This window comes from Aquarana catesbeiana, linkage group LG02, assembly GCF_042186555.1.
Source record: "Aquarana catesbeiana isolate 2022-GZ linkage group LG02, ASM4218655v1, whole genome shotgun sequence".
In the NCBI taxonomy this organism is placed as follows: domain Eukaryota; kingdom Metazoa; phylum Chordata; class Amphibia; order Anura; family Ranidae; genus Aquarana; species Aquarana catesbeiana.
Window position 1 is genome coordinate 437450938 of NC_133325.1, and position 144179 is coordinate 437595116.

Sequence of the window (144179 nt, forward strand, 5' to 3'; positions counted from 1 at the left end):
CTACAGTCCCTGTCTTGTTTGCACTGCCTGTATACTGCTGTTCAGAGGGCCTGGGGCCCCACGCCTTTCCTTTTTTTAATTTGGTTGCGGGGTTCCCCTTAATATCCATACAAGACCCAAAGGGCCTGGTAATGGACTTGGGGGGGGTACCAATGCAATTTGTTTCACTGATTTTCATCCATATTACCGGGACCGGGCATTACATTTAAGCTGTAAGCAGTTTTAAATGACTTATTCCTTTATAAATGTAATTTTGTGCAGGGACTGTTCTAAGCACGGGAACACGCGCCACTTTACAGGCATACTATAGACACCCCCAGGTATGATATTTAAAGGAATATTTCACTTTTTTTTTCACTTTAAGCATCATTAAAATCACTGCTCCCGAAAAAATGGCCGTTTTTAAAACTTTTTTTTGCATTGATACATGTCCCCTGGGGCAGGACCCGGGTCCCCAAACCCTTTTTAGGACAATACCATGCAAATTAGCCTTTAAAATTAGCACTTTTGATTTAGAACCTTTGAGTCCCATAGACTTCAATGGGGTTCTAAAGTTTGCGCAAATTTTCGGTCCATTCGCAGGTTATGGTGCGAACCGAATTGGGGGGGGTGTTCGGCTCATCCCTAGTGTCCATATACCGTTAAGAGAAGTTTGAGGTCACAAGGTCCGTTTATTTGAGAGAAGTCATGCGTTAAAATCAACACTTGTTTGTTTTCTTAATCTGCGGAGCCACGGAGTAGCTGTTAACTATTTACAAAGCAGTTACTAAGTTTTAAGGCATTGGTATTTTAAAACTGGAGATTGTGGTTATTGTCTCATCATCTGTATTACCCATATTGTGATATTTAGATTTACATTCTGCGTTTATCACCAATTATATTTTGATATTATTTTGCATTGATTTTAGTAAATAAATATATATACCATATTTTTCGGACCATAAGACACACCTGACCATAAGACACACCTAGGTTTTAGAGGAGGAAAACTTTCTTCGCTATCTTCATATACAATACACTCTTCAGTTTCATCTAAGGTATTGCTAATGTCACATTTTTTGAATGACTATACAACGATTTCCTCCTTCACTGAGTGCCATAATGTTTTCACCTATTCACAAACCTGAGTGATAGTGGGCCTCTTCATTTGTACAGTAGGTGTCAGATCATGATTACTAGCAGCCATCCATTTATTCTACTCTTCTCTCATAAAGACTTTAAATGGTTTGTTGATGGAAGCGTCCAGAGTTTGCAACTGGCTGGTAAGACCCCCAGGAATGACAGCTAGATGAGTCTTCACTACGTTAAAGCATTTTTTTAAAGTTTCGCTAATATGTGCTCTAAACTGGTCAAACACTAATAAGGCAGTTTTTTTCAGAAGCCCTCCAGGACGTTTGGACCACACTTTTTCAACTTATACTCTCATTCCATTTTCATCCATCCATCCTTTGTCATGAACATGCACAACAACTCCTCGTAGAATCACTTCTTTTGGAAATGTTTTCCTTTTGAAAATTAGCATGGGTGGCAATTTGGTGCCGTCTGCACAGCAGGACAACACAACTGTGTAATGTGTTTTCTCATGTCCTGAGGTTTTCACAGTTACGGTTTTGGCACCTTTCAGATCAACAGTCCTATTAGATGGCACATCAAACGTTAGCGGGACTTCATCCATATTCCCAATCTGACCAATTCAAAACCATTTTTTTCCTAGCATCAATCACAAATTTATGAAAAGACAGACTCTTAGAGATTCATATACCTTTGGCATTTTTTGCCCAATTCTAGTTTTGGTGCACATAACAAGGTCACATCGCCTCATAAATTTGTAGCATCACGATAGTGATCCAGTAAAATCCTGAATGCCTTTCTCTACAGCAATGCATTTGGCTTCATATATTGTCATTTTTGTAGAGGCTGAGAAGCTATTACTTTTATTTGCTTTTTGCAGCTGATCCTCCTGTTTCCTCCACTCTCTTATCATTTTTTCAGTTGGAGGTGGCCCAAAATGTCTTTCCGCTGCTCTGTTTCCATGTTCCTTAGTATATTTTACTACCTCCAGTTTAAAAGAAATTTTATATGCTAGTCTTTTCTGCTTCATCATTGTTTTTGCTTTAGCACCTGGTCCCTGCAGTGGGTGGCTGAGCTGGCACCTGGTCCCCTTAGTGGATGGCTGAGCCGGCACCTGGTCCCTGCAGTGGATGGCTGAGCTGGCACCTGGTCCCTGCAGTGGGTGGCTGATCTTGCACCTGGTCCCTGCAGTGGGTGGCTCAGCTGGCACCTGGTCCCTGCAGTGGGTGGCTGAGCTGGCACCTGGTCCTGGCAGTGGGTGGATGAGCTGGCACCTGGTCCCTGCAGTGGGTGGCTCAGCTGGCACCTGGTCCCGGCAGTGGGTGGCTGAGCTGGCACCTGGTCCCTGTAGTGGGTGGCTGAGCTGGCACCTGGTCCTGGCAGTGGGTGGCTGAGCTGGCACCTGGTCCTTGCAGTGGGTGGTTAAGCTGGCACCTGGTCCCGGCAGTGGATGGCTAACCTGGCACCTGGTCCCAGCAGTGGGTGGCTGAGCTAGCACCTGGACCAGCCGTGGGTGGCTGAGCTAGCACCTGGTCCCAACAGTGAGTGGCTGAGCTGAAACCTGGTTCCGGCAGTGGGTGGCTGAGCTGGCACCTGGTCCTGGCAGTGGGTTTCTGAGCTGGCACCTGGTCCTGTCAGTGGGTGGTTGAACTGACCTCTGGGCCCTGCAGTGGGTGGCTGAGCTGGCACCTGGTCCTGTCAGTGGTTGGCTGAGCTGGCACCTGGCCCTGTCAGTGGGTGGCTGAGCTGGCACCTGGTCCTGGTCCTCTCAGTGGGTGGCTGAGCTGGCACCTGGTCCTGGTCCTGTCAGTGGGTGGCTGAGCTGGCACCTGACCCTGTCAGTAGGTGGCTGAGCTGGCACCTGGCCCTGTCAGTGGGTGGCTGAGCTGGCACCTGGCCCTGTCAGTGGTTGGCTGAGCTGGCACCTGGCCCTGTCAGTGGTTGGCTGAGCTGGCACCTGGTCAGTGTTAATTACCAGTATTCAAAGTGTATAGAATTTTTTGTTCTGTATATTGTACTTTATACTGTAGAAAGCAGATTGCAGGGCGGGCACTGCTTGTAGATGAACTGGAATGGATTTCTGAGGCAGCGACCAATGAGGGCTCACTTTACTAGTCAGCTGTTGTTGAACAAGCCCAGTGCGCGGAGCAACACGTAATGACGTTGTGTGGGCGTGCCTCTGTGCACTGGACCTGCTTTTACATGGGCCGCCCCCTTCCCTTGCTGTGTGATGTGCTGCTGGGAAGAAGATGCTGCCATGGACCAGTCTGACCCCCCCGTAAGCTCTAGCTGATGGCGCCGGTTGCGGACGTGCTCTCTGACCACTGCTGGCCCAGTATGTAAAACGGCAGAGACGGGGGGGGGGTTTCCATTCAGTATTCGGAAAAAAGGTCATCTTATGGTCTGAAAAATACGGTATTTTTGCACAATATCGTTTTCCTTTCTGACTTCAAGCTCAGATGAACGAATTCGAGTTACATTGTTTATTTGTGGAAATACGTAGGAATCTCCTAAATTATAGATCCATGCTTATTCCCATAAATATAACACTGTTTAATATTTCAGTATAAATACTCTGACATATTGTGGAGGCCCCAACAAGGTAAAAGTCTAAGTTTGAAACAAGAGATATAGTTGTGCAAAATATATATTTTTTTTCCATTTTTTTCCATAAAAAAAAATATATAAAAACATTTTTTTTTGTTATTGCTATTGTTGGTTGCAATATTGAAAATTACTGATATTGAAGATATTTCTCGTGTAGCCAGTCCTGCTAACGCAGAGACTGAAACTGGTCTGCATAACAGAAATACCAGAGAATTGTAAAAATATTAAGTTATGTCTTATGTCAAAGAAAAATTGGAGATTAAAAAGGATATCAATGAATGGGTAATTGAAATACATAGTAGAATTGCAGATTATGTAAATTATATCTGGTCTCATGAATCACGTGTTGCCACTTACCTTCTTTTGGTCCAAGCCACTATGAAGAAAGATAGAGAATTTCTGATAATTAAATCTTGGCCAGAATTTCTTTATGTATTTGGGAATTGGCAGATCAACTAGATAAAGCAAAATATGAAATCAGGTGGGAAGTTGATAATTTTGAAAATTTACAAAAGGAATTTCGTGAGCTTTCACTCTGTAAAGATGTCTGATGAGGTTAAGAAATTGTCTGCCCAAATGTTGGAGTATCGTGAAAAAGATAACCAATATTTGGAAATGATCAATCTTCTTAAGAAGAGTCGGAATCAACCCTGTAAAGAATTGTTAGACTGTAAAAGGTTAAAAGGTATTTTAGAGGAAGACGTTGCAGGCTGTACAAGGCTAATTCAAGACTTCAGCAGGAGTTGAATGAGCAAAGTTCGGCACATCTGCTGTCTATGCAGGAAAAACATCCCAGCAGTGTAAAGGTTAAACCTTCTGTTTGGGAAGGAGCCGACTTCACAAAAACTGTTAGAAGCTTTTCCACAGACTTGTGGTCTGGGGACCTGCTATTGTAAAACGAGACATCAGAGAAAAGGTTTCAGAGGTTGTAAGTGATTTTAGTCTCCCCTCAGAGGAACATATGTTCACTAAGGATCGTTATATTCCTAAATATAAGTCAATCTCACCTCAAAGGTATTCCAAAAGGATGTCCGATAGGAATGAGAAAAGAGACCATCAGCCTGTAACAGACACCTCAAAAGTGATAAAGTTTTTAAAAGAATCTGTGGGTATATTTACTAAGAAAGGATCACCTTCTATAATTAATCATGTTGAAACTTATGAGGAGTCAATGAGGACCCTTGAATTTAAACATGACAAACATAAAATTGATTTTATTTCATGGGTATTTGAACCAAGGTACAAATATTTCATTAAGCGTCCATGTTGGAGCTCGGTCGCCACGCCCCCCTAGGTACAAATATTTCAATATTTCAGTCCCAGGGAATTTTTGTCAGTTCTCAAAAATACCTATAGCTTGGCTGAGAAAGATCCCATTTTTGAGTGCCATGAATTCATCCAACTGTTTTTTGATGCCTTGCCATAAAAATAAAAAATGATTGTGGTCCGGGATTATCATCCCAAAAGAAGTCTGGATTGTCTATTAAAGGAGAGTACCACCCTTTATGCTGTTCTTCAGAATAGCGACGAGTCTCAGGATAGATTTAAAAACCCCACTCAAGAAGCAGCTGAGACTCACATTAAAAGGGACAGTTTGAGGCTCCAAAGAGAAGTTATGCTGAAGTTGTTAAAAACCGCAGTCCTCCCAATGAAAGGAAAGCTAGACCCAATCCAGATGATAAAAAGGTACCTGTTGTTTCTGATAATCCAAATCAAAAGAAGCAGTTTGTAAAAAGGCAGTTCAATCAATATGGGATAAAATGATTACAGGAATAATCAATTTGACAAGAAAAAGGTTCAAAATAATTCTGAATCAGAAGGGTCTGAAAAGTCCCAAACTTCTAAATTCCAAAATCCACCCACAAGGGGTCATTGGAAAAATAGAAGTAAATTACACGATAGTATAGATCAGATGCACCATCAGTTTGGGATGTTGGCAAAACAGATGGAAAAACTTTCCAATTTCCTCATGGTTAAATCCAAAAATCCTTTTTTAGAGGAGACCACTCCTGCCAAGAGCCCAGCTCAATAACCAAAAATGATGAGCAGGTTAAAGTGTCAGATCATGCCAATGCCTGTAATTTACCAGTAAGCAAAAGTGAGCCAGTTAACCCAAATGTCTATATGCCTGAAAATAAATTAACCCCTCCATTGCCAAATGGCAACAAGGGTGGGAGACGTGTGTGATTTTATCTTGCAGCCAAAAGAACCTTCAGAAGTGAAAAAGCTGACAAGCTTCCTCAGGAATGCTGCCTGTGTAAAAGAGGAAGGGGGGGGGCATCTTCTTTGATTGGTAAGATACACAACAAGCCAAAAGACAGTTTCACATCCAAAATTTATTTTCTCTTTATAGGAAATAGATTACTGGTATTTCATGGAAGTGGAATTACATAATAATTTACCACACATTATGGCTTTATTGGACACAGGTAGCCAAGCAACTATTTTGTCTCAGAAATATTTTCAACAAATACAGGATTTATATTTTGAAAAATACAAGCTGAAAAGTTTCACAGCTTAACCTCTAAGTGTTTCAGGCACTGCCCTAAAAGTCATAGGAAAGGTCTGGTTGAACTTCAACTTGGGGAACAAAATAATTTTCCATCCCAAACTTATAGTTGACTTGCCCTATGATTGCTTAATTATTGGCATCAATCTCCTTAAGAGGTTAAATCCTATTGTTGATTTTATCAATAAGGTTATCTGGTCTCAAGTGAAAATGCCCATTAACTATGAACATTCCTGATCCTATCAGTATCAGCGTAACTGCCATGTGATTGAGGAAAAGCTGGACTCTATTGAGATCCATCTCAGGAATAGCCAAGTTCCAGATGTCTCCTTCTTACAGGCAACACCAAACTCCACCGTAGGTGGACAGGAGGATAACACCATATGTGTGACTCCTGAAAGGGTTAGAGATGTTTGCTTGGAAGGTGATGTCATCGCAATTCACCTCCATCCCAAAAATACTTACTCTACTGGGTTCAGTAATCTTAATCAATTCCAAGCAGGGATTAAAAAGGTGAATGAGGAGGTGTTCTTTCCCCTACAGGTTAATGACCGCAAGGAAAATAGATACATTAGTAGAAATCTACTAGAACAATTAGCTAATACTAAAGTAATTAGGTACCCAAATCTTCAGGATAACTGGATCCATGATCTGGATAATGACTTAAATAGTCATAATATAATTGCAAAATGCATGTTATCCATTTCAATTGTGGGAAAAACGGCCAATCATTTATTCCTGGTAATTAATGAACCACTGTATCATATTTACATTGGCAACGATATGTTACATTGCTTTGCTATACACATGGATCTAGTAAATTCCACATTGTGGTCTAGATTAAAAGGAAATCCATATAGTTTCATAAATGAACACGAAGCCCTCAAATCATCCCAGATACTGCCATATGCAATAAGTATATCAGTACCACATGATATTTACATTCCACCAGGTGCTAATAATTTCCTGTTACCTATCCAGGTACAAAAAGACCAAAGATTAAAGAATCCTGATGCATTAATATGCCTATCAGACAGGATGCAACAACTGGGAATTTTAGTAAATCATTCCCCCATGGTAAACATCCATCTATTCAAAACCCAAGTAATCGTTTTTAATAGAATTCCAAATGAGGTCTCTTTGTCTAAAGACACCATAATTAGTCTGGCCTTAGATTCAGATTATTATACTTGGGTTTCATAATGCAACCTTCACCTTTGATCATACACTTAATGAGCAGGGAGCAGAGGAATATCATGAGTATACAGAGAAGGCTAGTAAGTCAAACATGACCCAACTGACGAGCTTGAAGAAACCTATGAAATAGGTCAACCTGAGAATTTCCCAGGATTTATGGAAATGGTCCAATAGCAAATATTGTTAACCGATCTATGCTCTAATGACAGAGTGCCAACAGGTAGCCTCCCTGGCGGTTTTCCCGAGTGTGGCTCGGGGTTAAAATTCAGTACCATTAGCGGTAACCCCGAGCCACACTCGGGATCGCACTGCAGGATCCTGGGGCGGCGTTACTTACCTTGTCCCCGGGATCCTGCGATGTCCCCCGCAGTGTCCGAGGGCTCCGTCCTCCTTCGAAGCCTCTCCGTGCCAGGCTCCGTTCCTTGCGAGCGGCGCGACGCACGGGGGCGGAGCCTGGCGGCAAATTCAAAAAACTGTCAAAATCATAACACATACAGTACTGTAATCTTACAGATTACAGTACTGTATGAAATGATTTCACATCCCTTTTGTCCCCAGTGCTCTGGCCCATGCCCTGCATGCAGTTTTACATGATATACACTGTTCTTTCTGCCTGGAAACTGGAGATTGTCCATAGCAACCAAAAAGTGTCCCTTTACGTCAAAAGTGGCTTTAGACCAGCTAGAAAACAGCGATAGTAAATTAGAACACTTGCAGAATTGAGCGATAGTGAATTGTGGGGAAATTTATTTTATTACTATTTTTTTAAATTTTTTTTAATTATTTATTTTTATTTATTATATTATAATTTATGTTTTTGTGTTTCAAACTTTATCATACCCGGGATATCTACTAGACTCTGGTTTGGACAGATTTAAGTGTGTTATTGTTAAGATTTACAGACCTACAATATAAAACGCCAAATTTCCATGCAAAATAATGGTACCGCTTTCAGCACCTAAAATCCGAAATAATCATACCGCCAGGGAGGTTATAAGAAGTTTTTTTTTTGGAGTTCAAGGAAATGTTTGCCAAAGATTCCTATGATTGTGGTCTAACAGATATACACATTGCCAGGATTCAGACTGATCCAGAGGCACCTCCTGTTTATATCAAGCAGTACCGTCTTACCCTAGCCTGTTATGATTCGCTAGCGGAAATCATTAAGAATCTCAAGGAAAGAGATGTTATAATATCAGTGCACAGTTAATAATCCTATACTTGGGATCCTTAAACTGAATGGTCAATGGTGTTTATGTGTTGATCTGACAGCTAAATAAATGAGTATATACTGTATGTGTGGCTGGCCCAAGCCATATATTGACCAATTCTTTGTACAAATGCAAGTTGCTAAGTACTTTACCACCCTGGATTGTGCTCAAGGATATTGGACTGAAAAGGTAAGTCCTGAAGACCAATATAAATTGACATTTACGTTTGGTACGTGGATACGTGGATGATACTCTGATAAAAATTACCTAGTTTGAAAAGCATATCCAAGAGATTAGGCATGTGCTTAATCCGTTAAGAGAGGCAGGTGTTAAAATCTCATTACAGAAAGCCCAATGGTGTCGTTCCAAGGTTAATTTCCTGGGACATGAGGTTACTTCTGAAGACCAAAATCCCCAAAAGAAGAAAGTGGAGGCTGTGATGAAGTCAAAAACCCCTACCAATATCAGTGAACTGAGATCATTTTTGGGTATGATGAATTATTCACCTAAGGTTATTGAGAATTATGCAGAAATCAGTAAACCACTGTTGGCACTACTAAAGAAGGATGTACTATGGATGTGGGGAGAGGATCAGGAACAGGCCATGATTGAGCTTAAAAGAAAACTCACCCAAGCCCCATGTTTGATTTATCCAGAGGGGGGTAAACCCTTTTGTCTGGAAACTGATTTTACTAACCTCAGTATCAGTGCGGTACTGTGTCAAAAACAAGACAGTTTGAACAAAGTCATCTCATTTGCAAGTAAATCCTTGTCACCTGTAGAGGTAACATTTAGTGACTGTGGAAAAGCATTATTAGCCACAGTCTGGACCCTTCAAAACTTTAGAAATTACATTCAGGGTAAGAAAATCTTAATTGAAACAGCACATCAACCTCTACAATATTTTCAAAGTGATAAAATAATAAGAGTAATTTGTCAAACAGCAGAATAACTGCTTGGATGTTATCTCTACAAGAATGGCCATTGGAAGTCTTGTATAAACAAAATAAAAAGTGTCCAGTAGCTCAAGGACTTGCTGAACTTCATGATTGTGTGGTTCCTTCTCATAAAGAAGAGTTGTTAGATGATTTCTTCGAGGAACAAATCTCTTCCCTTTACAAAGCATATGATAAGGATTTGTTGTAAATAAATGTAGCGCTAGTAGTGAACAAACAAAAAAAGTAATATGGTGATCGGTGAGTATAACTCACTGAGACATAAAAATAAATGAAAAGAATAAATAAAACGAATAAATATATTTCAATGATTATGTAATATTTCAACTAAACCATAATGAAAATAGGTAAAATAAAGTCCCATAATAGAAAATGAATGATGAATCCAACGTTACTGGAAAATCTTCAGGTCTGTGTTTCATCAGCATGAAAATCTTGAATAAGAAATAGATGCAATACTCTTACCAGAGACGGTGGATTCGGATGCCGGTGACACCGAATCAAACAGGCTTAGAGATCAAAGATGGAAATGGTCATCCAAGGAACCCCGGATCTCAAGGGGAATCCTATATATATATATATATATTTTAACAGTGTAGGGGATGAGTTTGATGCCCCAGTTGAAGTCCAATTGGACGAAACACGTCAGCCGAGCTACACTCTTCCCTACACTTGATTTTATTTACGTGATCACGCTATTTTAACTGTTTTGTTTATTGGTGTCACCCAATAATTATATTTTTTGATCTGCACCATTGGCGCATTTTATATTTTTTTGTGCCTCCATACATTCCTGGGACTCCTACGAGGTTTTGACCTTCCATCTTTCCCCTCGGTCTCTCTGGATTGGCGGTCCTGATCGGTGGAGCGGAGAAGGGATTTCCCTTGAGATCCAGGGTTCCTTGGACGACCATTTCCATCTTGGATCTCTAAGCCTGTTTGATTCGGTGTCACCGGCATCCGAATCCACCGTCTCTGGTAAGAGTATTGCATCTATTTCTTATTCAAGATTTTCATGCTGATGAAACACAGACCTGAAGATTTTCCATTCACCATTCATTTTCTATTATGGGACTTTATTTTACCTAGTTTCATTATGGTTTAGTTATTACATAATCATTGAACTATATTTATTCATTTTATTTATTCTTTTCATTTATTTTTATGTCTCAGTGAGTTACACTCACCGATCACCATATTACTTTTTTTGTTTGTTCACTACTAGCGCTACATTTATTTACAACACTTTTTGAATATTGGTCATATTTGTATGTAGCAGCTTCACTATTGTTTATTGGGTTAGCGCAGTGTTATTTACAATTCATATGATAAGTATTACTGTCCTCTACTCTCTTGTGTATATGTTAATGGTTGTGCTTATCACACCATGGTAGGGGATGAGAGAAAACTAGTGGCCGCTATTGGAATCACTCAGACAGGTAAATCCCAATTGACAAATTGTTTTGCACCATAGATGAATTAGCCAGTAGTAATGGATTAACCATTTATTGGGAGAAAACAAAAGGTCATTCTAAAACCCAGAACATGGACAAGGAAGGTAATAAAGTAGTGGATCAACTTGCCAAACAAGGTGCCATAAATGGAGAAAATGTAGCCATAGATCATTTACTAGGAATGATACACATTGAAGCTGTCACTAGACACCGAGCTAAGTTACAGACTGTAAATAATGTGGCACAATAGAGTCAAGGATCTACCAGTGAGGATCTAATTAAAAGCCAAAAGGAAGATCCTATAGTTGGGATCTTCTATAAACACATTGAAGATCCTAGTAACAATCCTATTTCAGAGGATATAGGATATAGTTCCTACCCACTGTTGAATACCCTAATGTTACAACATGCTTATGACGCACCTACAGCAGGTCACCGAGGTGAGAAGATTACCTATGAATTACTACGTGATTATGCATATTGGCCACATATGTTGAAAGATGTTCAAACCTTTTGTCAAGGTTGTCAAGTTTGTGCTCAATTCCAACCTCAAGGTCCCACACATCGTGCCCCACTTTAGAGAAAGGGTTTCTCATTGCCATGGTCCGACATACAGATTGACTTTATAGGTCCTGTCACAAAGTCATCCAGGAGAAACAAATACATGTTAATGGTTACTGGTGTATTTACCAAGTGGGTAGAATGTGTACCAGCTCATAATAACACTGCTGAAACATGCGCCCATTTGCTTATTAACCATGTATTTTCCAGATTTGGTACACAGTTAAGGATTAATTCAGATCAGGGCCAGCATTTCACAAGTGAGGTAATGTCTAAAATGTGGAAAATCTTGGGTGTCAAATGGAAATTACACATTGCCTATCATCCAGCATCCAGTGGATCAGTAGAGTGCCATAACCAGTCTATTGCCAACATCCTTAATAAATTTGTGAAAGAATCGGTTAAAGACTGGGACATGAATTTGCCTCTAGTGCTCATGACTATCAGAACTACTACTGCTACTAAGATGTCACTCTTTAAGGTTGATGACAGGTAGGAAAATGGTACATACACAACGTCTGTTGTATCGCACATCAGATCATAACCTGATCAATGCAGCCATGACACATCAGTATGTGAAAAACCTTTGTCAGCATCTTCAACATGCTTTTGCACAGAAGTAATAAGTAATAAAACTTATTATGATCTCAAAACCACTAAGAAGGAGTATGAAACAGGTGATAAAGTGTATCTGTACAATTTTGCTTGGAACCAAGTAAAAGAAAATAAGTTTCTTCCATCATGGAAGGGTCAGTACAATATCATTGACAAGATCTCACCTGTGGTTTACAAAATAAGAATTGTCAAAAATTATGGTTTTGTGGAAAAATGGGTTCATGTCAATCAATTACGTGCTTGTCATCCTAGGTCCCACCTGCAAATGCTGGAAGGTAATGTAGAAGAAGAGACCTAATAATTATCTCAAAAGAATATGAATGTAATGATTTGACATTGTGATAATTCTCTCTCAACTTACAGATCTTCATATCTTGAGCCTCTACACATTATTATTTGGTCCTGCCAATCAGGACAGAATACCAAAATCGTAGATCATTGATACATTTTAGCTATCTGAAAAATATTAAACCAGTCGATATATCATATATAGCATAACTAGAAAATGTAAATATCAATTGATAAGAATATGTTTTCATACTATCTGTTTTCTTAAATAGAAAAAGATTGACAGACCAAACCAGATCGTTGATTGGTAAAAACGATGATGACTACCAAAGACACAGCGATCTTATGGATGGTGTTAATCCTTGGCACTGAGTTCCAGACAGAACCTGTCATCAAACCAGATCCTTCATCAGGAATCATGATGCAAGATGCTTCTGGATTCTTATTGATGGAAAAAAAGATTTTGTCTCAGAAGATCTTCGTGAGTTTGGATCCAAGGATATCCATCGAGAGGAATTATAATATATCCCATTTTCAACTTGTGGAGATGCAAGAATGGTATATTGTACATGTAAACAGAGCAGCTAAACATGAACGACTGAGAAGGTTCATCGGTTTCTTGATTGCCAGCATTGTTTTCGCTACACTCGGGATGGTGGTCTCCACCACCACTTCAGCAGTCAGTTTTATTTCCATAAAGACTTTGCAAGCGGAAGTGAAGATTCAAAAAAATTCTATGGAGAAATTAGCCAAGACAGACAATAACATTCTTTTATCATCATGGATGAAAAGAGAGAAACATTCTTCAATTAAAAAAAAAAAAAAATAAACAAATGGTCATATCTTTTTAGTAACTATGATATTTCTCATGACTTGTTTCCTTAATATGTCCAATGTTGTTCACCTGAATACCAGGGGAAACAAGGGAGGGATTTGTCAGAACCATTGGGGTTGAAAACAATTAATTTCTAAGGCTATGTACATCTACACACCTACACACATACACACCTACACACCTACACACACATACACACACCTACACACACACATACACACACACACACACATACACACACACACATACACACACACATACACACATACACACATACACACACACACACACACACACATACACACACACATACACACACACACATACATACACACACATACATACATACATACATATGATTCCATGAGCATCTTAGAAGCCATTTTGTGTTCATCTGTAAGAGGTTAATGTAAGTTCAGAGCTGATGAATAGAATCTTTTACAAGAAAGTTTTATTTTTTATCATCGTGCAGTCTACCAGGTCATGATTTGTGAATTCCAAGCAGCCAGATGAGATAAGAAACTAGTCATGAGGCCCGTGTTTATGGTATAATGAGATTGATGATTCATGTTTCAAGGGAACAATGAACTGAGAGACGTATACATATATATATATATTTTTTTTCTGTTTTCTCTCATAACTGAGGAAAAGGGGACTAATTCATATAACTGTCTTATAATCAAGCCTTATTTATTACAAGAAATTGTGGCAATAATTTCTATTATATCATTATTACATTATATTGGAGAGATTATATGCTTGCTTAATTTAATAATTTTACATATACTGGATATACTTACAAAATGTATTAGTACATCTCATTAATATGAGTATAGCAGGTTTAAAGTACTATATATGAGAAAGCTGTAGAGGAATCTTATTAGTGGTAATACTTATGAATAGCCGGTATGTTTCTCGTAACCATTTCTTAAACTTCAAGGTATGTGAGAAGTTAAGTTGTTGGCCTTATCTAAACTTTCCTAAAGCCATATATCCCATGAAGAGTCAGAAAGTCTAGCAAAGTCTGACACATAATAGACAGTTCATTATATTTATAGTATTCTTTGAGAATTAGATCAAAGGTAATTTGGAATGATGTTTTGACATTTTAAGAAACATTCCAAAATCTTTTTTGAGCCTATACTGCCACCTCCTGGTAGTGATGTAAGGGAAAATACTTCCCTCTGTCAGTAGTTATAGGGGAATTGACAGGTAATCAATGTAATTCATTACATAATAGAGACATACACACCAACTTTTTGGGTGGGATAAAGGTGGTAGACAAATAGCAGTGAGAGAGTAGAGAGAACAGAGGGCTAAGATTGAAAGGAAAGGAGGACGAGAGGAGAATGGAAAAAATCAAGGAAGGGTAGAAAGGCCCCTTGGGATACACAGCTATATCTCTCTGACAAAAGACTCTTATATTTCTGGTAAAGTATAATTTTCTTCTACCTATTGGTAATTGAATTATTTGAACATATACATAGCTAAACCATTTAATCTTTGTAGCATTAATATTGGAATTGTTTTATTTCTAACTGCAGTATGACATAATTATGTTCCAAGTAAAGAGAAATACACATTTTGGTATATCTTAGTAAAGCTGAGTTCAAAGTCTTATCGATGGTTTAGTTGTGTTGTTTGCTTAAATGTAAAATGCATAAGTGATTTATCTTCACTTTAAATATAAGTCTTGGTTAAATTACCAAGTTGTATATGGTATAACAAATTTGTACATATACGCTTAAGAGAAGTTTGAGTTTACAAGGTCTGTTTATATGAGAGAAGTTGTGTCCAAATAAACATTTGTTTTCTTAATCTGCGGAGCCACGGGGAAGCTGTTAACTATTTACAAAGCAGTTACTAAGTTTTAAGACATTGTTTTTTTTTAAACTGGAGCTTGTGGTTATTGTCTCATTATCTGTATTTTGTGATATTTGGATTTATATTTTGTGTTTATCACCAATTATATTTTGATATTATTTTGCATTCATTTTAGTAAATAAATATATATATATTTTTGCACAATATCATATTCCTTTCTGTCTTTAAGTTAGCGCAGATGAACGAATTCGAGTTACATTGTTGATTTGTGGAAATGTGTAGGAATCTCCTAAATTATAGACCCTTGCTTATTCCCATAAGTGTAACACTGTTTAATATTTCAGTATAAATACCCTGACATATTATGGAGACCCCAGCGACATAAAAGCCTACGTTTGAAACTTAAACTAAGTTTAAAGGGATAAGATGTGCAAAATATATATATTTTGTTGCCAATTTTGTTCCATAAAAAAAATATATAAAAACATTTTTTTTTATTATTGCTATTGTTGGTTGCAATATTGAAAATGACTGATACTGAAGGCATTTCTAGTGTAGCCGGTTTGATGCAGTTAGTGTTGATGCAGAGTCTGAAACTGGTCTGCATAACAGAAATACCAGAGGATTGGTAAAATATCAAGTGATGTCTTATGTCAAAGAAAAATTGGAGATTAAAAATGAATAGGTAATTGAAATACAGAGTAGAATTGCAGATTATGTAAATGATATCTGGTCTCATGAATTACGTGTTGCAACTTACCTTCTTCTTTCGGTCTAAGCCACTATGAAGAAAGATAGAGAATTGCTGATATGCAAATCTTGGCCAGAATTTCTTTATGTAATTTGTGAATTGGCAGATCAATTAGATAAAAGCAAAATATGAAATCAGTCGGGAAGTTGATAAGTTAGAAAATTTACAGAAGGAATTTTGTGAGTTTTCACTCTGTAAAGATGTCTGACTGAGGTTAAGAAATTTTCTGCCCAAATGTTGGAGTATCGTGAAAAAGATAACCAATATTTGTAAATGATCAGTCTTCTTAAGAAGAGTCAAGATCAACTCTGTAAAGAATTGTTAGACTGTCAAAGGTTAAAAGAGATTTTGGAGGAAGACGTTGAAAGGCTGTACAAGGCTACTTCAAGACTTCAGCAGGAGTTGAATGAGCAAAGTTTGGCACATCTGCAGGAAAAACATGCCAGCATTGTAAAGGCTAAACTCTCTGTTTGGCGATGGTCGCAGAGGGAGGAGCCTGATGATGGTGTCGGTTAGATGTTGCTGCTGCTGAGCTTGTGAAACCCCTCTCTACATCCCGAATGCGGACGGTAATTTGAGAGGCCGGCTCTGTCCAGCGTCCTCCCTACTTCACTCTCCCACCTACCGGTCTCCCTTGAGCCCTGAGCTGCGGTGTCTGAGGAACCTCATCTGAAGGGACACTGCAGTGTGTGCCGTCCGGTGGTGATTTGCAGCGGTGAGCAGGAGGAACAATGAGAGCAAGGAGCACTGTTAATCCCCAGTTGGAAGGTGGAAGTAGGAGCGAGAGAGAACAAGTGTGTGGCATGCGGCAAGGAGTAGAGCCCAGAGAGGGAGGTAAGTGAGAGGGTAGGGATGCAGAGAGAGAGAAGAGGAAAGGGGTCTCTTGATCCAAGCTGGAGGAAGTGCAAATGCCTCTGTGAAAGGGCCGACTCCGTCCCCCACCCTCCTGATCTGGGCACCAGACCCCTGCCTAGTTCCTGAATTAATCACTACCCCAGGACTTGAAGAAGCTGCAGACAGACTAGTAAGAACTATCTGGAGCTGGAAGGAATCCCTGAACTCCGCACCTGTACCAGTACCTGTTCCAGCAAGATTCCTGGCACAGAGGGGGGTAAGTCATGTCTGTTTTTTTTTTTTAAAGATGTGGATTGGACTGTAACTTACCCCCGAAGACTATAAGCAGTCTGTGAGAGAGACTGAGACAGACTGGCTCATGGAAAAGACTGTCTGAAAAGCTTATAGGAAACTGAGAGAGAGAGGTAGTTTGGCTCAGTGGGGGACCCCCCTTTCCCATACTCTACGTGTGGCTAGAAGCCTGTATAGGCCTTTAGATACACTGTAACTCTTATGTCCTCTAAGGGAAATGGTGCCTGCGGGACCGGATGGATGGTAAGATGGTAAGATCTGGCAGTAAGCTGGGATCCAGGTACTGACAGGACTACAATTTTTTTTTTACTACCCCTACCAATATTGCCTGAACTACTCTGCCCGAACCGGTAAAACTGTTACTAAACCATCATTAAACTGTTAAAGATATACCTTTAAAATTACACAGAAAGCCCATGCTGGAACTAAAAATTTAGCAGCTAAAGACAGGCCAGGTTATCAGCAGAAAATAGTCGATGAGAGAGACTGACCAGAAGGAAAGAAGGGAGTTGGGCACTATCCAAACTACAAATTGTCTTCTGTTGTTTCTATTCTTATTACCTGTGACGGAACTACTTGGCACCAGTAAAACTGTTAAAGAACATCTTTTTAGGTACACCTCTAAAAATATACATGTGTAGTATCCAGAAACAGCCTGTGAGAGAGGCTAATTAAAAAGGAGCACCTCTGCCACCTCTGAACCAAAACACAGATAAATACAGATAAAAAGTCAGGCTCTGTTATAGGCAGGAAACAGTTTGTGAGAGAGATTGACCTGCAGAGGAGCCTCTGAGAAAAAGTGCAAGCAGTCAGGGAGGCAAGGTATCTATCGAACACCGTAAAAATTTTAAATACCACAGATATAAAACATCAATATGAAGGGGAAGTCAGGGAGAGGAGCAGGAGTGAAGCCCCAAAGTAAATGCTAGCCCAGGGACAATCAAAAAATACATGACACCAGAAGTAGGCAAGGAAAGCCTGGGAAAATAAATGGGGGCCTCTAGAACTGGACAGAGCAGATTATATGTGGGAGCAAACAGCTCAATGACCATTAATGAAGAGCAGGAAAATGATACAGAATTAAGAACAAAAAGTCAACTTCCAATGAAAAATGAAATGGCAGAGATGTTCTCCAGACTGGAACTATCCTTAAAAGGGGAAATGGCAACATTGCACGGAGATCTAAACCAGATCTTAAAGAGGGTGAAAGAAACAGAAGAAAAACTGGAAGTACAAGTGCTAGAAATAAAAGAACTTAAGGAACAGATGGAGGAGCTGCAGCGGGAACGAAGGTATAGAAGGTACAAAATAGAAGATCAGAAAAACCGCAACAGAATGAAAAACCTACAAATATGGGGCCTACCTGAGATACAGAGAGAAGTTCTACAAGATAAAATGGACAATGTATTTGGCCCACTGTTGGGAAGGGCAATGACAGAAAAAAATCATATTCAAAAAAGTACACAGAATTAGAAAACCAGCGGATATTGCAGGAGAATGTCGTGGAGCTCCAAATCTCTATGGGCTCGCTGAATCCCCCACCAAAGCAGAAATCACCAGTATGTGGATTTAACTATCCTGAATTCAACTTCTGGAAGAGTAAAGAAAATAGGGTTGGGAGGGGGGAAAACAGCGAGCAAAGATCACCATAGTGAACTTTTTGAGGTATAATGTACAGGGGTTAAACACATATACAAAAAGAAATATATTTTTAAGAGAAATTAATCAACTCTCTGGAGAGGCAGTCTTTCTGCAGGAGACTCATATCTCTCACGAAACAACTATAAAATGAAGCTCAAAGGATTTTTCAAGATGGTTCTATGGAGATTCTACAACAAAACGGGCTAAGGGAGTGGCAATCGGCCAGAGGAGTAAGCATCACGCCAAAAGAGAGGCAGGTGGACCCTGAAGGGAGTTACCGATTCCTGAGGGGGAGACTAAATTAGGAGGATTACACCCTGGCAAACATCTATTTCCCAAATAAGAACCCGATAAAATATTTAAATGCGGTTATTGAGAAACTAATGGAATTAAAAAAAGGGGGAGTTGTTATAGCAGATGATTTTAATTTCTGTACGCAACCTGAGATGGATAGTACGTACCGGATGCAGGGGATCGGGAATGCTAGATGGAAGATATTAAAAAAGAAATTGCATCAGAACCAGCTGATGGATGCATGGAGGATACAACATGCAAAAACACGAGACTATACATTCCACTCCCCTGTACACGGGACGCACTCAAGAATAGATTATTTTCTAATTGAACATAGGTTACTGGTTTCAGTGATTAGTACAAATATAGAAGTCACATCTTTCTCAGACTATGCCCCTGTAACAATGAAAATGAGGATAAGTAGGGCCCAAGAGAGGGTAAATTTATGGAGACTAAACGAAGAACTAAATTTATGGAGACTAAACGAAGAACTAAATTTATGGAGACTAAATGAAGAATGGCGGCGACACTGTGGGAGGCCCACAAGGCCTACATAAGAGGAATCCTGAAGGCAATGGGAGCGGGAAAAAAAAGGAAAGAATAAGAAAAAGAGAAATATTAATGGAAGAAACATATGATTTAGAACAGCAACATAAAAAAAGCAGAGAAAGAAGTGTATAAGGAGCTCACCATAAAAAAGGATGAATTAAAATAGCTAATAGAACAAGAAACCCGTAGTACTTACAATAGAATTAAGAAAGAGAGGTATCTCTGAGGGAAAAAAACGGGAGGTACCTGGCTCGAATACTGAAAAGAAAAAAACTCAAAATTATATAGAGAAAATCCAGGGGAAATGGTTTTTACTATAAAGGGGATAGCAGGTGTATTTTAAAAATATTATGAAGAACTGTATTCAGTAAAACAGAAAGGGACCCTAGAGCATGAAAAAGAGAGGAGAGAGAAAAAGATAATGTTCCTGAGGGAAGTAAGTCTAAATACAATCTCAGAAGACAGATTAAGCGCCGTAGAAGAACCCATTACAAAAGAAGAAATAGGTAGGATCCTAAAAGAGACAACCTCAGGGAGAAGTCCAGGCCCAGATGGGCTGACAATATTTTACTATAAGAGGTTCAAGGAAATTTGAATCCCTAGATTATGTACGTATATGAATGGGATAGGATCAAGTTGGGAGATGAGAAGGGACAACCCTAGCAGCGCTTATTACAATGATCCCAAAGGAAGGGAAAGACGCTACGCTGTGTTCAAGTTACAGACCTAGCTCATTGCTAAATGCAGATACAGAACTATTCACTAAGGTTCTAGTGAGTAGGATGAAAACGGTAATGAACAACTTGGTCCATGCAGACCAGGTCAGATTCATTCCAGGAAGGGAAAGGAGGGATAATGGGGTTAGAACACTGTTAATCATGCATGAAATAAAAAGATATGGGTCCCCAGGACTACCTCTCTCAATAGACGCGGAAAAGCGTTTGATACGGTAGACTGGGGATTCATGATAAAGACACTGGAGGTAATGGGAGTAGTTCCAAAGATGACCAACTGGATTGAAGCATTGTACAACCATCCAACAACTAGGATAGAGGTCAATGGTCAGGGTCTACGTCCTTTGAGATGCAAAACAGAACCAGACAGGGTTGTCCCCTGTCCCCCCTGTTGTTCGTTCTCTCGCTGGAGCCACTTCTGGCGGCAGCCAGAGAGAGCCCAGACATAGGGGGGATCAAGATTGAAGATGAACAGCACAAACTGGCAGCATATGCCGATGATATACTGTTTTACAACGGAACTACTGAAAACCTATGGTGAAATATCAAGTTTTAAAATTAACCCCTCGAAATCAGAGATTCTCAATATTAACGTAAAGAAACAGGATGTGCAGATATTCCAACAAGGAAAAGGAATTAAAAATACTTGGGAGTAAAAATAATACCCTCTGAAGAGACAATAAACTAAGTAAATTTTATTCCTCTCCTGAATGAAATAAAAACAGAAATTAATAAAACTGTAACAGGACACCTCTCCTGGTTAGGCAGGATTAATATTTTTAAAATGGCAATTTTACCTAAGATTACGTATAAAATGCAGATGCTGCCGATCCCCCTCCCACAAGCATACTTTAATACATTAAAAACTTTATTACTCAGGTTTATATGGCAGAAAAATAAGCAGAGGATAAGCCCTGCGGTACTGAACAAAGACAAAAAGCAAGGAGGACTGGGGGTGCCGGATATTAAAAAATACTATAATGCAATATTACCATCATGGGTGTTAGAACAGGTAAAAATGAACAAGGAAAAAAGATGGGTTAAATTGGAAAAAACAATTAGCAATGTTGCACTGGGAAATATGGATACCACCTGAGTACAGAGAAATAAATGAAAATGCACACATTATCTCAAAAAAAAAAAAAATTGGTAATTTGGGACTTGATGCACATGAAGGAAAATGGGAATTTAATTCATCCTTGATACCATTAAAAGAAACAAACTTTTCCACTGGGGAAAGGGAGATTGTTTGGGGAATGGATTAAAAAAGAAGACGCACAACTAAAAGATATCACGAGCAAAGGTAAAATATATACGTTACAGGAGTTAAAACAAAAAAATTAGTTAATGGTAATCGATGAATGGCGGTACTCCCAGCTGAAACATTTCGTTATATCACTGCCCCAGCCAGTAAGATCCAAGGAGGACTTACGACCATTTGAGTGGTTATGTATGACAGAAGGAACAAAGAGGGGGATCTCAAGGGTCTCCAAAGTGCTTGTGAGATTGGAGGGGCCGGAAATACTGCCATTCATAAAAAAGTGGGAACATGAACTGGGGAAGGGAGAGAAAGATCAGGATTTTTAAGATGACACATTCCACGGCAATAGATAGTAACACTATCTAAATAATTTACAAATGTTAAATATCAAAAGAAAGTCTTACGACTATATTGGCGGGAGTGTGGGGAGGTGGGAACGATGGCCCATATATGGTGGATGTGCCCAAAAATTAAAAACTATTGGAGAGAGGTGTTGCAGGTAATTAAAGAGATCACTAATATAGAGATTGTGGAAGATCCATGGAGGTGTTTGTTTCATGGGGTAAGAATGCCAATCAAACATTATCTGAGAACATTGGTTCCCCATCTAATGAATGCAGTTAAAAGTTTAATACCCCAGCAATGGCAGGAGAAGGAAAGTCCTAAGATGGGAAGCTGGTGTAGTAAGGTAGACGAGATTTACAATATGGAATATCTCATGTTTTGTGGAGAGGAGGGATTGGAACGATTTGAAAGTAAATGGAAGATCTGGAGAGAGTTTAAGCAGTCAGGGAGATATGTAGAATTAAAAGAGAGTAGAGGAATGGATAGGTTTGGGAGTCACAGCAGGCATTTAGCAATAAAAAAGGGGGACTAATTAAGGTAACTAGTATTTGGTGGATGTTAAGTGATGTATTTTTATACTTGGATATTTACTTGTCGTTAAAAAAAAAAAAAACAATAAAGATATTGAAAAAACCCCAACAACTTCTGTTTGGGAGGGAGCCGACTTCACAAAAACTGTTAGAAGCTTTTCCCCAGACTTGTGGTCCGGGGGACCTGCTATTGTAAAACAAGACATCAGAGAAAAGGTTTCAGAGGTTGTAAGTGTTTATAGTCTCCCCTCAGAGGAAGAGGAACATATATTCACTAAGGATCATTATATTCCTAAATTTAAAGCGGGATTCCGGCCGTAAAAAAAAATAAAATGTAAAAGTCAGCAACTACAAACTCTCGGGTCCCGGCACCGCCATCCTAGGTAAGGGAAACAGGCAGTGGAGCCTTGCGGCTTCACTGCCAGTTTCCTACTGCGCATGCGTGAGCAGCGCGGTGCTCTGTGAATGGCCTCTGTGAACACACACAGTTCCCAGAAGACAATGGGCCCGCTCACCGAGGAGCAAAACACGCCGTGGAATAGGAAGAGGCAGATTAGGAAGACTGCCTAGCAACAAGGGTTTAGGTAAGTTTAATTTTTTTTTTTTCCAAATGTTTTTTTTTTTTTTTTTTTTTAGGATGTTTGGGGAATTTTTTTTTCAGGGTGGCCCTCCACTTTAAGCCAATCTCACCTCAAAAGTATTCCAAAAGTATGTCGCATAGGAGTGAGAAAAGAGACCATAAGCCTGTAATAGACACCACAAAAGTGATAAAGTTTTTAAAAGAATCCGTGGGTCTATTTAATAAGAAAGAATCACCTTCTATAATTAATCATATAGAAATTTATGAGGAGGCGATGAGGACCCTTGAATCAAAACATGACAAACATAAAATTGATTTTATTTCATGGGTATTTGAACCAAGGTACAAATATTTCTTTAATTCCCTATGATACATGGGTAAACATACCTGGTCTGAAGTCATCTCAGAAATAAAAACTGAATTTGGTCCTCATCGGCCAGCTAACGCAGCAAGAAGGGACATTATTACTTTGAAATGTAGGTTGAATCAAAGTCCAGGGCAATTTGTCAGGTCTCAAAAATGTCTATAGCTTGGCTGAGAAAGATCCCAATTTTGAGACTCATGAATTCATTCAACTGTTTTATGATTCCTTGTCAAATAAAATAAAAATGATTGTGGCCCAGGATTACCATCCCAAAAGAAGTCTGGATTGGCTATTAAAGGAGAGTACCACCCTTTATGCTGTTCTACAGAATAGCAACGAGTCTCAGGATAGTTTAAAAAGCCTGCTCAAGAAGCTGAGACCCACATTAAAAGGGATCAGGGACAGTTTGAGGCTCCAAAGAGAAGTTATGCTGAAGTTGTTAAAAGCCCCAGTCCTCCCAATGAGAGGAAAGCTAGATGATAAAAAGGTACCTGTTGTTTCTGAAAATCCAAATCAAAAGAAACAGTTTGTAAAAAGGCAGTTCAATCAATATGGGAGAAATCAGAAACATGATTACAGGAATAATCAATTTGACAAGAAAAAGGTTCAAAATAATTCTGAATCAGAAGGGTCTGAAAAGTCCCAAACCTCTAAATTCCAAAATCCACCCACAAGGGTCATTGGACAAATAGAAGTAATTTAAATGATCGTATGGATCAGATGCAGAATCAGTTTGGGGTGTTGGCCAAACAGATGGAAAAACTTTCCAATTTCCTCATGGTTAAATCCAAAAATCCTTTTATAGAGGAGGCCACTCCTGCCAAGAGCCCAGCTCAATAACCAATAATGATGAGCAAGTTAAAGTCTCAGATCATGCCAATGCCTGTAATTTACCAGTAAGCAAAATTAAGCCAGATAACCCAAATGTCTATATGCCTGAAAAGAAATTAGCCACTCCAATGCCAAATGGCAAGGGGGGGGAGACATGTGTGTGATTTTATCTTGCAGCCAAAAGAACCTTCATAAGTAGGGATGAGCTTCGAGTTCAAGTCAAACTCATGTTCGACTCGAACATTGGCTGTTCGCCAGTTCGCCGAACAATTTGGGGTGTTCGAGGCAAATTCGAAAGCCGCGGAACACCCTTTAAAAGTCTATGGGAGAAATCAAAAGTGCTAATTTTAAAGGCTTATATGCATGGTATTGTCATAAAAAGTGTTTGGGGACCTGGGTCCTGCCCCAGGGGACGTGTATCAATGCAAAAAAAGTTTTAAAAATGGCCGTTTTTTCGGGACCAGTGATTTTAATAATGCTTAAAGTCAAACAATAAAAGTGTAATATTCCTTTAAATTTCGTACCTGGGGGGGTGTCTATAGTATGCCTGTAAAGGGGCGCATGTTTCCCGTGTTTAGAACAGTCTGACAGCAAAATGACATTTCAAAGGAAAAAAAGTCATTTAAAACTACTCGCGGCTATTAATGAATTGCCGGTCCGACAATACACATAAAAGTTCATTGATAAAAACTGCATGGGATTTCCCCACAGGGGAACCCCGAACCAAAGTTTAAAAAAAAACTGGCGTGGGGGTCCCCCTCAAAATTCACACCAGACCCTTCAGGTCTGGTATGGATTTTAAGGGGAACCCCGCGCCAGAATAACAAAAAAAAATTGGCGTGGGGTCCCCCCAAAAATCCATACCAGACCCTTATCCGAGCATGCAACCTGGCAGGCCACAGGAAAAGAGGGGGGGATGAGAGAACGCCCCCCCGAACTGTACCAGGCCACATGCCCTCAACATTGGGAGGGTGCTTTGGGGTAGTCCACCAAAGCACCTTGTCCCCATGTTGATGAGGACAAGGGCCTCATCCCCACAACCCTTGGCCTGGTGGTTGTGGGGGTCTGCGGGCAGGGGGCTTATCGAAATCTGGAAGCCCTCTTTAACAAGACAAGAAGATATAGACAAGAAGATGAAGAGAAGAAGATAAAGAGAAAAAGATGAAGAGAGAAGCATCACACAGCGGGAGCCTTCCATCCAATCATGGATGCGGAGTAGCCTGAAAAGAAGATGAAGATAAGAAGATGAAGAGAAGAAGATGCCGCGGAGGGAGATGCCGGACGAGAACACCGAATTACAATGCTCATCCCTATTCATAAGTGAAAAAGCTGACAAGCTCCCTCAGGAATACTGCCTGTGTAAAAGAGGAAGGGGGCCCATCTTCTTCGAAGCTGAGTTCAAAGTCTTATCAATGGTTTAGTTGTGTTGTATGCTTAAATGTAAAATCAGTGATTTATCTTCACCTTAAATACAATTCTTGGTTAAATTACCAAGTTGTATATGGTATAACAAATTTGTCCATATACCATTAAGAGAAGTTTGAGTTTACAAGGTCTGTTTTTTTGAGAGAAGTCATGTGTCAAATTCAACACTTGTTTGTTTTCTTAATCTGCAGAGCAACGGAGAAGCTGTTAACTATTTACAAAGCAGTTACAAAGTTTTAAGACATTGGTATTTTAAAACTGGAGCTTGTGGTTATTGCCTCATCATATGTATTACCCATATTGTAGGGGCAGCACAGTGGTGTAGTGGATAGCACACTTTTTAATGTGAATGTACAATGTATATGTAAAGCGCTGCGTAAATTGACAGCACATTATAAGTACCTGAAATAAATAATAATAATAAATAAATATTGTGATATTTGGATTTATATTCTGTGTTTATCGCCAATTATATTTTGATATTATTTTGCACTGATTTTAGTAAATAAATAAATATATATATATATATATATATATATATATATATATATATATATATTCACAATATCGTATTCCTTTCTGTTTTCAAGTTAGCGCAGATAAACAAATTCGAGTTACATTGTTGATTTGTGGAAATACATAGGAATCTCCTAAATTATAGATCCTTGTTTATTCCCATAAATATAACACTGTTTAATATTTCAGTATAAATACCCTGACATATTATGGAGGCCCCAGCGAGATAAAAGCCTAAGTTTGAAACTTAAATTAAGTTTAAAGGGATATAGTTGTGCAAAATATATATATATTTTGTTGCCAATTTTGTTCCATAAAAAAAATATATAAAAACATTTTTTTTAATTATTGCTATTGTTGGTTGCAATATTGAAAATGACTGATACTGAAGGCATTTCTAGTGTAGCCGGTCCTGCTGATGCAGAGACTGAAACTGGTCTGCATAACAGCAGCGGAGGACTAGAAGACCCTCCTGCTTATGTTTCCCTGCAGACAGGCTGAGAAAGAGCTGGGTCATGTGACAGCTGTATATCAAAAATGTACTTAGATTTTTTTTTTTATTAAAATAATTACAGTGCCATCATCCACATACAAAAATAGAAGGGACAATTTTAAATTAAACAGTATGTTTAGTATCAGCTCTCATCCGGTTTCCAGATCAGTTTACCCTTTTCAGTTTAAACCCAATCACATTTTTGAATATCTGTAAATTCAATTGGTTTGGTATTTTTAATTTGAATGTAATTCCTTGGTTGAAAGTCTCAGTTTATTAATCTTAAATGTGCAGCGGAAATTGGATCTTGTCACAGCCTAGCAGGCAGTTTTCTGCTTATGTAATTCTAACCTCCTTACTGCAGTGATTCTGTTAGATCTGGGATCCCATTCACATGTGCTGTTTGCTTTTGTGTATGGGCATTACCTGCTCTACTGTGAATTGATAACCCTTTCCCATCTGTCATTTCCTGGCCCACCTTTCAGCCTGCTTCCCTATATATAGACATGCTCAGTGCAGCCTGAGAAACTTCATAGTTTCTCTGAGCTCCTTGTTTGTCTAGTATTACTTGTAATCTGTGCCTGACTACCCATATACTGACCCCGGCTTCGTCTACCATTTTTACTTGTGTGCCACCCGTCCTGACTTTGGCTCATTTCCTGGATCCTCTTTTGTCTCCTGCCATCTGAACTCTGCACATGTTAGTGGTCTCCGCATTATCAACTGGGCACATTTGGGGGCCGTAACCTGGTTTCAGTATGCTGCAAGTCCATCCCCATCAACAGGGACCCAGGTGAAAAAGAAGGCTGAGGCTTAGACTCAACTCCCTAGGGAACTCTGAGTTGGCTTCCTACAGGGTCTCACTACCACAGAAACCTGACAGATCTCTTGTTGAAGGCTTACTGTCCACAGTCTTAGCAAGATGGTCCTTTTGTTTTACCATAATATGATAGTCTATGGTAAAGCACAAGCTCCATTACATGAAGAAAAATGTTGATCCTGGGAGCCTTGCTATCCGACCCCTAAGAGGGGGAGAAGTACTTACCTCCAATACATGAGGAGGATGCTAATCTACAAATCAACTATCAAAAAATGAAAAAACAAAAAAGATACAATACAAGCACCCTATTGGGTTAACTTCTCCACAATTTTATTAGCAAAAAACACATACAAATGTCTGCATCCTGCCCAATGATCCTCCCTAACACCCCCCATATACACCCACTCCCCACCCTCCCCCCAGCAAGATCACACCTCAAAATCTACCTAACCAACTATATCACTCCCCAAAACAACTCCCTGCCTAGTGCATAAAATATATATAAATAAATAGCCCCCCGGGTGGGAGCTGGTGGAAACCTTCCAAAAGGGGCCCCCCTTCCCTGTATATATATATATATATATATATATATATATATATATATATACACAACAAACCTAATAGTCCTGAGGAGCCAACACCCCACCTTAGAACCACAATGGGTGAATAGGGGGCTGAATTCCTCAGGCACTATAGGGAGCTGATCCAGACCAAAAATGTAAAAGCCTTCAATATCCAAAAACTCAAAAATAGTAGGCAGTCCAGAGCCACTGAATCCTACTGCAAAAGTCACAAGATCCTTAACATAGAGGTAAATATTGTGATTAATTGATGTTTATGAACATATATATGGTGAAGCAGTGTAGGATACCGAAGGACTGCTATATTGACATATAGGCAATAAGGGTAGATATCACATCAAGGGATGAATCCAGTGCTGCTAAACTGCAAGTGCAGTCGAGGTTATAAAGCTGAGATAAGTGTTGCAGGAGCAGTCAATACATCCCATATAGAGACTAGATATAAGAGACTCACCAGGTAGATAAGGTCCAGCCTGCAGTGTGGGGATTGTCCATGGGGTTGGGTAACCTATCCCCAAATATCAACCGCAGCCGATATGACCGGTACATATGCATCTGGGGTCTATGTGGTGTATGCTACTCACGATCCTGCAGCAAAACAGTCCTTGTATCCAGCATCCGTCATCTGTGAAGTTGGCCTAAGCTATAGCTTGAGCAGTACACGCTCTCAAAGCTCAATCCCTGCTGCAATGCCGATGTTCCAGGCAGTAATAACAATCAATCCAGGCAGTCCAAGCAGCCATCATGCTGGTATCTAATCCCCATTGCTATGCTGGCTGGTTCACTGAATTCCAATTAAATGCAGGTGAGTTGGATCGAATGGATCAAAGCTTGCGGTGACACAGGGAGGTGGGCGCCCATCCGTCCATCTACATGTTTTGTTCCGCCCACCATAACTTCATCAGGATGTCATGACGAAGTTCCCACGGGACCATCCCCACACTGCAGGCCGGACCTTATCTACCTGGAGAGTCTCTTATATCTAGTCTCTATATGGTGTGGCTGGGGGGTGGCTATTTATTTATATATATTTTATGCACTAGGTAGGGAGTTGCTTTAGGGAGGGATATAGTTAGTTAGATAGATTTTAGGGTGTGGCCCTGCTGGGGGGGAGTGGGTGAATATGGGGGGTTAGAGAGGATCATTGGGCAGGATGCTGACATTTTTATGTGTTTTTTGCTAATAAAATTGTGGAGAAGTTAACTCAAAAGGGTGCATGAATTGTATCTTTTTCGTTTTTTTCATTGTTTGATAGTTAAGCACAAGCTGCTCAGAATACTTCCATACAAAGAAAACATTTTTGGATAAAAGATAAGGGCGGTCTTCAAATCAAAATAAAGCTCCACTCTATTAATGACTGGCACACAGAGATACTCATCAACCCCTTACGACTACACACACAGATTGGTCATTTAGCTTTCATGTAAGGCCTCATGTACACTGCTGCTGGTAAACGGACATTTAGAGGCAGTTGGATGCTTTTTTCAATTGCCCCTGGACTCATCCAATGTTATCTTATGTGTACATGTATACAAGTTGATTTAATGTCATTTTTAGGCAGTTGCGTTTCTAGGCTTTTCTTTGAAGGCAAAAAAATGAGTTCAGACGCCAAATGTGGTGACTCGCGTTTCTCCGCATTTAATTTACGGGCGTTTTTCATTTTTGGCTATTTAAAAAAAAAAAAAAAATCTTTCAAACGCTTTTAAATGCGTCTAAACTCGGCATGTACAAGTGGCAAAACGGATGTTTTAAACGCGGGTTACTATCTGTCAAGTTAAATCGTTCAGGAGAGGTTGTAAAAACGTCCCATGTACATTAAGCCTAAGGCTGCTCCTTGGCTTTTTCCCAGTGTTTTCCCTAGTGATCTGGCCAGTAAGACACCTCTTGTATTAGTGAAACACAACTCTGGATGAATGAGCACAGGAGTCACAGCAGACCGCAGCATTGTCAGTCTGGGGGAGAGCGGAGTGTTTTAAAGAATTAGCAGATTTAAATACATTAACTAATTGAAGCCAAACCTGAGCTCACACTTTATAACCAGTTATAGCAAACAGTTTTTTTTTTTCCTTTTGAGATAAAGGCTTTACATAAATTAATAAAAGATGATAATTTTTACCACCCCTGCCAGTGTTAAGTGGTTGGTTTCATCCATCTCAGCTGATGCATTCTGCTGGAGAGCTTGAGCTTTTGAAAAACAACAGACTTGCTGGCTGGATCACCACATAAAAAAAGAAGAAAGCCTAAAAAAGAAAACGAATGCAGTAATCACATCTAAGAATTGGTAAACTGCAATAAAATAAATGCTTGCTTTTCGGTTTAATACAACTTAAATGTTATAAGTAAAAAGCTTGCTTGTATCTTGATATCACTGAACACCTTCATCACATTCAAATTACAAGTGTTAAATCCTCTGTATATATGTTAAGGTTTCCAAAAAAATAGATGTTGCAGTTCCTTTTTCCAGTTCTGCTGTAAATGACCGAATCCGGTAAAAAAAAAAAAACTCCCCACTAACTGTTTCCCCAATCCCTAAACACTTACCTGGCTTCTCTTGCCAATCCAGCTCTGTCCCAGCTGTAGCACCGCTCCTCTCACTTTCTGGTTCAGATATACTTTCAGTCAAACTCCTGTGAGGAGGGATGGCAGGCGTGGCTTACCAGCACTGTGTTTGTCTATGGATGCACACAGGTCGGCTTAGGAGCGTGAATGCATGGGTGCCCCTAAAGCAAACAGATTGCTGAGGCAAAGTTGCCAACATTTAAAAAAAAATTATAGGAACACATTTTTGCTGTGTACCCAGCAAGCTATTGTTGAATTTCTTAAGTTAGGGGTGGGACATTCATTTAAAATTGGAGTGGCACTACAAGAGGCATATCATTAACCTGTGAACAATTAAAATTTTAAATATTGTGTATAGAGAAAGATTTATCATAATAGGGATAGAAAAATAACAAAGAAGGCATTGTTCAAAATTAGCTAGCTAACTTTTTAATTGACTATACATGACTCCTGATGAATTGACTGAATATGAGCCAAACAGGTTCAACAAAAGCTGGCTTCAGTCACTGTTTGTGTGTTTAGACAGCCGAGGCTGTCTCGTACAGTATCCTTCAGAAGAGACTCCTTCAATCACACTATTTAGTCTGGATAGGGGAATCAAATAATTTCTCTCATTCAGACCTGAACAAGGGAAATTTACACAATTTATTTAAAGTGCAGCGACCGAACAGCTCTTGGAGAATAGAGTGATAAGCACCAATTACACTGTAAACACATTTGGCAATAAACAAATGTTTGGAAAACATCTTGGGACACTGACTGTTCTGCTGAGTACTACGACACCTGTTGTGATTGCTGGTAGGTGCCAAAAAGCTTGTATATTAAAGAAAAGATGGAGATCTTTTGCATGTATGTAAGTAGGGATTCTACACTGACCACCAATGTAGCATGATTTCTATGCTGACCACCAATGTAACAGAATTTCTATACTGGCCACCAATGTAAGAGGGAAATTACTCTGATCACCAATGTAATGGGGATCTTCATGGAGCACCAATGTAACAGGGAGATTTCTACACTGAACACCGATGTAAGGGGGGATTTGCACTAACCACCAATGTAACGAGGAATTTACACTGACCACCAAAGAAACAGGAGTTTTCTACACTGAAATTCTAACACCAATGTGACGGGAGTCACTTTGCCCCGGGGGGCCCGTGGAAACCAGCTTACCTTAGGCAGGTTGGGAAACCCCTGTCTCAGCTCCCCATGCCCCTCTTATGTGTAAGTCACCCTTTGTCTATTAGGGCATAGGGTGACAGAGAAAATAATGGACAACTACTTAATGGAAGAATGTGGTTTGGTTTACTTCAAATGGGACAGTAATATTTATACAGAGGCACACCTCCAGCTCTACAGCTCTCATTGGCCCTCTTATTACTCATCCCCCTCCCTTCCTGGCAAACTCTCACGAGAGTGAGAGAGAGAAAGCTCTGCAAGATGTCCTAAGCCTAGGTTTTTTACCAGACAAGAAACAGGAAGTGGGCTGTATAAGGTATTTACTGGCAGAAAACAATGTTTTACTATTCGAAGTTAAAACAACAAGGGCAGAAGATTTAATAGATGGAAAAATGACTGAAGTTCCACTTTAAGTGCTAATTAATTCACTTTTTGTCTATTAGCACACTACTATTGAGGGTTGTGTTTATACTTGTAATAATGTGTATTTTTTTAAAATGAGCTTTAAGTCAGCAAGTCTGGCCTGGAATGAGACTTCTGAGTCATCCAGGTGGCTAACTAACATAATGTTTATAGTATACGTCAGTTGTTCCAATTATTATCCTGTGTGCAGTTTGTATTGTTAGGGTAATATGATCAGGAGGGGGGTGTCCTTCTGTAGTGTATATATTTTGTGTTAGTTTGTTCAAATAAAGAAGTTCCAGCTTTGCAGCCAAACAAGTCCTACCTAGTTCTTGGTTGCATTATGCGGCTATAATATCTGATATCTATCTTTAGACTGGAGGAAGTGGTACATGACGGAAGCACTTAAGCGGAGTGTGGGAAGAAATTCTGTTATGTGTGACAGAAGTCACTTTGGGTGGGGGGCTTGTGGAATCCAGCTTACCTTAGAGATGTCAGGAAACTCCTTGACCAGTTCCCCCGGCCCCTCTTATGTGTAAGTTCCCCTGTGTCAATTAAGGGCACAGGGTTACCATGACCAAGAACCCCAGTCGGGTCTGCACTAACCAGACTTACCGTACAACCACACATTTCGTTTTTCCCCTGTTATCCTGGGTTATATATGTGTGGTTGAAAGAATGAAGGGGCTCTTTCTGAACAATATCCTTCAAGAAATATATGAAGATAAATTCCACCTTTCATTTTAGACTATTTCTAGATAGTTTAAGGTGGGGTGGGGATGTTATGTGTTTGTTAAGTGCCTGTATCCCGCTGTTCTATTGTTTCTGTCTGCCTTAATAGCAAAGTATTATCTGATGTATATGTGTATGTGGATTAGATGCTAGAGGAGGAGGGGGGATTTCTCCAACAGCCCCTTCTAAAGACTGTCTACTGGAAAGTTGAATATACCTGTGTGTCATATTACTGGCGGAGGTAAAGTTTACCCCGCCCTTTGTCACTATGCAAAGGAGGGGGATTGTCCCTGAATGTATATCTCTTTGAACCTGTGTTTGAATAAACAGTTCTTATTCTGGTTTATTACAAAACTGGTATTGCCTAGTTCTTGGGTTAACTATAGCCAGATTCACTGGTGTCATGTTCCAGAGCTTGGGAAGCAGCTTCTTGGCAGGGATACCCAGTCCAGTGTCTGGAGTCTGTCACAATCACATCAGATTTCCCCCTTCTCTGTATACCTCTGCATCTCCCACTTTTATCATATGCCCCCTTCTCTGTATACCTGTGCACCTCCCCCTTTTTTTGGTCACATTTGAACCCCAAATGGTAACCCCTCCTCTGTATACTTCTGTTTCCCCCCTTGCGCACATTTTCACTCCATAAGGTAACACTCCTTCCTTCTGTTTACCTTCATTGCAGTGCTAAAGCAGCCTTCAAGTTCTGAACCTGGTGTCATTCTCAGTGGCAGGTAGGACTTCCAAGTCTGCTTCTGATTTTTTACATTACCCACCTGCGGAGCATTCTGTGGAGGTGAAGGATAGTGGGGCCTCTGGGGGGATGGGATCTGCATAAAAATTAGCCAAGTTGTTTACTTATTAATGCTAGATCATTTACATATGAGCTCCATGTCAATTACATATGAATGGCAGGTCATTTACACATCATTCTGTAAGCAGGTGCAGTTAGCTAGTCTTACACTAGGTGACTCTGTCCTAAAATAGTATGGTAAATGGAAAAGTTATAAGCAAGTGATAGCTCTCCTTTTAGAGAAGTCCTTCCAATAATGATGTCATGGGCCTATATATATGGAACGGTTTGGGACTTTAAATGAGGCGTGGGGCTGTGCCTCCATCCCGAATGCAAGAAAAAAAGGAGGGGGAGGCCGGAGGCCAGGTGGGACTTTAAATGAGGCAGTAGACAGATTGGAGTAAGATAAAAAATGTGTACAAGTTTATTGGTGAAAAATTCTGGGTATACAACACATATAAAGGGTTACGTGTGCATGCACACAGACCATAGCCTACATGAATGCATATGTATACAGACAGTCAGAAAATGTGTGTCTAACCTAACCATATATAGCTGTTGCAGATGTACACTGTACAATAAATACATATATATATATATATATATATATATATATATATATATATATATACTGGGGATATTAATTAACTATATTAATGTGTTGTCATAAGTCTCCCAGTGTGTGTGTTCAATCACAGTCCGCTCTAATAGCTGACTGGGGCAGGCCAACCCTGGTTGAGATCCGTTTGGTAGTGAAAAGCTCTTTGGGGACGTAGAGAAATGTTTGTGGAGTGGGGACATGTCCGCCAGCTAAGGGCCCCTGTGCGATGCACAGAACGATCGTCTGGTGGGGATGTGTTCGCTCTGCAAAGACATTGTCGGTTTAACGAGTGTGCTCTCATGTTGCCCCTGTGTGCCTGATCAACACATTTGTGGCCCAATGAGTGTACGCCTGCCGATAATCTCTCGTCCACAAAGACAGTAGAATAATCCCAGGTATACATTGTTCTCTGGAACAATGTATAATAGGGATTTCTATCAACGGAAATACGGGAGTCTTTTGGGTTCTGGTTGGAGACAGGGTTAATGTTTGAAAGCCATGTGGCTTCTAAAAACATACATGCACCCTGTCTCCGCTCAGACACACCCATAAGACTCCTGTAGTCATTGTTCATTGGTTGTTGCATTTTCCTGTGTTAAATCCTTATATGGTCATTGATATCCTGTGAGGTCACAAGCTTTGTAAGAGGTGTTTGGCTGTTGGAGGTGGAACCCTCGAGCTTTTGGGACCTCCTATTGATATGCTAATAAAGTGGCTCACGCAGACAGCTGGGACAGGCTGGCGGCAGTGGGTTTTTTTGAGCTGGAACGATGAGGATGTGTTTTGTCTAGTGGTCTGGATGGGGCACACACCAGAGGATGGATACGATCAAAAGGTGAGATGGTATTGGTATTATATCATTAGACGAAATTGTTATTAACAGGAGATTTGGCTGTGTGCTTTGCGTACAATCAAATTTCGCTAACACCTTGCCCAGTCCCTGCCCTGTACCACAGTCTGGTTACATCGTGAGTACCCAGAAATTGACACATTGTCCTTTCTGGTTGTATTTATTTATTTCTACTCTCTGATGGCTTCATACTTTGTAATTTCAGAAATCCTGTAGCATCCGCCCCTGAAGAAGTGTATTCACAGAAACGCGTCTGTCACCAAGGATGCAGCCACTGGGCTTTTAATTGGATCTGACAGTTATCAATGTTTTGATGTACCTCATTATTTTATTTTCACACTCACTTTTTACACCATGTGTTTTGTGCTCCCCAGTATATATATATATATATATATATATATATATATATATATATATATATATATATATATATATATATATATATATATATATGTATTTATTGTACAGTGTACATCTGCGACAGCTATATATGGTTAGACACACATTTTCTGACTGTCTGTATACATATGCATTCATGTAGGCTATGGTCTGTGCGCATGCACACGTAACCCTTTATATGTGTTGTATACCCAGAATTTTCACCAATAAACTTGTACACATTTTTTATCTTACTCCAATCTGTCTACTGCCTCATTTAAAGTCCCACCTGGCCTCCGGCCTCCCCCTCCTTTTTTTCATGGGCCTATATATAAACCATGGAGCGAAGCCTTAGGGCAGATGGGGCATGGGAGCCAAGTAACCCACCCTTAAGCAGATGTAGTCAGCACTCAGCACACCCAAGGCCCTGGCAGAAGTCCCAGGAAAGGTGTACAGATTTCAGTAGCAACAACTGCAGCAATCCTGTCTCTTGAACAACTAAAGGAGAGCTGTGAGCTGGATTCCTAAAGCCTAATATTCAAGTCAGAGCCCTCTCAGTGAGTACTAATGACTCTGGGATCAGATGAGTAACTGCAGGGAGCTTACCCAGCTGGGTAGAGCTATGAAGTGGGACATGTAAGGAGAGGGAGAGGCTGTCTGAAGAAGGCTTCTTAAAGTGCTACATAGGCTTTGAAATGTTACTGCTACAGACCATCCACTAAATGCGATTGGTAACATACTGTCAAGTGACTCTGGAATGTATTTCAATGTGATGTGACTGTTTTGTGCAGTTTCTAAGTACCATCAGTGACGTGCAACAGCCTTATCCATGTGTGGACATTCCTTCCTTTGGGGATTTATGACTGGGAATGTTGTGTGGACAGGCCTGTGCTGGAGTTTCCCGGTGCAACGATTGGCAGTGGGCCATTACACTTCTGACTCTCTCCAAGTCTCCATTGTCATTGTTAGAATAACGCCGTCGCCGGGCGGCTCCGCTCCTGCACCCGGCGGTCGGCGTCACACAAGCACCAGCATCATCATGACGCTGGCTGCCACTCACTAGTCACTCCCCCAGGCTCTCCCACTAACATTACAGCCTTGGGCGGCCTCTTTGTCCTGGCGCCGTGACGTCACTCCCGGCCGGAGGGTGGAGGCAGTCCGGGGACATAGGATGAGGAGGCAGAGCCAGGAGCATAGCGTAGCAAGCAAGCCTGCAACCTAGAGGAGCCGAGGCCGAGCCAGCGCAGCTGAGGAGGAGGATTCGGAAGTTACCTTACCAGAACCAAGTTGCAGGCAGCCAGCAAGTACAGTCAGACAGGGACCAAATCGACTGTGACTGTGTGTGATTCAAGTAAGCACTAATACTTTACTAATAAGAAAGTAACTGAGTAATATGTAATAGTAACTGAATATGCAGCATGGCTGGGGTAGGGGGTAGGGGTAAATCTGTACTGTAAATGTACTGCCACTGGGCTGGTCATGGTTAAATTATTAATCAGTTACCATGACCAGTGGCATTAAATAATTGACCAGTGGCATTAAACTAATAATTGACCAGTGGCATTATATTAATATTAATGCCAATGTGGCATTAATATTAATATAATGCCACTGGTCAATTATTAATTTAATGCCACTGGTCAATTATTAATTTAATGTCACTGGTCAATTATTAATTTAATGCCACTGACCACGGTAACTGAAGAATAATTTAATGCCACTGGTCAATTATTAATTTAATGCCACTGGTCAATTATTAATTTAATGCCACTGGCCACAGTAACTGATGAATAATTTAATGCCACTGGTCATGGTAACTGAATAGTAATTTAATGTCACTGGTCAATTATTAATTTAATGCCACTTGCCACGGTAACTGATGAATAATTTATTGTCACTGGTCACGGTAACTGAATAATAATGTAATGTCACTGGTCACGGTAATTGATGAATAATTTAATGCCACTGGTCACGATAACGGATTAGTAATTTAATGTCACTGGTCACGGTAACTGATTAGTAATTTAATGTCACTGGTCACAGTAATTGATGAATAATTTAATGTCACTGGTCACGGTAAATGATTAGTAATTTAATGTCACTGGTCATGGTAACTGATTAATAATTTAATATCACTAGTCACGGTAACTGATTAATAATTTAATGTCACTGGTCACGGTTGCGTATTTGCGCAATTGCGTATAGTTTATATACTGTTTTTGTGTGTGTTTGCAAAATTAAAGTGGGCCGGTCTGGATGAAGCCCAGGGTCAAATTTTTGTCCCAGTCCAGCCCTGTGTGTGGAGGCCTCTGGCATGGAGTGGGGCACAATATGGTGGAGTTTATAGACTCAGCAGGAGGGTTAGTATTCTAGAAAGGACAGGAGCAGGGCAGGGACTTGCGCTTTGGCACCAACATCCAGCTAATCACTAAGCCCCTCTTGCAAGTCGGCTCTGCACATTGTATACTGCAATGTGGCAGGGCTAGGAAGAGGTAGTGACAGGCTCAGCAAGTTTCAAGCTGTAATATCAGGACACAGAGCTGGTCAAATGCATCCAGGGACAGGTAAACAAAAATCGAGACTGTCCCGACATATCAGGGAAAGTTGGCAAGTATACTAACAGGGAACACATACAGTAGGAAAAAGGAACAGACAGCGTGGCGACGGACGTCCAGAAAAATAGGTAAGAGACCATTCTGTGCAATATAGTTGCACATAGCAGGTAAGTATTACCTTGTTTTTATTTTATCTAAAAATAAAAAAAATTAAAAAAACCTTTAGTATAACTTTATTCATAAAAGGTTCAGAAACCCTTTTGTATGGGAAGGTAGAGATTCAGCTGCCCTGGGTCATGGTCAGGGTCGTGGACTGTCTTGTTTATAGGCAACATCAGCCCAAAATAAGTCCATTACTTTTGATTTAATGTCTGCTTCAGCAGTTTATTTTTCTGTCTTAATTACTTTAATAGTTTCCTCTAGTCCTTAAAGCGTTGTTCCAGCCATTTAATTTAATAATCAGACACTCACCTGTCTCACGGTCCAGCGATGCTGGTGCACGAAGCCTCGCTCCTCTCCCCCTTTTCTCCGCGGCGCTGGCATTGTAACTGTGGGCGCCCAGATGTAACTTCACAGCTGGGCGTGCACTGCAGCCGGGCCATCTTCTGGGATCTGTGACATGTCCCAGAAGATTTCAGGGAGGGGGGGAAGGTAAACTTCCTTCTGGCGCCGCGGCGCCAGGGGAAGAAGTGGGAGCTAGGTACCTGTCAAAACTGGGTACCTGCTCCCCCCCCCAAAAAAAAATTTCACGCCAAATGTGGCATGTCAGGGGGTCACCAGTACTTAAAGCGGAAGTTTCATTTTTGGGTGGAACTCTGCTTTAAAGAGGATCTTCAGTCTTAAAAAAAAAAAAAGTTAAAAGTCAGCAGATACATACTATAGCTGCTGACTTTTTTAAAAAAGGCACCTACCTGTCCAAGGATGCAGTGCAGGTCTCTCCTGGACCGGTTTTTCATAGGTCTTCGGGTCCCCGGTGCTGACATGTTTACTAAGGAAAGCCAGCTGTGATTCCTTGTGGCTTCACAGCCAGCTTCCCACTGTGCATGCACAAGTCACTCTGCACTTTGTGACTTGACCCACAGCCTCCTGGGACCTGTGACATGTCCCAAAAATTATTTGGTGAGGAGAGGGAAAAAACGTCCAGCCCGATCACCTAGGCGGTTTAAGCGGAAGTCGGGGGGAATACCTGCTAAAACTAAGTATCAGTTCCTCATATAAAGCAATAAAGCAAACCTCCAAGTGGGAGAGGAAGGGGTAGGAGATGTTAAAGTGGAACTTTCCTTTTAGGGTGAAGGTCCGCTTTAAGGTGTTATAATGTTTCATTTTAGTTTATCTCTATTTTTTCTGGAATATCACTTGTGTGTATTGTTTGCTTCCTGTCATTTCAATTAAAATTAAATTAAAAAATTCTTAGGGCAGTACTTCAGTAAAAATAGCAATGGTGTTATTTTAGCTCTGTCGCATTATTTAGACACAAATCAAAGAGCTGCAATTAGTGACTGTGCAGGTAAATCAAATGCATGCCAGAGAAGTGGATAATTATTTTCGTGAAGTGAGGATTCAGGATAAATGAGAGAGATAACAGGCTGAATTTAGATCTGAGAGGTAAACAAGAGTTTACTAACCAGATTGCCACAGGTTACAACATACAGTACATTCTAAGAAATTCTCTAAGGAGTATCTGTTCTTTATAATATGTAAAATATGTGTGTTTATCATTGTTATAACAACGCACACTGGCAGGTGATGCATGCTCACCCTATCTAAGTGCAAGCTGAGTCTCTCCAGAGGTCGTGATGGTGGAGATGGGCCTTAATGGCCCCCAGAGCGCATTACTGCAGACTGGTAGCAGGTCACCGCCTTCAGAACTGACCCACCGAGGGGTGAGTGAGGACAGGAATGCTATGGTGTGGAGACTGTACACTATGGGATTGAAAAGAGAATAGAAAGGCCTAGGGTTCGTTGCAGACAGAAATAAGGGGGAATAGTCATATCTAGTTTGAGGCAGATGGCAAAAAAAGAGTAGTAAGGTTAAAGTGGTTCTAAAGGCAGAAGAGTTTTTTATCTCAATGCATTCTATGCATTAACCTCTTCCCGACCGCCTCATGCAGATATACTGAGGCAGAAGGGCACATACAGGCAGATTAACATACCTGTGCATTGCCCTTTAGGAGACGGCTTGCGGGCGCGCGCCCGCCGGGAGCTCTGTGGGTGTAATTGCGGGACTCAATGTCCATGGGGATACCCGCAATCGTCTCACGGAGAGGAAGAATGGGGAAATGCTAATGTAAACAAGCATTTCCCCGTTCTGCCTAATGACACTGACACTGATCACAGCTCTCTGTAATCGGGAGTGGTGATCAGTGTCATGTCAGATGTAGCCCCCCCCCCCCACAGTTAGAATCACTCCCTAGGACACACTTGACCCCTACAGTGCCACCTAGTGGTTAACCCCTTCACTTGCAGTCACATTTACACAGTAATCAATGCATTTTTAATCGCACTGATCGCTATATAAATGTGACTGGTCCCAAAAATAGCACCAAAAGTGTCTGATCTGTCTGCCATAATGTTGCAGTTACGATAAAAATCGCTTATCGCTGGCATTACTAGTAAAAAAAAAAATAATAAAAATGCCACAAAACTGTCCCCTATTTTGGAGACGCTATAACATTTGCACAAACCAATCAATAAACACTTATTGCGATTTTTTTTACCAGAAATATGTAGAATAATATGGATCAGCCTAAACTGAAGAAAAAAAATGTTTTTTTATATATTTTTGGGGATATTTATTATAGCAAAAATGAAAAAATATTGTTTTTTTTCAAAATTGGCGCTCTTTTTTTGTTTATAGCACAAAAAATAAAAAACCACCAAAAGAAAGCTCTATTTGTGGAAAAAAAAGGACGTCAGTTAAAGCGACGCAGTGCCAAATCGCAAAAAGTGCTCTGGTCTTTGGCCAGCCAAATGGTCCGCGGCTTAAGTGGTTAGGATAAAAAAAAAAACCTTCTGTGTGCAGAAGCCCCCCTTAGCCCCCCTAATACTTTCCTGAGCCCCATCTCGATCCAGCAATGTGCACGAGTGCCTCGACCATCCGGGACTCTCCCTCCTCATTGACTGAGACACAGCAGCGGTGCCACTGGTTCCCGCTGCTGTCAATCAAAGTCAGTTAGCCAATAAGGAGAGAGGGGGTGGGGCTGAACCAGGGCTCCTTGTCTGAATGGACTGACAGGGGTGCGGCTCGGGTTAGGTGCCCCATAGCAAGCTGCATGCTGTGGGGGCACTCGACAGGAGGGAGGAGCCAGGAGTGCCCAAGAGGGACCCAAGAAGAGGAGGATTTAGGCTGCTCTGTGCAAAACTACTCCATAGAGCAGGTAAGTGTAAAATGTTTGTTATTTTTAAAGAAAAAAAAAAACAAGACTTTAGTATCACTTTAATCCTTTATTGCCAGAGCTTATCTACCCTTTTGGTCAGAGGGCATGTGAAACGTCATTTCAAGGAACTCTGAAAGTACCATAGGAAGTACTGGCATGGATTCTGCAAGTACCAATGCAAGTACCCACAGAGACTAGCAGAGAAGCTGCATTGCCTAAAACTAACAGACCAGTGCGACAGCCAGGCAACAAAAGAACTCTGTGCTTAGGGAACTACAGGTACAGAATAACCCACATGTACATGGAACTACAGGTAACAGAAAAGCCCTGCATGTTTGTAAAACTAAAAGTAGCAGATCACCTGTGTTGTGTACAGTGGTGTAGCGTGGGTTGTCAGTGCCCGGGGCAAGGCAAGTAATTTGCGCCCCCTAACCCGTAGACTTTTAGATACCCCCCCACTCGGATCACACCCCTCAGATACCCCCACCCTTATCACACCCCAGATACTCCCCCACTCTGATCACACCCCCAGATACCCCCACTTTGCTTACACCTCTAGATACCTCCACCCTGATCACACCTCCCAGATACCCCCCATCACACCTTGCAGATACCTACACTTCAGACACCTCCACCCTGATCACACCCCCAGATACCCCCACTTTGATTATACCCCTGGATACCATGCTTTCCCTGCATGACATGTTTGGTATCTCTTTACTCGTAACATCACCTTTTATATTCTACCAAACAAGTGGGTATTAAATTAATGTATTTTAATGCACAAAAACACAAAGTGTATTACTTTAACCACTTGCCGACCAGCCACTGTATATATACGGCGGCAGGTCGGCTCTCCTGCGCAAACCGCGGTACCTGTATGTCGGTCAATGCATGGTAAATTGTGTGCGCACCCGCAGCATGCCCCAGGAGCACGCGCGTCCACTGCACTCCATGGGAGTGCGCCCACAGGTCTGGCAGACTCGATGTCCACCGGCCATTCGCAACTGCGGTAAGAAGAGGCAGAACGGGGATCTGCCTAGGTCAACAACGCCGATCCCCATTCTGTCAGGGGACAACTCTGAGATATGCTGTTCCTATTGTCAGGAACACCAACCTCTGTGTTGTCCCAGGCAGCCCAGCGCCCACACAGTTAGAACACACCCAGGGAACACAGTTAACCCCTTAATCGCCCCCTAGTGTTAACCCCTTCAGTGCCAGTAACATTATTACATTAATCAGTGCTGAAAAAAATGCACTGATCAATGTAATTTATACATTGATCAGTGCATTTTTTTAGCACTGATTAATGTAATAATGTCACTGGTCCCCAAAAATTGTCACTTGGGGTCAGATTTGTCTGCCGCAATGTCGCAGTCCCACTAAAAACTGCAGTTAGCCACCATTACCAGTGAAAACTAAAAAAAAAATAAAAGTCCATAAATCTATTCCTTATCTTGTAGACGCAATAACATTTGTGCAAACCAATCAATATACACTTACTGAATACATATTGGCCTAAACTGATGAATACATTTGTTTTTTTATATATTTTTTTTTTCAGATATGTATTATAGCAGAAAGTAAAAAATATTGTTTTTTTTTTTTTTTTCAAAATAGTCTTTTTTTGTTTATAGTGCAAAAAATAAAAAACGCAGAGAGGATCAAACATCACCAAAAGAAAGTTCTATTTGTGGGAAAAAAAAGGACATACATTTTGTTTGGGTACACTGTCGCATGCCCATGCAATTGTCAGTTAAAGCGACGCAGTATCGTATCACAAAAAAGCCTGGTCATTAAGGGGAGAAACCCGATGGGGCTGAAGTGATTAAAACAAATTGTGTTTGAAAAACTGCTGCGCAAATATAGTTTGACATAAAAATATGCAGTTAGTACAAATAAAGAGCAGCAGTAATAAAAAAAATCAATATGTGACATATATTCAAACGTATAATAAAGAGAAAACATCCATAAAGATATGTGAATAAACTATACAAAACAATACAAAGTGTCCAAAAAAGAGTATGCAAAATGAACACAGTCCTTCTTTAGGAATCATTCATCCAAAAAAAAGTTCTCCACAAAGTACATACAGAAATCACCCTTCATTAACTCATTCTATATAAATACAGTATATGCAACGCCCACCATTTTATCTAGGGCCTCTGCTAAAAAAAAAAAAATAAATAATAATGTTTGGGGGTTCTAAGTCATTTTCTAGCAAAAAAAAAATGTTTTTTACATGTAGGAGAGGGATGCCAGAATTGGCCCAGACTGGAAGTGGTTAACAGGTTCTAACCTGCTAACCATATTCTATGTCGATCCATCCTCAAGCCTATAGGTTACTGGTACCAATTGGGTGTGGGTTTGTGCAGGATTAGATAGACTGGGCTTAAACTTTTGCTTGGTTGGTGACTTCCTTAGCTTCACCCAATGATCAGGAAGTAGGATAGTTGCCTTGGCATTTCTTTTTACATCACTGTGTGTTCTTGCTTTGGCCTAGTGCATCTCCACTCTAGCTCATGGTTACAGAGATCTGTTATTATATTTGGTGCCTTTAAACTTGGGTGAGGCCTGTAAATCACAACCTATCATGATTTGTGCAGGTGATTCCCTAGTGGTGCTATATGGGGCTGACTTGTAGTTTTGTAGAACAGCAGTTACAGCTTTGTTGAAGAGGAACCCCTTGTACATATGTGTCCGCAAAGTGGATTTTTGTATTCTCTGTTGTTATTAAGGCAGGGCTGGTGCAAAGATTTTTGACACCCTAGGCGAAACCTCATTTTGCTGCCCTCTTGGCTCCACCACTGACTTCACCCCCCTTTGCCCTGCCCATGTATACCCCACCTTTTTAATGCAGCACCCATCAAATGCAGTCTCACCAGCGTCCATCAAATGCAGCCTCACCATTCGGGAGTCGGGACACAGACACAGTCCTCCACCACCGCGAACGGAGCAGCAGCTGCCTGCTGATGCTGAGACTTAGTTGCTTGCTGCAGAGAGAAGAGAGTAGGAACACCAGTGGCTGGGCGCCCATAAGCAGAAGTGCGCCCTAGGCAGCTGCCTAGTTTTCCTAGTGGTAGAACCGGCCCTGTATTAAGGAATAGGTTTGAGGGAAAGTCCTTTGTGCCTGGAGTTGACTTTTAAATATACTGTATCTTTTTAAATGCAACCAGTGTATTTATCTGACTCTGTCCACTGTATCTATTCTAAAACTGCAACAGAGAACATGGTGTCATTCTCCTGGCAGTTCTGTCTGACTTATTGGACAGAAATGTAAAACCAGATTCCATAAATGTGTTTCATTTGTGTATTTAGATTTGCATGAACTTTAGCTTCAAAAGTTTAATAAACTGTAGTGACAGTATAAGGAAGATAATATCTATTTACCTATCTATCTTTATTAAATAAAGTGTATATATATAGATATAAAGAGATATTCTTCCATATCGTTACCAGAGCAGTGCCATCAGTGCAGCAGTCAGGGTCTCTGATCAATAGACAGAGCAGTGCAATGTCACCATAGTAACCCTGTACTGTTCAGGGCTTGGTCTTTTTTTTACTCTCTGACTGCTCACTAGTTGATGACTGTATGACTATACAGTTAGTTTCCTCTTATAGCCGATAACTGTGAGAGGAAAAGACTCAAAGCCTTCAGGCATGCAGCCTCTGTTTACAAATGTGATCCCTGTGGTTGCTCACAGTGATCACGTCCGAGGGGTACAGCGATCACAGAGCACACCGCTGCACGTGCTAGGAGGTGCACATGACTGGCTGGTGCAGGAGGTCATATACAGTATATACACCCTCCCACATCAATACTGCTCCTGTCTGGCCGTTTTTTATAGTGAGTGGACAGGAAGTGGTTAATATCTTAGTTCCTGAAAAACAGTAGTATCAAAAAACTGAAGGAACAGTGTGCTGCTCCTGTTGCAGGAAGTTCTTTCAATCTTAAACATTAATATAACAAATGAATGCAGGTTTTCTAATAAAACCTATAGAACTAAAGCCTTTTTTAAAATCCTTGCATACCTGGTTAGCTATCTCAAGGAATGATGTAAACATAATACACACATATGAATATGTTTAATCAATATGCATTGAGAATCCACGAAAGAATGAGTTCAATGTTCTCGTTTGTAACTTTGTGTTTACTTTTCACTTTTCATTTCACAAGGCATAAGTACTGTACATTATAGCAGTTCTTGTTTCCTATTTGCTTGCTTTGCATGTCACTTTTGTACAGGTCCCAGGAACACCTCAAGCTCTTCTGCACATTCCAAATTAGCAACCTCTGTACCATAAAGAATGGGTGTTACAGAGCTTTCATTGCAATGGTATTCTCTCAATTAGGATATGCAGGAGAGCACAGTTACAATGCTCAGATATTATAATGCATTGAACTGGTAAGGAATCTTAATAGATGGAGTAAATGAAAGCTGCTAAAGAATGTTGTATAGTGTTTATACACTAAAAGTAGAAAGTATTTTATTTTATACAATGTGAACTATCCCAATTGTTCACATTGTAGAAAGAAAAATCAGTAAATGTAAAAAAATTCTATTTGCAATATTTTTTTTAGGAATTAAGTTGTAAGTGCATTCTAATTTCAATTTATTATACACCAAACAAAATTAATGGTGTTTGTATTGTCAGGTCTTTTACCATTGTAAACACTAGTTGAATTTTCAGAATCCTTGACAAAACATATTTCAGGTCACCAAATAAGGTATATAAAAAAAAGTATGGAAAAAAAAAAAAAAACACTTATGATAACGTTTAAAGTGCTACTAAGCAAAATTTGTGTCTTTAAAAACACAATGCAAACTTGATCTATTTAGAGAGCTCCATATTGTTCGATAAAGCCACTTACAAAAAGGCATTATTGCTACAGACAAGGGAAACTCTTGCTAAAACAAGAGACAACTTTTAGCCAACAAATCAATACAGATTATTTTTCTTTCTTTTGCTTAAAGCTGAACTCCAGCCTTCCTCAACCACTTTCTAAAATGTGCAAAATTACTTTGTGGACTTACAGTACAATAATGTCACTATACTTCTTGTGCACTGCTGGACCTTCTGGTCTTAGTTTCTGCAGCTGCAGATTCAAATGCAACAACTGTACCTGCCTCTTCCCTCCTCCTGCCCAATCACAAAGCACTTTGCATTATGTGAACCCATTCACAAAATACAATGATGCCTTTTGTGAATGGACAGCAGAGGGGAGGGGAAGGCAGAGCTGCTGTTGTGTAAGAAAGCAAAATCTCTCCTTTCAGAGTGCTGGGAGTATAAAGATAGCTGTACTCCTAGTGCTCAGTAAAATGGTTAGTTGTAAATAAAAAAAATAAATACATGAGGTGGAGTGCACCTAATTTTAGAAAATGACTGCATTCCTAAAGCTCTAAAGTAGATGTAAAGCCTAGCTGGATTACATTTAGCTTGCTAAAATATCATAAATAACTAACATGATTTTTCTTTTAGAAAAATAGTTTTTCACCCTTGTTTGCACTACATTACTATAGATCAGAAGAGCCAAGAGCAAGAAGACAAAGGTAAAAGACATAGGGGCCATATGATAGGTTTGAACAACTGGCAACTAGAGGGTTAAGGAAATAACCTTCAGGGGCATCTGTGCCTTCTTCTGTGACAGTTACATCCACCATGGCCCCTGTTTCTGCAACAGCAAAGGTTGGTGGGACAGCAATGAATGTGCAAGCCAAGGCAATGTATGCTGACAACAAGACTAGTTGTTGTTGTAGTTGTTTTGACATCATCTCTGGGTGCACCTTAAACTGGAAGTAAAAGAAAAAGTATGTAAAAGGAGGATTTGTGGAAATCGTTGCTTCCCCTGGAGAAGTTTAGGCTGAACAGTGTGAAATTAGACAACAGCAAGAATGAGGATGAAGAAAAGCATAGGTATAGTCTTTTTCTAAGGATACTTATGAACTGGTTGCTGGCATTTGCAATCATGGCCAGTTTCAGTGTCATTGATAAAAAAAAAAAAAAAAAAAAAAAAACCCGGAGCATCACTCCTCTCTTTTCTGCTGTCTGGATGCTTTTAGCGAGGTGCAGCGTGTATGGTAGGTTGTGTTACAGTTATGATGAGCTGTTTTGTAAGTGCAAGGCAGGGCATCCGACAGTTCACTGGAACCATAAAAATATTAACCTCTGGAAAAAGCTAATGAGGTCTGCTCGAGTGGACAAATTGTCATTTCCAGGGAAGCGGGTAGTGCATCTATCCTGGGACAATAAAGAAGGGGTATTGCTGGCAGTTTAATGAGGGTGGTTGTAAGTTCACTGAAAACTGCCACTTTAAGCTTGAATGCACTGGCTGCAGAGGTTCTCAATCGTCCGTGTGGTGTTTCAAGCAAGAGTTTGTCCTGGTGATTTTCAGGAAAAAAGTGAGAACACCAGTGATGGTGGAAAGCATGTGACCTTTCTAAGTACGTAACTCAATCAGCTAACTGTAGGGGCTGTTTGTTGGAATGTGGTTTTTATTAAGACTTTTTGATTCATGTAATCTTACTGCCATTCCCCTTGTCCCATGTAACTTGAAGTTGCAAAACTAAAAGTTTGGGTGGGGGGGTATTTGTGCCCCCTCCTTATGATAAGTTGATAGTGTTACTTTTGGACTTGGTTCTGAAAAAAAGCTGTATACAATTTGGCTCATCCATCATTTGTACTCAAAAAGGGACTCTGTTAACAAAGCCATTTACCCTTGTCTTATGATGCAGCAATTACTTCTGTCCAGCATTATGGATGATATTCCTTGTTGGCCAAAATGGATACTGAGTTCACCTTTTGTTTATTACCAGTTCACCCAGAAAGCTTTCCTCTACTAGGCTGTAAGTGGCAAGAGGGATTCTTTGTGCATCATTGCCTTTGGTGGGTTGTCCCATTTTATGTTCCCTGTTATAAATGTTTAGCTCTTTCCTGGAGTGGGTGCTTTGGGATGTCTTGGGAGTTAGCTCTATCTTAGATGATTTTTCATGTTTTGCTCAGCCAGTGTCTTCACTTTGTGTCATTTTCCTAGGCAGGTATAACATGTGGGTGATCAGTTTGGGTACTATTGGTGCCTAATAAGATTAAGGGTCCAACATTTCAGATTAGCTTTCTGGGTATTATCATTGATAGTGATTGAATGTCACCTACCTGAGGATCTCACAAACTCAAACTTACACATCCTAAGTTACATAGTTTCATTGTAGATACATTTGAAAAAAGGCACAGGTCTATCCAGTCCAACCTATATTTGTGTGTAACTTTGTTTCTAGGAGTATACATATCCCAGTATGTTGTGCTCATCAAAGAAGACATTTAGAAGTTTTTTGAATTTTTCTATACTCTAAGCTATCACTACTTGGGGAATGGAGTTCTACATTTTTGCTGCTCAGACTGTAAAGAACCCTCTCTGCATTTTCAGATTTTCTACATGTTTAAAGGAGACTTATGTTTTTCTTTTTTTTTATTTAACTCCTCAGAAGGTCCCCTTTTTGTTCATGTTAATAGCACTGCTCTATGTCACGCTCATTTTGTTGCTGTTTTTCAGAAATGTGTGGCTGTGACAGGCCATCAAGCTGTGGACTATTGTGTACTCTCCGTTCACATTGGTGCATCAATAAAGGCAGCAAAGTGGGGAAATCTAAAAGGTACCATTTATATGTCCATCTTCAATAATTGGTCAGTATTTTTGTGCTGGGACTGCATTGGGTATCTGTCTTTTATTTTTTGCATTGTCAAATGGTTTATGATATTTTGTTTATGTATGGTTGCAAGCAGGCAATTGGGAGGTCTATGGAGCAAGGTCAATGTAAGGGGTATCAGGTAACCTAAGATGCTTTGGATCTAAGCAATTACAGAAAATCACTGCTATGCTTGGCTAGACAGACCACGTGGCATCCTGGTCTTAATTGTCAGCAAAAATGCTTTGGGTACGTGGCCTATGAGGAAGCTTATTTGGAACAATAAATGTAATGTACTTATTTTACTCTTTTTTTCCCCAGGAACGATTATTGTATGGTAGGCATTGTTGCTCAAACTTTGTGAATGACTTGCTCTATCAAAAAATTGAACAAGGCTAAAAGTAAGGTTAATAAAAAGCCAGTGAGATTTATTGTCCATAATGGTGGGCCTGTAATGTATCATGTAGAGCTATAGACTGATATGCAGTTTTATCTTAGAGGTGCTGGAATGTATGTAAATGCAGTTTTCACCAATATGTGGTATTTCGGTATCCTGTTCAGGATTCAAAAAGCCCTGCGAAGTGGGCACGAGGATAAGGTTTTACGCTTGAGGAACTATGGTTGTTTGAAAATTCCTTGAAAGCCTTCATTTGTGAAAAGCGGCTGGGGACCTATCTAAGGTATGGTGCTCAGATTAAGTGTGGTCCAGTTGTAACCCATAAATGATGTAGGGATTGGTATTATGTGGTAGATTTCTGTTATTATTCTTGAGGCAGTGTAGTGTGGCTGGGGATACTTGTAAGTAACAGATTTTGGGCTGCAGATACAATGCTATGGTTGGATGTTTCTTCTTGGTGCCTTCAAGGATCATCAACCCAGATTTTGTTGTTTATTGTCAATAATGTTATTTTTGTAATAAAGAGCTGCTATGGCAATTAAACTCTAGGCTAGGCCTAGTCTAGTAGTAATAATATCAGGCTCCCTCTGAAATATCATTGAAATGTCCTAGCCACTTCTTGTCTAAAAGCATGCATACACAAGCTGGTGAAGCTGGTGGAACATGCCTGCACAATAAACATTGACACAATAAACATTGGCACCACTTATAATTTTCCAATGGAATTGCATATGACAATCCTGGAGAGCACATGGTTGTGGGACAAAGTGCTGTCACCACATAACAGAAAGTGTCTGAACAAAAACTGTGATATCAGGATTACCAGTTCTAATTGAAATGTTATTCTCGAGCAAGGACTTAAATGGGGCAGTGTTTGGTTGTACATGTCGGACAACTAATGAGTCATGCAGCTGCTTTGTGTGCTTCTGTCCAACTCCCCTGTGTGCAGCACAAGGTTATTCAAATCTTACTGCAGTACTTAGCAATCTAAAAAATGTATAAGATGCCATATTTCAATTGAGCTTTAAATATTGATCTCCTTAGATCTTTCTTTCGGACTAGTGTAAAACATTTTCATAAATAGAGCTTTTTTTCTGGTGGAATTTGCAGGAACTGTGTTCCAGCACCTTGGCTGATGGGAACTGCCAGTGGGGGAGCAATTTTAAATTAGACTGAGAACTGCAGCTGAGCTGCTTCTGTAGTTTCGGCAGAGATGACAGCCAGGAACACTTGCATCTCCAATCAAGTGATAACAATGCTTGCTACTTTGTATTATTACCATTGATTTTAGATTTCATTTTTTCTATTTGTATTATTCTGTTAAACAATAAAGGAATTTTTTATATACCTTCCTGGTCTGTTCTCAAAAATCCCGAGGGGTATGCTGTACCTAGAGCACCAGGCTTTGTTTGTCCTCTCTTCTTTTACCCACCTGCCACGGGGCAGAAGTGTGTAACATGAAGAGTAGGGATGAGCCGAACACCCCCCGGTTCGGTTCGCACCAGAACCTGCGAACGGACCGAAAGTTCGCACGAACGTTAGAACCCCATTGACGTCTATGGGACTCGAACGTTCGAAATCAAAAGTGCTCATTTTAAAGGCTAATTTGCATGGTATTGTCCTAAAAAGGGTTTGGGGACCCGGGTCCTACCCCAGGGGACATGTATCAATGCAAAAAAAACTTTTAAAAACGGCCGTTTTTTCGGGAGCAGTGATTTTAATGATGCTTAAAGTAAAAAAAAAAAAAAGTGAAATATTCCTTTAAATATCGTACCTGAGGGGTGTCTATAGTATGCCTGTAAAGTGACGCGTGTTTCCCGTGTTTAGAACAGTCCCTGCACCAAATGTCATTTTTAAAGGAAAAAATCTCATTTAAAACTGCTTGCGGGTTTAATGTAATGTCGGGTCCTGGCAATATGGATGAAAATCAGTGAGACAAACGGCATGGGTACCCCCCAGTCCATTACCAGGCCCTTTGGGTCTTGTATGGATATTAAGGGGAACCCCGCACCCAAATTAAAATAAGGAAAGGTGTGGGGCCACCAGGCCCTATATACTCTGAACAGCAGTATACAGGCTGTAGGTTTGTTGTTAAGTAGAATCTCTTTGTAATTTTGAACGGGTACATTTTTAACGTGTTTAGCTCCAGCCAAAAAATCTTTTTTAAGCTTTTTGGAAAACATAGGGAAGGGTTATCACCCCTGTGACATTTGTTTTGCTGTCTTTCCTCCTCTTCAGAAGATTTCACCTCACTTTTTGTCCCAATGGATTGGAAAGCATCAGTGGAAAGGAGAAATGTTTTTCCCATATTAACTCTTACAGGAGAGAATTTCCCTTCCTAGGGGTAGATTTATTCTCACTTCCTGTTGTCTCCTTCCGTTTGCAAGTAGGAGTCGTTTGTAAGTTAGTTGTTTGAAAGTAGGGTCCTGCCCTATATACTCAGCAGAAATTTGGGCCTTAGGTGTTGCTGTGGCCACAACACTGTAAGCCCTCACAGGGCTCTGCTGTGAAATATTAGATCAAGAATTGTAATTACATGCCCCTGTTGAACAGGAGCTGAAAAATTAGGCCTTAGGCACTGGTGCTGGTGCCACAACACTGCAACCCCTCACAGACACTCTAGTTGGAATGCAGGAACGAGCCCTGCTGCAAAGTATTGCATCAAAAATTGTAATTACACGCCCCTGTTAAACAAGGGCTGAAAAATTGGGCCTTAGGCACTGGTGCTGGTGCCACAACACTGCAACCCCTCACAGACACTCTAGTTGGAATGCAGGAACGAGCCCTGCTGCAAAGTATTACATCAAAAATCGTAATTACACGCCCCTGTTAAACAGGGGCTGAAAAATTGTGCCTTAGGCACTGGTGGTGGCGCCCAGAACCAAAAATGCTCTTACAAGCTATCAGCGTGATGATTGAGGAGGAAGAGGATAATTACTCAGGAATAGTCACTCAGCATAGGCAGTCTTTGAAGGGATCTGAGATTTCAAAAAAAGTTATTCAGTTACATCAGCATCAGGTGCTTGGTAGCTGGTGGTGATCCAAGACTCATTCATTTTTATGAAGGTCAGTCGATCGACCGAGTCAGTGGACAGACGCACCCTGTGATCGGTTACCACGCCTCCAGCAGCACTGAATGTGCGTTCCGAAAGAACGCTGGATGCAGGACAGGCCAGTAGCTCAATTGCATACTGTGCAAGCTCTGGCCAGTGATTCATCCTCAAGACCCAGTAACCCAGAGGATTTTTGGTGGGAAAGGTGTCCAAGTCTGATCTTGCCCCTAGGTATTCCTGCACCATGTAAAACAGACACTGGCGATGGTTGCTGGAACCGATCATACCTTGGGGCTGCGGACCAAAAAATTGTCTGAACGCATCGGTCAGACGGCCACCTTCTCCACCGCTCCTTCTTTGACTGACTGAAGCCTCAGCAACACGTTGTCCAGAAACAGGAGTTTGTAACCTCCCAGTCTCTGGGAACGCGTTGCACAGACCTTTCTGCAAGGCCTCCCGAAGATGTTTCATCCTCTGCTCCCTCTGCGATGGCAAGATAAGGTCCGCAACCTTACCCTTGTAATGTGGATCAAGGAGGGTTGCCAGCCAGTATTGGTCCTTCTCCTTGATACCACGAATACAAGGATCCTTACGCAGGCTTTGCAGGATCAGGGAGGCCATGCAGCGTAGGTTTGCTGAGGCATTCGGTCCGGAGTCCTCTGGGTCACTAAGGACGACATGGTCCGCAGCCACCTCCTCCCAGCCACGTACAAGTCCATGTGTTTCTTGGGACTGATCCCTTAAAGACTGCTGCTGATGCTGAGTGCCAGGCTCCACCTCCATACTGACACAATCTTCCTCCTCCTCCTCCTCCTCTTCCTGTGTGATCGGCGGGCACGCAGGAACACTATCTGGATAAAGGGGGCCTTGAGAGCTAAGGAAGTCCTCCTCTTCCTGCCTCTGTTCTGCCTCAAGTGCCCTGTCCATTATTCCACGCAGCGTGTGCTCCAACAGGTGGACAAGGGGGACAGTGTCACTGATGCATGCACTGTCACTGCTCACCATCCTCGTGGCCTCCTCAAATGGTGACAGGACAGTGCATGCATCCCTGATCATGGCCCACTGGCGTGGGGAAAAAAAACCAAGCTCCCCTGACCCTGTCCTGGTGCCATAGTCGCACAGATACTCATTGATGGCCCTCTGCTGCGTGTGCAGCCGCTGCAGCATGGCCAACGTTGAGTTCCACCTGGTGGGCATGTCACAGATTAGGCGGTTCTTGGGCAGGTTAAACTCCTTTTGGAGGTCCGTCAGCCGAGCACTGGCATTATATGATCGGCGGAAATGCACACAGACTTTCCTGGCCTGCCTCAGGACATCCTGTAAGCCCGGGTACCTGCCCAAGAACCGCTGCACCACCAAGTTAAGGACGTGAGCCAAACAGGGCACATGGGTCATTTGTCCCTGTCGGAGGGCAGAGAGGAGGTTGGTGCCATTGTCGCAAACCACCATTCCTGCCTTAAGTTGGCGTGGCGTCAACCACCTCTGAACCTGCCCCTGCAGAGCTGACAGAACCTCTGCCCCAGTGTGGCTCCTGTCCCCCAAGCACACCAGCTCAAGCACCGCATGGCATCTTTTGGCCTGCGTACTTGCGTAGCCCCTTGAACGACTACGGAGCACCGCTGGTTCCGAGGAAGAGGCCATGGAGGAAGAAGAAGAGGAGGGGGTGGAGGAGAGAGGTGTGTCACAATCATTAGCATTTTGGAGGCGTGGTGGCGGAACAACCTCCAACACTACTGCACCTTGTCCTGCATCCTTCCCAGCTGCCAGCAGAGTCACCCAATGCGCCGTGAAACTTAGGTAACGTCCCTGTCCATGCCTGCTGGACCATGAGTCAGCGGTAATATGCACCTTACCGCTGACCGCCCTGTCCAGCGAGGCATAGACATTGCCTTCCACATGCTGGTAGAGAGCCGGAATCGCCTTCCGTGAGAAAAAGTGGCATTTGGGTACCTGCCACTGAGGAACTGCACATTCCACAAACTCACGGAAGGGGGCAGAGTCTACCAACTGAAAAGGCAGCAGTTGAAGTGCTAGCAATTTTGCCAAGCTAGCATTCAACCGCTGGGCATGTGGATGGCTGGGAGCAAACTTCTTTCGGCGGTGCAGCAGCTGGGGCAGGGAAATTTGCCTGGTACAATCTGACGTCGGTGTACCAAAATCAGATTGCCCACAAGTACGTGGCTGTGACACACCTAATTCTACACCTTCATTCCTCTCAGTGCAGGTCTCAGAGAGGACTGAAGGTCTAGTGGGGTTGGAAATCTCAGCTGATGAGGAGCAAGCAGAGGTCCTCTTTGTTCTTTGGTGTGGGTCTTTTAGATACGCTTGCCAACGAACTGCATGGCAGGTCAACATATGTCTGGTCAAGCATGTGGTACCCAAGCGGGAGATGTTTTGGCCACGCGAGATACGCTTGAGACATATGTTGCAAATAGCAGAGGTGCGATCTGATGCACTCGTCTCAAAAAAGGCCCACACCAAAGAACTTTTTGAATAACGCGCAGAGACTGCAGCGCCCTGCACATGTGGAGCTTTGGGGTGTGATGCAGTCAATGTGCTGCCCTTAGGCTGGCCCCTGGAGGGCATCCTGCCTCGTTGGTGATGTGCCGCCTCCTCCTCCTCCTCCTCTCTCCTATCAGGCACCCACGTTGAGTCAGTGACTTCATCATCCCCTCCCTCCTCATCACTGGAGCAAACCTGGCAGTATGCTGCAGCAGGGGGAGCATGACTGCCAGATTGCTGTCCTTCTTGGGCACCCCCTCTGTCCGTGCTCGTGTTACTGCCTTCATCGAGCTCAGTATCATCATCAGAGCCTTCCAAACGCTGGGCATCCTCCTGGAGCATGTACCCAACACTGTGGTCAAACAGTTCGAGGGACTCCTCAGGAGGACATGGTGGGGCTAGGGAAGGAGTCACTGATGACATTGAGCCGAGGGAAGAGGCCGCTGCTTTGCCAGACAAAGTACCCTGGGCATGGGTGAGAGAGGATGAGGAGGATGAGGACGGCTTGGTCATCCACTCGACCAAGTCTTCCGCATGTTGCGGCTCAACATGGCCAGCTGCCGAAAAAAAGGCCAAGCATGTCCCATGGCCACGTGCTGATGAGGATGCACCGTCTCCACGACCAGCACTAGACACAGAGCCTGCTTGCCCTCTCTTATTGGCTTGTGACTGTCTGCCTCTCCTTCTTGGCCTTCCAGACATACTAATGGCCTGTAGCTGCACTAAGCTGGGATATATATATATATATATATATATATATATATATATACTGATACTGCAGCTAGCAAAATCAACTGCCTGCCTGTAGTATGAGAACACCACCAACCTTCTACAGGTAGCTTTAGCTGAACACTGTGAGCAAGACGCACCCCACTAACTTGTAGGTTTAGCAGAACACTGTGAGCAAGACGCACTGCACTAACTGTAAATAGTCTAGCTGCCTGACTGTGGTACTAATAGGATCAAAAGAACACCAGCAATTTTCTTTAAAATACTGTAACAAGACAAGCCTGCCTGTCAGTAAGAAGATAACAGGAACGGATCTAGCTGAACACTGTGAGCAGGACGCACCCCACTAGCTTGTAGGTTTAGCTGAACACTGTGAGGTGGACGCACCCCACTAACTTGTAGGTTTAGCTGAACACTGTGAGCAGGACGCACCCCACTAACTTGTAGGTTTAGCAGAACACTGTGAGCAGGACGCACTGCACTAACTGTAAATAGTCTAGCTGCCTGACTGTGGTACTAATAGGATCAAAAGAACACCAGCAATTTTCTTCAGGTAGCTGTATTTACTGTAACAAGACAAGCCTGCCTGTCAGTAAGAAGATAACAGAAACGGATCTAGCTGAACACTGTGAGCAGGACGCACCCCACTAGCTTGTAGGTTTAGCTGAACACTGTGAGGTGGACGCACCCCACTAACTTGTAGGTTTAGCTGAACACTGTGAGCAGGACGCACCCCACTAACTTGTAGGTTTAGCAGAACACTGTGAGCAGGACGCACTGCACTAACTGTAAATAGTCTAGCTGCCTGACTGTGGTACTAATAGGATCAAAAGAACATCAGTAATTTTCTTTAAAATACTGTAACAAGACAAGCCTGCCTGTCAGTAAGAAGATAACAGGAACGGATCTAGCTGAACACTGTGAGCAGGACGCACCCCACTAGCTTGTAGGTTTAGCTGAACACTGTGAGGTGGACGCACCCCACTAACTTGTAGGTTTAGCTGAACACTGTGAGCAGGACGCACCCCACTAACTTGTAGGTTTAGCAGAACACTGTGAGCAGGACGCACTGCACTAACTGTAAATAGTCTAGCTGCCTGACTGTGGTACTAATAGGATCAAAAGAACACCAGCAATTTTCTTAAAAATACTGTAACAAGACAAGCCTGCCTGTCAGTAAGAAGATAACAGGAACGGATCTAGCTGAACACTGTGAGCAGGACGCACCCCACTAGCTTGTAGGTTTAGCTGAACACTGTGAGGTGGACGCACCCCACTAACTTGTAGGTTTAGCTGAACACTGTGAGCAGGACGCACCCCACTAACTTGTAGGTTTAGCAGAACACTGTGAGCAGGACGCACTGCACTAACTGTAAATAGTCTAGCTGCCAGACTGTGGTACTAATAGGATCAAAAGAACATCAGTAATTTTCTTTAAAATACTGTAACAAGACAAGCCTGCCTGTCAGTAAGAAGATAACAGGAACGGATCTAGCTGAACACTGTGAGCAGGACGCACCCCACTAGCTTGTAGGTTTAGCTGAACACTGGGAGGTGGACGCACCCCACTAACTTGTAGGTTTAGCTGAACACTGTGAGCAGGACGCACCCCACTAACTTGTAGGTTTAGCAGAACACTGTGAGCAGGACGCACTGCACTAACTGTAAATAGTCTAGCTGCCTGACTGTGGTACTAATAGGATCAAAAGAACACCAGCAATTTTCTTTAAAATACTGTAACAAGACAAGCCTGCCTGTCAGTAAGAAGATAACAGGAACGGATCTAGCTGAACACTGTGAGCAGGACGCACTGCACTAAATGTAAATAGTCTAGCTGCCTGACTGTGGCACTAATAGGATCAAAAGAACACCAGTAATTTTTTTCAAAATACTGTAACAAGACAAGCCTGCCTGTCAGTAGGAATATAACAGGAACGGATCTAGCTGAACACTGTGAGCAGGACGCACTGCACTAAATGTAAATAGTCTAGAAGATAACAGGAACGGATCTAGCTAAACTGAATACAGTGTATATATATATATATGCAACACCTGGGATGCATATATATACACAATACACTTTAAGTGCAGCTAACTGACTGACTGTCCTGCCTAATCTAGCTAACTCAAATGAAATGACACTGTCTCTCTCTCTCTCTAAGCACACCGGAACACACTGCACAGGGCCGCCGTGCAGGCGGCCTTATATAGTGTGGGGCGTGTACTAAATCCCCTGAGCCATAATTGGCCAAAGCCTCCTTGGCTTTGGCCAATTATGGCTCTCTGTTAAGGCGGCGCTGTGATTGGCCAAGCATGCGGGTCATAGTGCATGCTTGGCCAATCATCAGCAAGCAATGCACTGCGATGCCGCAGTGAATTATGGGCCGTGACGCGCCACACGAATTTGGCGCGAACGGCCCATATCGTTCGCAATTCGACGAACGATCGAACAGCCGATGTTCGAGTCGAACATGGGTTCGACTCGAACACGAAGCTCATCCCTAATGAAGAGCATGAATGCATTGGGGTTGTTCCAAAATATTACTAACAAATTCTATACAAATTAGTTGTGTATCTCCACAAAATTATACTTAATTCCATGTTCTCTTAATAAGGGTGGTTTTAGGAGGTAAGTAGGAGTGGAGACAATGAGTGGTGCTATAAGGTGTGTGTGGGGGGGTAATGGATGACAAGTGTGACCTGGTGAGGGGTGAGTTCTTGCACCTACTCTGTAAAAAAAAGAAAGCCCTGGTCATGTGCATAACTTTTCAGTACTGAACATGTTACTTTCAATTATTATTACAGGCTAAAGTATTTTGTCACTATTTTGTGCTCTCCACTCCAAAAAGTATGACTACACCTATGTGTTGACAAACCCGTTGCAAGTAAAGAAGACTCCTTTTCATAAACATTTACACTTTGAGAAAAATCAACAGAACAAAAGAAGCAAGTTCACTCAACTCCCTTCCTCTTTACCACCATAGGCTCACCTTCCTCTCACAAGTGTGCCATTCATTTTAACCAACAGGAACAAAATGTAATACCCAGTATTTCCTGTAAGGGAGAGCATGTTAACTGACTCACATGTGACAGCGCTGGTACTTGGTAATTGGGTCAGCAATGTCACACGGGAGCCAGGAGAAAGTCCTCTGCTCAGTGTAAGCTAAAAGTTCTTTCTTTAGGAAGTGTAGGTAACCTGCTTTTTTCCCCCTAAACTGGGCAGAGCATTGGTTCAGTTGAATAAGTGAATATTTAACATTTCGTACATGACTGCACTAGCTACATAGTAGCTACAACACTTCAGCAATTAATTAGATAGAATACCCATGTTGTGCTGCCAGTTGTTTTGCAGGGCATGTGAAATATGTTGTAAACATTTTCAGCATAGTTGACAAGTATGGGCAAACTAGCACTCATTTGTTTTAATCAATCTATGATCCTCTTTTCAAGGAGTTAAGCACACCTCATCTAAATGATATGCTGTAATACTACATAGCTTTGTGTGCATTTGCTTCAACATTTCAGCACACTGTAAACTCATTTACATAGCTATTGAGCTGGGTACAATGCAGAGCATTTTCTAAATTAAGCACAATTTAAAAATTGAATGCAGCTCCAAAAGAAAATTACAGTAAGGGATGGTTTGTGCCAATCAGTAAGATGGAATGCTTTTTTTTTTTTTTTTTTTTTTTTCTACAAGTGACCCTGTTTTTCTTTCTCTAAAGCAACTCCAAAGCCCCCTTTTTTAAGTTTTACTTTTTGTGAATAAATGAAATGCCTTTGAAAAAATAAATATATTTTGAAATGTATTTGAATAGAATATATATATATATATATATATATATATATATATATATATATATATATATATATATAGACATATACACACACACACATACAATACAAGGATGATAGCTAAGCTGGTTAAATCTGTGTGCTGCCTAAGGTCCCAGTATCTTGTGACAGGCTGCTACCCTAAAATGGTAAATTTTTTAGTGCAGATTATGTAACACTAATTGAGAAAAAAACTTATCAGCACAAAGGGGTGTGTATCTCAAAAAAGTGAGTACACCCCTCACATTTTTGTAAATATTTTAATATATCTTTTCATGTGACAACACTGAAGAAATGACACTTTGCTACAATGTAAAGTAGTGAGTGTACAGCTTGTATAGTAGTGTAAACTTGCTGTCCTCTCAAAATAACTCAACACACAGCCATTAATGTCTAAACCGCTGGCACGTTGCGGTGCCATCTACAGTACACTGTATTGCACCACAAAACATATTGGGACCTAGTTATAAAAAAAAATGTTGAATGAATATCTTAATCATTCACCCAGTCATCACAAAATTTTGACTGTGTTTTATTTAGTCCATCAATTTCCTTTGAAATGGTCTAGAGACCATAATGTGTTTTCCTAAATTTATCTCCTAAAAATCTCAATATGGGAAATTCTGCATTATGGCCACTAGATGGAGCTACGGTTCATAGAAAATTACCAGATTAAGCAGAATTAATAAATTCTGGATGAATGCATTTATCCTTTTTTTTTTTTTTAATAAATAGACCCTAATGTGTGTTGTGGTATTTCACTCTTTCAAAAATAGAACAGGTAGGATTTTTCCTGTGTTGGGACCCATTTAAAGTGAATGAGCTGTGGTAACACAGCTTGCAGCAACACATGATTAAACAGCACAAGGGAGTGCGCACAGGCCCTTAGGCCCCTTTCACTCTGCTTAATCAGAGAAGAACAGGATGGATGTCACTTTTGTAATACCTACTGCATGTCTGTTCAGCATTTATAACCATCCAAAAACTGAAGCTTTCTGGATCCATTTTAGATCTATGGGTGGCCGTATTAGACTACATCAGGCAACCTCCAATTAATCATGTTTAGGCCCCTTTCACACATTATGATCACTTTATCATTAGTTTTTCATCCGTTTTTACATCTGCCAGCTGTCCTTAACCACTTGAGTCATGGAGCCATTTTGTCATGCAAAAATGAACTGTTTGTCCATATACATCCTTTTTCATCTGATACATTTTTTTTAATGAAAGAAAAATAGGGCTTTGATCTGTTCCAAAAAAAAGGATGTTGATGGAAGTCGATGTAAACGGGTGTAAATGGATGATCATCCATTTACATCCATTTTTCCATAGAGGTGCATTGATAGCGGTTTTTCATCCATCAACGGATGGAGGAAAAACAGACAAACAGTCTGCATGTGTGAAAGGGACCTAAGGTCTGGAAAAATAGAAAATGACACAGACCTTTTCTATTTTTTTTCCAGACCTTACCAGACTTGGAGTTAAGTGGATATAATTGGACACACATAGACTTTCAAGGGGCTTCTGATCAAGTCCACCTAAAAAACAGAGGCGGACCTGATCAGAAAGCCTTTGTAAAAGGCCTTTAGTGTTTACGTTCATAGTTCTATATTTTGATAAAAAAAATGGATATTCTTTCTAAAATATTTTTGTAACCAGTAAAATATTCTTAGATCCAGGAGGTCTTTACATTTAGATTATTTTGATCAGCATTATTTAGTTTCTGAAATACATCAATCTTTTGGATATATTCCCCCTTTTCTAGATCATGAATAAGGACACATATAGCAATAAGACAATATTGCCAAAATAAATTCTTGATTGTTCTTAAGGAGAAGCAATATACTGTATGTACTCACTTTTCTACTAAGTAGTTATATTAATTTATATGAATAAAGTTTATTGCTAAATAAATATGCCTATACCTAATGTAAAAATTGCTCCTGTTTTATTAGGAGTATACAGGGATGATAGCTAAGCTGGTGAAATCTGTGTGCTGCCTAAGGTCCCAGTATCTTGTGACAAACTGGTACATTTTTTAGTGCAGATTGTGTAACACTAATTGAGAAAAAACTAATCAGCACAAAGGGGTGTGGCTTGGGTGTGAGATGTGTGTGTGTATATATATATATATATATATATATATATATATATACATACGCACACACACACAGCATCTCACAAAAGTGAGTACACCCCTCACATTTTTGTAAATATTTTATTATATTATATTTTATATTATATTATATATATATTTATTATATTTTATTATATCTTGTCATGTGACAACACTGAAGAAATTACACTTTGCTACAATGTAAAGTAGTGAGTGTACAGCTTGTATAACAGTGTAAATTTGCTGTCCCCTCAAAATAACTGAATATACAGCCATTAATGTCTAAACCGCTGATAACAAAAGTGAGTACACCCCTAACTGAAAATGTCTAAATTGGGCCCAAAGTGTCAATATTTTGTGTGGCCACCATTGTTTTCCAGCACTGTCTTAACCCTCTTGGGCATGGAGTTCACCAGAGCTTCACAGGTTGCCACTGGAGTCCTCTTCCACTCCTCCATGACGACATCACGGAGCTGGTGGATGTTAGAGACCTTGCGCTCCTCCACCTTCCATTGGAGGATGCCCCACAGATGCTCAATAGGGTTAAGGTCTGGAGATATGCTTGGCAAGTCCATTTTCTTTACCCTCAGCTTCTTTAGCAAGGCAGTGGTCATCTTGTAGGTGTGTTCGGAGTGGTTATCATGTTGGAATACTGCCCTGTGGCCCAGTCTCCAAAGGGAGGGGATCATACTCTGCTTCAGTATGTCACAGTACATGTTGGTATTTATGGTTCCCTCAATGAACTGTAGCTCCCCAGTGCCAGCAGCACTCATGCAGCCCCAGACCATGACACTGCATGTAGGCAAGACGACCTTGTCTTTGTACTCCTCACCTGGTTGCCGCCACACACACCTGACACCATCTGAACCAAATAAGTTTATCTTGGTCTCATCAGACCACAGGACATTGTTTCAGTAATCCTTGTCCTTAGTCTGCTTGTCTTCAGCAAACTGTTTGCGGGCTTTCTTGCGCATCATCTTTAGAACAGGCTTCCTTCTGGGATGACAGCCATGCAGACCAATTTGATGCAGTGTGCGGCGTATGGTCTGAGCACTGACAGTCTGACCCCCCACCCCTTCAACCTTTTCAGCAATACTAGCAGCACTCATACGTCTATTTCTCAAAGACAACTTCTGGATATGACGCTGTGCACGTGCACTCAACTTTTTGGTCGACCATGGTGAGGCCTGTTCTTAGTGGAAGCTGTCCTGTTATACCGCTGTATGGTCTTGGCCACCGTGCTGCAGCTCCATTATAGCCTATGACATCTTTATGTAGAGCAACAATTTTTTTTCAGATCCCCAGAGAGTTCTTTGCAATGAGGTGCCATGTTGAACTTCCAGTGATCAGTATGAGTGAGAGCGATAACACCAAATTTAACACACCTGCTCCCCATTCACACCTGAGACCTTGTAACACTAACGAGTCACATGACACCACATTGGGCCCAAATTGGACACTTTCACTTAGGGGTGTACTCACTTTTGTTGCAAGTGGTTTAGACATTAATAGCTGTGTATTGAGTTATTTGGAGGGGACAGCAAATTTACACAGTTTTACAAGCTGTAAACTCAGTACTTTACATTGTAGCAAAGTGTCATTTCTTCAGTGTTGTCACATGAAAAGATATAATAAAATATTTACAAAAATGTGAGGGGTGTACTCATTTTTGTGAGATACTGTATATTATATATTTTCGGTGCCTGTAGGCTACTGAGATGTAAATTCAGCCCCAGTCATCTTTCTTTTACAGTACCCTAAACTTACTTTACAAGTATCCTTCGCTCCCTTCGTTTGTGAAAGATTTGATCAATTGTATTACTTTTATAGCAGGCACCTATTGGTCAGTATGTTGTGACGTTTTGCAAATTTACTATCTAAAACAGATACTTTTTCTTGTAAAACTTACTTCTGAACATCACTCCAGTCTGGGCCTCTGCTTCCCTGCAACTGTCAGTTGATATTGTGGGCTGCCAACTCCCACATTCTACAACTGAGCAATCTAAATAATGCAGTCTTTGAACATGGATAAGGCTTGTTTTCACATGCATTTAAAATCAAAAGGTGTATTTTGTCCTGAATTGCAATACTGAGATTAGTATTTATGTGTATACAAACTCTAAAATTAATCTGTTAGATTTACCATATTACATGCTAGCCACATGTCTATAGGCACCCGCTTACTGTGGGAACAATATCTGTTAGATCTTGTGATTCTCATTGCCTTCGACTGCAGGCTTTTTCCTCTTCTATTTGAACTTGGTGATTCTGCCAGTACAAATCTCTCTGGGACTTCCTGTTCTAGAGTGACAACACTACCTCACTATGCAAAAGCAGCCTTGAAACCCTAGGACGTTTGCTCATTCTGCATTACAAGCTAACATGCTGACAGTGTGCTGGCATGTTTATCTTGGTTGCTATCAATTTTGTATCAGTCTTCAAAGCTGCAGCATTACAGCAGTCCTCAGATCAGCTGATGAGCTAGCCAGATCATTGCTCAAAGGTGTGCACCTGCATTCTAGCACACAGCAGAAGCCAGCCCTGAGATGTATAGGTGCATCTCATTAAATTAGAATATCAAAAATTTAATTTATTTCAGTAATTCAATTCAAAAAGTGAAACTGAAATATTTTATATAGATGTGTTACACACAGAGTGATAGATTTCAAGCATTTCTTTCTTTTAATTTTGATGATTTTGGCTTACAGCTAGTGAAAACCCAAAATTCTGTATCTCAGAAAATTAGAATATTATATAAGAGCAATAAAAAAAAGGATTTTTAATACAGAAATGTGGGCTTACTGAAAAGTATGTCCATGTACAGTATAGTATGCACTTAATACTTGGTCCAGGATCCTTTTGCATGAATAACTGCATCAATGCAGTGTGGCATGGAGGCGATCAGCCTGTGGCACTTCTGAGATGTTATGGAAGCCCAGGTTTCTTTGATAGCGGCCTTCAGCTCATCTGCATTGTTGGGTCTGGTGTCTCTCATCTCCCTCTTGACAATACCCCACAGATTCTCTATGGGGTTTAGGTCAGGCAAGTTTGTTGGCCAATCAAGCACAGCGATACCATGATCATTAAAGTAGAAGTAAACCCAGCCATTTAACAGTTTGAAAAAACAGTTAGATTTCCGGCATGTGCCGGAAATGTAAAACTCCCATTGGTTGTGCTCTCAACCAAACTGTCAAACCATCCAATAGCTGATGTCATCACTGATCACATGTGCAGAATCATTTTAGTTGTAGATTAAACAGAGGCCAAGATGGCAGCTTTCTTGGCTGAAAACGATAGGTTTACTTCCACTTTGAAGAGGAACTGCAGTCCTAATAAAAACATGTTTGTCATTCTGAAGCTTCCCTCCAACCACTTTGCATATTATTTTATATATACTGTGATTCTGTACTTGTCAAATATGCTGCAGAAATCTCCCTCCAGTGAGACTGGCTGCAACCGTTTCAACTGTGGGCAGCTGAAGCTGCTGCCTGTTCACTTCCTGGATTTACACAGACACACAGAGGCACACCTCCAGCTCTGCAGCTCTCATTGGCCCTCTTATGACTTATCCCCCCTCCCTTCCTGGCAAACACTCACAACAGTGAGAGAGAAAGCTGTGCATGATGTCATAAGCCTAGGCTTTTTACCAGACAACATGCAGAAAAAAAAAGTTCTACTATCCAAAGTTAAAACAACAAGGGCAGAAGATTTAATAGATGGAAAGTTGAAATAAAAAGTTCCACTTTAAACCAGATGGCTTTCATAACACACAAAGTATGTACATGGACATGCTTTTCAGTAAGCTAACATTTCTGTATTAAAAGTTCTTTTTTTTTTATTGGTCTTATGTAATATTCTACTTTTCTGAAATACAAAATGTTGGGTTTTCACTAGCCGTAAGCTATAATCTTCAAAATTAAAAGAAAAAAATGCTTGAAATATATCACTCTGTGTGTAACGCATTTATATAAAATACTGTATATGAGTTTCACTTTTTTGAATTTAATTACTGAAATAAATTAACTTTTTAATGATATTCTAAATTCATGAGATGCACCTGTATAATAAAAGGAGACCTATCAACATAAAATATAATAAAAATGTATTACAGGGTTTAACTACTATATAAGCAAAGCACAGCCATGTCAATAATAAGTTCATAATGAGTCTTACTTTAATGTTAATTCAAGAATACATTTGCTGTATGTTTTCATGTAATGTGAGTAATATGACTTTTTTCCTGGCAAAACAGTAAACATGTATGTATTTCAATTGCGTTTTTACTTGTTTGCCTGGCATTTCACTTTAATAGTGACTATTGAAGAGGCTTATTCTGTAGTAAGAGGCCCAAAGGAATGGAAAATGAAAAATAGTTGCTAGGTCTTTGCCTGGTAAATGATTCTAGGCAGAATAATAATGGTATGAACACCAACACTACAAGAGCATGATACAGTTACCACTTGCACTGTTTGTCTAAAGCAGCCTCTTTCACCCAAGGTTCCTTTTGACATTGTTATGGATTCCTTGAGAGGTGGCAAATTGATTTCAAATCTACACTACCAATGCTTGAAGGCAATTTTCCACCAACAACCTTTAAAACTGGTCACTTCTACAATAATCACTGATGGCAATCAATATATTTATATTTCCTGAGCTTTGGTGATGAAAAGGATATATTTAATTGACTGCTGTTGTGGTGAATTAGGTGTGGTGCCCTCAGTGATATGTAATATGCGCGTTGACTGCGCTGTCTTTTATCCTAAACAAACTTTTAAAACTATATTTTACAATGTGACCATGATATCTTTAAACAAACATACTAGTGCAAATGAGACTTATGACATAACAAAAGTTTCCATCAATTGGCAATGTGCCACAATCTTCATAAAGTGCAGTCCGTGCTCATAAACTCTTGATGTAAGTAGTGCAGATGTGCTCCCCTCCTTCTGTGCCCCTACTCACCAACTCCAGGTGGGTTAAGCATCTTAACATGATTTATCAATGGTTCCTCAAACTTCCCAGCAAGCCAATGAATATCAGTTCCAGATGGATTAAGTGCCCAAATATAGTTTATCAATGGTTCCTCAAACTTCCAAGCAAGCCAGTGAATATCTCAAAAAGGTTTAGCATGGAGGAGATTAGAAAGTATCCATAGTGTAAATCCATTTATTTTGTTTAAAATTGTATTAAAACAATGGCTATTCGAATCACATTTCTTACAACATGTTCACAAATAAAATCAGTGTACAATCTAATACCTGCGGTTTGCGCTCCAATCGTCGGAAGTGACGTCACTGGAAGTTCCACCTAAGGTGGTTTGGTTTAATTTCACAATTATTACAGAAAATAATTGTTGTACAAAGCAAGAGAGAGTGAAAAAAATGTTCTGCCCTGGGTGTCAAATACTTTAGATCTGCCATATTCATTAGTTTTCTTTATTTAAAAGTTCTACAACTTGCTGAAATTCAAATACACCATGAGTTCCATGAATTATAATGTTTAGCAGGGGTTCCCAAAGACCAGAAAAATAGCCCAGTCATATCTATAATGTGTTGATGTGCACTGCAAAACAGGTGGGTTTGGGGTGTCACTGATTATATATATATGTCACTGCAATGCGACGTGTGCATGCTGTGTTGCCTTGCACTGTGTTCATGTGAGCATTAACATGTGTGTTATCACAACGCATTGGTGTGATTTGGCCCACTCTCACTAAACAAGAACCATTATGAATAACTATACCAACAGCAATGGACCATTTAATCTGTTTAGCATTTCTCAAAGTCATATTAAAATGGAATAGAAGAACGTAAGCTTTTTGCATCTGAACACATGTACAGTTATTTACACATGTCATTTGGAAAGCAATGCAGGAAAGGTATATTATTCTGTTAGAATGTCATCTCAGTTTGCTCTGACAAGAATAGAACACAAATTTAATGTGTATTTTAATGATAATTCATTTTAAGCAAAGCAGGGTTACCGACGTATGATATTAATCATTGATATATAATAAATATACAGGTTCTGTGCTTAATTAGATTCAGCCTGTGCCTTACCTATAATTAATCAGCAAAGAGCTCATGTAATTAGTGCATCAGTAAATAAAGGAATAATTTGGGAACCTTATTTCAGCACTGACATCCAGTATATAGAAGCCCCAGCAGGATATATAATCCCTTTTATTGATCTTTAAATCATAATAGTATAATCTGTTGTAGTCAACTCCAAAGGTCCCAATAGCATTTAGAGGGTGGTCAGATGTGTGGGGAAAATAATCTGATTGCTTTCACACTAAAAAGTTTGCACAGCACTGAAGAGTACTAAGTAAACATATACCCCCAGCTTAGCTGAGGGGATGTATTTATGTCAATGGAGATGGGAGGGGCTGGAGGAGTGACTAAACACAGGGATACAATAGTGAGTTTTCCTTAAATGTCCAATACATTGTATCGTCCACTGTCTGCTACAGTGATAGCTATCAGAACATAATGAAAAACAGCTAGATTGGGTGGTTGTCCTGTCATAGCCAAGATCAATTTAACAGATTCAAACATGCAAAAAACAGTAAACTCTTACCCCGATTCCCTTTTAGCTCATGCACTCTTGGAAGTTCTATGCAGAACTCATTCTAGGCAAAGTATTTAATTCATATTGTTAAAAAAACATATGGTTTCCAGTTGCTTCACAGGTAGGTGTTAAAAATTATAAATAGATACATACTGTATACTAATCTCCACTTGGTTAACGTCTTGTGCTTTCCAGTACTTTGCTCCATACCTCTTGCTGATTCTACGCTGTCTAACCTTACTGTTCCCTGGTTCTATAATCTGGGAACATTAGTGTATTAGACTAATATTTATTCTCTGTGCTGTTCATGGTGGCTGCAAAATACTGTAGAGGTCACAACCCGTGAGTACTCTGCAACTACTTCCACCCTTGTCATAAGAGGATTTGGAGAAGACCGGGTTCTCTTTTAGATTATTTTTGCTAGAGGAGCCAATTTGTACAATTGACAACTGTCCTTGACAATTTATGTGAATTGGCCAGAAATATTGGCGAGCCAATTTCACTGTATCTGTATTGGACCTGAGCTACCAAGTGTCAAATCTTGTTAATATTTTGATGCCATTTTTCTAATCTGTCAGTTAGTGTGTAAATTATAAGAGGTCCTTTAATGTAAACTCTGTACATTCAAGGCAAAGTGACAGTTTTTATTTTTTAGAATACATTGTTGTGCTTCCCCATTGCCCCGTTTAACTGATGGAATCCTGTTAAATGCCAGGCACTTCTAGGTATGCGGAAAGATGTGACCATCTCCACTTCCTTAACCGATTCAGCCCCGGAAGATTTTACCCACTTCCTGACCAGAGCACTTTTTGCAATTCGGAACTGCGTTGCTTTAACTGACAATTGCGCGGTCGTGCAACATTGCACCCAAACAAAGTTGACGTCCTTTTTTTCCCACAAATAGAGCTTTCTTTTGGTGGTATTTGATCACCTCTGCGTTTTTTATTTTTTGCGCTATAAATAAAAAAGGAGAGGCAATTTTGAAAAAACGCATTATTTTTTACTTTTTGCCATAATAAATATCCACCAAAATTGTATAAAAAAACGTTTTTTTTCCTAAGTTTAGGCCGATATGTATTCTTCTACATATTATTGGTAAAAAAAATCACAATAAACGTATATTGATTGGTTTTCTCAAAGGTTATAGCGTCTACAAAATAGGGGATAGTTTTATGGCATTTTTATTTTTAGTTTTTTTTTAAATAGGAATGGTGTTGATCTGAGATTTTTATCAGGACTGCGACATTATGGCAGACACTTTTGACACTGTTTTGGGACCATTGCGATCAGTGCTATAAAAATGCACTGATTACTGTGTAAATGACACTGGCAGTGAAAGGGTTAACCACTAGGGGGTGATGAAGGGGTTAAGTGAGTCCTAGGGGGTGATTCTAACTGTGGGGGGATGGGCTTCAGGTCACATGACAGTGATCACTGCTCTCGATGACAGAGACCATTGATCTCTGTCATGACACAAGCCAGAACGGGGAAATGCCTTGTTTACATAGGCACGTTCCCATTCTGAGTCTCCGTGACATGATCGCCGGGAGATCGGCGGACAGCGAGTCCGCCAGTCCCACGGGCACGGTCACGCTGTACGCGGCACATGTGCCTGCTTTGTTTATGCGTGCAACCGTATTGATTAGATGCTTCCAGAAGGACAAATTAAGAGCACCATCACCTTCCTGGCATAAAATAATAAGAAACCCAATAGAGTACGCATCACCCTATTAGCAGCCAAAGTGTCAACTAACCCCAGGAGACAAACTTCAACCTTTACAGGGACATGCATAGTAGTCAGAGTATATATAAACTGGGTCACATCCTTCTAATAGTTACTAATTTGAGGGCACTCCCAAAAGATATGGGCAAATCCTGCAGGGTCACTAGAACACCTCCAACAGCAAGAAGAGGAATTAGGGTAGATACGATGTAGTCTTTGTGATGTAAAATAAATTATGTGCACTATTTTAAATTGAATCAACCTGTCTTTAGTCAATATTAATTCTTGGAATGGGCTGTCCCAGAGATCCTCCCAGTCTTCATTGTCCAAGTCCTGCTCCTCTGAATGCCACACAGTAAGCAGGGCATCTAGACCCTCATGAACAGAAGTCAGTAGTGATTTGTAGATCACAGATAGTGTTTTTTTGAGAGCGTCATCCTGAAGGAGAACCTCCAAATCATCCTGCTCCAATCTAAATGGAGAGGATTCAAATTGGGATGCATATACATGTCGGAGTTGCAGGAATCGGAAAAAGAACACATTAGGCAATGTAAATTTATTCCTTAACCTGTCAAACATAAATAGTGCACACCCATCACAAATGTCTGAACTCCTTTGGCAGCCCATAAACTGGGGTTCGGTAACGAATGGAATTGTGGTAACATGGGATTAAACCAAAGAGGCGTGGATGGGGACCTTTTACCCTGCACTGTATTAGGTTTAATAATAACAAGATGCCAGCACCGTCAGGTCTGCCAGGAGACTCTAACCATCCCTTCAGTTTCCTGACCGGTAGTCTTGTTATCCCAGTATCAGGTGGAAGGGCGGTTGAGATCCTGTAGCCAGAAATAAGGTACCACAATGGGAAGTGCAAACAGACTAAATCAAGGAACACCAAACAAACAACTCACAGTTGGTAGAGAGTGAAGTCAGTGAACCCGATAAGAGTAATCCAAAGGAATAGTCCAAGAGGCAAGGTCGGAAACAGGCAGAGTCGGCAACAGTGATCAGCAAAGTCCAAAGGAGTAGTCCAAGAGGCAAGGTCTGGAACAAGCAGAGTCAGCAACAGTGATCAGCGAAGTCAAAAGCAGGGATGAGCCGGACACCCTCCGGTTCGGTTCGCACCAGAACATGCGAACAGGCAAAAAATCTGTTTGAACAAGCTAACACTGTTAAAGTCTATGGGACTCAAACATGAATAATCAAAAGTGATAATTTTAAAGGCTTATATGCAAGTTATTGTCATAAAAAGTGTTTGGGGACCTGGGTCCTGCCCCAGGGGACATGGATCAATGCAAAAAAAAGTTTTAAAAACGTCCCAAAAAAAAAAATGGCGTGGGGTCCCCCAAAAATCCATACCAGACCCTTATCCGAGCACACAACCTGTCAGGCTGCAGGAAAAGAGGGGGGATGAGAGAGCACCCCCCCTCCTGAACTGTACCAGGCCACATGCCCTCAAAATTGGAAGGGTGCTTTGGGGGGGTCGCCCCCAAAGCACCTTGTCCCCATGTTGATGAGGACAAGGGCCTCATCTCCACAACCCTTGCCCGGTGGTTGTGGGGGTCTGCGGGCAGGGGGCTTATCGGAATCCCGGCCCCCCTTGTGTGAAATGGTAAGGGGGTCCTTCCATTTCACAAAAAAAGTGTCAAAAATGTTAAAAATTACAAGAGACAGTTTTTGACAATTCCTTTATTTAAATGCTTCTTCTTTCTTCTATCTTCTATCTTCCTTCGGTTTCTTCCTCCATCTTCTTCTTCTTCCTCCGATCCTCTGCTTCTTGCTCCAGTGTTCTTGTCCAGCATCTTCCTCCGCGTTGCTTGTACCGCTCCGCATCCATGATGTGAGGCTCCCGCTGCGTGACGCTTCTCGTCTTCTGATGGTTCTTAAATAACGGAGGGCGGAGCCACCCGGTGACCCCACCCCCCTCTGTTGCACAGGGACTTGACGGGGACTTCCTTGTGGCTTTCCCCGTGATGTCAGAGGGTACGGGGTCACCCGTTACCTAACGGGTGATCCCGCCCCCTCTGACATCACGGGTAAAGCCTCGGGGAAGTCCCCGTCAAGTCCCCGTGCATCAGAGGGGGGGCGGGGTCACCGGGTGGCCCACCCTACGTTATTTAAGAACCGTCAGAAGACGAGAAGCATCACACAGCGGGAGCCTCCCATCATAGATGCGGAGCAGCCCGAGCACGAAGAAGGGAAGAAGACGCCGCAGAGGAAGATGCCGGACGAGAACACTGGAGCAAGAAGCAGAGAATCGGAGGAAGAAGAAGAAGATGGAGTAGGAAACCAAAGGAAGATAGAAGATAGAAGAAAGAAGATAGAAGAAAGAAGATAGAAGATAGAAGAAAGAAGAAGCATTTAAATAAAGGAATTGTCAAAAACTATCTCTTGTCAATTTTAACATTTTTGACACTTTTTTGTGAAATGGTAGGGGTACTTTTGTACCCCCTTACCATTTCACACAGGGGGGGCCGGGATCTGGGGGTCCCCTTGTTAAAGGGGGCTTCCAGATTCCGATAAGCCCCCCGCCCGCAGACCCCCAAAACCACCAGGCAAGGGTTGTGGGGATGATGCCCTTGTCCTCATCAACATGGGGACAAGGTGCTTTAGGGGGGCCCCCCAAAGCACCCTCCCAATGTTGAGGGCATGTTGCCTGGTACGGTTCAGGAAGGGGGGCGCTCTCTCATCACCCCTCTTTTCCTGTGGCCTGCCACATTGCGTGCTCGGATAAGGGTCTGGTATGGATTTTTTGGATGACCCCACGCCATTTTTTTTTTAAATTTTGGCATGGGGTTCCCCTTAAAATCCATAGACCTGAAGGGTCTGGTATGGATTTTGAGGGGGACCCCCACGCCTTTTTTTTTTGGCTCGGGGTTCCACTGAATATCCATATCAGACCTGAAGGGCCTGGTATGGAATTTAGGGGGACCCCCATAGCATTTTTTTTTTAAATTTTGGTTTGGGGTTCCCCTGTGGGGAAATCCCATGCCGTTTTTATCAATGAACTTTTATGTGTATTGTCGGACTGACTATTCATATAGCCACGAGTACTTTTAAATGACTTTTTTTCCTTTGAAATGTCATATTGCTGTCAGACTGTTCTAAACACGGGAAACATGCGCCCCTTTACAGGCATACTATAGACACCCCCCAGGTACGAAATTTAAAGGAATATTACACTTTTATTGTTTCACTTTAAGCATTATTAAAATCACTGCTCCCGAAAAAATGGCCGTTTTTAAAACTTTTTTTTGCATTGATCCATGTCCCCTGGGGCAGGACCCAGGTCCCCAAACACTTTTTATGAGAATACCATGCATATAAGCCTTTAAAATTATCACTTTTGATTTCTTCCATAGACTTTTAAAGGGTGTTCCGCAGTTTTCGAATTTGCAGCAAACACCCCAAATTGTTCGCTGTTCGGTGAACTTGCGAACAGCTGATGTTCGAGTCGTACCTGAGTTTGACTCAAACTCAAAGCTCATCCCTAGTCAAAAGGAATGGTCCAAGAAGCGTAATTGGGAACAAGCAGAAGTCAGCAGCAGAAATATAATGTGTTAAACACCAACAACCAGGAAACAGGCCCTATACTAGGGTGAAGACAGGAAGGGGAAGTGATGATTTATAGGGTCACTAGATCAGGTGACTGCCTACAGCTGGTCACAGGGTGGAGCCAGCATCCAAACTCAAGGAGCAGAACATAACAAGGATTCTACCTTAAAGGAGATTCCCTGGTGGCTTGGGCAATAGGAAACCATCCAAAGAACCCCAGGATCGAATCCTGAACATGGCTTGACAAGGTCTTAATAACTGCCCTCATAGCAGCAATAAAGGGGGGTGAGAGACTCTCAGACCCCTGTAAAGGAGATTATGGAGGGTCCAATAGGATCCTGAGTGCTCAGCTTTCAGAACTACTGAGGCATTTGTGTCATCAGAGACAAGCCAGTTATGAGCATGGGTTAGCATGGCCGCCAAATAGTAGTTATAAAAGTCTGGGCAAGCCAAGCTCCCTTGTGTCCAAGGTCTGCATAGAATCTTCCTACTAAATCTAGCTGGGCGGGATTGCCATAAGAAGGTGCCTATAAAAGGGATTTCAGTAACCAGACTGGGGAGTGCCTAAGTTGTACAATAAGACTGTGAGGATTTCCATTTTTATTATATGAATTCTCCCAATAAGGGATAAGGGAGAGGTGACCAAGCTTTCAGCCTCTGTTTATACTACTGAAAAGCTGGGGACAAGTTAAGTTGTCTAAAGTCCTTAGTGTTGGAAGAAATATGAATCCCTAAATATTTATTAGTCGTTGCCCATTGCATAGGGGAATTGAGATAAGCCAGCCTCCTGATCAATTGGTAAAATGAGGGATTTACCCCAATTAGTATGTAGACACGAGAGGGCCGCAAAGGAGTCTAGGATCTGTAATGCTTCTGAGAGTGAGGGGCCAGAGTCTCTTAGAAAGAGTATTAAATCGTCTGCGTAAAGCGCTACCTTGTCTACAAAGGAACTTACACGAATCCGACTACCTTTTCGGATGCCTTTAGTCAGACATGGACTATTAATAACGTGTCTATGACTAAGTCAGGGTAACATAGTTTTTATAAGACTCTATAACAGCAGAGGGTCAAGGTGAGATTCACTCTATTTCAGTAAAACAGTAAAAAGCACAACTATTTGTGATGATCCTTACAGATAATGAAGTCCGCAATAGCTCTGCTAACACATGTGAAAAGCTGGTGGTATGCAAGTGTGTTGCGATGGTTACAATATGATTTTTTTTTATTAATCTAACTTACAATACATGGGACATAACATTACACAATAGTGGTTGGTCACAGAGATATTGCCAGTTTTTTTGCTTGAGTAGATTTCTCAAACAAATGCTGTTTTATACAATGGGGGGTAAATATCATTGTTGTATTCAATTGACAGTTCAATTAACAGGCTATTGTCTCTATAGCTACAGTAAACAAATAAGAAATGTACTTGTCTGAGGTTCTTTCAGCTCTCAAACTGAAAAAATGACTGTTAGATTACTGTTAGGTGTTGGCTTGATTAGACAATGGTACGTAGATACCATTTTTTGTATTCAATTGACAGTTTGCCACAGTCCATTGTTTCTACAGCTACAATAAACATATATGTTTGCTGTTGTTTAGTAACTATGGTAAACAGCCTGACACATAAAAGGGGTGAGTAGGGACAGACACACACACACCATCATGCTGTAACATCAGAAGCCACCTATGATAGAAGAACAGTGCCTGATGCTCCCAAAAAAAGAATTGCCAATGGAGATCACGAACATACAGTAACAGAAGATAAGTAACCTTTAAGTGTATTTGTACTGTTAGACCATAGGCTGTTCATTTGCTAGGCATTTTTGCTTGTTATCTTTCAGTCTTGTATTGTATTCCTAAGATTGTAATAGTTTTGTATGTACAGCAAAGCACATTTACACACTGAAGAAGTTCAGCTTCCTTGCTTATACCACAGAGTAACCTTTCTAGATAGACGCAAGCAAAACAGCAAGTCATAAGGACAAAGCGCCACCCCACTGGAACTTGAGTACTGTTGTAGCAATTGGGGAAGAGCTCCCCAAATGAACTGGGTCTTTTCTAGAAGCTGTGTGCTATTAGGCTCTGGCCAAGCTACCCACAGACTGGTTCTGTCAGTGGAGGGCCTCGCATCTGGCTGCAGATCATTTGACTTCTGCTTATCCAGATATGGGCTTTCTGAGCTACTACAGAGAAACGTATTTTTCTTGGGTAAGTAATCTAGGGAGTTGTGGCAAAGGTGTTAAAGGAGGCTGCACCCACATCTAAGCATGTTGAGTAAATGAAATATGACTGGTGAAAAGGGCAGCGGAGGGCACATAGTAAAGAAGTATTTGGGGGAGGTAAGTTTGATTATAAAGAAAACCTGTCACTCTTCCTAAAATAAACAAAGAGACAGATTCAATTGGATAAATTGACAATATCCCTTTAACTGGAAATAACATACACTTTTAACTAGGGTAACATAAATGTGTGGTCTAATATATTTTGCTGCAAATACTTAGCTATATGAAAAGCGTACATGTTAAGCTTGAGAAATGTTTGTGAGGACTAATTTTGGAATTTGGGTAGATTGTCATTGTGTGCAGTGGTTCAATATATAGCTACCATCTAAGCACTAAAATTGTAATGTGAACACCACATTCCAATGCAAGATCAATGTGCAAGGATTAGGCACAGGTGTCACTCATCTCATTAATTTTTCTTCAGTTTTTACATTATGTTCATTAAAAATATATGCCTTGTACGTATAGTTCGCAAAATGGGCGTAGCTGGTCTTTGAAGTGACATAATTGGAAATTCGCTGCTTTCTGCTGCCTGAAATAAATCTAAAGCCTCCAATGCCATGATAATCTATTCCCATACTTCCCAGTGAAGTGCCAGAGATCTGAGCAGCAACAACTCATTTGTCAGGCATTAAGGTTTTATTGAGCCCAGTCATATCCCACCATGTGAAATATACATGACAAGCAAAGACTGAAACTGAACCAATTTCATATGCTTCCTATTTTAATTGAGCTTTTGCTGTTAGGATAAATTTCATAGCAACATTTTATTTTTTTAACATTAACTTACAGAGTACCTGTCTTCTAGCACTGTAAAAATATAACAAACTATAGAAAGAGTATACTTTAAAATGAACACATGATTAGTATTAGGGATGGGCCGAACACACTTCCCCCCCAGTTCCGTTCGCACCAGAACACCTCGAACAGGTTCCTAATATTACTTACTTTGCAAAGACCCTACACTTTTACTTCCTTGAATTCTGTGACATGTACTTACTGTACCCTGTACATTGGTGCCCGATGTGTCACAGAGTTCATAGAGCCTGCCTTTGGAAATGCAGAGGTGCCTATAAGAGTTTCAGGAGATGGAGTCAATGCAGGGTTGACTGCTTGCAGTCAACAAGGTACCACAGGATATGTAGTCCTTAGAATTTGAAAATATATAGAGGAGAAGCTGCAAAGCATGCAGAGAGTCCAGGAAATTGTAGAAAGAGAAGGCCAGCAGACAGTCAACAATCACAACTAGAAAAGAGATTTTTCAAGTAAGCCTAAATTGGATTGTCAAAAACAACTCCTATTTGTATTGCTATTATAATGCTGATGTTTTGTAATATACAAGTGTATGATATGACCATAGAACTTCTTCAGGACAACTGTTTGATAAATCTGGTAGACAGCCAGCATTTGGTGTGGCGAGCTGTGTTTATTTCTAAAGGTTGTTTGTTTATTGGTATGGAAAAGTGTTCAAAAATGTATATGTGTAAGTGGATGCTGTGTGGCATTGCTCTCTCTTGTTGGAGGTCCACATTGAAGTGCAATTTTTGTTCTTGAATACAGGCCCACTGCATAAAAAAAATGCCTTTGTTTCACTTTTTGCAGGCCATATATATTTAAGTTTACTTTTGTTTGCAGCATGCTGCTGCATCATATGAAAGGGAAAAAAGTACAACTACAGTGTGCACCAAAATTCACATTATATCATTATTATTATACAGGTTTTATATAGCGCCAACAGCGCTTTACAACATGAGGGCAGACATTACAGTTACATTACAATTTGGTACAAGAGGAATCTGAGGGCCCTGCTTGTTAGAGCTTACAATCCTAAAAGGAAGGGTCAATTGATACAAAAGGTAATAGCTGTGGGGGAATGAGCTGATGGAGGAAGTAAAACAGTGTTAGTTAGAAGCAGGATAGGCTTCTTAGAAGAGAAGGGTTTTCAGGGATTGTCTAAAGATGGATAGATTAGGGGACAGTCATACAGATTGGGGTAGGGAGTTTTAAAGGATGGGAGAAGCTCTGGAGAAATCCAGGAGGCCAGCAATGGGAGGAGGTGACAAGGGAGGTAGAGAGCAGGAGGTCTTGGGATGACCGATGAGAGCGGCTTGGTTGGTATTTTGGGACTAGGTTAGTGATGTAGCTGGGGGCAGAGTTATGGATGGCTTTGTAAATTATTGTTAGTACTTTGAATTGTATTAATTGGGTGAGTGGAAGCCAGTGGAGGGATTGACAGAGAGGGGTGGAGGACACTGAATGGTTGGTAAGGTGGATGAGTCTTGCAGCGGCATTTATTATGGACTGAAGGGAGGATAGTCTATGTAAAGGTAATCCAATGAGGAGGGAGTTTCAGTAGTCGAGGCGAGAGATAACCAGGGAGTGAATAAGAAGCTTGGTGGTGTCATTGGTTAAAAAGGGGCGTATTCTGGAAATGTTGCGGAGGCTAAGGCGGCATGATTTGAACAGGGATTGTACCTGGGCCTGAAAGGACAGTTCTGAGTCTAAAGTTACCCCTAGCACCCTGGCATGTGGGGACGGACTGATAGATGTGCCATTGATCTTGACAGTGAAGTCAGGGGAGGGGGGAGGCGACACGTGGCGGAGGAAATATTAAGAGCTTACTCTTATTATTATTATTTACATTTAACACTCCCCTGTATGCCGATATATAAAAAAAATGGACATATACATATTAGGCCTATTATTGCTGATTGATGGCCAATTTACACTGTTATGATGCCTGTAGTCTTTTAATTCTTGAAGTAAAACATCTGCCTGTACTTTTTTATTGCCTGGTTGTTGTTCAGTTGTTTATTTGTGTCCAACTCTTTGTGACCTCATGGACCATAGTGCGCCAGGCTTTTCTGTCCTCCACTGCCTCCCGGAGCTTACTTAACTTCATGTTCATTGTTTGTCGATGATGCTATGTATCCATCTTGTGAAAAGTGAAACTCAAAAAAACTGCGCCCTCTTTGAGTCCCCACCACTGCGCTCAAAGCCAAAGAAGTGTTTTTACCCCTGTGTGAAAAGTAAGTGTGATTTTGAATGTGACTCTGTAAAATTTATCCAAAGCAGCCACTGGGCACTAAGGCTGTCCTACATGTGAGATACCCCTGTAGGGGTGATTGGAGCTGGTGAGTGGGGACCTAAGAGGGGGAGCACCAAAAGTCACCTGGAATTTTCCTGTGTTCATAGTCACAATAGAATGAGATGATACTGGAACGGATGGAACTTGAAGCTGTTACCTTCATCTGACCATCTCGTTGATTATGCTTGATTGCCAAAACACGAGAGGGTGAGGCATATTGAGTCGGTGAGTGTTGAATTCAAAGGGAGAGGAATCACTGGCACTGAGTGAACTGGTGGACATTTCAGAAAATCGCACACTTTTCACGGTGTTCTCTCTATGGACTCTTCATGGATGAAATGCTTATAGTTTTTTTTTTTTTTTTTTTATATGTTTTCACTTTTGATACAATTTTTGGCATAGATTGTTCTGTGTATGGTATACTTTATTAACACACAATATCACTAGAACATTATAGCACAAAGGGTTTATTATTTTGAACACCAGGTGGTGTAACCACTGATACTAGCGCCACTTATATTGATTTGCAATAATTTTTGGGGGTTTTTGTAAGTTAATAAAGGTTTTTAAGGTTTTTATGTATCCATCTTGTTTTCTGTCGTCCTCTTCTCCTTTTTCTTTCCATGTTTCCCAGCATCATTAGGTGGCCAAAGTATTTGAGTTTTAGCTTCAGGATCTGTTCTTCCAGTGAATATTCAGGGTTGATTCCCAGGATTGACTGGCTTGATCTTCTTGCCATCCAAGGGACTTTCAAGAGTCTTCTCCAACACCATAGTTCTGTGCTAAAACAACTATATACATAAAAAATAAATAAATAAATAAAAGAAGCCAGACTCGACTAAATGGTCCTAAATAGAATTTTATGTTAAATGTCAACGTAAGTGTATGCAATCAGCAATATAAACACTTTGCTTATGGTGCAAAATTAATATCAAAAGAATAAATCCGTTACGTAAGTTATATCAAAAAGTGCAATGTGACAATAAATGCCCCCAAAAATATACAATGTCTGTGACAAAAGGACTAAAGTGTCCAGTGCCAACAGTAAGTACTCACAGTTGTATAAAAGCAATACTACAGTTCAGTAAAACGTGATTTGTGCAGCAAAAATAAATCACTAAAAAATAATCACATAAAAGCAAATTCAGTCAGAAGGTACAATGTTACAATGAATGTCCAAAGAGATCACAGTAACTGTGCAACGTGCGGTCAAGTGTCCAGTGCCACCAATGGGTGCTCGCAGTTATATAAAAACAATATTACAGTTCAATAAAAAAGTGACTTTGTGCAGCAGAAAACAACTCCAATGCTTCATTGGTCGTGCCAAACAGTGAAATAGTGCAGGCAGCAACTGGATTTTAGCATCACTTGCTTAGAAGATAATTATCAGATAATCAGATAATCAGATATCAGATAATCTTTCTACAGTGAAGGAAGCATGTTAAAGACCTCCACTATTTCTTAATACTGGCCTTGGAAGCATAAGTCTGCAGTTGTCTGGTTACAAATTTGAACTCATCCAAAGACTATCAAATAAGTATATCAGTCATCTTTCTCACCCATATATAAGTGAGATGGAAGGCATTGCAAAGTTAATGAATGTAGGCTTTGCTGATGTGGTTATGCTGAACATTTACTTTGATTTTTATCTGTCATGATGTTCCCCATGGATCTGAGGTTTAATGTATGACAGCCCGAGACTCAGGACCTCTCCTCACAGGAGACACCACAAGTGCTGATTGCTCTATGCTGTAGCCTCAGTGTAGTGAGGTAAGGGGCCACTATCTACCATTAAAGGATTGTTGCATGGAGAGGACTACACTATACACTTCACATTCACCACTCTTCTAAGCAAGTGATGCTAAAATCCAGTTGCTGCCTGCACTATTTCACTGTTTGGCACGACCAATGAAGCATTGGAGTTGTTTGCTGCTGCACAAAGTCACTTTTTATTTGAACTGTAATATTGTTTTTATATAACTGTGAGCACCCATTGGTGGCACTGGACACTTGACCGCACGTTGCACAGTTACTGTGATCTCTTTGGACATTCATTGTAACATTGTACCTTCTGACTGAATTTGCTTTTATGTGATTATTTTTTAGTGATTTATTTTTGCTGCACAAATCACGTTTTACTGAACTGTAGTATTGCTTTTATACAACTGTGAGTACTTACTGTTGGCACTGGACACTTTAGTCCTTTTGTCACAGACATTGTATATTTTTTGGGGCATTTATTGTCACATTGCACTTTTTGATATAACTTACGTAACGGATTTATTCTTTTGATATTAATTTTGCACCATAAGCAAAGTGTTTATATTGCTGATTGCATACAATTACGTTGATATTTAACATATAATTCTATTTAGGACCATTTAGTCGAGTCTGGCTTCTTTTATTTATTTATTTATTTTTTATGTATATAGTTGTTTTAGCACAGCACAGTGTTACACCTTCTGTTTGTTTGAGGCTACCATCACATATTATATCGAGGACAAGAGATAAACCCCCCCACTTAAGTAAATTGTAGCATATTTGCACTTATGTATTAGAGCTTATTTTAGGATTAGCGCAGCACCATTCCCACTTGTCAGCTTACGTCTATACCAGGGGCCAGGCTGGACCCCATTCGGTGCAAGCTGCTTTTCCCCCCTACTATTTTTTACTACCACTGCATGGTAGCGCAGGAATAATATACTTTATACTTCTCCAACACCATAGTTCAAAAGCATGAATTCTTTAGAGTTCAGCCTTCCTCATGGTCCAACTTTCACAGCCATAGGTTACTACTGGGAATACCATAGCTTTGACTATACTGCACTTTGTCCATAGGCTGATGTCTCTGTATTTTGCCTAGTATATTTCAGCTAATTCTCCCAGGTTAGAAATGTTCTGCTGCTCACCAATTTTATTCTGCTATAATGTTTGTGATCTCTTAATTCTAAATGAGAACTTGAAAGATATTGCCCAGAGGCAGCACAGTTTTGCATCATCAAGAACAAGTCACAGCAAACTGGCAGATTTTTGTCTGTCAGCCTATTACTGTTTAACCACTTCACGCAAAACAATATATGTATGCAGCTGCAGGCTTCACCCCGGTACCGTTCTTTAGAGCTGGTGGTCGGCTTTCTGGCGATAACAACCGATTTTTTAGTACCGTAGTTTGTCGCCATTCCACGAGTGTGCACAATTTTAAACCGTAATATGTTAAGGATCTATTTCCTCTGCATAACATCATCTTTCACAATATACAAAAAACTGGGCTAACTTCACTGGTTTAGTTTTTTTTTTAAAATTCAGTGAAGTGTATTTTTTTTTTTTTTTTAAATTGCATTTGAAAGACCGCTGCGCAAATACCATGTGACATAAAATATTGCAACGACCACCATTTTATTCTCCATAGTCTTTACTAAAAAATATATAAATAATGTTTGTAGTCTCTAAGTAATTTTTTATCAAAAAATACTGATTTTAACTTGTACGCAACAAGTGTCAGAAATAGGCTTGGTCTTTAAAGCGGTGTTGCGGCTAAAAAATTATACTTTTGAGATAAAGATACCCCTATAATACACAAGCTTAATGTATGCTAGTAAAGTTGGGCTGGAAACTAAGGTCCGTTTTGTATGTTTGTAGCATTAGTTTCTTTACTTTATAAACTTCCAGCTGACATTGGCCATCTCATGTGTGGGCATCTGAAGCCAGACTGTATTTCTTTCTGGATCTCTTTCTTGCAGATCTTGCACATGCTCAGTGCAGCAAAAGCAGTGTAACAGCTTGCAGATCAAGTTTCCATAGCAACAGCAGCATCAGAGGAAGTTGCTGTCCCTTTGCTATGCAAACCTCTTCTTCCCTCCTCCCCCTCCAGGACCTAGGAAGTATACTGCATGTACAAATAATATTTTTACATGCTGTGGCTTCCCCCTGGCTCTGCAAACAAAGCTGGGATGCTGAATGCCCTCAATTTGATTATAGTGCTGCTGCCCTGCTTCTTCTCCACGGGTATCCACTGCACAGCCTCTGATCTTTCTGCATGGGAAGCTAGGGTAACAATGGCAACAAAAGCCTGGTTACCCTCTTTAAAAATGGCGATGGCCACTGCCTTGCAATGCATCATTTCCTGTCGGGAAATAAGGCAATTTTTTCTCATAATACTGCCCACTGAATCCTGGGAAATGATGACTCACATTTCCCAGGAGCACAGGCGAGGGAGGAAGATATGTGGAGTGCCACGGAGCCAGAAGTGGCAGATTAGGACCCACCCCATAGCAACAGGGCACTTTTTAAAAAAAATTTCACTACAAATGTTTTTTAATACTGATAAAGGACTTTGAAAATGTAAAAATATTTTTCAGGGTGGAATTCCGCTTTAACTGGTTAGTGAATATGTATGTGTCATCTAAATCTACCTAAAAAAAAAAAAAAAAAAAACTGTTTTCAAAATGAAATGAATACTTTTAGAGCCGGTTCACACTACAGCCATTTAGGACCTGACTTGTAAGCCCTCAATTCGCCCCAAGTCGCTGGACATTTGAAATTCCATTCTAGTGATTGAGAACCGTCTTAATGTACACTACTGAAGTCGCTCCGACTTCAGAAAAGGTTCCTGTACTAACTCAAGGCGACTTCTAGGCAACTTGTACCCATAGATTTCAATGGAATTCACCTCCAAGCCAGATTCCCATCTATATTAAAGCGACTTTACAGGAAGAAGAAAATAATTTACCCAGGTACTCCCCACATTTACACACAGGCAGCCCCTCCCTCCCACAGAGCACTTCCTATATGCCGTTGTCTCTGTATGTTCTGGCCAACCTCTATGCTAGATTTTGATTGTATACAATGTCTACCAGAGCCCACAGGGAGGTCATGCACAGAGAGCCCATTGACAATGAGACTCTCATTAGGCTTGTGAGGCAGCATACAGTCCTTTACGACAAAAGTGATCCGAATTATAAGGATCAAATGAAGAGGGACAACGCCTGACTGGAGATCTGCCGTATCAGTATGAACAATTGGGACATTTTGTCAGCGAATTAATGTAGTGAAAAATGTAAGTTTAACCTTTATTTTATTTATATCTGTTTGTTATTCATATGCACTGTGTATCCCCAAATGTGTTAGTCATCAGTGCTAGTCATTAGTGCAAGTCATCAGTGCTAGTCATCAGTGCAAGTCAGCAGTGTAGATCATCAGTGCTAGTCATCAGTGTTAGCAATCAGTGCAGATCATCAGTGCTAGTCATCTGTGCAAGTCAGCAGTGCAGATCATCAGTGCTAGTCATCAGTGCAAGTCATCAGTGCTAGTCATCAGTGCAGACCAGGGATCATAAAACTATGGGCCTCCAGATGTTGTGGAAATAAACATCCCATGAGTCATTGTAAAACTCTGACATTCACAGACATGACTAGGCATGATGGGAATTGTATTTTTCAAATAACTGGAGGGCCAGAGTATGGGGAACCCTGGTGCAAGACTATCACTGATGTCTAGTCCTTTTGCAGAATAGGAATCATGTCAGCTTTATGTTGTTGAATAACTTACCTTTGATAATATATGTAAATAATGAATGATCAATATCACAAGAGCAAAAAATGATTAGTTTAGTATCACATTTTATTTAAACAATATCAAAAAATAGTATTCAAAACATTAACGACAGTATAGCAGAGCATTAAAAACTTACAAATACCTTACAGGCATTAACCTCCCTGGCAGTATTCCCCAGTCTGGCATGGGGTGGGATTTCAGAACCAAAAGCAGTAACCCCGAGCCAGACTCGGGATCGCATCGCAGGATCCAGGAAGAGCTTACTTACCTTACATCCTGCGATGTCTTCCCGCAGTGTGAGCGGCTCGTCCTCCGCTCGATTCATCACGGAGCCGAGCTCCGTTCCATGCTAGAGTTGCGTCGCACGGGGACGGAGAACGGCACCAAATTCAAAAAGTGAAACACACACAATACATACAGTATACTGTAATCTTACATCCTTTTCTGGCTGGAAACTGGAGATTGTCTATAGCAACCAAAACGTCCCTTTACATCAAAAGGGATTTTAGACCAGCTAGAAAACAGCGATAATAAATTATAATCACTCGTGGAATTGAGTGATAGTGATTTGTGGGGAGATCCCTCATCAAACACTGAAAAGTAATGACAGTGACAATTCTGCAACTGAGCAAATTTTAGTGTTTTTGATTTGATTACATTATTGAATAATTATTATTATTATTATTATATTATTATTTGGTATAATTATTTATAGTTATTTATTATATTATAATTTATGATTTTGTGTTTCAAACTTTATCATACCTGAGATGTCTACTAGACTCTGGTTTAGACAGATTTAAGTGAGTTATTCCTGAGAATTACAGGCCTACAATATAGGACACCAAATTTCCATGCAAAATAATTGTACCACTTTCAGCATCAAAAAATATGAAATATTCATACCGCTAGGGAGGTTAAACAACAAAACAGAAAAAACAACAGCAGCAAAATTTATATTTAAAGAACTTAGCAATGCAGTTAGAAAATAACGTCCAATTGCCATTCTAGTTCACCAGCCGGTGAAAGGAAGTATGAAGTAAATTGCTTGCGAACAGTGCACCATCGCAGGATCCCCTAGTAGCACTGAGGTGTGCACTTTCCATGCCATGCATAAGGTAATCCTCGAAACAGTACCCATCACGTAGCTGGACATAATTGTGGAGCAGACATGCTGCTTTGACAGCAGTAATTGCATTTTTAAGGTTTAACGCAATATGTGTGTGTAACAAATGCCATTTATTTTAAAGAATTTTAAAACTGCACTCAACCACCCTTCTTGCCCTTGAGAGATGATATTTAAAGACTTTCTTAGGGGTAGTCAAATTCCTGTTGGAGTAAGGCCTCATTGGGTGTTCCCCCAATGCAAAAGCCTCATCTGCGACAAACACATAGAGTAGTGGGGATCAGTTGTGCCAGGAAGGGGACAGTTCTCAGGAAGACCTAGCTGATTATCTCATAGTCTTTCACCAAATGAGGAATTTGAAAAAATATGTGAATCGCAGCTGCTTCCGTAGGATCCTCTGTCTATTTAGGTGAAGCAGTAGTTTGCATCGCCCATGGCTAGCAGTACAAAGGAGCAGTATTTTTTGTAATTGAAGAACATACTTCCGCTACCAACAGGCTTAATGACACACACGTGCTTCTCATCTATAGCTCCAATGCAATTGGGGAAATTACACCACCTCTCAAAGAGTCTTGCAATATCCTGCAAATTCTCTTGTGTAGGCCTCTTCATAACTATGCTATTAAGCACATTCCATAAAATTTGGCAGGTTTTATTAGATGATGTAGCTGATTGTAGACCTGCCCCCCATGAACTCATAATGTAGGCTCACTAGGGAATGATACAAAAAAGATGCCACTTGCCCCCATCTATAGCTGGCTATCGCAGTAAGTAGCATTAGAAGGCTACATAAGGTATAAACAGAGCCAAGGATAAATCCAAGGGAAAAAACAAGCTTACTTACCGACCAGCTCGCAGACAACCAATTAAACCTGTCTAACAGTATGCGTAAAAGCAGGGGTTTAGTCTGCACGCATTTGCAAATGCATGCGTAAGCCAAGAGCCTCGTCACGGCACCCTGATATCTGTGGTACCTAACGCTAACTTATAAGTGTCCCCACAGTGGAGGCACATGCATTCTGATGGATAGGTGAGGGCAGGTGGACTGAAGGGGAGCCACCCCTTCATAAATGTAAAGGGGCACACTGAACACTCAGCATGTAGCTCAATGGCTGCAAAGGTGTCAGTGCATTGCCTGACCAAAAAACACGACAGTGATACAAAAAAGACACCACTTGCCCCCATCTATAGCTGGCTATCACAGTAAGCAGCATTAGAAGGCTACATATGGTATCACTAGGGAATGACCGGTTGCCAGGTACCTGAAAGACAAAACACTGTACATAATTAATTATGTACCTATTTATGTTTTGCAGTGAATATTATACAAAATTGATGGAAGGGCTTAAGAGATTGTTTCAAATGATACCTCCGAAAAATCCATGAGGCCAGGAGTGGATCGAGATCAAAAAGGGTGGTACCCTATGTCCATGCTAATGAATTAGAGTTTCTAAGACCTTTCATGGATATGAGAGCGCATCTGTCATATTTGTAAAGTGCTACTATACAGTTATATAAAGAAGGGTGTGCCTTAACAGTATTATATTTTTAATGCAGAACACAATCCAGTTGGGAAGTGAGAGAAGAAGGGCAGGAGGCATCTCAGGAACCTAACTCTCAAGGGTCGCAGGAGTATTCTTTGATGGAAGAATCTCAAGCACAACAAGAGAGCAACCACTTAGAACCTTCAGCGTACACGGAGGAGCCAGTTGGGCCTAGCCAGCTTCAAAGCCATCGCACGAGCAGACCTCCACGAGGGAGGCATGGTCAGAACATTGACCGCTTTGCAGAGCTAGTTGACCACATGAACAAAAAGTTAGACAGCCTAGAGTCAGAAGATTATGGATTTGGTATAATGGTTGTGGGCATCTTAAAAAATATTTCCCCAGAGCGGAAGAACAACGTGAGGAAAGCTGTGATGGACCTCCTAGATGCGAGTCTGCGCAATGAGCCAGCAATTGCTCCTTATCTATCTTTGGTCCACCATCCGGTCCATACTATTTATATCCAACCCCTCCACCACCCAAAACCCACTCCTACTATCCTCCTCGCTTCTGCCCATACTCCGATGAGTATGGCAATGTAATGAACACTTCACATCCACTGATCCCATATTCATCTCCATCCCCAATTCCCTCCACCATCGGCGCACCAGCAAACACAAGACTTTTTCATCAATTAAATACCTTTCAAACAACACTATCCCCAAGGCCTTCCACAAGCACTGCAACCTCACATTCGAAATATGGACCAGTATACAAACAGTTGCAATTTGAAAAATATTACAAAATGTTCCTTTTTCTTTGTATTTTTCAAGATGTACCCTGATATTAAAATTTTGGTGTTTTTTTTTAATTTATTGGATGTTTTTGTGCTATATTGTGCAATATATGTTATACAGTATGGGGTTCTTTTTTGGAAGAACCATCTGTCCCCCACCGCCTCTTCACATAGAACTGAGCCACCAAACATCGCTGATGGCTCAGTTATCTCCCCTCCCCGAGCAGAGAGCTACTGACTGTCAGTCAGCAGCTCTCCTGCTCTGCTCTGCCACGCTCATTGGAGTGCTGAGCTGTGGAGGGGCGGGGAACGACTCGCTGGGAGGCTGAGCCTACCATCAGTCGAGGCAGCTGGTGCATGCAGACGTCCGAAGTCGGGATGACGTGCTGCCTCAACTTATTTTGGTGACATCAGCGCAGAGCGGACTTCAGGCCACTATGCGCTAAAAACTGGTCGCAGGAGTGCAAAACGAATTGCACTCATGTAACCCGTTGGAGAAGCCTAGCCAAATGAGCTCAGGCTGGACTTCGCCTTTAATGTTGAAAATATGCATGGTGCATAATCTGCTGCAGCAATGATGATAAAACAATCCATTTGAAGGATTGTTGGCCAAAAATATATCAAGCAATATGGAGCTGCTGTAGTTTTATTTATTTATTTTTTTTTACTAAGATCGTTCTTGAACTTCTGCATTTCTTCCAAAGGTGTAATCAATTATACTGTTGTGCATAAAAAAACATAGTTTACCTTACTGTGATAATCAGTCTTTCAGTGGGTGAGATACTCCTCCTATATGATGTGTTCTGTCGCTCCAGATGGATGGAAACCAGACCAAGCAATTAGTCAAAACTGTTAATAAAAAATTAATAAAGCCTCTACTGCCTCCCTGGCTTCCTCATTTCTGTTTACACCTAATGTCCCGGACAGTTTGACCTCGCAGATGTCCCACTATTGGATGGAAAGGGCCTTATTTCATTATGGTCATTTCATGGATACCAAAACTAGAACCTTGCGGTCCTTCCAGGATCTGAGGGATGCTTATGACTTGCCCAGACAGGCTTTTTTTTAGCTACTTACAAATCTGCTTAGAAGACTCATCCCCTAAAAGTATGATTTTGCGCACCTATCAGCTCTGTTCATGGACTTATCGGCCCCCGAACCTTGGCATGCCTATATGCGTAAGTGGGAGCAGGCCTTGGGTGAGGACATACCCCTGAAGATGTGGCAGCTTATTTGGTCTCAGGCATCTAAGACCTCTATTTGTACATTGTACAAAGAAAACCAATACAAGATACTTTTTCACTGGTACCAAACCCCTGACCTGCTTTACTCCATATACCCCTCTGCCGACCATCAATGTTGGCACTGTAGTAGAGATGTGTGGATGCTATACCTTATCTATTGATCCTGCCCTCTGATCGTCCCCTACTGGCGGTACATACCTTACTCCATTCCATCTTTTGTTCCTGGATGGCGTTCAACCCTAAAACTTTCTGTTTGGGCCTCCCACCTCCCTCTTTCTCAAAATTGTCTAAAAAACTCATGGCTCAGATGTTAACTGCTGCACGATGCTTGGTCGCCCTGTAGTGGAAAACGAGGGAACCCCCCCCTCGTTTGACGTGCACTCCAGAATCAGAGATGTGAAACGGATGGAATTTTTGACAGCCTCTTTAAATAACACTCTTGATACACATAACCAGGTCTGGAAGCAGTGGAATTTGTTGGAGGCCCCTATATCCTGATGAATCCTTGTCTTGGGGAGGTGGCCTGTTGGTGGCGACCCCAGGCTTCGGAGGGGTCCTATGGTAGGTGGTTGTCCTTTACTACTTTTTTACTCTAATATTTTCTCTCTTTCTCTCTGCTCTCTCTTACTTCTCTACTGTACGTATCTACATGTATTTTTGCAGTTTAGACTTGGCTGTTACACAAAAATTCTGAGTCATACTCAGTTGATTTGATATTGACATATACTGTCTTTGGCTATTTGGCCTACATGTCTTAACCAAGTTTTACCGCTGGTTATGTTAAGTAGACACCGTGCTGGGACTATGTTTTTCTAAAATAACACATGCATTCTTGTATCTTCTGTTAGAAATTGTTGAAAATAAATAAAACTGTCAGTTTTCAAAAGAAGTTAATAAAGAAGGTAATTTACTATATTGAAAATAAGAAATATCAGCCAACAGTAACTACATACACACATTAACCCCTTCAAGCCCACCGTATGCAAATATGTGACCTCTGATTGAAAGGGTTTTACCAAGGTGATGCATGCAGCTGCAGCCATCACCCCAGTACTGATGGTCAGTCTTATTTGGATAACAACCAATGTAGCTAAATTGCAACAACTGCCATTTTATTCTCTAGGCTCAAGGCTAAAAAATATATATCTAATGTTTGGGGCTCATAAAGACTTTATCTAGCAAAAGATACAGAGTAAGCAACAAATATCTGAAAAAGGCTAGTTAATATGTGCATATCCACATATGGCATATTTATTTACCTTGCAATAGACATCCAAGTATAGTTGAAAAACTTGTCCTCATAAGCACGCAAATTCTCATACATGGCCCAGAAATGGCCTCTGCTATATCTATTAGCAATGATTGGATGGATCCAGTAGCGACGTCTTCTTCTCATCCTCATCCTCCGCTTCCCCTCTTCCATCAATACTGCCACATCAGCTGTTATGACAGCTGTCATTAGATAACGCAAAGAGAACATTGTGGGCACAGGACACAGGAAATGGGGAACCTGGAAGAGAACAGGAACAACAATTATGTCACAAGATTAGCTGATTAGCTCTGATTGGCCACAATGGAGGAGACTTCAAGTTGCGTTGTAAGTCACTCAAAGTCGCGCAGAAGTCACCTCCAAATCACTTTGCAAAGTTGCGCTGTAAGTCAGGTTGCCCTGTGTAAACCGGCACTTAGAGTATTGCTGCTGTATGTAAACCAAGTTATTTGAAAAAGAAAAAAAAATCAAAATGTACTTATGGTTTAAGGCAGCTTGCATCCACAGAGACCTGGGACAGGAAAATAGCTGAGTCCCACAAAGATCATCCAGGAGTTGCCTACCATAGCAAATATTGCATGTAGAAACAAAACAAGGGAAAGCATTCCCAATAGTAAAAAAACACATAAAATTCCTAATATTAATAAAAGTAGAAAACTCAGATGGCACAAAGATGATCAGGTTTAAAAAATATAAAACCGGGATCCTGCTGTATCCAAACACGTAAACTGGCCAGTATTCAAGATCTTACAGGACATTCAAGCTAACAGCGGCCACGACGGTTAGCAGGGAAAGCAACTATTCAACTCATCTGATGATTTAATACTGGAAAGTTATGTATAGTCATGCTTTTTTATGGGTGACCTTTTGGGTAAAACTGATCTTGTGATGACAGAGTTAATTTAAGTGTACCTACTTGAAACACTGCTAGAGGATATAGTTGACACATACATGCAGGGCAGGACTTAGGGTGGTGGGGGCCCCTGGGCTTGAGTTACTTTCGGGCCTTACCTTCTATACATTACTTTAAACCTTTAGTTTTCTTTTAAGCGCGCCACTCTGATACCGTTTGTCCACTATTACATCAATGTCTAATGCAGACAGGTTTTCTCAATGGAAGTAAACGAGGCACTATGTAACTGCCAATAACCAATCAGCAAACCTCAAGATAAGAGTTTAAGCAATTTTAAGGAAAAAAATTATTTAAGGAAAATACTTACATTTAAATGCTCATCAATGCAGCCTTGCACAGCGTCCATCTGCATGCTTGTCCAGTGTCATCTGTAGCCTTGTCAGTGTCATTTGCAGCCTTGTCAGTGTCATTTGCAGCCTTGCAGCCTTGTTGTCAGTGTCATTTGCAGCCTTGCAGCTTATCAGTGTCATTTGCAGCCTTGCAGCGTCATTTGCAGCCTTGCAGCTTTGTCGGTGTCATTTGCAGCCTTGCAGCCTTGTTGTCAGTGTCATTTGCAGTCTTGCAGCCTTGTCAGTGTCATTTGCAGACTTGTTAGTGTCATTTGCAGCCTTGCAGCGTCATTTGCAGCCTTGCAGCCTTGTCAGTGTCATTTGCAGCCTTGCAGCCTCCATCTGCAGCCTCATCAGTGTCCATTTGCAGCCTTGAACAAGCTGCAGTTAAAATGTCAGAGCTGGTCCTGTGTATCTCGGCTCCTGTCGGCTTTTCTCTGCTCCTCTCGCAGTCCCGCCCTATGATGGACATAACACAGGTCCAATGGTGGGACTTGGCATGACTGTGAGCGGAGCCGAGCGCCGCCGATATACATACTGTACATAGCCGAGTGTACTCGGCTAGCTCCTCTCACAGTCACACCCAGTCCCTGTGTTATGTCCATCATAGGGCGGGACTGCGAGAGGAGCCGAGAAAAGCCGACAGGAGCCGAGATACACGGGACCGGCTCTGTGTACACGAGTACACTGGGCTGGGGCCCGGGGGGCCCCCTATTGGGCGGGGCCCATGGGCTTGAGCCCAGTCAAGCCCAATGGTAAGTCCGGCCCTGCATACATGTCAGGGGCAGGGCTATGGATTTTATGCAGTACAACAAACTGGTGAAAACAATGTATCTTATGTATTAAAACTGTATACAATAAAGGCACACAAAAAGTGTGGTTTCATCTAGGTTTCTTCTTTTCTGATAATAGCTGCAATAGAACACTGTGAATACTAACCTCACCGGTGAGCAGCAAGTCCAAACTCCTTTGTCCTACAATGTTGCAGTCTCTGGAACAGGCTTCAACATTCAGCATTTCTGAAAGTGTTAAATACTAGTGTTTTGCACCACAGCTCACCAAAGGGAATGCAGTCACTTGGCTCTTCTGCATGTTTTGAATGTTGAAGACTTTGCTGGAGGCTACATCATTGATAGAGGAAGTCAGACTCAAGGTCATTTACAGTCTTTTATTACAGAAACCACTTTTTCATGGGAAACAAGAAAATCACTCTTAATCAAGGATCCTGCTATAGGCAACAACTCCAATACTGTACTTAATTTTTTCTCTATTTTAAATTAATCAACCCCCATTCATCTGTATCTCTATATATTGTTGTTTATGCCTCTATATGTATTTTAGAGGGCAGCTACAGCCATATGTATTATAGCTACTGCTAGGGAAATACAGTGAAGAAAAATTCAATACTCTTCTTGTGTGAGTGAACGAAAAAAAAAGGAAAAAAGTAAATTAAATATATCATAACCACAAATAACTGATGTCTCCTAGGAAAAATACTCTTCTTTTTTTGGCTTTCATTCTTGAACGGAACATGTTATGAAGATTGAATTTTACTTGATGGGACCCATCAGCCATGAAGGAACAAAATGAAAGTTGAATTGTATGCCAAGGCCAGATATTAAAAGAGAATAAAGCTTGCTTTGCCCTCTGCATGAAACTTCTAGGCAATGTTGTGCACGAGTTGGAGCAATGAATACCAAATGTTGATTTATAATGTTAGAAACCATCTATAAACATCGATGTAGACTTTTACTTGTAGATGACTATTCAATTGATGTATTTACTGTGCTTTGTAGCTTTAAAGGTAAAAAAACATTATGTTCAATAATGTGAAATTTACTTTCTATACATATTTTAATATGTTTAAAGAGAACATGTCATGCTTATGTTAATGACATACATGTTGGTATAAATAACTGTGGTTATAGTAGGGGAGGTAACACTTTCCTAAACATACACACAATGCTACCAACGCAGAACTGCTCTACAGCCAGGAGCAGACTAGGGATGAGCCTGATGCTCCAGACGAGCTTAAGTTTGACTCGAACATTATGCGGTGTTCATGGAAAATTCGAAAGCCGCGGAACCCCGTTAAAGTCTATGGGACACTAACATGAAAAACCAAAAGTGCTCATTTTAAAGGTGTATATGCAAGTTATTGACATAAAAAGTGTTTGGGGACCTGGGTGATGCCCCAGGGGACATGTATCAATGCAAAAAAAAGTTTTAAAAATGGCCGTTTTTCAGGAGTAGTGATTTTAATAATGCTTAAAGCAGGGGTCCCAAACTGGTGGCCCTCCAGCTGTTGCGAAACTACAAGTCCCATCATGCCTCCGCCTGTGGGAGTCATGCTTGTAATTGTCAGCCTTGCAATGCCTCATGGGACTTGTAGTTTTGCAACAGCTGGAGGGCCGCCAGTTTGAGACCCCTGGCTTAAAGTGAAACAATAAAAATGAAATATTCAGTCACGTGGCTTTAGAGGGGGCGGGGTCATCTGTTTACTTACCGGGTGGCCCCGCCCTCAGTTATATACCAGCTGTCAAAGCGAGAAGCCTGCAGTGTGTGGAACGCCTCCCATGGAGGCAGAGTTGTTGCTTCTTTTTTTTCTTTTTTTGGTCCGTCGGGCGCTGTCATCGAAGATGGATGGACATCGCGGGACATTTTTATTTTTTTATTTTTTAATAAAGGACTTGTCCCAAAGTGTCTCCTGTCATTTTTACTATTTTTGACACTTTTTTGTTGAATTGGTAGGGGTACAATGTACCCGATACCCATTCACAAAGGTGGTGGCAGGATCTGGGGGCCCCCTTGTTAAAGGGGGCTTCCAGATTTCGATAAGCCCCCTGCCCGCAGACCCCACAACCACTGGGCAAGGGTTGTGGGGACGAGGCCCATGTGGCCTGGTAAGGTTTGGGGGGGCTCTTTCATCCTGCAGCCTGCCAGGTTGCGTGCTTGGATAAGGGTCTGGTATGGATTTTGGGGGACCCCTACTCCATTTTTTTAAATTTTGACGCTGGGTTTCCCTTAAAATCCATACCAGACCTGAAGAGTCTGGTGTGGATTTTGGCGGGAATCCTACGCCATTTCTTTTTAAATTTGTTGCAGGTTTTCCCTTAATATCCATACCAGACCTGAAGGGCCTGGTATGGATTTTGGAGGGACCCCCACACAATTTTTTTTTACATTTTGGTGGGGGTTCCCCTTAATATTCATACCAGACGCAAAGGGCCTGGTAATGGACTAGGGGGGACCCATGCTGTTTTTTTCAATGAGTTTTATCTAATTTTGCCGGGATCCGACAATACATTACAGCCGCAATCAGTTTTGAATGATTTTTTTCCTTTAGAAATGTAATTTTGCTGTGGTATTGTTCTAAACACAGGAAAAATGTACCACTTTACAGGCATACTAAGGAGACCCCCAGGTACAATATCTAAAGGAATATTTCATTTTTATTGTTTCACTTTAAGCATTATTAAAATCACTTCTCCTGAAAAAACATCAGTTTTTAAAACTTTTTTTTTGCATTGATACATGTCCCCTGGGGCAGGACCCAGGTCCCCAAACACTTTTTACGACAATAACTTGCATATATGCCTTTAAAATGAGCACTTTTGATTTTTCATGTTCATGTCCCATAGACTTTAACGGTGTTCGCGTGTTCTAACACATTTTTTGCCTGTTCGCAAGTTCTTGTGCAAACCGAACCGGGGGGTGTTCGGCTCCCATCCTAGTCCCACTTTTTTCACAGTGAAAGCCTGATGTGCATTTCCAAGCTGCTGTCTGTGATTAGCTTGAACATAATCTTTTGCTTACCTGTGCAGAAAATTCAAAGCTCAGTAATGCAATCAAAGATAGTGGTGCTTGGGGGGGTGTGACAAACTTTGTGGGATACAGGACTGATGTTAGGGTTTTGTGTACTGTAAAGCCAACTATTCAGGTAATAGCAAGTGTCCAATATATTTATTTATCCTTAAGATTGGGTTCATCCTGGTGCAAACAGAGACATCGCATGTGATTTGCACCACATTTCTGTGCAGACAACATGCAATGTCTGTGCGATGCAAATTCAGCCATGCAGTTTGTATGGCTGAATTTGCATCGCATTCGGACCAAAATGGTACAGGACCTTTTTTTTGGTCTGCACTGGAATTGGATTGCATGGGTGCATATGCCTCTACAAGCAAATAATGATTTCCTATGTGTCCATGCACACTTTGGAGTCTAGAGGCTTTTTTTTAGCTCATCGTTTGGGAGTCGAGAATAAAAACTCTCTGGTTTGCGTTTTTGAGAGCAATTTTTTGGCAGAAAAAAAACGCTGAAGGCTCCTACAGGCTCCTAAACACTGCTAAGAGCTGCTAAGCACCGCTAAATGCCCAGTGTTTTTTTTCCATTATAGTAAACAACATGTTAGTTAAGGGGCAGGCAGCCAGTGAATAGCAGGTTGTTAAGGAGTGGAGCGGCAGCTGTGTGCTAGTCCTCCCGCTGGTTGCCCCCCCAAAGCACCTTGTCCCCATGTTGATGAGTGCAAGGTCCGCTTCCCCACAACCCTGGGGGCCCCCAGATCCTGGTACTTTCCCCTATGTGAATGAGTAAGGGTACGTAAAATCACAAAAGAAAAGTAGTGTAAACAAAGACAGGAGCCAGTTTTTGAAAAGTCCTTTATAAAAAAAATTTAAAAATTGTCCCCCGAAGCCCCCAAAGTAGATGCAATTACGATGAATGCCAACTGCTGAACAGAAATGTAAAAGTCAAAAAAAAAAGTGGGGACACCCATGGATGTCACTGGCTAACACAGTCACCTTGTGACATCATCAACTGGGCATTCTAGGTAGATGACTGTGATTGACGATGGATATAAACCGAGAACAATTTTTTATTTTTATTAGTAAAGAACTTGTCAAAAACTGGTTTCTGTCTTTATTTACAATACTCTTTTTTTGTAAATAAGTAGAGGTACTATGTACCCTATATTCATTCATATGGGGTGGGCTGAGATCTGGTGGCCCCCTTGTAAAAAGGGTTTCCAGATTCCGATAAGTTACCAGCTCAGGGTTGTGGGGAAGAGGCCCTTGTCCTTATCAACATAGGGGCAAGGTGCTTTGGGGGAGCCCCCACCCCAAAGCAACCCCCCCATGTTGAAAGCATGCGACTTGGTATAGTTCAGGAGAAGGTGGCGCTTGCTCATCCTCCCCTTTCCTGGCCTGAGGAGCCGCATGCTTGGATAGGGGCATGGTATTGATTTTGGGGGACCCCCACACTGTTTTTTTATTTTGGTATAGGGTTCCCCTTAAAATTAGTACCAGGCCCAAAAGGCCTTGTATGAATTGGGGGGGCGCACACCCATGCAGTTTTCTTTTATGCTGGCATTCTTGTGTTTACATTCAGTTGTCAGTGGGGAATCCCGCTGACATCTCATGAGTCAATTGTTAAGGACGAAGTAGCCACTCGCCCCTTAACAGCCTGCTATTCGCTTCTAAATGCCTGCACAAAAACTACTAAAGGCTGGTACAAAAATGCTAAATATGAGAGTTTTTTTATCTAACATTTTTCTAGCTTTTTTTTAAAGCTCCTGGTGTGCATGGAGCAAAACAATTCAGTGTAAGATTTAAAAAATTTCTTCTTCTAAATGAAAAATACCTTTCTTTAGTTTAGCATGTCAAAACAAATCACGTCTAAATCAAGAAAAAAAAAGGTTAGTCCTCATTATACAGTGGGGACGGAAAGTATTCAGACCCCCTTAAATTTTTCACTCTTTGTTATATTGCAGCCATTTGCTAAAATCATTTAAGTTCATTTTTTCCTCATTAATGTACACACAGCACCCCATATTGACAGAAAAACAGAGAATTGTTGACATTTTTGCAGATTTATTAAAAAAGAAAAACTGAAATATCACATGGTCCTAAGTATTCAGACCCTTTGTTCAGTATTTAGTAGAAGAATCGTTTTGATCTAATACAGCCGTGAGTCTTTTTGGGAAAGTTGCAACAAGTTTTTCACACCTGGATTTGGGGATCCTCTGCCATTTCTCCTTGCAGATCCTCTCCAGTTCTGTCAGGTTGGACGGTAAACGTTGGTGGACACCCATTTTTAGGTGTCTCCAGAGAATCTCAATTGGGTTTAAGTCAGGGCTCTGGCTGGGCCATTCAGGAACAGTCATGGAGTTGATGTGAAGCCACTCCTTCTTTATTTTAGCTGTGTGCTTAGGGCCATTGTCTTGTTGGAAGGTAAACCTTCGGCCCAGTCTGAGGTCCTGAGCACTCTGGATAAGGTTTTCATCCAGGATATCCCTGTACCTGGCCGAATTCATCTTTCCCTCGATTGCAACCAGTCGTCCTGTCCCTGCAGCTGAAAGACACCCCCACAGCATGATGCTGCCACCACCATGCTTCACTGTTGGGACTGTATTGGACAGGTGATGAGCATTGCCTGGTTTTCTCCACACATACCGCTTAGAATTAAGGCTAAAAAGTTCTATCTTGGTCTCATCAGATCAGAGAATCTTATTTCTCACCATCTTGGAGTCCTTCAGGTGTTTTTTAGCAAACTCCATGCGGGCTTTCATGTGTCTTGCACTGAGGAGAGGTTTCCGTCGGGCCACTCTACCATAAAGCCCTGACTGGTGGAGGGCTGCAGTGATGGTTGACTTTCTACAACTTTCTCCCATCTCCCGACTGCATCTCTGGAGTTCAGCCACAGTGATCTTTGGGTTCTCCTTTACCTCTCTCACCAAGGCTCTTCTCCCCCGATAGCTCAGTTTGGCCAGACGGCCAGCTCTAGGAAGGGTTCTGGTCATCCCAAATGTCTTCCATTTAAGGATTGTGGAGGCCACTGTGCTCTTAGGAACCTTAAGTGCAGCAGAAATTTTTTTGTAACCTTGGCCAGATCTGTGCCTTGCCACAATTCTGTCTCTGAGCTCTTCAGGCAGTTCCTTTGACTTCATGATTCTCATTTGCTCTGACATGCACTGTGAGCTGTAAGGACTTATATAGACAGGTGTGTGGCTTTCCTAATCAACTCCAATCAGTATAATCAAACACAGCTCAAATGAAGGTGTAGAACCATCTCAAGGATGATCAGAAGAAATGGACAGCATAAATAAATATTAAGTTAAATATATGAATGTCACAGCAAAGGGTCTGAATACTTAGGACCATGTGATATTTCAGTTTTTCTTTTTTTATAAACCTGCAAAAATGTCAACAATTCTGTGTTTTTCTGTCAATATGGGGTGCTGTGTGTACATTATTGAGGAAAAAAAATGAACTTAAATGATTTTAGCAAATGGCTGCAATATAACAAAGAGTGAAAAATTTAAGGGGGTCTGAATACTTTCCATCCCCACTGTACAATAAAGCAAAACCAAAAGGAAGCTCACCTCAACTGCATGCTTCAAAACTTATCCAAAATGTAAATACTAATTTAGCAAGAATACGTAAATACAAAAATAAATTTTACAAGTTTGGTAAGCTTCAATAAACAAATATCATAAACAGGACCACAATTATAATCCTTAGAGAACTTAAAACTGATGTGTATCATGCTGGGGCAGCCTCAAATGGAATACAAACAATTATCTGTAAAATACCCAATACATTATGTAATACTATATAAAGAACACATGCAAGTGTCTGATTAAATGCCAGACATTGGGAAAACATTTAAAAACGCAACATTGCATAAACATAAATATACCATAAGTGGTATTACAACCACCAAGTGTACAACTAATAATTCAGGAATGAGCAACCACAAAAAGAAAAGGTAATGAACTTGAAAGTATACTATAAAGTTTTGGTCAGAACTCAGGGTAATTAGCTATAAAGATGAGGGGTGAATTATGTAGGCCCCATGCATATTGTGGTCATATGCTATTTCTTCTGGAGCTGCCATTTTCCATGTGGAGTTGCCTTTGTCCTGATTTCTCTATTTGTTTATTGACATATAATAAATGTGTACAATTCCCTAGATGTGCGCCTGTTTTGTATTGAAAGCCTATTGAATTGGAACTCATTATACAACAGGAGTTTTCTCAATTCAGTTTCTGTATGATTTGTGCTGCAGTATGATGTAGTGGAAAGGATAGACACAGACTAATATATTGTGTGTCATTCACTAGAAAGCTCCTAATTAGCACATTATCAGATCTCTCTTGCATGGAAAGCATAATAATAGTTTCACTTGATTACAGAGTGCTTTTAATAAAACAATATATATTATTTTATAATTGGATCAAAGTTATATAAAGAACTGTTGGCTTTATATCACAACCAAAATTGATAGTCAGTTATTGTTCAATTGCATATGACCTGCTGTGAGTGACAGCTTTTTAACATCTGGTATCAGAGAATGAAACAGTATCATATGTTTTATGAATTAGCTCTAAATTCATAGCAGAATAGGTAAATGTCTGCATGTGTAGCACCCTTTAGCGTGTGCTAGTTGGTAGTGTAGGTTTGTTAGTGTAGATTGTTAGAGTAGGTAAATTTATTTTAGCTCAGGGCTAGGCCTGAGCTGTGAATCTGGGTCAGTGTTCAGTGACTCAGGGCTGGATGACGCATCCTAGCAGCCTCCCTGGTGCCTCCCCCTGTTTTCTGGGACATTGGAGAATATTCTAGATATAGTGGGTGAAGGTTAGGGGGAGCTGCTTGGAATAGTTATGAGGACCTCAGCCAATCCCCAGTAAAAGGGCAGGTCACCTCATAAATAGGCATGAGTCATGCCATCAGGGGCAGTCAGGTGAAAGATGGAGATGGAGTGCTGAGGAGGCTGTCGGTGGCCCTTGAGGGGGCCCTCTAGTCTGGGGGGGTGATCTCGGGCAAAGGTTAGGGTGCTGGATGGATCCTACCAAAACACACAGAGGAAGTCCTTCTTGGAGGTACGGGAGCAAGGAGAGAGGGCAGCAGGAGTAGGTCAGCATTACTAAGAGATCTCCTGAGAGTCATCTGGGTGGGCTGATGAGAGTCAGTCTGGGGGACTGTGGAAAGAAGTTAGCCCGGAGGACTAGTGAAGGGGGTAACTGCAGTCAGGTGGGTTGGCAGTGCCTGAAGAGGTGGTGCTGGGATCAGTAGCCACAAGCATGATACAAGCTGGACACTGTTTCTTTGCAACACATACATGGGGCCTTGGGTTCCTGCCTGTAATGGGCCAACGCTTCACAGTTATCCAGCTGAGTTCTGCAAGTGCTGGAGGAAGAAATGGAGCTATATATAGAGACTGTATATAGGAAGAGTTGTCCCTGAAGTTTGTTGTTGAAGTCAATGGGCAACCCATAACCTCCCATCCCTATCCAAGTTATTACCCTCAATTAGGGATGAGCCGAACACCCCCCTGTTCGGTTCGCACCAGAACATGCGAACAGGAAAAAAGTTCGTTCCAACACGCGAACACCGTTAAAGTCTATGGGACACGAACATGAATAATCAAAAGTGCTAATTTTAAAGGCTAATATGCAAGTTATTGTCATAAAAAGTGTTTGGGGACCTGGGTCCTGCCCCAGGGGACATGGATCAATGCAAAAAAAAGTTTTAAAAATGGCCGTTTTTTCAGGAGCAGTGATTTTAATAATGCTTAAAGTCAAACAATAAAAGTGTAATATCCCTTCAAATTTCGTACCTGGGGGGTGTCTATAGTATGCCTGTAAAGGGGCACATGTTTCCTGTGTTTAGAACAGTCTGACAGCAAAATTACATTTTGAAGGAAAAAACTCATTAAAACTACCCGCGGCTATTGCATTGCCGACAATACACATAGAAGTTCATTGATAAAAATGGCATGGAAATTCCCCAAAGGGGAACCCCGAACCAAAATTTAAAAAAAAAAAATGACGTGGGAGTCCCCCTAAATTCCATACCAGGCCCTTCAGGTCTGGTATGGATATTAAGGGGAACCCCGGCCAAAATTTAAAAAAAAAAATGACGTGGGGTTCCCCCTAAATTCCATACCAGACCCTTATCTGAGCACGCAACCTGGCAGGCCGCAGGAAAAGAGGGGGGACGAGAGTGTGGCCCCCCCCTCCTGAACCATACCAGGCCACATGCCCTCAACATTGGGAGGGTGCTTTGGGGTAGCCCCCCAAAACACCTTGTCCCCATGTTGATGAGGACAAGGGCCTCATCCCCACAACCCTGGCCGGTGGTTGTGGGGGTCTGCGGGCGGGGGGCTTATCGGAATCTGGAAGCCCCCTTTAACAAGGGGACCCCCAGATCCCAGCCCCCCCTGTGTGAAATGGTAAGGGCCTACCATTTCACTAAAAAACTGTCAAAAATGTTAAAAATGACAAGAGACAGTTTTTGACAATTCCTTTATTTAAATACTTCTTCTTTCTTCTATCTTCCTTCATCTTCTGGTTCTTCTGGTTCTTCTGGCTCTTCTGGTTCTTCCTCCGGCGTTCTCATCCAGCATCTCTTCCGCGGCGTCTTCTATCTTCTTCTCCTCGGGCCGCTCCGCACCCATGGCATGGGGGGAGGCTCCCGCTCTTCTCTTCTTCTTTTTTTCTCTTCTTCTCTTCTTCATTTTCTTCTCCGGCCGCTCCGCACCCATGCTGGCATGGAGGGAGGCTCCCGCTGTGTGACGGCGCTCCTCGTCTGACAGTTCTTAAATAACGGGGGGCGGGGCCACCCGGTGACCCCGCCCCCTCTGATGCATGGGACATGACGGGACATCCCTGTGGCATTCCCCGTGACGTCACAGGGAAGTCCCGTCAAGTCACCGTGCGTCAGAGGGGGGCGGGGTCACCGGGTGGCCCCGCCCCCCGTTATTTAAGAACTGTCAGAAGAGGAGCGCCGTCACACAGCGGGAGCCTCCCTCCATGCCAGCATGGGTGCAGAGCAGCCCGGAGAAGAAAATAAAGAAGGGAAGAAGAGAATAAGAGAAGAAGATGAAGAAGAAGAGAAGAGCGGGAGCCTCCCCCCATGCCATGGGTGCGGAGCGGCCCGAGGAGAAGAAGATAGAAGACACCGCGGAGGAGATGCTGGACGAGAACGCCGGAGGAAGAACCAGAAGAGCCAGAAGAACCAGAAGAACCAGAAGATGAAGGAAGATAGAAGAAAGAAGAAGTATTTAAATAAAGGAATTGTCAAAAACTGTCTCTTGTCATTTTTAACAGTTTTGACAGTTTTTTAGTGAAATGGTAGGTCCTTGCTCGGATAAGGGTCTGGTATGGATTTTTGGGGGGACCCCACGCCGTTTTTTTTTTTTTTTTTATTGCGCGAGATTCCCCTTAAAATCCATACCAGACCTGAAGGGTCTGGTATGGAATTTAGGGGGAACCCCACGTCATTTTTTTTTTTTTTTTATTTAATTTTGGTTCGGGGTTCCCCTTTGGGGAATTCCCATGCCGTTTTTATCAATGAACTTCTATGTGTATTGTCGGCAATGCAATAGTCGCGGGTAGTTTTAAATGAGTTTTTTCCTTCAAAATGTCATTTTGCTGTCAGACTGTTCTAAACACAGGAAACATGCGCCCCTTTACAGGCATACTATAGACACCCCCCAGGTACGAAATTTAAAGGGATATTACACTTTTATTGTTTGACTTTAAGCATTATTAAAATCACTGCTCCTGAAAAAACGGACATTTTTAAAACTTTTTTTTGCATTGATCCATGTCCCCTGGGGCAGGACCTGGGTCCCCAAACACTTTTTATGACAATAACTTGCATATTAGCCTTTAAAATTAGCACTTTTGATTTCTCCCATAGACTTTTAAAGGGTGTTCCGCGGCATTCGAATTTGCCGCGAACACCCCAAATTGTTCGCTGTTCGGCGAATTTGCGAACAGCCAATGTTCGAGTCGAACATGAGTTCGACTCGAACTCGAAGCTCATTCTTACCCTCAATAAATAGCAAAAACAAAGTCACAGACTGTTCTCTGACTCTGGAGTGCCAGTGAAAATTTTATTTGCCTGGCTGTGCAGGGTGGGGGATCCCAGTTTATCGGTGTCTGTGGCCCTTAAGGGGGTTTTTATAATAAATGGTGCTGCTCTGTTATAGGACTGTAGTGTGACATATGGGCCACAGGATATAAAGTAGAAAGTGATACTAAAACTGTGCACAAGATGGCAGTAGAAACCAAATGTGCAAAAAGCAGAAACAGCCTTCAAAATGTAACTGTGAGAAACGATATCCAGGGCGAATAAAAATCTTGTATAACAAATAATAATAAATCAATCAGTGTTCATAGGAATAAACAATAACATCTCAATAACTAAATAATGTCTCTAAAATAATCCTGGGATGCAGGTGTGAGGAGTGAAAAGTGGTGCTCCAATCTTAATCATGCAAACTATGAGGTAAGTGATGCCGCGTACACACGAGCGGAATTTCCGACAGAAATAGTCTGATGGGAGCTTGTCATCGTATATTTTGACCGTGTGTATGCCCCATTGGACTTTTTCTGTTGAAAATTCAGACAGACTTAGATAGAGAACATGTTCTATATTTTTCCGATGGAACAAATTACTATTGGAAAAAAACGCTTGTCTGTATGCTTTTCCGACGCACCAAAAACGACGCATGCTCTGAAGCAAGTATGAGACGGAAGCTATTGACTACTGGCTATTGAACTTCCATTTTCTAGTCTGTGTTGTACGTCACCGCATTCTGGATGGTTGGAATTTGGTGTGACCATGTGTATGCAAGACAGCTTGAGCGGAAATCTGTCGGAACTCTGTTGGAAAAACCTTCAGAGTTTATTCCGATGGCAAAACTGGTCATGTGTACAGGGCATAACAGGTGTCTGTTCATTCCATGCATTCCATGCTATGTAAAGTGGCCTCTCACCTTACTGCTGTAGAGTAACAGCATGGGAAAAATCAATAATGCCGAAATCCTCTGTAGGTCTTTGCATGAATAGCTGGTGGCTTCTATATGCTCTCTGTTTTTTTTAAGGGTCCTCCTCCCATTAACCCAAGAATCAGTACTCGGTGGTGGATAGTGGCTCCTCTTTACTAGACTTTCACACTCGGCCCGAGAAGGATGCAGAGGAAAGAAGGGGAAGCCCAATAGTGTAGTACGTAGTGTAAAAATTATTGATAAAGCCAACACAGAATGACACTCACATTAAGCAAGATGAGACACAGTGTATCATCCACGAGTGCCGAGCGCATCACTTCCGGTGTGCCTGTCAGTCAATCCCGACACATATCGTTACCGGTCACGTGACTTCATCAGGGGAGCTGTATTCTATTCCATTCCTTTCTTTTTTTATCCTATTCTGTTCTATTCTATTCTGTTTTATTCTATTCTATTCTTTTATTTTTTATTCTATTCTATTCTGTTTAGTATTACCCTGCTCTATTCTATTCTGTTTTTTTTCTACATCTGAATCTCTGAATAATAAAATCTGATCTGTAATTAGGTGAATCAAACATATCTAGTTAGCTTCTCAGCTACCTCCGTCTAACAGTTCACGCTAAAACCAAGGGGTTTAGTTTGCACACATTTACAAATACATGCGTAAGCTGCAGTGGATACATCACAGCACCCCAGTGTACTGCAGTCCTAAATAATGGCTGAATGTGCCCAGACCTGAAAGTATGCTTGCTTTCTGCCACAAAGTTTTAGGGTTAATAAAGTAAGCCCCCTAAAAGACTGAACTTGTAGACGAAAAAAGTGCCTTGTCTTGTTCTGGGGAACTATCTTGGATCCTCATTATGGCCTGTGTGGTAGAGATGGTGTTGCATGTACACATGGGGGAAAAACTGTGTTTTTAAATTCTTCTTCTTTGGATCCTCCCTCCTTGTGACTTAGATTATGATATACATATATTTTTTTTTTTTTCAATCAGTTTTTATTAAGGAGGTTTAGAACCAAAAATCGGAGTAAAATTACAACATTAAAGAGTATTAAGATTATGATTTCTAATAGTATTACTACACTAATACTGTGGTAATTTACTATGGAATGTTATTTTACAGTAACAGTTTTTTTTTTTAAATGGCAGCTTATTTGGCCATACAAGCAGGGCTTTTTCTCAGTGGGAACACCAGGAGACGCATTGCCGGCACCTCCAGGACTGAATATATGCATGGGGTGCTGGGGTGTTCTGCAGAGTCTGTTGATGCTGGGTGCTGGGGGATCTATTGTCACTGGAGGGGATCTATTATTGCAGGGGTGGGGTCTGTTGTTGCTGGCAGGGGATCTATTGTTGCTGGGGGTGGGTCTTATGTTTCTGGGGGGTTCAGTTGTGGCTATGGCTGGCTATGAGGAGATCTGTTGTTGCTGCAGGGGGCCTGTTGTTGCTGGGGAGGGGGGTATTTTGTTGTGGATGGTCCATTGTTGCTGGGGGGATCTATTATTGCTGGTTGCAGGGTAGCCAACTGACTGCATTTCTTGTTATCATTAACACATTCTATACAAATTAGTTAATACCACATATGTTACTGTATTCTCTAAAAGGGGTGGTCTTGGGAGGTGGGTAGGGTTGGAACCAAGGAACGGTGTTCAGAGGTGGATAGGGTGGGAGACAAGGGGTTTCTTGGAACAGGGGAGTTCCTGCACCTATTCTCTGAGAAAAAAAGACCTGCATACAAGTATTACCAAACTCATTATGTGTCTTACATGAGCTTGCTCTGTGTTTAGTTAATTTTAATCAGAGCTTTTTTTTTTTTCAATGTACAGTCTGCCACGCTTAATAGTGGATGGGACCAACCTGCACCAACAGTGGTAGGATCTTAAAAGAGAATGGTGAGGCAAAACCTTAGTCTGCTCACTGTTTACATTATTACCTTCTTTTTTCAATCCATTCTCCACAGCTGATACATATATATATTTTTTTTATTTCACTGTATACATTTCACACATATATTACAGTCCTTGTACATACACAATATCCTTTAATTACAGTGTCACAAGTAAAACACTTACAGACACATACAGTACATCAGCATAATATTTTTTTTTTATTTGAAAATCTTTCATTATACTATATGGTTTTCCTCCCCTAAAGACGAACTTCAAGAAATAGAAATTAGTTGGCAACAAGCAACTGTTGAGACCATAAACACTTTGGCCAGAAGTATGTAATATAAAATATAACAAAGAATGCAGTGGTCAGCATTATGAAATATACAACATACTGTATAGTGCAAAGCCCATGAGTGCATAAGACACAGATCGCAGGGTTCAGGAGTATGTAAAACATAGGGAGAAGGATTAAGCATCAAACGGGGCACACCAGGTGTGTCACATGTGTGTGTGTCACATGGGGTGTCTGTCACCCCATGTGACACACACATGTGACACACCTGGTGTGCCCCGTTTGTGTCACAAGTGTGTGTCACATGGGGTTCAGGGATCAGGAGGGACTACTGAACAATTCACAGGGCTCAGTAGTGCATATCATACAGGGTGCAGAGTTTAGGAGTAAGTATTTCACAGGATGAAGGGCTCTCACAAAGTGCAGGGATCCGAAGTGCATATTGCATGAGGTGCAGGACTTAGATTTGCATGTCACACAGTGAACAGGGCTTAGTAGTGTGTGGGTATATCCCATAAAGTTTCAAGAGTGTATATCGCATAGGAATCAGGAGGGCTCAGGAGTGCATATTATATGGGGCACAATGCTATGGGTTACATATCACACAGGGTGCAGAACTCAGGAGTATATATTGCTCAGGGGTGTGTATCACAAGCGGCACAGGGCACAAGAGTGTATATTCATCAGAAGTGTGTATTACACCTCAAAGACCTCAGAAGTGCATATCGCATAGGGTTCAGGGTTAAGGAATGTGTATTGCACAGGGTGCAGGGCTCAGGAGTGGTTATCGCACAGGGCACAGTGCCATCACATTCTAGACCAAAAAAAGCCTAATGTTAGCCACCCACAATAAAACCATTAACATTCTATTCTATTCTAACAGTCTATTTAGGCTGACATTCTGGAAAATAGTGTAAGAATGCATTCACACCTGCGACTGATTAGAACTATCAGAACCTTTGAACTATGATTTGCAGGCTTAAAGGGTCCAATAAGCTTTTGGATAAGCCAGCTCCTTCCTATAAAAACAAAGGTGGAGGGGCTTATATTGTCAGTGTATAGGAAAATTCTGTAGGGAAATGATAAGAAAAGCTGACAAACTACAAAGAGATTAGAGGGAGTCAAGGAACTTTATTTTATTTTCTGATTGCTAGCTCTTTGGACAATCAATTCCTTTGCTTCTTTTTCTTTTTTTAGACTTGTTTTGAGCTTTGGAGCTCATTAATTGTCCTTATTTTGTGGTCAATTTCAGTTCAGCAGTTCCTTTTTTTTTTTCCTGCTGCAAGACTTTTAGTCTTGTCTGCTGCCATAACGACATAACAAGAAAATGTGACTCTAAATATGTTCTTGCAGGTGTACATACACAATAACTTATTTCAAAACCTGTTCATTCTAGGTTTCCTTTTTCAAAACTACTTCTAGGTCAAAACAACTACTTTTTGTTGGGCTCAAACTGGCACGGTGTCTAAAACTGCTTGTGGGCATAGCATGGTGCTTTTAAAAGGTTTCTGAAAAAGTGCTAATGCAGCCTGGAAGATATATAGATTCATGCCTCAGATTTTTTATGTAACTGGAAATCAGGGGAATGTGAAATTATGCATATTGCAGAGAGATATCCCCATGAATACAGAAAAGTGTTATTTGTGTCAGTGAGGACTCTACAGAGAACATGACTGAATTATTGAATCATCAAAAAAAACCTGCTAAAACAAGGAGAACAAAAATGGATTGCTCTTTTTATTTATTCATATCTGCTAGTATTTTTAAAGGAAGTTTAAATATGGAAAGGGAAAAGACCTCAAGAAAATCACTTCATGTAAAGCAGGAATACATTTCTTCTTCCTGCTAATGATCATTTCATTCTAAAGCCAGATTTGATGGGCATACAGCTCCAAAATACTTCATTTTAAACCTTTATTTATTGATTTTTTGTAGACTGCACAATACCTGGAAGAGAAAAAACACAAGGACTATTTGGTCTGTTAGAGGCAGTTTGCAGGTATCCTGCTTTCTTTAGAACTTCTGTTCTGAAAGAAGTTTTAAAAATTTATGTTCAGAGCCATAGCTAAATTTCTCTAGGTCCTGATACAAACTGTAAACCAAGATGTCATTGTATCCCCTTATAATGAACATCTACCATACACACAAAAATCTCAGACAACAAGCCTTGAGTATGAAATTGTGCTCAGAGTTATCATGTAGGTAGCTACTGGTCCTGTTTCTACACCTGTAGTTTTGTTACTTTCCAAAACTCTAAAACTTTAACTGTGTAATTAGAACTCTATCATATTTTGAACCCCAAAAACTTTCATTTGGTATGAACCAAATTATATATTGAATTGTATTCATTTTTATTTTATATGATAGGGGAATTTTGGCACATGTGCTCTGCAAATGATTTAGCAGAATGGAAGGTGAGATTTGCTTTCCTAGTGGAGTATTTACAAACCACTTAGTGCTGAGCACTAGCAAAAGGATCGTTTGATAATTCACTTAGCGAATCCCGGGCTCAGTCATATTTTGGGTGAATAGATTTGCTCATCACTAATATCATACACATACAACTTTTCCCTTTAATAAAAATCAACAATTTATTAATCTCTCCTTTAGTGAAGCACAAACATTGTAAATTTTCTTCTGTGAGCATTTCACCTGATCCTGTTCATTTGGTTATGATCCATTGATCCGCTGTTTTTTATTTTCTAATTTTTCTAATCTTTTACATTTTCTTACTAAACAAGGAATCTTAAATATAGCCCAGTGGACTGAGTGATGTAAATCTAATGATCTGGTTTGGATTGTAGGCCACTCTTGTTCTTAATAATAGTAGGAGCAGAACTCTTTCCAACCTCTCTTAACTGGCACACCAAACATAGGTTTATTATCACTTCATGCACATTTATTATAAATAGCATCACAGCACATATGTTGGTCAGATGCTAAGGAGATAAAAGACATTACTTTCTTTGTCTATTCTTCTGTTGTGATTGCTGTCAAGTTTCCTCAAATTTTATGTACCCCAAGGGCATTGCTGGGATTGTGAAATACTCTTGCACTCTTGAGAGTAATGATGCAACATGTTATGTGTGCCAAAGTTAACAATGGGTGTGGCTTGATTGCACTGGCAGAAGGAGGGGCTTAAAGGGGCATGATTAAATAGAAACTGAGCTTGTATTGTATTGTAGAAATGGAAGGGTGGTGCTATGTTGGTCTAGAGAGTAGGGTTAACCCACATCCCCAATAATCTAAGAAAATAGAAATTTGTTCCTCTTATGGGACTTTAAAGGGAAAAAGCTACTCTGGGGTGATCATAAGTATAAGGTTTATTATCAAAAAAGGTGTAGATATGACAAGTCTACAATGCACAAAAGTGGATATACAAAGGAATATAGGATGCGTAACACAACAAACATGCAATACAATGTATGAAGTTCACAATCATTTGACTCCGTTACATATGGAACACACATTTGGGGAGTAGCTGACGCGTTTCGAGTTATACTCTTCTTCAGGATTATCTGATTGGAATCAGCATGACAAGGGTATGTCTATAATTGAAGAGACAATCATGAGCCGGAGGTAAAAAGGCAGATAATTAATATTGATGTAAATATATGCAAGATAATACCATTGTAGTGAAAACATATTCAGGTGAGTACTGACGATATAGTATTGCTTGGGAACAATAGATTACTGCATCCACTTAAAAACACTTTAAGGAAAGGTTGTATTGTATTGTATACACAGCAAACTTGTATGCAAAGTGTGCACAGTTTAGTTAGGCAGCAGCCGGCCCAGGCTGGGGTAGGAGTTAAGCGTTTTAATTCAGTTCCCAGGCTTTTGGTCCTAGCCAGCCCACCTGTGCTATAAAAAAGGGGAATCTGCTAAGGGCCGAAGCTGTCAGAGTGAGAATGAGAACGCGAGTATCAGTGGATTCAAGTGTTGCAGGAACTGAGAATTATGGAGTACACCCAAGCCATGGACAATGCTATAATGGACTATCACCTCATGGAGGTAAGAGTGGGCCACTACATTTTTCTAGTTAGGATCAGGGAAAGGACATTGTTTATATTATTTATTATTATTATTATTATTATTATTATTATTATTATTATTATTATTATTATTATTTATTATTTATTATTATTATATTATTTATATTTATATTGTTTATATTGTTTTATATATATGCCACATCAAGTTCAGTAACGTTAGAATAGCCAGTAAAAACCTAGTCTGAAGTTATACAAAACTGAATTTGCTTGGTATCCATGGCTGTGCTCTCCGTTGGTTTGAATCTTACCTATCTCACTGCACCTTCAGTGTCACTTACACCTCTACTTCCTCCTCTCCAACACCTCTTACAGTTGAAGAGGTTCTGTCCTTGGACCTCTACTATTCTCAATCTACACATCCTCCCTGGGCCAGCTGATAGCCTCCCATGGCTTCCACTACCATTTATATGCCGATAACACCCAAATCTATCTCTCTACCCATCAGCTCACCCCATCAGTCTCCTCACACATCACTGATTTACTAACAGACATAAGGACAGCAACATAGCAAAAAGGTGATGGACAATCTGGGACAGGTGGACTCTATGAACAGATAAATATGAGGACAACAACACCCCATCAACACAGCTGTCATACCAAACACCTAAAGACCGTGTGTGCTAATCCTCTATGTAGTGTATGAAGCAATATAAAGGGACTACATCATCATTTTATTTATAGAGAACTTCTCACAATATGCAATTGTTAAGCACTTACATGAGAATCAAGTATAAATGAACAGCTGATACAGGCTTACATTGAAAGCCATGGCAAGCATACAAATGTACAATTAGCAAGATGCCAAAGTAGTATTTCCATTTACCTAGCAGGCAATAGGTTAGTGAGAAGATATCCAGTTTTGTAAAAGACACAGCATAGGTCAACATGATCAAAACTTACAAAACAACCAATCAAGAAAGAGGACCCATGAGGCCACGGTTAAAAATGGTGATCTAGAAATGAAATTTAGCTAGGTCCAAAAAAAAAACACTGATACTGTATATATATATATATGAGGGTAAAGCTGAGGGAAATGTAGGCGGTAACTGGTCTTAGTGGGAAGGAATAAAAAAATAAATAAATATATTAACTACTTGCCAACCAGCCGTTGTCATTATACGGCGAAAGGTTGGCACTCATGCGCAAATCGCCATAACTGTATGCCACGGGTGCCTGCGGGGTAGGCGGACTCGATGTCCGCTGGAGACTTGCGATCGCCTATTGCAGAGGCAGAACGTGGAACTGTGTTTTTAAACAAGGCGATTCCCCATTCTGACAGGGGACATGTCAGAGATCTTCTGTTCCCGGTGATTGGGAACAGTGATCTCTGTCATGTCCCTAGCAGCCCATCCCCCCTACAGTTAACCCCTTTCTCCCCCTTCTAGTGTTAACCCCTTCCATGCCAGTCTCATTTTTACATTGATCAGTGCATTTTTATAGCACTGATCAATGTAATAATGTCACTGGTTCCCAAAAAGTGTCATTTGGGGTCAGATTTGTCCGCCGCAATGTCGCTGTCCTGCTAAAAATCACAGATCGCCGCCATTACCACTAAAAACAATAAAAAAAATGAAAGTCCCTAAATCTATCCCATAGTTTGTAGAGGCGATATTTTTGGCGCAAACCAATCAATATACGCCCAAGTCAGTGGAGGTCAATTGTTTAATTGTAGGTGTCACGTCCTCCCAGAAGGCCAGTACCAGTCCGGGTTCCCTATGATAAGCATCAAGGACAATATTGGGGTTTGGATTCTAGAGGAATGGAAGATGAGGCTATCAATTTGAATGGAGCAACCAATCATTGGGTGTGCCTATACAGTTGTGCTCATAAGTTTACATACCCTGGCAGAATTTATGATTTCTTGGCCATTTTTCAGAGAATATGAATGATAACACAAAAATGTTTCTTTCACTCATGGTTAGTGTTTGGCTGAAGCCATTTATTATCAATCAACTGTGTTTACTCTTTTTAAATCATAATCACAACAGAAACTACCCAAATGACCCTGATCAAAAGTTTACATGCCCTGGTGATTTTGGCCTGATAACATGCACACAAGTTGACACAAAGGGGTTTGAATGGCTATTAAAGGTAACCATCCTCACCTGTGATCTGTTTGCTTGTAATTAGTGTGTGTGTGTATAATAGGTCAATGAGTTTCTGGACTCCTGACAGACCCTTGCATCTTTCATCCAGTGCTGCACTAACGTTTCTGGATTCTGAGTAATGGGGAAAGCACTGGGGAAAGCAAAAGAGTTGTCAAAGGATCTGCGGGAAAAGGTAGTAAGGGATATAAAAAGATATCCAAGGAATGGAGAATGCCAATCAGCAGTGTTCAAACTCTAATCAAAAAGTGAAAAATTCGGGGTTCTGTTAAAACCAAATCATGGTCAGGTAGACCAACTAAAATTTCAGCCACAACTGCCAGCAAAAATTGTTTGGGATGCAAAGAAAAACCCACAATTAACTTAAATAACAGGTGAAATACAGGACTCTCTGAAAACATGTGATGTGGCTGTCTTAAGATGCACAATAAGGAGGCACTTGAAGAAAGATGTGTTGCATGGTCAAACCATTACTATGCAAATACCACAAAGTATCCCGCTTACAATACGCCAAACAGCACAGAGACAAGCCTCAAACCTTTTGACACAAAATCATTTGGAGTGATAAGACCAAAATTGAGCTTTTTGGTCACAACCATAAACACTACATTTGGAGAGGAGTCAACAAGGCCTATGATGAAAGGTACACCATTCCTACTGTGAAACACGGAGGTGGATCGCTGATGTTTTGGGGATGTGTGAGCTACAAAGGCACAGGAAATTTGGTCAAAATTGATGGCAAGATGAATGCAGTATGTTATCAAAAAATACTGGAGGAACATTTGCATTCATCAGCCAGGAAGCTGCGCATGGGACATACTTGGACAATCCAACATGACAATGATCCAAAACACAAGGCTAAGTCAACCTGGCATTGACTACAGCAGAATAAAGCGAAGGTTCTGGAGTGGCCATCTCAGTCTTCTGACCTCAATTTCATTGAGCCACTCTGGGGAGATCTCAAACATGCAGTTCATGCAAGACAGCCCAAGAATTTACAGGAACTGGAGGCTTTTGGAGGCAGCTTTACCATCTAAGAATATAAAGAGCCTCATCCACAAATACCACAAAAGACTTCAAGCTGTCATTGATGTTAAAGGGGGCAATACACGATATTAAGAGCTGGGGGAAGGTAAACTTTTGATCAGGGTCATTTGGGTAGCTTCTGTTGTGATTATGATTTAAAAAGAGTAAACACAGTTGATTGATAAAATGGCTTCAGCCAAACACTAACCATAAGTGAAAGAAAATGTTTCATATTCTCTGAAAAATGGCCAAGAAATCACAAAGTCTGCAAGGGTATGTAAACTTATGAACACAACTGTATATCTGAAGGCATCTGAGATATCAGCCATTGCAAGCCCTAGAGGGGGTTTGAGGAGTCCTCAATTTCCATGGACACCCACTGCTTGGAGCTGTCATTGCAGTGCCAGTCTACAACTCTAGAAAGATAAATGGCCCAGTAGCACCTGGCAACATCTGGGAGACCAATGCCCCCTTTAGCCCTACGGAGACATAGAAGCTGCATTATGAGCCTGGATGACTTATGCAACCAGATACATTTACTGACCTTGGTATAGATTTGCTTAAAAAAGGATGAGGGGAAGCCTACTGGGCATGTAGAAGATAAAGTATCTGGGGGAGGTCAGCCATTTTCAATGAGTTGCAGCGACCAAACCAGGTCATTGTCAATGAGTGTCATTGCTTAGGATCACATTTAATATTGTGAAGAAGAGGTATAAAGTTTGCAGCATAAAGATCCACAATGTCATTGGTGATGTTAGTGCCTGATATGTAATTTCCTTGTTGGCCCAGTGGAAAGGGAATTGGCTACAGAGGGGTTGCAATTCCTGTTGTGGTGCTGAAATATTAAGGGCAGCCAGTTTAGATAAGCTGATTTTAAAATTACATAGTGTCCCATATGCATGCATTTCTCCAAGAATATTATGTATGGTAACAAAAAAGATTAGATCATTCACAGAAGCTACAGTTGTATAGTGACCTGAGGGCTTGATAAAGCCTGTAATGTCTGGGTTGACTCTGATTGAGCAAAAAAAGAGTTGCAGTGTCAGGATGAATATAATCGAGGAGAGGATGCAACTATGTCTAATACCATTGGACATGTTAAAGTGCTCTGATCTCAGCTCTTTCACCTTCACTGCTGCAAAAGGGGAGGAGTACAGTGACATTATCCAGAAAAGCATGCAGAGGTCCAGCCCAATATGGTGTAAAATGGCTTGCATAAATTGCCAGTCTACCCTATCAAACGCCTTCTCCACATCTGTGGAGAGTAATAAAATAGGCGTTTGGAAGACTGAGCAGCATAAACAAGGTTGAAACCCAAGTGGTGTTGTCCCTGGCCTCACACCTTGGTATCAAATCAGCATGGCCTACGGTTACAAGCTTCTGTATGTGGGAGTAGTCTATTCACTAGAATTTTTGAAAAAAGTTTTAAGTCTACATTAAGTAGTACAATAGGTCTGTAATTCACACAGTGGGATAGCTCCTTGTCTTCTTTATAAATGAGAGAGATATAAGCTCTCAGAGGGTATTTCGGCATAGAACCCTCCCAAACTAGAGAGTTATAGGCCTTTAGAAAGTTTGATGTCAACCTAGAAGAGAAGGTTTTATAATAAGACAAAGAAAAACTATCAGGCCCCAGGGCCTTTCGAGGCTTGATCTGTGCAATAGCTACACCAAACTCCTCTGCTTTTATCAGTGACTCCAGCTCAGTTCAGATTGAATCTGGTGAAGTGGGTGGATGTGCCCAGAGATCAGTGGTACTCCCAGACTTCCACAAGCTTTTTGCTAACAGGCTGAGTATCAGGGGAAAAGTTCAGGTTGACCTTGGTAGATGTTGCAGGTGGTCACTTTTGCCTCCTGTTTGGTGACAACATGAAGGATAATGGTAGCATAGGACTTTGGTCAACATAGAATCTGGTGTGTTGAAATATTTGTACATGGAACGCTTGGCCCATGCCAAATATTATGCAGACTTTTGGAAGAGCACACTGTTAAATTCTTTCCTGGCCTTGGTCAATCCACATGCAGGGAAAGAGCCAGAGTCTTTTTGTGTGCCGACTCTAGCGAACGTACATGGGCTATTAGTTGGTCAATCAATTGTCATTTCTCCCTTTTCTTCCAGGCACCTATCTGGATCAGGGACCCAGGCACAATGCATTTTTTCCCCTCCCAGATCAGCATAGTGTTTGAGGAGGCCTCCGTGTTGTCTGCAAAATAGTCCACCAGAACTTTGTCAACCTCTGTTTGAACCTCCAGGAATTAGAAAAAGAGATTTGTTAAGTCTCCAGGTAGAAGGTCTGGGGGGGGGTGTCACAGTCCATATTCAAGAGTACTGGGGAGAAAGATATGATGTCAATCTGGGAAGAGGTGACTCTGGGTAATTCCTTGTGTTAGACTAAGAGAAAATCTATCCTGGAGTAAGTATGATGTACCGAGGAGTAGTAGGTTTAATCCCTCTCTCTTGGGTGCATTAATCTCCAGGGATCAACTAGACTGAGCACTCAAAGTTCTGTCTTTAATAATTTTTGAGGTTCTTATATAATGGGTGGGGTGAGCCCCTGAATGGATCTAGTAAAAGCTTGGGTGGGAAGTTGAAGTCTCCACCTAACAGGAAGATGCCCTTAATGAACTTCAGGATGTTTGGGATCAGGGAGCACAAGTACCAGAGGTGTTCAGTATTGGGGAAGTATACATTCACTAAGGTCACTGGGGTAGATCGAATGGAAACTTTAAAGAGTAGACAGCTTTCCTGCAGTTCAGTGGGTGTATCAGTAAATGTCCAGGGAACTGACTTTGCTAACAATATACTTACGCCCTTAGATTTTAAGAGTTGGGAGGTACAATGTTATGCCCAGTGCAAGTCCTTATTGAAGAGTTAAAATTGGTTTCTTGCAAGAATGCCACTTGTGTGTGCAATCTCTTAAGGTCAGAGAGGAGTCTGGATTATTTATCAGGTGTACTCAGACCCCTGATGTTCAGGGATGGGAACTTGGCTCTGGTCATGGTAGGCTAGAGTATAGGAGCTGCGGTCACCCAGAGACTGACCAATGGAGTGGAGAGAAAGGGGTGTAGGGTAATGGGGAGTTGCAGCAAAAGAAAAAAAAGGATGGTGGTGGGAAAAGAACAAAAGAGGGGGTAGGGAGGAGGGGTCCCCTTACATCCGGTGTTGTGTAGGGAGGGTGTCACCCGCACACTGTCTAAAAAGATGCTTATCTATATTGGAGTGGGGGAGTCTAGTAAGGTGTGTAAAATTAGGGGAGGATAACTCTAGAACACAAGTTTGTGGCTTTTAAAGAAGCACTATGCTCACGTAGAGTGACCCATAGGGGGGTAGTGTAGGGCTACACAGATGATGCTTGGGAGATTTGCTTCCGGCTAGGAGCAGAGTACTTGAAAAGTAAAATGACTCCCAGCAGGGTACCTAGAGGGGAGCATGGTGAATGATAATATGAACCACGTGTGGAGCACCACAGGCACACTGTTCCCACTGTTTAGTTGAGACTAAAGGGATGGTGTTAGTAGGGAAGGATATCATCCACCATCCGGTTGCAGGCTAAAGGCAGTGACTACCAAAATATTGTACACGAACAGATCATTTGAGACAAAGAAAACCTTGATGAAACTGCTTAAGCCCAATAATGTAAGGGCCCTGGGGGGATAGCAGCTATGGTAGAGCAGTTAAGATATGGCCATCGACTGAGGGAAATGTCCATCTTGGGGGGGGGGCTGAAAAGCACCTGGGGACATAGAGGCATGTCCCGTTGCCCAAAACCAAAAATAAGTCTTAAAATCTATGGTGGGGAGGATGTCGCCACCAGCGGGTACATTCTATGATTCATGTAAAGTTGGGTATTCATTGGCGGTATCCCTTGTGAACGTGCAGGATCTGGACCTGTGTAATCATTGTGGTCTAAGAGGCAGAAGGTGTAGACCATCAATTCTATCTGGCAAATCCAGCCAGTCAGGTATTGGGACCTCCATCGTCTCCAGAAAGGCAAAAAGACCTGTGAGCTGGCCATGGGTGTGTAGAGCCAAAGAATTGTTATCCTTCTGCACTATTAAATGGAAAGGGTGGCCCCAGCGGTACATGGCCCCCAAGTTCCCTATTACCTCCAGTAGTGGACAAAGGGTGCTGCACATGCAGGGAGTGAGTTGGGATAGGTCTGGAAGAATTTGGATCATTGCTCCATTTAAGTCCATGGGGCCCCTAGACCATGCCTTTCACATGATTTCCTACTTTACAGTGTAAAAGTGTACTTTACAGAGGATACTGTATCTCTGGGAGATAAAGAGGGAAACATGTGGGACCCCCTGGGCTCCATGCACCCAGTCCAGCTTCATCTCAGCAGTCGGTGGCTTGTCAAGCAGTTGGTTTAATATTGCTGTAACTGTGGCTATGAGGTCTCCACCAGTGCTGGCTGCAGAGATATCCCATATATTGTTTCAGCAGTTGCTGTTCCCCCCTTCATCTATCAGCAGGTGCATAGTGGTAATGCAATAATGGGAGAATGCTTGGGCTTGCTGTAAGGCAGTAACATGAGATATCACATCAGTTGTAGTGGATTCAACAGCAGTGATTCGGGTGTCAACAGAGTCTGGTGTTTCACATCTTGTATTTCTTTGGAAAGGGTATTTATAATTGAGGCTGTCATTTCCTGGAATGTCCTGCTTGGTGGGAAGGAGAGACAGCAGTTTCCACGGGTCCCCATGAGAGGTTGGGGTCTGGAGTGGATGATTCAGAAGATCCAGCTTTGGAGTCAGCCCTGGGGAAAATAGGTGACTGGATCAGGGAGGCAGGGCAGCAGAGAGACTGTGAGAGGTCCAATGGAGGTGCTGGCTGAGCTTTTCTCTGCTTCTTCAATGTGGCAAGTGCTGCTGTGGAAGGGCATGTTGGCACCATGTTGGATTCTGGAGCTGGAGTGTGGGTGGCTGATTTACGGAGGAAATCAGCGGTGATATCCTGTCCCCAAGGGTCTTGAGGTGTCCTGGGGCATTTACAGGCTAAGAGCATAGGGTAGAACTGTGAGGTTGACACTGCCATTTAAACTTCTAAATGTATTAATTTCCTTGGCAATATACATGAAAACAGCCCCTTCTGACATTTGATAAATTGAAACATTAATATGATCTCCCTAACTCATATTTGTTTAGATATTTACAACTTTGTCATGTATACCAATCAACCTTTGGTGCAAGGATACTTGAGTTAATCCATTCCAAGAATAAATCCCTTTTGAGGAGTGATTCACATACTGCATATTTGTCTTCAATATACAAGGTCCGCCAATCAAATGTGCATAAGGACCTGAACATCTAGATGGCAGGAAGATGTCTCAGGGCTTGGTATTGGAGAGATTCATGGGTCTACCCATCACTTCACCTGGTTTCTGCCAAGCCAATACTTCATAGAATTTTTTAGCCCCACAGAGGATGAATAAGATATATCCCTCCACTCCTGCACACTGTTCGAGGTGTCTCCAAGACTCTGCGGGTTACTTTCATATGTTCTAGGAATGTCCTGCCATACAATTATTCTGGTCCAATATAGTACATTTTTTTATAGCACTGACCACCGTCAAAGTCCCTTTAAATGTATTGATATGGGGGAAGAGTGGGGTGATGAATTGTTTCATTACGTGCACTTTGCAAGGATAGTGAGGGACGTGAGTCTAAATTTTGTCACCTTTTATGCAACCTATTATCCTTTATGATGATCTTCTATGTGTTGGATAGATCATTATTGGACATTGTGTGACCGACCCTTATGTTTTTCTTATAGATAGAAATGCTTCTCACTTATGTACATTGACTATCTTGTACTTTCAAGCCAGGGATATGCCATGATTTGCATTTTAATTGGAAAACGCAATAAAAAAAAATAAATAAATAAATAATAAATAAATGCTTGGTAGATATCCCAGTTTTGCCTGTAAAATGGTGCATATGTGCAATGTATACAACCTACTGCAGCAAAACTAACATTTACAAAACAGCTCCCAGTTGCTTTGTTCTGTTAGTAAACAAAAGCGGATGATGTTTCTTTTCTATACTTCTATAACAGATCCTTATCCAAGGTGATAAAAAAAATGGCATGCGGTTGCCCCATAATTTAAACCAGGCCATTCAGGTCTGGTATGTATTTCAAGGGGGGGCCCCACACAAGAAACTCCAAAATCCACAACAAACTGTTATCCGAGCATGCAACCTGGCAGACTAGAAAAAAAGGCAGGCGGTCCCCCTGGCAAAGCACTTTTTCCCCATGTTGATAAGGTCAAGGAGGGCTTCTTCCTTACAACCCTGGCCTAGTGGTTGTGGGGGTTTTCAGGTGGAGGTACTTATCAGAATCTGGAAGCATCCTTTAAAAATAAGGGGCACCAGATACCACCCCCTTTTTAATTAGAAGGGGTACACAGTACCCCTATTTAATAACAAAAAAATGTAAAGAGTAAATAAAGACACTGACACAGTAAGTACTTTAAAAAAAAAAAGTACATCCACCATCAATCACGCTGTCCAATGAAGTAGATCAGCGGCCCAACAAATGCCGAACTGCTAAAAGAAAAAAATATACAAACGCATGATACACATCTGGGCTGAACACTTTCACTTCAGCAGTGGATCTGATGGTCTAGTGAATGACAGCAGGGGACATCATTGATTATAACTGGTTAATGACTTCATAGGCATCATCACGACCCTTTCGGTCTGAAATAAAATTTTGGAGGGAACTTATGCAATTGTGTTTGTTCTTTTTACATATAGTCCCCCTGAAATATCATGCCAGACCTGAATGACCTGATATGAATTAGGGGGAACCCCCATGCCTTTTAAAAAAAAAAAAAACTATCTCCTCCTCCTTTGGCTTTCCCGCCCATTTAATTGAATATTGTCAAAGAAATAACTAGGTTTTAAGAAGTCATCAGTCCTTGCACCCACTGGCATCCTTAAAGCAGAGAGTAAACCACAAAAAAGAAAAAAATCGCATACTAGCACATTATGACATGCTTACCTTAAAACAAAGCCCTCCAGCAGTATGCTGTCACCTCTGGCAGGACTTCCATCTTCACCCAGTCTTCCTGCCAAGTTTGTGGGCTTCAGCCTTTTGAATGGCTGCGCCGCAATAACATCATTCCCGTGCATACATACGGCAGGTACAGCTCTCTCAATGTACGGTATTGTTCCTCTCAAAATCCACACAGACCTTTATCCACGCATGCGGCCAAGCCAGCAGCAGTGCTGCTGGGATTCTTCTCTGAGTCAAGCATTTTATGCTTCCTCTGGGTAAGTGGCAGTAAATCTGCCATTTTCCTTTTGTATTGGAGATCCAATACGGTAGCTACCCAATATTGGACCCTCTGTTTCATGCCATGTATTCTGGGGTCCTTGCGCAGACATCTAAGCTTTAAATAGTCCATTCACTACAAACTGCCCATTCACCACAAACAATGTCCTCAATGATCTCACTCCACTCAAGTAAAACTCCCAGGGTTTGGAAGAAGTGAAACATCTTCCTTGAAAGCGTTCCCATTTTCATCTCCTCTTCACCCAGCATTCCAATCCTCCTCTTTGTATTACTCATCTCATCATTGAATCAAACAACATATAAAGTGCATAATTAAATGTCCATGAAATAAAGTGCAAAAAACAGTGAAAATTTAAGAAATGAATGTTGATTGATGAACAACTAAAATATTGAAATCCTATAATTTGTTTAAAACACTTTAACATGTGTTTATTAAAATGAACAGGGTATTCACAATATGCTTCCAGCGCACCACACTAATACGGACATGGGTTTAAAATGCAACATAGGGCCGCACATCCAAAATCTCGATCCGCTCCTCAAATCACTATAGAGCCTGAGTGCCGTCACTGTCCTAGCCCCTCCCTTATGTGTGTTTGACATAGGGTCATGTGTCTTCCTCAGGGGGATCTCTATTGGACGGGACTATCTATTTATACTGAATCGGCCTCCATTTTCAAGAAATTTAAGAAATGAATATTGATTGACGAACAACTAAAATATTGAAATCCTATAATTTGTTTAAAACACTTTAACATGCGTTTATTAAAATGAACAGGGTATTCACAATATGCTTCCAGCGCACCACACTAATATGGACATGGGTTTAAAATGCAACATAGAGCCGCACATCCAAAATCTCGATCCGCTCCTCAAATCACTATAGAGCCTAAGTGCCTTCACCGTCCTAGCCCCTCCCTTATGTGTGTTGGACATAGGGTCACGTGTCTTCCTCAGGGGGATCTCCATTGGACGGGACTATCTATTTATACTGAATCGGCCTCCATTTTGTTGTAGTTCAAACCAGTGCCATTTGCTTGTGGTCTCAATCTAAAGGCAGTCTACATATGAATCGCTGCAGCAATGATTCACATAACTGAAACAATCATACATAAGGTTGATATACTAAATAGGACAGCGATGACAACCCACATAATGGGGACAATGGAATAGAGGACTTCCTCAACATCAGAATTATTATATAGAGCAACCACCAGGTGGACAATATTATAATAGAGGTCCCCCACAAGGGGGGCAGTACTATCAAGGACCCCAACAAGGTGGTTACCATAATCAAGATACAATTAGAGAAAGACCACCTACACAATCATCACAGGGAGAATATAATAATTATTATTCACCTAAACCACAGAGACCTAGATTTCACAAACCACCTGCTGAGACATATTCAGTTCCTCTGCAAAATATTTTGTACAGGGCTCAATAGCGCATTGAGTTGCTGATCGAGATTTTGGATGTGCAACTTTATGTTGCACTTTAAACCCATGTCTGTATTAGTGTGATGCGCTGGAAGCACCCGCATATTGTGAGTACCCTGTACATTTTAATAAACGCATGTTAAAGTGTTTTAAACAATTCGAGCAATATTGGAGTCTTTTTCTCTGCATATACTCTGCTGCTGACATACTGAGAAGGAGATCTTGGGAAAAGTTTAGGAGCCAGTTGTGTCCTGGGGTGGCTCACAGGCGTTTTTGACCCTGCCAAGTTGGGGGTCGCACTCCCAGTGGTGAGCCTATACCCATTGGGGGGAAGCACGAGTGAGGTGATTCCTTGGTGGTCTGGAAGTTTTACATAGGATTTCAATATTTTTAGTTGTTCATCAATCAAAATCCATTTGTAGAATTTTCACTGTTTTAATATGGACTTGTTTGCACTTTATTGCATGGACACTTAATTATGCTCTTTATATGTTGTTGGATTCAATGATTTCTGATATTTGTTTATATTTCATGATTCAGCACTGCACTCTCTTATATACTGATATGCTTTGGAGATGCCCTATGCCAGTGATGGCGAGCCTTGGCACCCAAGATGCTTTGGAACTACATTTCCCGTGATACTCATGCACTCTGCAGTGTAGTTGAGCATCATGGGAAATGTAGTTATAAAACATCTGGGGTTCCAAGGTTCGCCATCACTGCCCTATGATATGTAGATACAGGGCGGATATTTTGAATACAATAAATTCTATATTTGGAGTATTTCTTTTGTTAGACCCTACATTATATGTAGTGGATTATATGGAATATTAGCTTGGGCCCCTCTCTATACAGATAGTGATCCTTATGTGTCTCTACTTTGCCTGTAAGTCTATTTCCAAAAGGTGGTTGGCTCCTTTGCCACCTTCCTATTCAGAATATCTGAAAGTTGTTAATAATACGTTACTGAGAGAGAAACTTATCTATGTAAGACGGGGTGTGTGTAGCTAGAAGAATGTGAATGTAAAATACATGGTAATATTTGTGATTAGTTGGGTATAAAAATAACTGTTTTGATAAATGATATATTTTTGAGGGGGTATACAGCTTTGGGGGATTTGGGAGGGGGAGGGAGATCTAGGGGATTGCATATATACACATTTTTATTTATGGTATAAAAATGTAATTAGTAAAAATTATTTTAATTAAAAAATGGGTTAAATAGGAACACCTTTTCTTTTGTCCTTTCTTCTTATCGGGTTGCTTTAACAAGCATCAAAAGCAGATCTAAGTCATCCCATTAATTTGTTGATGAATGAAACTAAATAGGTACAAAACGAACTATTATTTAAGTTAATGTAATGGTAATGCTTTTACAGTGCTTCATAGTAAATACATTTTGCTGTGTTTTTTATCATTTGTTTTATATTCTAAAATAAAAAAACAGCACAGATAATATAAAAAGTATAGCAGCTTATGAATTGTTGCAGAAAGAATCTCTGCTCTTTGGGAAAAAAAGTTTTTTTTAATAAGGCAAGGAGCAGTGTACAAACCTATAACCCATAGTAGTCAGAATTCATCCTTCAGAAATATAAATGCAATCTGATCCTTTAGGGATCTGGAAGGTTTTCTTTTTTTTTTTATGAAGGAAAAATGGACCATGCTTTATAAAAGTTTTCGTCTTCCTCTGGAATGACAAGGGGTTTTCAAGATACAGTGTACTCTTTCCTTCTTTGTTTCCTTTTTATAAGTTTGACCTTGATGGACATGTGCCTTTTCAGCTTGTGTAGCTATATTTGCTTTATCACATCCATTTTATAGGCAAGTTAAAAGTTTAGAGTTACTGGGTTAAGACCGTAATCCTTTTGGTAGATTATTTGAATAATGCCAATTGATTTGTACCATTTCAGCAAGTCTTTCTTTTTTTTGGTTCATAAAGATTTTATTGAATAGTTCAAATGACATTACAGAAATATCAATAGGAAAAAAAGAAAATATAAACAATGACAACAATAGGGCTGTGGTTCCCAGTGGAGAACAAACTCCCATTATACCTTAATAAAGACAAAGCCCATTAGGTTCTTCCAACATCTAGTAAAAGCACCTTTTCTTAACCTGGAGATTCATAAGGCGTACGTCAAGATGCTTTTACGGGATAATGACGTTATAAGTGACATTGATTACCTATAGTCCCGTCCAGAGAGTTTGAAGTTCGTGGCATGATTCAAAGTTCCTATTCCTACTCCTGCTTATCCCCATGATATGGGAAGAACGGGAGGAGGAGCCAACCAGTAAGTAAGCCCCTCATCCCAGACTCCCCACTCTGTCAGAATTAGTTTACGAGATAAAAGAAAAGAGAGACAAAGAAAGGGGGGTGGAGAGAGAGAGATAGATTAGGGAAGAGGGGGGATGGGGGGGGTGAGTGTATTCAAAGGCAGATGTCAGGAGAGGGGATGGGGAAACCACCAGCTACCCTCTCCATCTATTCTTGGCCTTTGACCTGTGTAAGCGCATAACTCATAATGCTTTCAGTTTAAATCTGTATGGGGCACTGCCAAGGGGCGCCAGCTAACCATTATCCTGCATCAGGTCTTGGTATCCTGGAGAGTTCCAATATTTAAACTAAGCTTCCCATATATTAGTGAAGCTGGTTATCCTATCTTTTGTGATATAGATCAGCTCCTCTATCGCTGCAATGTGATTTATGCGTGTCACCCATTCTTTCAAAAATGGCGGAGATGTAGATCTCCGGTGACTTGGCAAGCATAGCCTAGCGGCATTGATCATATGCATTGCCACAGACTTATAGTATCTTTTTCTGGGTATTTTGAAAAGATGTATTTTGTGCTAGTGAGAACTCCAGCGGGAGCAAAGAGATCGCAGTTATCGCATCATGTACCCTACGCCAGTATGGTCGAATCAGTGGGCATTCCCACCAAATGTGAAGAAAGGTGCCTATGTCCTGTTCACATTTCCAGCATCGATCTGTCACAGTCGGGAAAAATTTATGTAGGAGATCAGGTGTCCTGTACCAACATCTTTTCATTTTGTACCCATTTTCCTGGGTGTTCACATTCAGAGATCCTTTGTGGATATACCAATGGACCCGCTCCCAACTTTTTTTCTCAATCACCTTGCCCAGCTGAGTCTCCCAAAAGGCATGCTCCGCGTGCATAGAAGTGTGAGGTTCCTTGAACATTGAAGCGTAGAGCACCGAAATCACATGCCTCTGGGGAGATGAGCTAGAGCACAGCGATTCAAAGACTGTAGGTGTTTTTGTGAAGTTTTTCCTTCTCATCGGGCTGTCTAGAAAGTGTTTCAACCAAAAGTAGGCCAGAAAAGGGGAACAATTTGATTAAGATAAAGCAGCAAGTTCTCTTTGGTGGAGAAATCTATCTCTAGAGAAGAAATGTTTGGCTTGCATTTCTGTGTAGGGCCATTCCACCGCCAGGTAGGTTCTGTCCATCCCAGGCGGGAATTCTGGATTGCCTCTAATGGGAGTGATAGAACACTCTTTAGCTGAGATTGAGTGGACCCCACAGGCCTTATCAAATGCCAGAAGAGTAGCACCCACAAAAGGATGTGACTGAACTGCAGATGGTAAGTGTTTCCTAGCAAGCCAGGGAATTGACTTAAGCTCAGTGCCTGTAATCAAATGTTCCAAGTGTACCCACCCTTTATATTGAGCATGTATCTGCCAGTTTACCACCCGCTCTAAATGGACTGCCCAATAGTACCTTTGCAGGTCCAGGAGGCCTATGCCCCCGTCAGACTTTGGCAACACCAGTTTCGCCCAGCTAATTCGCACTGCCTTAGATCCCCATAGAAATGCCCTACACATTCTCTTATATGCTGCATAAAAGGAAGGTGGCAGATGGATCGGGATCGTTTGCAGTTTATATAAAATGTGGGGAAGCACTGTCATTTTTAAGATTTCGGCTCGTCCAAACCAAGAAGGCCTTCTCCGCATCCACCGCCAGAAAAAAGCCTTCACGTTGGGAGGTAGTGAGCCAATGATGTAGATTGAGGGCATTAATCGTATTATCCCTGGCTTCTCTACCAGGGACAAATCCCACTTGGTCCACTCCAGACCTACCCAGGATGGCACGTGATAAGACAGTCAGTTTGCAAGGATTTTGGAAAATAGTTTTACGTCCACATTAAGAAGTGAGATCGGTCGGTAGTTTGCTACCGCCGTGGGGTCCTTATTTACTTTAGGTATAACTGAGTTATATGCCTCTAGTAGGTTTCTGGTGGAGCTAGGGGGTCTTGATAGAGAATTGAAGGCTTTGAGAAAACCCAGGGCCAGAAGATCTGCAAAGCACTTATAATATCGTGCCGTAAAGCCATCCGGCCCTGGACTTTTGTCGGGTTTTGTGGCCTTTAGTGCTTCTTCCCATTCTTCTCACGATAACGGTGTCTCCAGAGCCTGCCGGTCATCCCCAGATAGCGCATGGGGGCTATACCTATGAAGAAATTCTTTTATCAGGTCTGCTCGCCCGTTTACTGTGACCAAGTTATATTCGTTCAATTTAATATCATAAAGTTTGCTTAAAAGACGCAAAACTGGCGGGCAATATCCTCGTTCTTAGAATAAATCACTCCGTGTTTATCCACTACATAATGGACAGTCGAGGAAAGGCTCTGTGTGAATTTTGCTAAAAGTTTCCCTGGTTTATTACCTTGCTCATAGAATAAATACTGTGATAGCATCTGCCGCTTTCTTGCCCTTTTATACAATTCCTCTCGTAGGAGCGTCCGTGCGTCTGCCAATTCAGCTGCTACCTTCCTCGCTAATGAGCTTTTGTGTTGCACTTCCAATTTAGAGATCTTCTCTTTTTTCTTTTTTTTTCCTGGCAGCAATGGCCAACAGGTGGCCACGCACAACACATTTATGTGCCTCCCATTGGGTCATGGGAGACACATCTGGTGTATCATTGTGAGAAAAATAGTCACTAATAGTTTGTTTAATAGTGGCCAGGTCGCCCAGGTCCGTAAGAAGAGAAGCATCCATTCTCCAGACCTTGGTAGACGTTTCTTTCTGGGGAAATCGCAAGGTCAGTGTAATCGGGTGGTGGTCTGATAGTACCATACTTTCTATCGTTGCATAGTTAAGGTATGTCAGATCTTTCTGGGAAATAAAAAGGTAATCAAGCCTTGAATACCGGTTGTGTGTGGACGAGAAGAACGTGAAGTCCTTTCCCCGGGGGGTTCAGGGTGCGCCAGGTACTAATGAGAGTGAGAGAAGCTAATTCTAACTTTGCTCCTTTTAGAGATGCAAAAGGGAGCGAAGAGGTCCCTGTGGATGTGTCTAGGATTGGGTCCAAGGCCATGTTGAAGTCCCCTCCCAGGATTAAGAGGCCTGCTCTGAATGATGCGAGTTTCAGGAGAGGATCTTTTAAGAAGGACACTTGTTTAGAGTTGGGGCAATATATGTTTGCCAGAGTTACTGGCCTATCTTTCCAGAACTCTTTGAGAAAAAATATTCTGCCCTCCAGGTGGGCCACATGATCTTTAAGGCGAAATGTGAGCGACTTTGCGATCAATATTGCTACCCCTTTTGTCTTGGAGCCAGCACAGGTCGCATGATATACTTCCGGGAATCGCTTAGTGGCTAAGCACTGGACAGCACCTGTTTTGAAATGAGTTTCTTGAAAAAAGATGATGTGAGCTTTGAGTCTGTGTGCTTCAGCCATGACACTTCTACTTTTTTCGGGAACATTGAGAGACAGAGGAGCTGAGAAATGTGGAATGGAAGGCATATTCAATGGATGTGGTGGGGTGTTACCTATGCTCCAAATTATAGATGGAGAGGGTATGTGGGTGAAGGGCAAGAAACAAATGAAGTAAGGAGGGAGGAGAGACAGAAAGAGGAAGGGACAGTGGGTGTCCATCTAGCCTGACAGTGTACGTAAGGTACATAGAGGTTTAAACAGAAACTGTTTCCCTCATAGGGTAAATGCCCCAAGTATGGGGTTAGTAAATACAGTACTGGAGGGAGTCCTAGTCTCACTGGACTACCTAATAAAGGGGGTGAGTTCTGATATTGGGCTAATGTTATTCTGTGCCAGAGTTTTAAGAAGGGGAATCCTGCCTCTTCTGAGGAGGGGACTAAATCTAGCACCCAAACGTTTCTATCTACTCTACCGTCCAGAAACTCCAGATGACCTCCCAAAGCCTACCTCCAGCCAGCCGAGCTATAGTTCTTGGAGAAATCTAAACAGCCCAATAGGTTCACTGCTAGATCATCTCCTAAAAGGCTTGGCCATTCTTACATAGACTATGGTGGTCCATGGAGGCCTCAGACCCCCAGGACGCCTGGCTCCAGGAGGCATCTAGAGGGTAAACTCCCCACCCACCGCTCTCGCCCTGGGTATGCCTCCCATGGTGATATACATATTTAGAGGGCTTGCTGAAGGAACAAAACTGTAAAAAATGAATTATAACATAAACAAATACTCAATGGAAACATTTATAACCAAGCAATAACATGAGAGGAACGTCCCTGAGCCCCAAACTCACTGGCCCCTCTTTTCACTGCTCGTTCACCACAGGAGGTATTATTGGACCCTAATACTGCTTTATCTTAAAACAGAGTACTCCTCATACAATTTTTATGCGATCAGTTCTTTCAGGTAGCATACCACCCGGACCCCAATGACCTGCCCAGAGTAATAAATCTGAGTCAGTGTCATGGGGACATCTCCCCGGCATCCCCAGAGGACTGTAACTCGTATGGGGTGTCTATAGACCAATTTCTTTACCATCAGCTCATATATTTCAGTACGTGAGAATTGTAGTCACTTCAAAACGTCTTACAGATTACTTAAGTTGGCATTTTCAGCAGCACAGTCCCCCTGAAGCCGCCAGGAAAAAAAAAAGGGGGGGGGCATTGGTTACCCAGTTCAAGGTGCTTGTTATAGCAATTACAAGGATAGGGAAGGGTAGAGGGGGGGAGGACCTTAGTCCCACAGCTCAAAGCGCCAGTTGTGGCAGTTACAAAGTTCAGATCAGTTCAATGTCCTGTGTGAGCCTACCATGAATCGAATTTGAGGCAAATATGCAGTTCCCAATCAGTATCCTGGAGGCTTCTCAGTGTGCCGCAGTAGAAAGGCATATATTTCAGTTATGAAGTTATGACCCTGTGTGGGGCAGTTATTGGGGTCGCAAGAGAAGATCTACTGACACTGTCTGTAAAGTGCGGGAGTCTGTGAGGTAAGAGCTCACCTCTGATCCTTAGTGCCCCAGGGTCTGGAACTGTAGAAGTCTGTTACTCAGCAAGGTTGTGTCACAGTTTAGCTCTGCATTCATGCACCCCTAAGCCTGGGGTCACCTCTGACTCTTTGGTAGGAGGGTACTGGGAATCATAACACATAGCACAGGGGGCATCATATGTAACTGCTAGCATCTATTAATGTAATGGTCAAGGTCAGACTTTATAATAAGGCTCAAGGATAGCCATATAGTCAATTGTGACAATCAGTGTCTGCTAGGATATGAGGGTGAGTGAGTACAGTGGTAAATCAGGGGTCAGCTTACCGCTCCATTCCCTGTGTCAGTGTTGTTCTGCCTGTCGACGGACGGATGACGGTGAGACTCATGGACTTTCCTCCGTCTCCATGTCTCCTCACCATCTCAGTGGGGTGCCGGCTGAGGGCCTGTGGCGTTTTGGCGGTTCCTCTGCGTCCTCAGGGTATCATCAGGCTGTGTGGGGATCCAGGGCTCCGGTTGAAGGAATGCACTATACTAGTCAGGGACATTGACCACTGGGATACCGAGGGTGTCACAAAATTGCTGTAGGTCTGCAGGTGTTCTTAGCAACTCTGTGCGGTTTCCATTTGTTGCTTGAAGGCAGAAGGGGAACTTCCAGTGATAAGGGATACGTCTATCTCGCAGGACTTGGAGTAAAGGGTGCAGATCTCTCCTATGCTGCAGGGTGATGCAGGAGAGATCCTGGAATAACTGAATGTGCGCTCCCTCATGTTCCAAGTTAGCGTGATTGCGCGCCAATCGCAAAATTTCTTCTTTCTGGGTAAAGTTCAACAGGCAGCACACTGTATCTCTGGGTGGGTCAATGTCTCTGCCCCTGGGTCTGAGCGCTCTGTGGCATCTCTCCATTTCGACAGGGGCATCAGGGGGTCTGCCCAATAGCATGTTAAAGATTGCCCATACAGTAGCTTGTAACTGGGGACCATCCACCGACTCTGGTACCCCTCTAATACATAAATTGCGCCTGCGGCCCCTATTATCCAGGTCCTCCAAATGCCTGTGCATTTCCATAAGGTGCTGGGCTTGAAAGGTTGAGGCTTTTTGAACTTGCTGGATGGCCGCCCCATGTGTCATGGCGGCCGACTCTACTTGTTCCATCCAGGTAGCCACTGCCCTGATTTTGCTTTTCAAGTCTGATATTGCGGCAAACAGGGAGCTCTTAATGTCCATGGCCACTCGTTGCAGATCAGCAAAGCATAGGAGGGGAGAGGGGTTCGATGTGCCCATACCTTGCAACAGGATGTCTGGGAGAGCAGATGAGGCAGCATGACTCAATATGCTGCCATCCAAGGCCCGAGACGCAGCCTGTGAGTCCAGTTGTTGTGTGCGGGACATCGCCGGTATGTTCCTGCTCAGCTGGGTTGATGAGGCCAGCTAAGACCGGGATGTGGATTGGCTTCTCCCGGTCATCCTGGTATCTTAATGCCAAGGAATTCCTGCTGATTATGCGCTAGTCTAGAGTCTAGAGTCTAAGGACTGGTAAGAGTGTGTATATATTGCATTTTGATATTTGGGTTTAGATATATTTTAAAGGAAACCTGTACTGAAAGAACACAATGGCTACCATTGCTGACCTAAATTTTTGAAAATTCTAGGTACTTGTCTGCAATGCTGTTTCAATGGCTTCAGTAGATTCTAAACCAGACCAAACATGATACAATTTTCTTTCCTGCATCTATGGATTGCAGGAAAGAAAATTGCTTGATTCTCTCATCAACACAATCAGTGTTGATGGGGGGATCCCTCCCATAGCCCTTTTTTGTTCTGCCAGCGGAGAAAGCATGAAACCTTCCCCACTGGCAGAATACAGTGATCGATGCTGGTGACTATAGCCACCAGCAGTGATCAGGCAAAAAAACTGCCAGACTGGTTGTATTGAAGTCGATCAATGGATCCACTTCAGTACAACCAGCCTACCAATAGACAGATTAAAATTCAGCCGGTTACTGCTGAACTGGCCAAATTTCAATCCGTCAATTGATGGCTTTAGTCACTGCCCAAGTTAAGTAAGTATATAAGCAGTTCTGACTTCACCTGCTTTTCCATAGATTATGCAATTTTCTTTCCTTCCACTTCAGATGGAAGGAAAGAAAATTGATTGATTCCCCCATCAACACATGCAGTGTTGATGGCGGAATCCCTCCCACAGTGCTATTGTATTCTGTGGGCGGAGAGCCTTCCCTGCTGCCAGAACACAATGATTAGTGTTTCCAGCTATAGCTGGTGGCACTAATCATTCAGGAAAAACCCAGCAGGCTGGTTGTACACAAGTCGATCGATAGATTGAATTGTGACCAACCAGGGTGCCCATACATGGATCAAAATTGGTCTGGTCCCTGTTGTATCGGCTGAATTTCAATCCATATATAGCTTGCTTAATCTATATACTTGAGGTAGTGAAGAAAAGATTTAGTGTAAACTTGATAGACAGATGTCCTATTTTCAATCTAACTACAGTATATGTCATTCTAATAAAATTCAACAGAAATTTAAACAAACTTTAAAAGTAAACATTACTCTAAAAATTTTGCTGCCAACCATGTACCACATCCCATTATACTGGTACCAGAAATGTTGAATATTTAAAATTTCTTTTTTTTTTTTTCATATTTAAAATTTCAATGATTTTATTTACAACATACTTTAAAAAAAACAAAAAACAAAAGAACATGTTAAAATACAAAGGATAATAATCCCCATAAAGGTTATATCTTCCTTGCTCAAAAGAGTGTAATTCACTGTACATGATTTCAATAGTTGCAAATCAACGTTTCGTGTAGAACCTTCCTCAGGACCTCGTCCTTGCATTCAGAGATAAGCAACCTGATTAAAGAGATACAGTACATATTAGAAATATACATAGACAACACCTGTTCTTAATACATACTGATGATAGCATATGCATTCTAATATGTTTCTTTTTAATCAGGTTGCTCTTCTTTGAATGCAAAGACAGGGCCCTGAGGAATCATCTATGTAAAATGTTGACCTTATCGATTTGCAACCATTGAAGTTATATATAGTGAATTACACTCTTTTGAGAAATGAAGATGTAACATTATGGGGATTATTATCCCTTGTATTTTAACATGTTCTTTTGTTTTTTTTTAATTATGTTTAAATAAAATCATTGCGATTTGAAATATGTGTCTTACCTGGTACCAGTAAAGTCCTTTTTCTTTCTTTTTTGTTTTAGCTACTGTAAAAATAAAGGAAATGCATTGTATTGTGTAATACAAATCCTGAAGTGTGCATGCACATTATCATCCACGCATAAAATGATAGCAGTGGCAAAACATTTGTCATAACAAACAGGAGGTGGGGAACGATATTGTTCAGTGATAGCTAAAGGACCATTCTGCCAAGCATTTTCAGCTAATAGCTGCTAATTAACTCTGTCTAAAGTGACATGATGTTTCTTGGTAGAACTGAGGTCATTCCTCTTGCTAGCTACCCAGTTTGACAATAAGTACTTATTATTTGCTCTAGAATCAAGCTTCGATTGTCAGATGGTTATTATTCTAATTCTCGTACACTATACAGGCCATCGGAGGTAAGTTTTAACCAGATGTATGAAGCTGTGAACATTCTGTAAATTAAAGGGTATTGTTGACTAAAGACCAAACTGTTTTGCAGAAAATATTTTGTATTTGTCTCAGAAAGTGATAATAAAGCCACTGATTTTGCTTTATACTTCCCCTTTGCAAACTGATGGCTCTGGTCTATAGTATGGTAATTCTTTAATTTTGATTCTTTTCACTGTTAACTGAAAATCGGGTAAGTGAAGGTACCTTTGTTTCACAAATGTGAGAGGTTTTACTGATTCAAGACATTCCAAAATTTGGCTAGAATCTTCAATTGTTGCTTGCATTTTTATTTATTTATTTATTTCAGGTACTTATATAGCGCAGTCAATTTATGCAGCACTTTACATATACATTGTACATTCACATCAGTCCCTACCCTCAAGGAGCTTACAATCTAAGGTCCCTAACACACATTCATACATACTAGGGTCAATTTAGACAGGATCCAATTTACCTACCAGCATGTCTTTTGGAGTGTGGGAGGAAACCGGAGTACCCGGAGGAAACCCACGCAGGCACAGGGAGAACATGCAAACTCCAGGCAGGCAGTATTTTTATTTATTTTTCTTTTCAATCTTAGTTTATTTCAGAGAAAAAAGAGAAACATAGTACAAATGGAAATGTAACAGAGAGAAAAAGTTTGCTACATTGATTTCTTACATCACGTGAATACATGAATTGTGTATAAAAGAAGAAAATAATGATATACATCTATACCATATATGAGCATCTGTATATAGTTTGACATAAAGTCTCTGGTTAAACAACAAAATATCACATTGTAAACAAAGGTCTTTAGACATATGGGCAGTGTGTTATATGCGTGGGATCCAATATAAGTTTACTCATGTGGTTTTGCGCATTGGTAATGACAGAGGGAACTCCCCCTACATGATAAGCTGTCGGGACCTTTTTTGCTCACTTATATAAAGTATTTATGTCGTTAAACTAATCTGAGTATATGGTCTTTGCTCACATACTAAGAAAACCTAGTTCGACACAGAGAGCGAGAAATATATAAAAGAAGGGATGAGAGAATCACTGCGAGAGAAGGCAAAGGATGATGAAAAAAGTGAGGAGTGAGGAGCACCCCAGCATGGCTAGCCAGTAGATGGTAATGGGGCATCTCTGACCCATATAGAAAAGTCGTCGGAATAACGAAACATTGCCCACGCGGTCCAGGTGATGGAAAATTGTTCCTCCTTCTCCATTTCCCGCGCCAACAGACGTTCCAAATCTCTAATCTGATCCATCTCCACAACCCAGTCGCCCAAAGAGGGTACCACTGTTGTTCTCCAGTGGCGGGGAATCACTGTCCTGACTGCGGCTAAAAAGTGGCGCAATATATCTTTTTTAATCGATTTGAGTGGGCCTGGGAGCAGAGACAGTAGGGCTATCTCTGGAGTAGGTTTAATTGAGGTCACCATCAGCCTGCCGTATAGATCAAAGACCTTTTGCCAAAGTTTCCTGATTGGAGGACATTCCCACCAGATGTGGAGCATTGTCCCTCTAGAGGACATGCACCGCCAGCAGGTATCTGACAAGGATGGATTGAACCGTTGGATAGTCGCTGGGCATCTGTACCACCTCGTTAGTAGCTTAAATCCTTTTTCTTGGGACTTAGTCGCTAAGGAAATCCTATGTGTCAGTATAAAGCTTTTTTGCCAATCAGCAGGGGAGATGGAGTGTTGTAGATCCATTTCCCATTTCTGCGTGTATGTTGGAAGGTCTGGGGCAGATATGTTTAGTAGTATGGGATATAGCAATGATACTACGTGGGTGGGCGGGTCTGATTGTAAAAGTAGTTCGTCAAAGTCTGATGGGTCAGCCAGGATCTCAGAGATGGAGGGGAAAGTACGTACATATGACATTAATTGACCCCTCTGTATCCACATTGTTGGGGGCCCTCTGTTCGTCTGGGGGGGTATGTCTGTTCTCAGAGATGGGTCAGCTCGTAAAACCTGTGCTAAGCGTCTATGACTATCCCTATTCCATGGTCCAAATCTGTTACTGTGAACTGCCGGGGGGAAAGCCGGAGTTCCAAAGAGAGGTGTCATTGGGCCCTGTTGTTTAGATAGTTTACCAGTTAAAATCAGATGATCCCAAATCCGAAGGGTTTGCCGAGTAAGAGCCGTAGAGAATGAGCCGTCCTTACGCTGCGCCGCAGGAGTCCACGGCAGGGCGCAAAGATCACCCTCATTGAGATGCCCCTCCATTTGGACCCATAGCTTGGAGGAGGAGTGATGAAACCAGTCTACGATACGTGTGAGTACCGCTGCCTTATGATACGTAAAAGCATCCGGGACCCCCGCTCCCCCCCGGATCTTCGGGAGGGTCATTGTGTCATATTTTATCCTGGGGCGGTTTCCCTTCCATATGAATTTGGAAAAAATCTGTTGAAGCTTTTGAAAGAATGAGGTGGGAATATATATGGGGATGGTTTGAAAAAGATATAGAAATCTGGGGGGAACATCCATCTTCAAGACATTTACCCTGCCCAACCAAGAGAGCTGTTTAGACGCGTATGAAGCCAGATCTGCTTGTGTTCTGAGAAGTAGAGGGGTAAAGTTACTGGAAAATAGTTGGGATGCGTCTGTTGGAATATGGATTCCCAGATACCGAATAGTAGTAGAGCTTGTCTTAAAGGGGAAGGAGGCTGAGAGCTGTTGGAGAGCCGCCTTTGGAAGTGAGATGTTGAGAATTTCTGACTTACTATGATTAACTTTAAAGTTACTAACATTTCCATATCTCCTAAATTCTTGCATAATAGCAGGCAGGGAAACTTGCGGTTGGGTGACAAACATGAGTAGGTCATCTGCGAATAGAGCCATTTTGGTATGTATAGGGCCTATATTAATACCATGGATAGCCGGATTGTTTCTAATGGCAATGGCCAAAAGTTCCATAACTAGAACATAGAGAATGGGGGACAAGGGGCACCCCTGTCTCGTTCCATTGTGGATAGTAAATTTTGGAGATAGGGAACCGTTTAGTCTGATCCTAGCGGAGGGCGTTGTATAGAGGGACATTATTCTGGAGATCATGTTCCGGCCTAGGCCTAACTGCTGTAGGGAGAGGCGAAGGAATTGCCAGTCGACACGGTCAAACGCTTTCTCTGCGTCAACCGTAAGGAGGCACAGTGGGACATTATGTGTCCGAGCATAATCCGTAATGAGAAGTGTTTTCAGGGTGTTATCCCTCGCCTCTCTTCCACTTACAAAGCCCACCTGATCTAGGTGTATTAAGCGGGGTAATAATGGTTGTAGTCTATTAGCTAGCACCTTCGCGTATATCTTTAGATCTACTCCTATCAGCGATATGGGTCGGTAATTGGCACAAATAGTCGGGTCTTTGTCTGGTTTTGGAATGAGGGTTATATGAGCCTCTAGTGTTTGCGGTGGGAATACTGAGCTCTCAGAAATGGAGTTAAACACTTTTGTTAAGAAGGGGGTAAGGAGGGGGGCAAATTGTTTGTAGAATTTTGGGGTGAAGCCATCAGGGCCCGGGCTTTTTCCAGATGGGGTAGATGCAATGGCGCGAGCTACCTCATCTTCCGATATTGGATCCTCAAGATCCTCTATCGTTGCATCATCTAAAGTAGGAAGTGCAGTTCGTGCAATATATGATGCCTGTGTTTCTGCTGTACTGGATGTAGATTCATTAGGGTTTGCCAAAGGTATGCTATATAGGGATTGGTAGAAGTCTCGGAATACCTGTCCCATCTCTGCTGGCGCTGAGACAGTCTTCCCGGTCCTGTCTTGAATGTGAGGTATAAAGGTGTTAGGTTGTTTGGAATGTAGGGTGCGGGCTAGCGATCTACCACATTTATCTTTAAATTTGTATTGGTGAAAGGCTAGTTTGTTCGCAAATGTACGTGCTGACGCCTCGTATAGTTCCTTAAGCTGAGTGCGAGCGGTAGAAACCTCCACAAGCACCTCCGCCGTGGGGGAACGCTTATGAGTAATCTCAAGCGTTTTAAGTTTGTGTACCGCCGCAGTTATTGCCGCTGAGCGTTCTTTTTTCAGGCGAGCGCCCAATTGGATAAATCTACCCCGCAGGACCGCCTTTAATGCCTCCCATTGAATCGGTGGTGAAGTGTCGTCAGAGCTGTGGTCCGCAAAAAAGTTAGTTATAGTCTCTGCTATCTGTGCGTCGAAGCCTGGTTCAGTCAGTAATGAGTCATTTAACCTCCAGGTCCATTCTTTTATTGGGGTAGAAGGGACCGCAAGCGTCAGGGATATTGACGAGTGGTCGGACCAAACCATAGGATCTATTTCACATTTTGGGGACCAATCTAAGCAGCCGTGGTCTATTAAAAAGTAATCTAGACGGCTGTAGGAATGATGTACGCTGGAGAAGTGTGTGTAGTTTCGACATTCTGGATATAGTATCCGCCATACATCAACAAGATGCATGTTATATATGGCACGTTTTAGAACCCGCAGTTTGGGAAAGGAAACAGAGGAACGGGATGTTGAGGAATCCAATATTGGATCCAGGGGAGTATTGAAGTCCCCTCCAAGTATGAGTTTACCCTCAGCAAAATCTGCCAGAGTCTTTAAATACTGCAAGGCTGATGGGACTTGATGTGTGTTAGGTAAATAAATATTGGCTATTGTAAATTTAGTCCCCCAAAGGGATATCTTTACAAAGACGTATCTGCCCTGTGGGTCTGTCATATAGTCAAGCAATTCGATAGGGAGTGTTTTGTGAAATGCAATAGATACTCCCTTAGATTTTTGTGTCGGGTTGGTACTGTGGAACCACTTATTAAAGTATCTGTTGGAGCAGGAAGGAGTGGAGTCAGATTGGAAGTGGGTCTCCTGCAGTAAGAGCACGTTAACCTGTCTTTTGTGCATCTGATATAGAATTTGCCCACATTTGGAAGCAATATTAAGCCCATTTACATTATATGAACACAATTTCACCTGTGGGTGTGAGGTCACCGTGTGAGCCATGCTGGGGTGCTATAGGTTATAGAGAGAAAGAAAAAAAAAAAAAAAAGGAGGAAAGTTTGCAGAGTGGAGAGCAGTACTGAACAAAATAATAAAAAAGTGAATACGCAAGTGTGGGGAGGGGGAGAAAGGAATAGGTCAATTTGGTAAGAATAAAGATAAGAGAAGGGGAGACACAAAACAAAAACAAAAAAAAAAAGGGGAAAAAAGTAAGGTGTAAAGGAAAAGACACCTAATAGTATGTGTCTGAGATACTAGTGTGTCTGCTAACGCAGAACACTGCGTGAAATATCACGTACTAGGCACAAACAGTGCCCGTCCTATCGTGGGGGGGAGGTCGAGACGAATGGACCTGAGCCGTGGTCCCGACAGCGAATCAGGCAAATAAAAATTATATTTCGCACACTGAACATTTGATCTGCTTGTGGAGCAAGCGACAACTTTTTCCTATAAGAATAAGGATAGTATCTTCTGGGTGGGATTGAAATGACTCCCACCACAACACAGAAGTACATGGGTGAGGTGAGGGACTGTGAACTAAACCTTGCTATGTTTGTTATTCCCCTTCTGGTACATAGCCTCTATTCTTAAATCTCATCAGATATATAAGGCCAGTTGGTTCAGACTCGTGAATGTGTTTGTCTTTACCTATTTATCAAAATAATAGAAACCCATTCCTATGAACTACTTTTGATGATAACAGTTGGGAACATCCAACTAAATTTGTGGATAAGATTCAGGTATTTAGCCTAAGGGCATATAACTATAACACTTATATTAGTTCCTGTGTGTAGAAAAATTATTCAGCTAAACCCACCTCACATATATATATATATATATATATATATATATATATATATATATATATACATAGGGCGGGGGGGGGGAGCGGAGGACCCGCCCACGGACGCCACCAACCACCCGTGGGTGGCACCCCAAGACCTGTATCTCGCGAAGCAGAGATTAAGTAAAACCGGTGGTCAGAGCCCCCCAGAGCGGCATCCCACACCCCCACCACCAACCCCCCAGCACATATAACAAAGGGGGGGTGAGAGAGAACAATTTGAAATGGAACATAAAAACATAGAAAAAACGATTTAATGCAAAGTGGCATTACCTGGCGCCCGGCACAGTGAGGGTCACGGAGTGACTATTGCCTATGCTCTCTCCCGAACCCCAGCCACTTATTAAATCGGCAAAGAGCAGGGAAAGAGCTAGTATTTCCAAGTCCTATACTTACAAAACCTCCCTCCAAGACTACTAGAGAGCTCTGATTTTAAGGAAGAGGGAAGACACAATCTGAGGGTCATATATAAAACATGACTCCAGAAATATGGCAAAACCACCGGGACCTTTCTGTAGAATGGAAGACAGGCTGAGGCGGTACAAGACATCAGTCCCCAGCAAGCTGTTGTATCAATCTTCTGGGGAGGTAGGCCCCCTTATCCCCGGGCCGGAGGAGGCTGATCTAGACCTAATACGTCTACGGCGCTGTGGGAGTGAGCCAAGTCCCATCTGTCGTACTCGATCGTCCGGAGGATCCAGCCAGTTCAAGACTTCTACCGGTTCTTGCTCGATAAAGAGGAAAAAGTCCGGCAGTTGATCTGGGTCTGATAGCGTGAACCTGCTGACTCCTCTGGTCACCTTGATGCTGAAGGGGTATCCCCATGTGTATGAAGCTCCGGCTTGTCGTATAAGGTCGAGGAGAGGACGCACCACACGACGCATGTACAGCTTATTGCGAGACAGGTCCGGGTATAGGTGTATAGGGGCTCCAAAAAAGTCTAATGAACCCAGGCTCCAAGCCTTTCGCATGACCTCTTCCTTCAATGTGAAGTAGTGGACCCGACAAAGAACATCTCGAGGGCGACCATCTCGTGCCCCCTCCGGACCTCCCACTCTGTGAACACGGTCTATTTCAATTGGTGATGTTGCCTCCCTCCCTAGTACTTTATTGAGGATAGCTATGACAGTGGGTTTCAGCTCTGTTCCAGATGTTGCCTCCGGTATGCCTTGCAGCCTAATGTTATTTCGGCGACTGCGATTTTCGCTGTCTTCTATGCGGAGTTGCTGATGGCGTAGGCGACGGAGGTGTGTCGCGTTTGAGGTTTCAAGTGCTGTTATACGTGCTTCATGGTCATCTTGAGCATTGGTCAAGACTGACACTGCTTCCTCATTTGCTGTGACTTGTTGTCTAAGAGCATTTAGCTCCACGTGAAGGGATTCTTCCATTTTGCTTGCCCATGATTCAAAGTCCATTCTGAAGGCAGATAGGAGGGCTGTAGCTTCCGTTCTGATGGGCTCTCCTGACAGGGGCTGTGGGACTGACTGAGATTCCCTAGCGCCTGCGTCTAGTGGTGCGACTGAGCTCAGGGATGAGGCCGAGGGTTCACCCCCGGGGTCTTTGAGTCTCGTATTGTTATCTTCCACCGTGCCTGCTGAAGTGGTAGGTGGAGGTTTGGTCTTTCCCGTGGTGCGTCCAGGCGCCATCTTGTCTTTGGGGGTCCGAGGGTCGTTAGGAGCCGTTCTAAGAAGATATCTTTGTATGGTGCCTTGATGAGGGTCAGTGAGTTCTGAGGAGTGTGAGCCAGTTGTCGCCATGTATGTCTCGAGTGCGCTATGCTGTAAACATAGCCTGTCGCTGTCGGGGTGGCACGGTACTCAGGGATAAGAGTCCTCAGCCATCCATACTTAGGATCTCACTAACTGGGCCAAACTTCCAGGGGGGTGAGGGGGGGGCTGGAGGGGGGAGGCAGAATCCAGGAGGGCAGTGAGAGACCCTCAGGGCCCAGATTATGGCACAGGGAGAGCGGCTCTGTTGTAGGGGGTAAAGTACCTGGGTCTGGAGGCTCTGTCCGGGCTAGTAGGCCTCAAGATGGCGGCGGCAGGCCTCCAGGAGTGGCCTCTGTGTTCTGTCTGGTGTCTGTTCGGGCCCCCTCACCCTGCAGCACCCTCACAGGGATGCCCGGCCTCTTTTTGTAGCGGTCCGCTGTCTCTCCGTCCGCGGATCGCGGAACCAGAGGTCGGGGATGCAAAAAGGACTGTAGGCCCCAAGATGGCGGCGGCCGCGGCCTCCAGGAGCGGCTTCTGTTAGCCTCCTTATAGCTATTTAGGCCCCCTCACCTTGCAGCACCTTCCCCAGGATGTCCGGCTTCCCCTGTGCGGCGATCCATTTCCTCTCCGCCCGCGGATCACGGTACCGGAGGTCGGGGATGTAGGAGGCACAGTAGGCCTCAAGATGGCGGCGACCTATAGCAGTGGTAGGTCCGGTCGCGGGCCTGCAGACTCCAAGGCGGCTCGTCAGCTGCAATAATCCCCTCTGGGAATCGAGCAGGTGTCTCCTGGGGATGGCTGGGGAGAGTTTCCAAGCTCTCCTGTCTCCAGAACCCTCCGGATGGCTGTGGATGGTAACTAGCCAAGCGGAGCTCTTCTGGAGCACGTCCTTCTCGTTCGTCGGTCGGCCACGCCCCCCCCTTTATTTATTTTTCTTCCCCTACTGATTGATAGTAAGTGTATTTAGTATTTTGGTAGGGCAATGCACTCTGCTCCAGACTGTTTTTTTTTCTGTATTAGGCTATGTGAACCTACAGTACACAAGGTTGCCTTAAGTGATTTTTTTAAATTTGTTTACAGGTAGACACATCCACAGAATTGGTTTTCCTAGACACTATTATTCACTATCACTGATCACTCAGTTAATGTGCACACTTCATTAATTTGTTACATATCTTTATTTGAAGTCGCATACAGGAATTCACGGGTGTGTTACACACATATACTTACTCATCCATCACTATTATTGATAAGTTGGTAGCACGGAGGATGGAGGTCCAGAATGCCTATGGCTGTTGCAGAATCCAATTTCAGGAAGTGCAATTGTTGCTTGGTAAGTTGATTGTAGGATTATACCTATGGGAAGGATTTTCTGCTGCCAGTTGTCCTCAGCAGCATCAGGAATTGGTGGCCCAGGACACTATGTTCACCTGACTAGGGTGCTTTAGGCTGACCTTCAGATTTTGTACTTTTTTTTTGGAACCCTATAATGGCTGCTTATAGAAGAAAGAAAGGTGCCTCTAAGTGCAGTATTACAAGATTTAATATAGATTTAATATAGAGCACAAGGGGTTAAAAACACTTACAAGATCGTAGAAATAATAAGGTGTGTAATGTAGAGTCCTCATATGAGTTCCTAGTCCTGGAAAAAAACACTATAGTATAAACTGTCATACCATCCTGTATATACACTAAACTGACTTCCTGCAACCAGAAAACTAACTCACCAGTCACCACACATAATTACGCATAAGCCACATAGCTAAAAGTGGAACAGCATAATACACACCTAAACATATAAAAGAAATGCTGCGCTATCTGGATGTTAGCATGAGTGCCTTTTTGCAATGTTTGCGTGCAAAAGAATATTTTTATCATAAAGCGTGTAATCAAAACATCATAAGCCTTATAATTCAAATATACAGTGGGGATGGGAAAGTATTCAGACCCCCTTAAATTTTTCACTCTTTGTTATATTGCAGCCATTTGCTAAAATCATTTAAGTTTATTTTTTTCCTCATTAATGTACATACAGCACCCCATATTGACAGAAAAACACAGACTTGTTGACATTTTTGCAGATTTATTAAAAAAGAAAAACTGAAATATCACATGGTCCTAGGTATTCAGACCCTTTGCTCAGTATTTAGTAGAAGCACCCTTTTGATCTAATACAGCCATGAGTCTTTTTGGGAAAGATGCAACAAGTTTTATACACCTGGATTTGGGGATCCTCTGCCATTCCTCCTTGCAGATCCTCTCCAGTTCTGTCAGGTTGGATGGTAAATGTTGGTGGACAGCCATTTTTAGGTCTCTCCAGAGATGTTCATTTGGGTTTAAGTCAGGGCTCTGGCTGGGCCATTCAAGAACAGTCACAGAGTTGTTGTGAAGCCACTCCTTCGTTATTTTAGCTGTGTGCTTAGGGTTATTGTCTTGTTGGAAGGTAAACCTTCGGCCCAGTCTGAGGTCCTGAGCACTCTGGAGAAGGTTTTCATCCAGGATATCTCTGTACTTGGCCGCATTCATCTTTCCCTCGATTGCAACCAGTCGTCCTGTCCCTGCAGCTAAAAGACACCCCCACAGTATGATGCTGCCACCACCATGCTTTACTTTTGGGACTGTATTGGACAGGTGATGAGCAGTGCCTGGTTTTCTCCACACATACTGCTTAGAATTAAGGCCAAAAAGTTCTATCTTGGTCTCATCAGACCAGAGAATCTTATTTCTCTTCATCTTGGAGTGCTTCAGGTGTTTTTTTAGCAAACTCCATGCAAGCTTTCATGTGTCTTGCACTGAAGAGAGGCTTCCGTTGGGCCACTCTGCCATAAAGCCCCGATTAGTGGAGGGCTGCAGTGATGGTTGACTTTCTACAACTTTCTCCCATCTCCTGACTGCATCTCTGGAGCTCAGCCACAGTGATCTTTGGGTTCTTTTTACCTCTCTCTCTCTAATGCTCTTCTCCCCCGATAGCTCAGCTTGGCCGGACGACCAGCTCTAGGAAGGGTTCTGGTTGTTCCAAACATCTTCCATTTAAGGATTATGGAGGCCACTGTGCTCTTAGGAACCTTAAGTGCAGCAGAAATTATTTTGTAACCTTGGCCAGATCTGTACCTTGCCACAATTCTGTCTCTGAGCTCTTCAGGCAGTTCCTTTGACCTCATGATTCTCATTTGCTCTGACATGCACTGTGAGCTGTAAGGTCTTATATAGACAAGTGTGTGGCTTTCCTAATCAAGTCAAGTCAGTA